The sequence below is a fragment of the Pagrus pagrus genome (genome assembly GCF_965226575.1).
Source record: "Pagrus pagrus genome assembly, chromosome: 14".
NCBI classification, from domain to species: Eukaryota; Metazoa; Chordata; class Actinopteri; order Spariformes; family Sparidae; genus Pagrus; species Pagrus pagrus.
The window spans coordinates 9,954,263-10,098,441 of NC_140198.1; the positions used below are offsets into that span (position 1 = coordinate 9,954,263).

At 40.5% G+C, this 144,179-nt stretch overlaps 1 protein-coding gene across 3 annotated transcripts; it reads left to right on the plus strand.

The window, feature by feature from the left end:
* Positions 1–22,252: 22,252 nt before the first annotated feature.
* Positions 22,253–81,651, plus strand: gabrg2 (gamma-aminobutyric acid type A receptor subunit gamma2). 3 transcript variants are annotated; one of them, XM_084373085.1, is made up of 10 exons: positions 22,253–22,798; positions 33,499–33,638; positions 40,784–40,851; positions 44,510–44,730; positions 46,226–46,308; positions 48,722–48,859; positions 68,263–68,415; positions 72,371–72,576; positions 74,182–74,205; positions 77,537–81,651. In XM_084373085.1, exons 1-10 carry the CDS (start codon positions 22,698–22,700, stop codon positions 77,816–77,818), a joined length of 1,416 nt encoding a protein of 471 aa, XP_084229211.1. In that variant the 5' UTR covers positions 22,253–22,697; the 3' UTR covers positions 77,819–81,651. The 3 variants fall into 3 exon arrangements, with proteins under 3 accessions (XP_084229211.1, XP_084229212.1, XP_084229213.1); XM_084373086.1 differs by having other exon boundaries at positions 77,540–81,651; XM_084373087.1 differs by lacking the exon at positions 74,182–74,205 and having other exon boundaries at positions 77,540–81,651.
* Positions 81,652–144,179: the final 62,528 nt, after the last annotated feature.

A 144,179-nucleotide genomic window follows, 5' to 3' on the forward strand; every position in this document is an offset into this window, starting at 1 on the left:
CATTATTGTTTCTGTTTTATATTGTGTGTTATCTATCTATCTCACAAAACACAAAGACATTTCAGAAAACAACATTCACGAAACACATAATTTCACAAAACATTTCAAGCAACACATTTCAGAAAACACTAAAACATTTCATAAACACACAACAACATTTTACAAAACACATTTCACAAAACACAACAACATTTTACAAAACACAACATTTCAGAACACACAACAACATTTGCAAAAACCCAACGACATTTCAGAAAAACTACATTTCGGAAACACAACATTTCACAAAACACAACATCATTTTCGGAATGCACAGCAACAACATTTCTGAAATGTCTTTGTGTTTTGAGAAATTTAGTTGGGTTTTCTGAAACGTTGTTTTCTAAGATGTTGTTGTGTTTTGACCCTCAGAGCCGCCGTAGGATTGACTGCAATTGTGCTTTAAATCAGGAAAATTGGAAATGGTGTTAATGGTGTTACTGCGTTTTTCTTCCTTGTTCGCATTAGAATCCACACTTTCTGTATTTTACTTTTTCCTTTGAGATGTTTTAATTATAGTTATCACTTTTCTCTGCAGCTCCCCCAGCCGCAACTGTCTGATGCTGATACTGGTGTCAGCTGCGTAAAAACTCGACTTGCCAGTGCTGAAGGAGAGCGTGTAAATGGCATGTCGTTTTAATGGTCAACGACCTGAAATCACGACCTGCAATTTTCTTCAAGACTTGCGACTTTTTGCCCTCGAGGACTTGACCTCAAACACTCAAAAACAGCTCTGCTGTTAATAATGACATTTTACACTGACATTACACGCTTTATTTTACACTTACTTATCACAATGGGGAATCCAATTTAATGCAAATGAGAGAAATCATATTATCAGTGTGTAAATGGACTAATGTACAATATTCAGTTCTGTAATTGCGTTGGCACCAGACTTTGGTCTTTTGCAGTATTGTGCCACGTCATTGTTAATGCTTTTTTTTTTCACTCCTCTATCTATTTATTTTTTTATTTCCTCTTTTGTCAGCTCTCCTGGGCAATCGCTCTGTTTGAAGTTCTTCCGAAATTCTGAGAATCCAAAATGCAGTAGGGCCATGGAGGGAACGCTTGCAAAAGCATGTCACGCTGTCATAAAATACAGATGTACTACTGTTGTTTTTTGGGGGGTAATATTTGCTCAATACATGCGGGTGTGCCCGAGGCTGTCTCTCATAAAAAACCCTGCAGATTTCCTTCTCAAACACAAAATATCCTGTTGATTTGAAACCGTTGTGTTCTTCCTCTGTCATGTTCCGGCAAGAAGAGAAAAAAGGACGCCACCCATAACAAACTGACACACTACACACACACATAAACAGTCACCTTGAGGGCAACTAAATCCAATATCCAACATAATTGGATCTAGTGTATGATCGTGTGTATGGTTATCATAAACACTGGCATGTATTTAAAAAATCCTGGAGGAACACTTATTAAAATCACTTGTTGTTTATCTATAACCCCTCCACTCTCTCTCACACACACACACACACACACACACACACATACAAACACACACGCACACTGCTAATGCTGATGTAATTTGTTAATGTTGACATTTGTTCCACCCTCAGGCAATGCATTCTCCCTCTTCATCCACCCCTTATTGTTTCACATTGTGTCATCCGGCAGCCTGACCCCACCCACCATGTAAACAACAACAGCGAGATAGATAGATAGATAGATAGATAGATAGATAGATAGATAGATAGATAGATAGATAGAAAGGGATGTTAGACTAAGGGAGAGGGAAAGCTCAAGAGGATGAGAGGGTAAGATGCTGAAAGAATAATACAGGGTGAGTTAGGGAGAGACAGAGAGGGATGGAGAGAGAGCGCCTACATTATTCATCTGCTCATCTCACTGCAGTAGATCCAGCAGGGGGAGGTGTTGCAATATTTGGTCGGTCGCTGCCTGTCGGTTGCAAAAAAGGGCCGACTAAACACACAATCACATCCAGACTTACATATGAATACATGAAAACTTTCTCCCCGAACAGTGACACACAAAACTGAAACCAAACCGAGTCATTGGCAGTCCCTTGATATGGAATAGAGAGCTGATGTGTCTTTTTGTCTGTCCTCTCTCTCTCTGTCTCTCTCTTTATCATTCTATATACAGTACGTCCCTTTTCCTTTTTCTCTTCCTTCCCTCTTCTCGTGCTCGAGTCCGACTCGCTCTGCTGGAGGAGAGGTACGAAAAGAGCTGTTGAAAACCATGAAATGTCTCCCCTCACCTGGGAAGTTCTGACGTTTTGTGAGAGAAAGAGAGACAGAGAGTGGGAGAGAGAGAGAGAGAGAGAGACAGAGAGAGAGAGAGAGAGAGAGAGAGAGAGAGAGCAGAGTATTGGGTTGAGCACAGACTCAGAGACAGAGTCGTATCTCTCTGTCACACACAATGTGATTGTTGCATTCGGTAGGTGGTCATTATCAGTGTCAGTGTCACGCTGAATCTCCTCATTCGATTTCACGGGCTATCTAATGATGTGTGTGTGGACAAAGAGTGACAGAGTTGGGAACAATTTATAATAACCATCATTAATAAATGGTGAATCTATACTTAACTGACTAGTTAATAGTTATATCACTGTCACTTTTAACTAATAATGAAATGCTTTAGGGTCCATTTATTATTATTTATGAATAACTACCATGTAGCTCATCTGTAAACATTATTTGGATGTTACAATTACTCAATAAATGGTCTATATAAAATGTATTGTTTGTTAACAGTGAAAGAACTATCAAGTTTAATTAACTGTTTAATGTGACTGTGGTTTTGGGCTATATAAAAAAATTGATTTATTAAATAACTACGTTGGTCTGTAGCTCCACATCCTATAATCTACTACCCTATATATTTAGCCATTTTAAATTGACTTTTGATTTGGCGTTACAACATAGCACAACAATGATGGTTCTGGTTCCAGGCTGTAGCGTACTGGACTTTTAGATTTGACAGGTTGTGAAAAAGAGTTTGCAAATGTGATCAGTGCCGGATTAACCATTTAAAGGGCCCGAGGGCAAAAATGACTCCAGGGCCCCTTTTAAGCCCCTCATTTCTCTGCATTGTGCATATTTTAGTTAAAATATGTTGTGACTTTATTAAGCACAAATGTATTTAGGAATATACACCACATGACCAGAATATAACCTGATTAAATCTTTAAAACTATATTTCAACACAGAGCTTCTCGATGCCCAATTTTTGGGGCCAATGCTGTTACCGATATTAAGTAGTAAATATAATTCTATCAATATATTGGCCAGTTCACATACGTTTTTTGTAATGATACCTCAAATGTTGTTATGAAACACACAACAAATATGTAACAGAAGTAGGATAAACTTTATTACCTCTGCTGGCACCAGTATATTGAAACTTAACTTGAAACTGAGTGATTATTATCCTGAGCATCTTTATCTGCATCATAATCTCTGAAAAAAGAGTTTTCATATCTGTGCATGTCAAGCAACATATACAACAATACTGATTTATCTGTGATTGGCCAATATCAGCCGATAATGTGTTCGTGCAAAACTTTATACCCCTATCATTACGGTTTATATTTTTTAATATAACTTTAATTTGGCATTAGTTGTCACACAATATTACCAAAGAAATGTACAATTAATAAAATGAACACACACTCACCCTGACCATGAAGCCTTTGACTCCCAACAGAGTCTGGGGCCCCGAGGCAGTTGCCTGGTTGGAAATCCAGCCTTTAAAGGGACGACTTTGATTAAACCACAGAAGATTACCAAGTGGTGGTAAAACGTACCTCCGTGTTTAGATTTCTAAAGTAACAAACAACAGATGAATGAAGGCAACGACTTCTCCTATACTCTAGTTTGGAAGTTACAGTGGGGCAACTTTCCGTGTCAAAGATTCATCAGTTTAATCACTTTTGTACCATTTTCATTAACATTTCTTTATTTGGCTTTTGTTCAAATTTATGTACATATGAGGTGAAATCAAAGCCACATTAGATCAAGGATGAGCAACGTCCTTAGGGTTACTTGAACTTTTAACGTATTAATATCTAACTGAAAGATGATGTCAACCTGCAGCAATGTCATATTTTTCTGAGCAAATAATGGGTTTAATCTCTCTAACTCATCGTCATTGAAAAGAGACATGTTGTGTAACTGTACAGATAAGATAAGATAAGATAAGATGAGTTTAAAAACAACAAAAATAAAACAGAAAATGAAAATAAAGACTGTATACACTGCACCCATAACTGAAATACACCGTATAATTTGTGTTGAACTAGTTTAAAAACAGTTTCTCAAGTTCCCTGTTTGTGTTTAAGACTTAATTTATACTTCTGTTGTGGCTAAGGATGTGAATTTGACAAACAACCACACACACACACACACACACACAAAAGCATTTTGACAGAAAACACACGTTCCATCACCAATAGCTAATTATCTAATGAATAACAGATGTTAGTCTTGCGGTTTTTTGTCTGTGTCATGAAGAGAAAATCACAGCAAAAACAAATTACTTCATAAAGGTGGCAATTTTGAGATGATGTGAAGGCTCATTTTCTGCTACATTATTAACACGTTGCCCAGGCACACGCACAGCCAGGCCGTGACATGTCTTTGAAGCCAGCTATTACTCATTCTGAGACGGGCCACGTGTTTGAGGGAGATTTTTTAGCAGTAAATAAATCATCTTTGTATCCCGAACCTGACCACTGACAAATCTTTTCTCTCTCCCCTTATTTCTGCACAGGCCTCACAGCCCTCTGCTGGTTTTTTTTGCTCCAAATGTCTCGAAGCCGAACTCGTAAAATTCTTACATTTGAATTTTTCATAAGTTGTTTTTGTTCTGAGACGAAAAGGCTCCCTCAGACTGAGATTCAATTAGGCAAACAAAACCAAATTGTGTTTCATGAATACGCCGGGCAACCAAATGTCTCAACAGATGCGTGTGTGTCAACGTAATCAGTTTTTTATTAATTCAAAGTGCCAGTTAACTTCCATTGAAGGTGATAGATTCAGTTTATGGTCCATAAAGGCCACAGAACAGACTTTTCCTGCAGTGTGTTATTGTTTTCTTGCCCTCATACTGTGTTTGTTTGTCACAAAAGACCATTGAGAAAGTCTTTTTATTATTTGTTGCAAATGTGAGTCTCTTGATTGCTAATTGTGAGAGCAGGAAACACATTTTTAAGAACAACAACCAAACTTTCCCCTTTTTATTTTTACCCAAAAATGTAAAAACTCCTCAGCTTATCTTGTGCTCAGCCATGTCATTATACATGTTCTTAATAACTACTTATTGAAAGGAGTGCGTTGGTTAAGTTATGGTATAACAATATGTGGGTGTAAAAATGTTCCTAATATTTGTTTAAAATCATTGATCTTTTAACGCATAACTTTATCCCATTAACAAGGGGTACCCAAACTCTTTCCCTTGGAGGGCCAAAGCTGAAACGTAATTGGCCAAAAGCAAACAACTGTTGTGGTGGTGGGTACTATACGGAAGCCCCGAGAGTCTTCTTTATAAGTCAGAAGTGGCAAATAAAAAAAATCTGGTGACCTATTTTCTAAGTCTGATTAAGAAAAATGTGAAAAAATGTTTTGCTAGAATCATTTTTCAATTCATTTTAAGAATCAGAATACCGAAAGTACCCTGAATCAACAGGAAGTACCCTGAATCAACCGGAAGTACCCTGAATCAACCGGAAGTACCCTGAATCGACTGACTTCATGATTCTTTTTATTTTATTTTATTATTTTTTTTATATTATTATTGCAGTTTTGACTCAGAGAAAGAAACAACAGCTCAGTTTTTGATATGACCCATACAAACACCAGCTTGTAAAACAACAAATGCCCCCTAAAGGCGTCAAAACTTGTACTGGTGTCTACACAGAGAAAACTGTCCTTGCTACTTCAACACAAAAACATAAAGTACCTTCTTTCTCATCGCAGACCATCAGAACATAAGTTCACACCTGCAGTCAGAAGGCAATTTGAGGGGGGGTACCATCCTTCTTATTAGCAGAATGACCAAAACGCGCCCCCCCCCCCTTGTTAACATGCCGCCCTCCCAACATCAGTAACCTACATGTCGCTGTCCATGTTGCTGAAGTAGCAGATGGCTGTTATTGCACCTTTTCTCACAGTCCTGCCGTTCTGTCAGTTTCATCTTGGATCAATAATATTCTTTAAACTGTATACTATAGATACTCAATTCTATACTAAATTCTAGCTTAAATAGTCTGTAAAGAGTACTTCATGATCAAAGTAACAAGTAGTGATGTGTAGTCACAAAAGAGGATGACAGACACACTGCTGCCTGTAGTATTCCTACAATATTCCTATAATATGTCTGATATTGATTTTATATTGATTCATATTTGTAGTTTGTACTATAGGGTTAGGACCATCCCCACAGTTAAAACTTGAAAAAATCACCTACTGCCTGCAGTTATTATTCATAAAAGAGTATACTGTCAATAAATTATTTAAGTCAGTCTGTTTACTACTCCATATATTGCCTGTCATTCACACACACCCACAGCACAGCTGCATTTCCTAGTCTATCTGACTGCAAGTGGGTCCCCTACAGTAGTTTATTTGCAGTACATGTGGTTTCACTTTTTCAACCTCTACATATTTTCTCATTGTTAATTACCAAAACAACTGAAGCATTATTTTTTCTTTTCCTTCACTGGGAACCAGAATGATAATATTGTGAGAAGGAAGCACTCTCTGCATGCATTGCCTGCACTTGCGTAAATGTTCGGCAAACCTCCGAGAGAATTGTGTGAAGAGAAGCAGAAATCACTTAAACTTGAAGGAGTGAATGAACTTGGAGTTATGGTCATTGCAGTCTTGGCAGAAGTGCATCAAATCAATAGAGAAAAACTGAAATACCCCTTAACCCTTCCCTTGAGGCATTGCTCTCTTTTAAATTGTCTGTTTTGCCATCCCAGCTGTCGTGGTCCAGCCGTCTTGTCATGCTATTCCTTTTTTGAACTTTTTGGCTTTCTACTTTGCTCCTTTGGACGTGGTTGCTGGTTCTGACTGAGAGTCAGTTATTGAACCAAATGCATTCAAGTCCACAACCTGAGAGCTATTGTATCCTATTCTTAAGGTACAGTACTTTATGCACTGGAGCTGAAGTGAGGGTCCATGGTAGGTTAGCATGTGATTGACAGAAGATCAGATACACCACTGGCAGGGCATAGCGAGACCGCCATTATCTCATCTACCCTTTCTCTCTTGCCTCTCCAGTGACACTTGCACGATGTCTTGCAGCCGTCGAAGCGAGTTTCATATTCGACCCGACTGCCACTGTGAGACCATACACAGTCTGGGAAGCAGGGGTGGAGCGAGGGAATAGCTGAGACAGAGGAGGAGATACAGGGTGAGGGATGATTGAGGGTATGTTAGTGGCAGCGCAAAGGTGGGGGTGAGAGCAAGGGAGGATGAAAAAAAAATCCAATAGAGGTTTTGAATGCTCTCCAGAAAAGGCATTAAGAAGTTACTTAGCTAAATCCATTATGCTTCACAGGATGTGACTGCCTCTCTGCTCTAAATCAAATCATGCATCCAGGTAATTGTTCTCACATTAGAAAAAAAACTACATCCGACTTCCATCCTCCCTGAACGCTCATTCATCCTGCTCCATCCATCTGAGATGATAAAGTGCAGAAGCAGGGATGAAGTATGAAACAGATGATGATGGTTAAAATGTTGATGATGCAATAAACACATTGGTGACGGTGTCACCAAGACTGTTTTGATGAGTTTAAATAGAGTAAAATGAAGCAGAAACAACAACGACGACTAGGTTGACAGGCTATAATGATGATGATGATGATGATGATGATGATGACGATGACGATGATGATGATGATAATGATGATGATGACATGATTATTAAGGGCTGTCTTTATTAAGGAAGGATTTGCTGATTGTGCCTTGGATTCTCAGCAGTGCAGGATCTCAGTTACACACTGTTATACGTGGAGGCTCTCCAATACAATGCCATTATTCTGCTGAGTTGCACCAGTGGTGGCTGAGAAGGATGAGTACGTTTCTCACAGTCAGCATGATATACATTTTTAGGACCACTGAAAATGAAACATGAGACAAGTTTGGGATTCGCCAATGACAAAAAACAAGTCAACAAGATACAGGAAGTTCTTTATAGGTCAAGTTTTCAGAGCTGTTGAAAACATTTTCAATGACCTTCTGAGTTGACAGCTACAAAAATACAGTGAGTTAAACTCCTTCAGTCAGAGAGCTGAGGCCAACTCAAGGTTTCCCATACAGTACCCAACTGCAAATAAAATGATGAATTCAGAAAAAAGCAGTACACTACTCTTTATTAAATGATGAAATACTGCATTTCACTCTTTTGCATGCTGTGCAGGGACTTCCTTATATTATATGGCAAAGAGAAACGCTGAATTGATTACCAATCGAGGCTGCTGCGCACAGGCCCAGAGGCTCCTGCAGGCTATTTGAAGTGACTGTTAACATTTCTTTGCAAAAGTCATTCATACAACTACTAAGAAACAAAAAAGGACCACAAAGAGACACACAAGTAACGAGGATATACAAAACAACCACAAAGGGGCATAAATCAACTACAAAAACTAGAAAGGGATATAAAATAACTACAAAGAGACATAAAACAACTACAATAGCACACAAAACAATGACAAATTGACACAAAGCCACTACAAAGGCACACAAAACAATGACAAATAGACACAAAACCACTACAAAGGCACACAAAACTATCCCATTGAGAGACAAAATGACTACAAATTTGTAGATGCAGGAGTGGGAGGCCTGTTACAGGTCTGTGCCCAGTGGCTTGTCATCTCATAAGCTGCCCTTTCTTTACTAACATCTAAGAGACACAACAGACCACAAGGAGACACAAAACAACTACAAGGAGACACAAAACTAAGAGAAAAGAGAAAGAAACACACCACAAAGAGACAGCAATTGCAAAAAGGCACAAAACAACTGCAAAGTGGCTGTATCACAGACTGTTGATGAAGGTTGTCAGTGCTGTATCGTAGGCAACTGGACTTGTTTCAGTTTCTTGAATTCAAGTTCAACTAATATTTATGAACATGAACAAGTGAACCAACCAAGCTAAAATCCACAAAACAACTACAAAGGGACCCAAAACTATCACACTGAGAACCAAAACGACTACCAATTAAACTTAGATGTGCTCCTATAAAAAAGGTGTGGAGGCCTGTTATAGGTCTTTGGGGCCTGTCATCTCATAACACGTCCACCTTTCTTGATGAAAGTCTGTCATATAGCTACTGAGAGACACAAAATGACCACAAAGAGATACAGAAGTAGTACAAAAAGGCATAAAATTACCACAAAGGGACATCAAACAACTACAGTGAGACATCAAACAACTACAAAGGAACATGAAACAATGACAAAAAGGGACACAAAAATAACTACAAAGGGACATAAAACAACAACAAAGGGACATACAACAACTACAAAGAGACATGAATCAACTTCAAAGGGACAAAAAACTATCACAAAGAGAGACAGAATGAATGCAAGGAGACACTGTGTCTCTACAATCGGGTGTTCTCCTCTAAAAGGAGGACGGGGGGCTCGTTACATGTCTGTTCACAGGGATCTGTCGTCTCATAATCTATCCCAAAATAATGAGCAGTCTGCCATAAAAATATTTTTTCAGTTTTTTCATCTTTATTGTTTCAGGTCTCGCTACAAGCTTTTTTATCGAGTATCATTTGTATCGCAGTGGATAGCATTTGTTCAGTCATCACCATATGATATCTCAAGCGTGAGACTTTAATCATATGATAACATTTAGCGTAAAATTATCCTCAATAGAACTTAATTTCAACTCAATAAAAGTTTGTTAATAAGTCCTAATGCATAATTCAGAAACTCATATTGTATAACACACAAGCGCCCAAATCAAAATTTACAACATACTGCAGGCAGACCACATTAGTCCTCATTCGTTCTGCTGCAAGTAAGAAAAATGACTGTGCCACAGCAAATGAATTACTCAAACCTTCAATGTGTGAAGCCCAAATTGACCTTTACATAGCGCCTATCAAAGGGGTGCATTGCATAATTGAAAATCTTTAAAATATAAATGGACACTGAATCTCATCAACTTTCAATGTAGAACATCGACAGGAGTGGACTCGTATTCCTCCTCTGAGTTCCGAGTCCAGTTCTTTGGTTAGATGGATTTTTTAACTTCACCCAGAAATCATAATTTAAATATCAATCACTCGCCCGCTACCACACACACACACCATTCACCCACCCAATCTTTCTTTTGCCAGGAAATTGAAATATTCCTTCATGATGTATCGTATTAAAATTGTTAACAATCGCAACATAAGTTAAATTTATCTTTCTCCCTTCTTCCCCTTCATTTTTCTTTCATCAGCTAACATTCCCTTTAGAAGCACTTTTCTAGACGCACACTTTTACTTTGACATTAACAGTCAGTTATTAAAATCTAAATAAAATCATAATCTAACCTCGAATGCTTCAACACCCTTTGCGTCATTCAAAAGCATTCCTGGAGCAAATGAAATGCTGATTAATTCAAAGTCTACATCATAACTCTATGACCTTGTCTCATTCAGTCTGCAAACATGAAAAACTCTCTGGAAGTCACACACGAGAGAGTGAGGACTAATCTTTGAAGTCATCAGGCGACACCTCCTGGAGCTGTTCCATTTGCTGTGGATGGGCCAACTTTTTGAATAGTGTGACAGCGCTCAAGGCTATTTTCTGGTGATATAGGCACATGTTTTGGTTCAGAGCACTTTTATGAAATAAAAAGCCATCTGGGTGTAAAAGAGCTAACAGTTATTCTACCGAGTCAGACTGCTCGGTCGCCAATTACTGACAGGAGAGCAGGTGAGGGAACGGTATTCTGATCACATAGTGGTGGTTTTGTGGATTTTAGCTTCGGGGTTCACTTGTTCATGTTCATAAATATTAATTGAACTGTCCAAAATGAGCAGGGTGTTTCTTTTACATTTAAATACTATACGTGCTCTCAGTTGAAATTAACATTCTATGATTTGAAAGTGTAATAAAAATGTTTCATGAGTTGCACAGTTTTGCAGTACTTATTGCACAGCAGCATAAAAAGAGAAAGAACTAGGACAGGTGTACACCTGCAGCTCTGTAAAATACAATACGGCGGATGCTTTTATTAATTTATTGTTTCATTCATTTTATTATATTGCTGGATACATACATTTATGTAGTTTAAGAAAAAGGAATGCATTAAAGATATAATATGTAACATTTACGCAATTAAAAATGTCTGAAAACTAGACCTCTGTTATATTTATTGGTGAGGTGTTTACTTTAGATTTTTCCCAAATGCTTCAAACTATTTTTAAGCCCAGAGGAATGTGTAATTCAATTCAAGGTTACAGTTCATAATGAATTTGAGAATTTGTTGAAATAATACATGAGTTAAAAGAAGAAAAGTGAGAAATGGGTACTTTTCAGACACTGTTACTTTTGTTTATATTATGTTGTTTTCATTTTTGGTTCAAAAGTCATTCATTCATTTACAGTGCATTTAATTTGGTTGCCTGTCGCTGAGAATGATACAATATATTGTATTGGGCTGTCTGTATGTTTTTAAAGGGTGCAATTTGTAATTGTATTTGCAATTTACAATATTATCAACAGAAGGTGAAGAAACAACAATGTTGATGTTATTTCAAAAGACGTGTATGTATTGTGTTGCAGAGATATCTACTGAAGTAAGCATGCTAATCAGCAAGCCCCAGCCCACCCTGTTTGGTAATACCACTTACTGTAAGAGGCCATAGTCTGATATGGAAAGCCCCCCATAGGTTCATCTGGGAAATGCGTCAGATAAGCTCTAGCTTTTAGTGTAATTAATAAGTAAACTCACAAAATGCCATAAAAGTAATATTCTTACACCCATTTTTCTCACTAGACAGAAAATAAACCAACTGTAAACCATCCGAGTTCAAGTTTACCAAATTGGGATTAGATTAATTGGCTTGTTCCTGCATTGTGAAACACACATCATTCAAAACTGACTTAGAACGAGTAGTTATGATCGGAGCCACTGTAAATCACCTCTGTATCCCCTGTCTTCAAACTGGCATCCATCAGTCTCGAAAGTTTGTGTTCAGTCACAATCTGGTGTGTGATGTATTCACTGGGGCATGGCTGAGCCCAGTTGCAAGAGGTGACTCACTACTTGCTAACGGTAGCTGCTTGGCTGTAGTCACTACCACGGAAGATAACTACAGAAAAGCAAAATGAGCAATTGTTAGTGGTTCTGCTTCCCCCTTCGATTTCTGGCCATTTCTTATAAATGAACAGTTGTTTTGTCTGGATGTTTTGAAAATTTGTCTCAAACAAGCTTCAGAATCATGAGTGAATCACAGCCAAATTAACTGCAACAGCTTGGAGACTGTGCGTAGCAGCTCATCAACTAAAGCCTGTAAAAATAAAACATAACCAGGGGTCTTACCCTGAACTAGAGTGCTCTCAAAGCAGAGTCATACACACACTACATTTTCACCAAATGCATCGCTGTGAGCCTGAGGCCCTTTATTTTGTTTCTAAATTAGATACAAAGCATGATTCAGTTCCCCAGGTAAGAGCAAATGGCCTTGTGTTAGGCGGCATGAAGACACTCCCACTGATCCAGAATACATTATAAACAAGGCACTCCTGATAAACTCTGTGATGTGCCACAGTTTGAAATCTGTGGCAATTCCTGATGTGATCTCTTATTTTCAGGAGGTATGGTCTTGTTTATTTGAATTTCTTGCATATCATCACCTTTTTTTCTTTTAACTCTTCGGTTGTCTCAAACTATTTATCTCTCTTAGTCTCTTTTAGTCTCTCTCACTGTCATTTCTCAGATGTGACTGTGGCTGCTGGCAGATTTCCTGTCCTTCATGTCTCAAAAGCCGCAGCCCTGGCCTTGATGTGTCTCCAAACATCACCCCGGCAATGCACTTTACCTGTGGCGGCTCTACTGGTGGTATTTCTGCGTGAGGAACCCGAGGATTTAAACTCGCAGAGGCATTCAACACATGGTGATAGCTTTGCTGTCCGAGTTCATACAGCAAGCCAGGCTGGTACTGGAGCTCCCGCCAGGGCCTTTAAAGGATGCTGATCAGAGGAGCAGAAAGGGACAAGTTTCCAGAGACTCCCCACTGCTCAGTGGAGAGGGATAAAAGGCGTAGAGGCAGGCAGACGACCTGCACTTCCCAGGTTTACAGCCACATCTCAGGGTGCACAAATACAGGTGGGTACAGAGGCACTGGCATGTTGTATAAATACTGGAGCTGATTCTGCGTGTAGTGCTTAAACAGTGAAGCTAGCCAAAAACATGTAATATCTTCAAAGTTACACTGCTTTGATCAATATTACTATATGAACCGTGGGTTTAATAAATATGTGTAATGTGAAAGGTTAGCTTCGACCCTCAACTACATTTCCGGCTGCTGTAAGGTGTTTTCAGGGAGTAATAGGCTGAATTATATCAATATGTCAACCCCCGGCTGTTGGCATCTGCTTAGTCATAGACAAAATGCAAAGCCCCCTCGACCATGAGCACAACAAGGCTGCGTAAATTATCAACTGTTGTTGTGAGTATCCAATATGCCGGCTTTGCACAAAGGGACAGAGTGCTATGGCCTTGGGTTGAACAAGATGTTATGTAAGCATCCTGATGGAGGCACAGAAAAGAGTGATGAGCTTTGGATAAAGCCCTTTCCTACGCAATGAATTTAAATCAAAGGCATTAAAAACCACTGAGGTGTGTGAAGATGTACTGCACTGATTAGGTGAGGTAGGCCCCATATTCATAAAAATAAAACTCTGCCGCCGAATTGGAGTATTTTTCTTCTCCAGGCCTTTTGAATGTCATCGTAAAGTGAAAGTGATGTGTTGCTCTAGCCTGTAAAAATAATGTTTCCTAGAGAAAAGCAGTTACACTTATATCTCTCTTCCTTATGGATTATACTGTATGGTGAACACTATTTCACGGTCAATGTTAGGGGGACATTTTGTACGTGCAGTTATTCAGTTTCTACTGGTTCAAATCTTATTTTCATATGGTAGCCATCATACTGTCCACATTATCCATATATAGTTATAATCCAATCAAGATGACATATTCCCAGACGCCACCAGAATAACAAAGATACAGCAGTGCTCTGGTGTGAGTCGCAGCCCATGGCCTCCATTAGGGAACCCTTTTGATGTTATGAAATGACACATAAAATATATCGCCTTGAGAATCAATTCCCCTGCTGTTTTCTTAATGACTTAGGTGTCATGCTCTCATCTGAAGGGAGTGTTGAATGTATAGTGGTGCGGGCCAGAGAAAATGGACTAAATGTCTCCTCCACTGTTGTGGTGCTCTGGATGCCATTAAAAGACAGAGGCATAGAGTTTATAGCTGATGGTCGATGTGATTGTAAAGTGTTCCCTGAGGTACTGTCCATTTAGCGACAACGGCTGCCAGCGGTCCACTGTCTTCCTGACACATGCGTCAGGCTGCATTAAAGCTTTCCCTATTATCTGTGATCAAAGTAAATATGCGCTTTTATTGTTACGATCTCCCGACAAAAAAACGGCCAGACAAGATAATATGGATTCTCAAACAGAGCGTTGATGTTTTTTTGGAAACGCGAGCCCGTGATGAATGGGGGATGGCAGAGCATTAGTGTTCTTCAGTCGACAAAGTGGGCCTCTGGCACATCTTCAACTACAAACAAGGTAAATGGAAACAGAGAGGCCACCTTGAAGGTGAAAGCACCAGCAGCACTTGCAGCTTCGTGAAAGACAACTTTATTTTGAAAACAACAGGGTGCCATGAAGGCCACAGGCGGAAATGCATTTGTTTCCCACTAAAAAAGTTGTTCTCTACAGCACTACGAGCTCTGCTGGAAGTTTCATGCATTAGCATTCTGCCAGGGGAAGAGCTAATCTTGATGCCAACTGTTGTGTAATGATAGGGAGATTTACTTTTGATAGATACTTACATACTGTAAGTATCTATCAAACTGATCGGCATCTCGTATGTGTAGCCTATGTATTTGTATGGAAGCATTTCTGTTTTGCAGCTTTCTCACACTTTTTTTTTCCTTTTTCAAAGACGCTTTAGAAAAAAGTAGACAAATTCCCAAGGTTTCAATGCAGACATATTTTAAAAACACTCCATATATTCCAGTATCCCTCTGTTTTTACTTGCTTGGCAGTATTCTGCCTGCAACTTGCACAATTCTTCCATTTTGGCATTTTTTCCCGCATATGTAATCTGTAGTATCTGCATCAGTGACTTTGGGCTCAATTGTGGTTTGTGTTTGATAAAGCCGTGACCCTGAAGAGAACATAAAAGCCTCAGAAATAATACCAGAGCTGAAAGCAGAAACTCCCTGTGATCTACCTTTGGGAGTGGAGATTATACCTGCTTAACGTCAAGCAGACCAAATACCATATAAAGAGGCTATGAAATCAGCCAGCTAAATTTCCCCCCTAATCACAGTGGAGAGGTTAGATGCTGGCAGGCGCCTCACAAGCACACAGTTCAGGAGCATGTGCGAGCCTTGTGGAAAGCAGATGAGTGAGCTTGACTGCTACAGGCTTAGAGCAAACTGAATTTCTGAATAATCCTTATGGTTTGTTCAATCCACATACAAAGGATGGTTTACTGGATCAGAACAATTTGGATAGAGCCAGATACACTGTACTTTTGAACTTTCTGTCAACTCAATAAAACAAGTCTGAAAAATTAAATGGAACTTGTGATATTATTTATATTTCTTCACTTGTTTGATGACCTCTCATTCAAATGGAGTAGATGTATTAATTATTATATTGATGTATGTTCACTGTGTTGAAGGCATTGTTTAGCTGTAAATAATTTGGATGGTTGTACTTAAATATCTATATTGAAGGTAGAATGATCTTAAATTACATATGATTATTATTTTTTTCTTTGCTGCGTTGCATGACATTGTCTTGTGTTGCAGTGTGTTACATTGCAGTGCGCTACGTTGACATCAGTTATAAGTCAGCACTAACTTTTGGACTCCTGGTGAAAGTCCTGTGTCATCATCTTCATTGTCGGTCCCCCTACTGTAGACCTCGTCTTGGTTCGGACGTTACCCGACTTGAACTTTTGCCTCGGATGGGATTACATTTGATTTAGCTGAAAGCCCAGTGCTTCTCATATAGGTGCTAAAGGCTGCAAGGGATGAGACAAAATGTTGCCATTTGGCAACCTGGGAATGAAAATATACATCAGCCTTGGGACCAGCTTTGTTTCAGAAGCATGGGAAAAACTATTATATAGAACAATATTATATGTATGTGAACATCATGTGTTTCTCTGCTTGAATGCATCCTGCCTAAGTGTACATTAGGCTTGGCCAAAAATCACTCACAGAGTAATTTTCCTACAGGGCCAGTCTTCAAAGTGAGATACACCCACGACCGAAACACAGTCCACATAGTTTGCCAGGCTAAATTCAAACAGCGTGAGGGTAACAGCCCATTTAGGCTTGCCATCATGCCTCAGAGGTGATTGATTTGGCGGTCTGTGCTCCCTTCAGGTTGACAGATCTAAATGCCCACAAATCTGAAGCAGTTCACACCCTCTGCAGCTGCCTGTCCACAGCGAGGGGGTTGTTGGCATCCCATGTAAAGCCTATTCAAGTGGTATTATCCTCCACAGTGATAACACTGTGTTGTTTTGCTGCAAACCTCCAGGCTTTCAATCTGTAACTTGAGATTTTGGGATCAAATGCAATGATAACAATATGATATTACTTTAGGTAATAAAGATACTTTGGGGCAGTATTGTGTGCCAGTTGTTTTTTGGGGAAAAAACATGTTTGCGGCCACAGAGTTACCTAAATGCTCCTCTAATATGCAGTTTATATAGAGTTTGTATCCTGGGTGAAGGAGGTTAAAACCTAAATGCAGCAAGAGTCTGCTTTATTTTCAAGGCCACTCATGTGAATGTCCACCACTATTCCTGTAATCAGATTATGTTTCTAGTTAACATGATGTATCGACCCCATTATGAAGGTAAAAGCAAACCGTAACAGAGATATTACTCTTAATTGGGGCCCTCATTATATCAGCAGAGAGCACCAAATGACACAGCATGACATGCTGCTAGATAAAGGAGGTATTTCTAAATGGGGTCTAATAAAGACAGATTTTTAAAGGAAAACTGACCTATATAACAGGAAAGGAAGATGACTGCAAGAGTAAATTGGACAGAGGACAATTTAGAGACAATTTGGAGTCCAGTCCGGTGGCTTTTCAGATGTGGTTAAAAAATTTTAGTAATCAGGCTGAGAGTGCTTTCTCATGTTCATGTCAGAAAGCTCGCAGTGATGTGGGATATTGTGCTTAGTTTATAAGTTAAATAAACAGACCACCTTGACTGTCTTCCCCGTTTCAGCACTCTTTAATCCCCACTGTTTCCTCACCGCTGCAGTGAAATCTTCTCCCGAACAAGATTCAAAATTTGTTACTTATGTTTTTCTCCCACTGTTTTTTTGGATTTCTGATGTTACATCACTTTGGTCCGAATGCCAGATTGCTTCTCCTATCCAATAGTGCTTACAGTAGTTCGTTCTGCTCCCACAGCTTGATGCTAACCGAGTGGGGCTGTGACAGCATATGTGTGGGTTGTAAAACTGGAATGATAGTGGAACTGGGCATCTGTGTGTTCAGTGATGCCATTATAGAAGACTATACCTCCCCCAGCTCTTATCTAAAGATGACACAACATATCATCACAGCCAGGCTCACACATGCCACTCTGTCTGCGGAGTGAATGGGTGCCATAAAAGATGAAATCATTATTGAATGTCTTTTTTACGCAGACGTGTCACTAAACTAAGCCTTCACATGCCAGTACTGTCACTGCCCACAATGTACCCAATCTTTTTGATTAGAGAAATGACAACCCTGGATGCTTTGTAACAGGCTGCTGTTATTTATATTATGCTGCCTTGTAATGTGCTCAATACATTTCATGCACTTCAACTTTAGTGTATTGTCAGTTAGATGCTTGATTTCATGTGTAAGCTAAGGCCCATATATGATTTGTAAAATGATGTTAGTAAAGGTAAAATTCATGTATTTTTGCAGTGTTAAAAACAAAAAGATGAATCGCTTACTGGAGGTAGGTCAGTGCATGAGAGCCCAGGTGCATCCATGATATGGGAGGGCGCCAATTTGGCTCAAATTTGTGCTGTGACTATTGAACCAAGTGGATCTAACCTGACATCTCTCTCGCTTTCTAACTGTTAGTGTGTGTGTGTATGTGTGAGAGTGAGAAAGAGAGCATAAAAAAGAGAAACAGAGGCAGATTCTGCCAGGGATATTAACTGGCTGCCTTGTATAATCAGTATAAATGCTCAGCATAAGCAGTATAGATTAAAAGTAAACATCTAGTCACATGTTGTAATAGCAAACAAGCAAACAAAAGCCTGCTCCCTCCATCCCTCCACCCATCCTTTCTTTCATGTATCTAATTATCAACCAACCGTGAATGTCTCCCACAAGCAAAATACATCCACGTAGGTTAATTAACTGTTGAAACTTAGTGGCCGTATCAGCATTTATCTAAATTACCTCCTCCATCCCAGCCAGATCAATACTTCTGACCGCTAACCAGTATCTCTGATGTAGACGTTGGGGTCATGACCTGCGTGGCCGGAGTCTCTGACAGCGGCTGTGACATGGCTGCAGGGCAGAAAGAGATATCCGGCCCTGGGGACCGAATGATGTGGACTGTGTGTGTTTATGTGTGTGTGGGTGTATACAGTCAAGTTTAATTTACAGCATACGTTTAAAAGGCCTAAATGGAAATGTTTCCAAAGCTGTTAGTATTAGAACCAATGTTGAATAATCAACTTTTGAAAGAAACAAAGAAAGTCTTTTTAGTAAACAAACTCCCATCAGATGAAAGAATGGACAGTCAGGTCCACTGCAGTATATGGAAGTCCCCTCCTTGATAGATAGATAGACATCGCTCAAAGATGCAAGTCCCTGCTTGAAAATCTGTTTAAAACAAACAAAAAAACTAAACATTTTCTATTCCATTTTTGTTTGTTTTTTCAAAATGAACAGAGGTCCACACCTTGTCAGTGTAGTATGAGAGTCCGCTGTTGGCAATGTAAGTGTGTTTGTGTGTGAGTGTGTGTATGTGTTTAGACCAGTTTAATTTACAACATATGATGAGAAAGGCATAATTGGATTTTTTTTTTCTAAAGCTATAGGTATGCAGAATAATTATACTGTACAACTAGAGCACTATCATTTCAATCAAGCCCAATCCAACATCAAATAAATCACTCGTAGAAACCAGCCACCTAAATACGCCTGATTTTTTTTTTCATTACGAATTATTCCCCTAGAATTTGACAAAAAAGTTGAATAACGACCGATGTCACAATGTTAAAGAAAGACAGAAAAAAGTCCTGGTTCCTTTCCTTTATTCAAATCCGCACCAAAATGTATGGGGGTCTATTTGGGCCCAAGACCCATTCAAAATCCATGTTTCGTGGAAATCCGTTTTGTAGTTTTTGTGTAATCCTGCTGACAAACCAACCAACCAACAGACTAAGATAATTATATAACATTTAAAATAGCATCTTCCTTCTTTTCATTCATAGGGAGAGGTTGCTAGTTTACTCTTTCTTGAGTAGTGCTGCATGGCTGATGAAGCATCTGTCAATTTCCTGAAGATGATTAACCTGCACTGAGCCTCACTTGTCACAAATAAACACATGATGTTGTTTTCAAATCAGACACACCTCATTTTCCATGCATGTCACACTTCAGCTGCAATCAATGTTGATTGCCACAGCCAAATTTTAATAACTAATGCTGAAAAACAGAAACCAGACAAGGACTGGTTATTATTTTGGGGGTGGATGAGTTTATGAGGCCACAAAAAACAGTGCAACAGTTGCACTGCAGCCTCAGGGGACAGTAAAAAGTGATAGTGCAGCATGTTCACTGCTTGTATACTTGAGGAATAAATGTTCAGAGGGGACTTTGGGCTAATGCACCATGACAAGACGACGACTCTGCAAGCACCTGCTTGTTTTCACTGCACCTGCCACTCTTAGTTCTCACCGTTTCCCTCCTTCAGCTTTCACGCTGTTGAGTTTTGATTTTAGATTAGATCAAGTTAATGTATTTTTGTTTGTTTGTGTATGTCCCCGGGCCACAACATTATACTAGATAGGGACAACATTTTAAAAAAATACTGATATCATCTACATTTTCCTGTTTTTAGCAATTCTATAACCCCCTGTGTCGATACTGACAATGTTTTTCACATCACCCAATGTAAATAACAATATATAAAAAATGCAGCACAGAAGAAAGCGATCTTCAGCATATACACACTTGAAAATAGAAACGCAGTTCACAGATGTGAAAGTGTCCTTGGGTTAGTCAAAGCAGAAGGCAGAACAATGCTGCTGCAGGACACGTGACCTACTTTGCTCATGTCATTCACAACACGCACACGGCCCTAACAAGCCCCAATTGTTGTGTTATTTATTTATAAATCTAAATATTTATTTCACAGTCTCTCCTAAAGTAGCATTTGAAGAGATTTAAAACTTGCCGTTCCAGCAATGTGTGATAGAGAGAGGAAAAGAGAGGGAGGGGGAGAGACATTGAAGTGTAACAGCAGTATCAAAGTAATTTATGAGCCACTGTGGGACAGGCTACCATTTTGTGTTTTAGATTATGAACACATATTTTTTTCTCCCTCTCAAACATCCCCTCAAGGAGTCCTTGGAAATAAGTTACACCCAACCAAAGTGGGAGCATTAGCATACTTACATAAGGATATTGGAATGGGTACCAGAGCACCTTACAAAGGACAATGCAAACCTCAGGATACCGTGCCTGGATTGGTTTCAAGATATGTCAAAAGACTTGGAAAGCCACATACATCATAAAAGAATGGTGCATGCTGCCCAAATATATAAATATATCCCCTGGCAGGGGCTGCATTCCTCTGTTTGGTTTGAACAATCAATTAGTGTACAACACTCAACTTAACTTTCTCGGCTCCATTTCAGAGATGCCAGTGTTTCTTTATTTATTCATTCATTTACTGTTAAATGAACCGGCGGCCCAGAGAGCTAGCACCGCTCTGATTTAAAGGTGCATTCTGTAGTTTTGGGGTAGAACATTTAATCAGAGGAGAAATACTGTGACTGATTTTTAGTTTTGTTATGCCTAAACAAACTAAATAAACAAACTCTCTTTGTTTTCATCACCGAATAAACAAACTCACCTAAAGGACAACACAGTTTCACACTGTTTTACTGTGTTTACATTTGGCGGACCCTGCCACCTTTCTAGCTTCAAACAGTGTTCTGGGGACCGTATTTCCCTCTGAGAACACCTATTTTATTTGTGATTTTGTGTTATTACCTCATTAATATCGTAAATATTGATAATCTGAGTTTGGATTTCTTCTCCAAAACTACACGGTGCCACTTTAAGCGTCAACAAACACCCGGAAACTGTCCATGGTGCTGATTGGTGGTTTGTAATGCAGAGGAAAACTAATAGAGCTGTCCGTGGTGCTGAAAGCATGACTGGACTGGAGTGGTTCCTGGAGCTCATTAAGGATTCAAATAGATCTGTATGGCATTGAGTTACACACACACACACACACACACACACACACACACTTCTGTAATTACTTATCCACGAGTTTCTTTGTCTGCATTGTAGGTAGAAAAAGTGCCAGTGAAGACATGATGCCAACTTCCTGTCTCCTCTAGAAGCCTCACTGTGAACACTTACGCTGCATTAAAACTATTGATCTGCTCCTCATCAAGGACCCTAACATCCCCATAATATTTCATTTTGTGAGCCCCTGCACTGATTTCTCCTTCATTGCTGACTCACATTACTTAACATGAATTACCAAAGTGTGCAGTGTGATTTATACCTGATACTGACAAGCATCACGTGGTACAGTGAGCTAGCACTAAAAAATAAAACCACCATTTTTTATTTTTTTTTCAAATTTCCCCCCCTGTAGCACCAAGCTGAGGCTTCTCCCCCCCCCCCCCTCCACCCCATCTCTTCTCAGCAGCTCCTGCTTCCGCTTGGTGAAACCACGCATGTGTTGATCCGTGCTGCAGCAACGTGCATCAGCTCCTCTCTGACCCCAGTGTGTTAATCTGCATTCAGACTGAGGCTCCGCTGCTTTTCTCAGCTGCTCGGTATCAGCGTAGCTTATTACAAAAAAAAAAAAAGGGGGGGGGGGCTTCTTCGCCGTCCGTGGCAGTGTGTTTTTTTTTTTAGGGCCCTGATTTTTAGGCTGTCGATTCGGCAACGGACGCGGAAGACAGAAACGAGAGGAAAAAAAAAAAAAAAAAAAGAAACACGATAAGAAAATCCAGCTTCGCATCGATCTGGGCTGATTTGGACTCCACCGCACGTCCGCCTCGGGTCTAGATTTGAGGACCCGCTCCCCGCTACCGTGCGTAATGTATCGTAGAGAGGAAACACAGTAAATAGACGGACACGTCCATCTGCGCTGAAGAGGAAACGAAGACGGTGATGATGGCTTCGCCAAATTTAGCCTCGACAGCAATGGCGAAGCCTTCCCTTCCCTTGAAGCTGTTTCTCTGGGTGTTTATCGCCGTTAATCTTCCTACAAGGTAAGATATCAGTGCGTGGCGTTTGCTCTGAGAATGATGCTACGTCGGCTCTGTTGGGTAGCATTTTTTTTTTTTCCCCTTCTTATCGTAGCAACACATCATTTTTGCGGTGGCTTCGGTGTTCACACAACCTGCCGTGTCCTGAAAAAACAATACAAATTAACAGCAGCTTCCGCAGAAACCTCGTCGTGAATATAACACGTTATTATTAATGTTATTCTGCTTCGACGTGGACGTGTGATATTATTTTCCAGCGACACATGCACCGCGTTTCTGGGAGGTTTTGTGCCTCATAATGTTTTTTTTTTTTTATTATTTTATTTTTTAGCGTCGAACAGCTAAAGAAAGCTTAAAATATCTGACAGGTGATTTAACGATTTAACACCGGGCTTTTTGTCCAAATAAACACGTCTACGAGGAGTGTCTCTCTCCAGCTGCCCTGCGTTAGGAATAGCATAGTGGCAGGCTAATTTGCTTGAAGCTAAGGCTACATATAGTCCCTGCTAAGCTATCTTTAAGGCTCAAGTCTATTCTAAGAGCCAAAGCCTCATTATTTGAACTTATGCAAACAGTCGTTTGCAATGAAGACAAGTCGGGTGTGAACGAGGCTACGTTTCACCCCCACGTATTTGAAATAAAAAAAAGCATTTCAAAATGGCAGACAATCACAGAGAATACAAGTGTAAAGGCACAATAAGGACAAGGATAACACATATGGACTGATCCTTGTCTTGCACACACACAGGCACACACACACACACGCACACATACACACAGGAGGAAAGGGGGTCTGCCATTTCAGCTCTCACTGAGGTGCAGATGTGAGTTTGGTTGAGGCAAGCTGCTTTGCTCGTCCCTGTCAAGACATTATTCCCGAGCAGTGAGATAAGAATAGTCAAGAGGAGGGATGGCGAGGCTCCTCGCACCGCTTTCGTCTTGTGCTGCTGGAGGCTGAAAAATGGAGGCAGATAAATCAGTCGACGTTCAATCACCGTCATGCTGATCGCAACCTCAGGGCTGCCTGCCCAGCCTGCATTGTTAGGCCTGTGTGTGTGTGTGTTTTTTTTGTAATTGTATGCACAAGTAGTGCTCACAGCGTGCTCGAGTAAACACTACACCTTGTCGAGATATATGGGCAGGTTATGGGTCTGATAAGATGTGCACGAGTGGTTGGAACCTAATGAGCTGAGGTGGATCAAAGCAGGTGACAGCAGGTTTCTTCTTAAATGATCACAACAAGGCTGAATGTGAGCTCTTTATGTAAACACCTGCGTAAAGGTGACACCCGTGGCTCGAACCTCATCCCGACAGCAAGATGTATTTTCTCTTCAAAAGTCCCGTCTATGTTAATTAAAAAGGCAAGCCACTGCTGGGGAATTTGCATTTGAAGTCATTTTTGATTCATGTATGAGACCTCTTACATAAGACATCTCTCAAGGCCTCGGGCACACTTTCGGTAATCTATGCTACTTTGTGACTCATTGTGACAGTTACTATGTGTAGTGATGTCTGATGGCTATCACCACACTGCACACATTAACCCCTGTGCACAGTCGAATGCTGTTTCTACATCTAAGGTATCGCAAACATCCCTCAAATAGAAGTGGAAGAAATGTGTGGGGGTTTTTTTTAGGATATAATGGACGCTTCAGATGTTGGCCCCACGATCCACTGTTTGTAAGTTATGACAGGCCAAGACAGAAGGAAGTGATGTCACAGTGAGGAAGTGCTGCTCAGGTGATCTTTTAGGCCAGGTAATGTTTGCTCTTCTGCAAAACTCACCTCAAGCATTTTAGATGAAATTCATTACATAACCACATTTTGGGACAGACTGCAATTTATTCATTTGTTTTATACTCTTAGTTTTATAACCTTAACTGCATATTTTAATACTAATATAGGGGCAAAGTCCCGCTCCTCAATCGTGCCATGAATCACACAATTTGTCAATGTAAAAGATAATTTCACATGTTAAGAGAGTCATTGTTTGTGGTGACGATGGTAAAATACCATTTTGTTTTATGTATAATTGCTCAGTGAGCTACGTCGTCCGTCAGTTTACGTCACCAACACCAGCATGGCCGTCGGCCCCGCCACAGAAATTGAATTAAATAAGGTGAAATCACAACAAGTCTCAGCGTGTTGGTCAGTTTTGTTAGCTAGCTAATATACAGGGCCAGCTCTACAAGGATTCAGTGAGTGCTAAACAAGATGATGTCATTAACGCAACTGTTAGGTGTGTAGTCTTTCTACAGTAGTTACATACTTCCACGGTCTTGTTAGTTTTATGACAAACTGTGACTTAAGGTTAAAAATTATCTTTTGAGTTGACAACCTCATATGTTTAAATCAGTGCACAATTCAAAAGAGATCAAAAAGTTATTTTTATCTCGGCATTCAGTACCATATATATTTTTTCTGATGTAAGGTTTCAAGGAAGGGGAGGGACTTTGCCTCTCTGTTCAACATCCTCATAGGTCAACAGGCGTAGGGCTGAACGATAGCATAAATATACATATATATATATATATATATACTGCGATTACTTTAACAGACATTGTGATTGCAATATGAGTCACAATTTTATTAGAGAAGGTAATGTTTGCGTTTCATTTGCACTAGGACAGAAGTATGAAAATGATGATGTGATATTTTTCTTGGGTCTGTACCAAACAAGTATGTTTTGTAACCCTCTTGAGAATATGATTTGTAGGCCCAGAAGTGCAATGCTTCATTTTGAATGACATGTTGTGACAAACTTTACCTTTATCAAAAAAAAAAAGACATTCATGTGATTTGGATTTTACCCTTTGTGACCACTTAAACCCTTTTTAACTGTCACCCTCATCACCTGTAATGTCATTGCAAGCGTTACAGGATTCCTACAGGATAATAAAAGCAATGTAGTTGTTCCAAAATAAAAAAAATACTCCAGCTAAACAAGTAAGAGGCAACAAACAAGTAACAGTAACAGCATTCCTTGCCACGATCATATACACCCACACAGTTGTTTGCAGATGGCATAATTGTATATAGAACAAATGATAAGAAAGTGACTTCAATTAAAGCTGTCATCAGTTGATTAACTGAGGCTCTTTGGATCTGCTGACTCTAGTTTCTGGCTAAAATTAGCTTGCTAGCCTGAACATGCAATGGCCATGATACATGAAATGAAGATATAGATAGTCAACTGACAAAAAATGCATACAGTATAGCTTTGGAGTTTACTATGGAGCTGCTGTTAAGTGTGGATGATGGAAGACATATTTCACAATATACTCAATATCCTTTTTTCAACCTGCCACTTGTTGCATTCCCAAACTAGCATTAGCTCGAACCAGAAGACCAGTGTTAGTGGAGTTCATTTAAAATTTGGTTTCTTCAAACGGGAAACCTACAGTGCGTTGGACTCAATCAAGCCATCGTACATTATCTGCCTCTTGTCATCACTCTTGAAAGTGCTGGGATGCTTAATTTTGACAAACTGTCAATCTGTCATGTATCCCATAATAACCATCATATGTATTTATGTCTCAGATTTCCTAGATCGCAGTTGAAAGCACAAATATGTCAATCTTCTTTGTTTAATGTCGTTTTAAGACAGTTTGACAGTCAAAGCTCATAGCTGCCATCTTGATTACGACTGCTGTCATATTCATCACCCAGGAGGTACCGAGGTCAGAGCGATTTCAGATTTCTGGGGTTAATTTGGGAGGGTGTGAGTTAACAGCAGTGATGATAATCCCCATTAACTCAGCTCAGTAGGTATTTGGCACACATTCCTAAAACTGTTTCCTATCTAAAGTCTTTTTACTATCCCTGCTATCTCAGCCCTGATAGTTCTATCTTTGTCCGAAGAGATAAATATATAATAGTCTTTTTTGGCTATCCCTTATTCCGAAGGGGTCTGCGCGTTTCTATTTTTGAGGACACAGGTACACCGCAGGTGAATTCAGGATACTTCTAAAACCAACCAAGGGATGTTTTTCTTTCTCTCTTGGTAATATTCATGGCCTGCTTTTATATTCATGGAATAGTTTTTGTCACTAAACAGTCGATGCTGCAATATATTTGGACTCACTGCAATGTACCAGCTCATATAAGGCTCCAAAAGTAAAAAGCACTGCGATTGAAATGCAGACGGAAAGCTCAGCCCGCACTCTCAAACTTCAAAACTCTGCTATCACTCACTTATTGATTGACAAGCTTCTAAACAAGACAGCATATTTTATGTGGCTGTTAAGGGTTTGTTTACATCTTTAAGTCAAACATTTCAGTTGTGTATGTCAGTATAACCTAACATTTAAAAGTGCACTACAGTATGTAGTTTGGGGGAAGGAATGACAGAAAGGTAATATTCAGAATAGGGTTGCGCCAATATCATTCCCCAATCGCCGATGGCTGATGGTCATCGACTTCTGAGTCCTGAAGCATTGTGAGAGATCTGCCGTAAGGCTGGAGTTTTTGCTGTTAGTGACATGTGGGAGAAAAATTGAAAATAAGTCTGTTGCTGCTGCACTGACATGAAGTCTCCATGTCCTGTTATTTTTGTCTTATTAAACCTGGCCAGTTAGGTGAACACAAGACGCTCGGTTGAATTTGTGGCAGCAGTCTCTTTTCCACGGGCCGCTGTGTGTATTTCTCTCAATCACCCTGTTATCTGATTTTTTTTTAGCTTAGCTTCCTCAGTAAACCTAGCTGGCTAATTTTGTTTCAAGCTTTTGAGGCTGACCACATGTTACGGACAAAAACCTTTTAAACCTGGCACAAGCATGTTTGTCGGTGGCGATGGGAGACATTTTCTCTGCTGGGTCAGACCGTATGAAGACAGTTACAAACAGCGGTGACTACAGTGGTGTGCTAATGAGCAACACTTATCTTCCGGCAACACTGAGTGGACACAAACAACAATGTAATCGTCTACCACAATGTGTAACCCCAGGTAAATTCTGCAGACATCTCCCAATTCTAATTAGGAACATTAATGAGGTATGAATACAAATTCAGAAATGTTTATTTGATATATTTCCATCACTTAATAAACACGCCGGCCTCAGAGTGAATACAATCCCCGAAAATGCTGTTTGAAACAAGAGAAGTGACGACTTGGAAGCATCCGTTGTTTATTCAGTTGATTCAGCAATGCAATCAATGAAGATTTTTCTCTTCTGATTTAAAATGTCTTCCCAAAACTACATAATGCACCTTTAAATAGGCCAAAAAGTTACTGAACTTCACAGCAACAATATCAGCAGCGTTACAAATTGGCATTGACTAATCTGCTTTATTATACTGCTGAGAGAAACAAGTCAACCCTGCATGCCAATATTAGCTAATCTATTTGATCTAGTTCATGCTGGAGTGAGTGAAGCCTAAAAATTCAGTGCCAGAAGTCAGTTAAGTAGAGCAGGCTGACACTGTGCAGGTGATTAGTTGTTAACAGTCCTGTATGTGAGGACCATAAGTGTGGATGCTTATTCTTGCAAACTGACAGCCCGACTCTTTAAGCAGACAGTTTGTTAATTAGTAATAAGGGGCCACTGCCATTGTGTTATTTCTTTTTTATAAATAGTAGAGGCTTTTGGAAAGTAACAACTTGATGTGCAAGAGTGGTTCGTTGTGTCGTTACCATGGGTGCTGGACCAATTACATGTTGGTTGATAACAAGCAAGATGGTTCATTAGATGGTTCCTTTAGAAGCTACTATTTAAAACATGCAATGATGGTAGCTCAAGGGAATTTGATGTGGATGCTAATGGAAGGCGCATAGCTGTTTCCATAGCTGATGGCATCCTACTTAGACCATCTTTTGAACACATGAATCTGCAGAAGAGAGTTTTGCTCCTGGCTGCTTTACATGAAACCCTAGATGAGATTTTAATTGAGATCCGCTCAGTAGTGGGGACAGGTTCTGATTGCTGCATATAGAGCAGGTGAGAGTGCTTCTGGATGATGGCGCTAAAAGTGAAGGGGTAGAATGTATCAGATTTTTCCTCGCTGAGGGTAGCTGTGAACACAACACTTAACTCCAGCACTCTCCATCATTACATACACAGCCGCAGACATGCATATGCATGAAAAACAAACACGAGCACACACATACAAACACGTAATGGCACACACACGCTGGCTCAGACATCTCTGTGGAGCTTCAGGTACCGAATTAGCAGGCAGAACCTCAGATCTGCCTGCAGTGGAGAACACATGGCTCCTCCTTTGATGTTCTCATCTTTGGAGCATTTCCATATACACAGAGATGCTCTGCGAGATGAATAGCAGCAACCTAAAAAACACCACATATTTTCAAGTTCCCTTCCCTTCCCTTATCTATCTATCTATCTATCTATCTATCTATCTATCTATCTACCGACCTACATCTACGGACAGATGCTCCCTGTATTTTTTATGACAAAGTAAGACATATCTAAAATTGTCCACCTGAGTAAAAATAATTAACATTTAATGTTTGAGGCTGGAGTGTTAGGGTGGAGATGGATGGCACTTAATGGCACTTAATGCAGTCCAAGGAAGAGTGCTGGTCAAAACATTATTCCTCGCACCCAGCCTAAGAACACGAGAAAGCTATCAGGGCTTCTCTCCTTGTGCTTTACCATGGAAACAAGTGTCTTTTTTCCCACCATTACCGATTCTTTATTATTTCATTCATCCTTTCACCACCACCGAAGCCTTGCTGAAAGCTCACAACTGTTTTCAGGGCTGCTCTTTTATTCCGTTGGCCGTCTCCCTGATCTGCCCTGATGGTTGCTGGAGGAGTTATCCAGTTCAAAATGCTCCCCCATCCATCGCTCTCTCCTTATATATCCATCTATTACTTTTCTCTTTTGTCTCTGCCTTCATTTCTGATGCATTGTGCATCTAAATGAAACTGTTATTTATCGAACGCAAGTTTTTCTGTCATCTGAGGCACAACTTGCATGTAATTACTGAAGTAGGCCTCTCTCTAATGCATATGCATACAAGGACGACTGCACAAATAGCAGGAGATGTGAAATGTGTGGTTGATTGCATAGTCCATTGGATATTAGTCGGGCTCTCGAATTTTCAGTCTTTATTTTTGCATGGGAAATTAGCTCCTTCCATGGAGCGTGTGCAAATTCATTGTATTGTTTAAAAAAAACAAACACTTTAATTGTCCTGAATTCTACAGAAATCTAGCAAAAAAATAAGAGAGACAAAATGAAGAGCGAGAAATGACCATATCTGTAAAATAATATATCCAATAAAGTAGAGAAGCAGATTAAACGGCATAATAAAAACCACAGTGCAGCCACTGTGGAGTACAAGATGTGAATGAATATTCCCAGATTTACTTTCATTAGAGGCGAAGGCAAACAGCAACATTTTGAGCAGCGATTTAAAAGAGCTGAAATGTGGAGCAAGTTAGAGATATGTGGTGCATGGAAACACTGCTGCTCCATATTTAGTCGAGATACACGTATACAAAAGACACGTTGTCTATTACACCATTTTTTGTCATTCCATAGCTTTTTTCAGTTCCTCAACTTTTACAAACCCTTCTTGTGGTTGATATTAAAATCAAAACTCAATCATTACAGTGAGTTTTAAGTTCTCCTGAGGTCGCTTCTCCCCAAAAAATCCCACACTGAACTCCACTTTTTGAGCTCTCCCTTAGTACACGAAACACATCTAGAAGGCAGCCCCAGACACTGATTGTGTAATGAACTGCTGCCTTAGTAAATCACACACTAATTACACACAGATAGCACTAGCACAAATTGAATGAAAAGATGCGGCGCAGATTCGTCCTGTGCTTTTATGCACTGTATATAAATCTGGCCCACATGTTTTTTTTCTGTCTACTCATCTCTTTCTGTCACACGCACACAGTACATAGACATCTCACGTCTGCCCACTGGCAGTATGAACCTCCCCTCTTATCACAGACTGCGTCATGAAGGGCTAAGTCTCTTAACATACAATAGTCCCACTCAACTGCAGCATGTTATTGTCAGCATATTAACTCCCCTTATCATTAATCATGTACCTCTGTCTTCCATTGAGGTGTCAAACCTGCAAATGATCTATTTTTAACAAAGGATAAACCTACACTCTGAACATGTAATTTTTCCAAGGGAGTGCAGGAAAAAAAAGATTACAGCTCTGCCGTGGTTGTATTTGTGGTCGGGGTCTCTTGAGACATCATTATCCTTTCAGTTTGAGACGTCTTGGGCGAGGAAGTAAAATCGGGAAAATAGGTTGTCTTCGCCAGCTCTCACAGAAATCTGGGGGCCGTAAAACCCTCTTTATGATACGTCAAAAAATCCTGCAGTCAGGTACCTCAACTTTGCCGTCTTGAAATGTATTCATTATTTCTGCAGAGTCACTGACGTGGGAATGGATGGAGAGCTTTAGCTGTTATTGAAGGTCATTATGGAGGTTGTGAAGCTGAGTTTTTTATGTGAAATTTTGCTTACTGTATAAGCAATATTAAAGTCCCGTGCTTTGAGTACATGCCTTAATTTAAATAGCAGGTATCATTGGTCAATCAAAAGAACATATGCAGCTGTAGAATATGCAGGGACAAAGCTGTGAAGTGAACAGAAATCTGGACATTGAAAGAAAAATCAACAGGATAAGTTTTTCAACATAAGACTTTGTATTCAATAAAAATATATATTGGTGTTTCCATTCTCAGGACATGAAAGACACTGTGTCATCAAAGAGGGTTGAAAGAGGTCACTTTGATTCACTTGCTGGTCTCGCCATCCTGTCAAATTTCGACATCTATCAAGTGAAAATTGCTGAAAATTGCTCCCTTTCATGAGAGGCTTCGTCAAACAGCTTTTTGGGGCAAAGCTGGTTACCTGGGTGGAAGCAAACAAAAGACAAAACATGTCAATTTGCAAGAGCGACCATTATTGAGCTTGTTTCAGTCCTGACAGGAGAAAAACTCGTTATGATGAATCTGTTCAGGCAGAATGTTTATGTTGGGTCCAATTTTCTTGACATTAACGCTCCCATCAGGGGCCTCATTTATAGGAACTTTCTTATATTTATACTTGAACTTGGTCTCGGGCTTACTTTCATAAAAGATCCTGAGCATTAAAACCTTGCTTAACCTTAACCTTGTTGTCAATCACACCCACCGGTGACTGACAACATCTGCCTTGTGTTTTTCCTGATATAGTGCCGGCAAAAATGAGGGTTTATTCAGGAATTGCCATGGACCAAAAGATAAAACCAAACTTGAAATCATCTAATGGCATGTCCTCTGAGAGATGGTATAACTCCCACTAGCCAAAATGTCTGTATTGATCTATTCTATATCATTTTAGGTGAGCATTTACAGTCTGAGACTTTGCAAGCCATGATTGCTTTATGCTGTTATAAATTTTGCATCCCATGCAAGTGTTCTGTGGCACAGGCACGACTGAGAACCACACGATTATGAAAAATAAAAGTAAACATGTCATCTCCATGCAGGGAATTCAAAGATCTGAGGCAATCTCTATGCAGGGAATGCAAAGAAGCAACTAAGTTCAGCCCTTTCATCTTTTTTTTTCACATCAGACATCAGTTAGCACACAGCTTGCTGGTGCGACCTAAATGCATGAGAGGATTGGTCTTGAAATACTGGTGGGTTCTTCACCAAAATGTTTTGCCCCCTGGTTCTAGGGGAGGTTAGTTTGAAATGTAGGATAGGACAGGAAGTATACATCTAAATGAAACAAGAGAGGCATGTGTGAAGTGACTCTTCTTTTAGTAATTACACTCGACGCACAAGGGGACATTGCTGTAAAAATTGCATATCTCACAGTGATAAAAACTGTATGTATACTGGCAACCAAGTCGCCAGAATGAAGGTTGGCAATGTACGTGTCTTCAAACCACAGAGATGTTGAAACTACAATTTTCTTGATGTTGCAACTTTACATTTAATTAGATTGATATTCAATTTTACCTTGTGACAACGCTGTGCGTATGATCTGGTTAGGTTTAGGCATTAAAAACACTTGGTTAGGGTGAGGAAAAGATCATGCTTTGGCTTAAATTAACTGCTTTGGTTCGAAACAAATATGGACGGAGATGTCCTTGGCAGCCTTCTCACCTGTAACTCCACCACGATCCCCTCCACCTCCATACATGAAAGTCAGCTCATAAACATGTAATATAGTCATGATATGACACGTTTTGTAGAAATGACAGTGTGTTAAGTAGGCCTACGACACCTACAAATGTGAACCTGTCAGTGGTTTAAAAAAGAGACAACAGAATTTTAACTCTGTAGTTTAGTAAGATTATATAGATATGGTGCGACAGAATGAAGAAAATGCAAGTTCTGCATCACAACTGTTGCACTAAATGTATACCATGGTTGATGCATATGTTAATCCCACATAATAATGACTTTATTGCACTCTTTTTCACTCTTAGCTAATTTGTTTCACTAGAAGTAATCGACAAAAAATGGGAAGGAGAGATTAATCACATTTATTTCAGTGCGTCTTCAGTAGCAATGATGCTGCGGATCAAAAGCCCTTACATTTTTTTCCTAGTTCATCTCCTGACCTTGAATTGAGTACTTCAAAACACTCTTGTTGCGCTCCTCATCTCCCAAAAAAAAAAAAGGCAGATCACACTAAAGACATTGCTTGCTCTCCCGTTTAAAGCAATAATTGATTGCGTGCTATTTCTTCCCTCTTCTCTCCCCCCCGCAGCTCCTTCCAGACTGATGACGACGATGAGGTTACTAACAAGACGTGGGTGCTGACTCCCAAAGTGTACGAGAGTGACGTCACACACATCCTAAACAGCCTACTAGATGGATACGACAACAAACTGAGACCTGACATCGGAGGTGGGCGCTGATTTTTCATGGATGATCCGTTTAGTCACAGAATCCAAAAGAATGACAACCCGCGTTTATGGTTACATTTGCGATTAAATGCGTACATGCGCTCATTAACTGACATACATGCTTACACCCCAGCAGCCGTACCATCTGTGATGTCACCCGACGATTTCTTTAAGGGACTCTCAAGCTTTTAGATTGCCAGTTTTTCACTTGTTGAAGACAGATAATCCATGCCTGAAACGCAATAAATACCCTTATTCAATCTTTTATCTCCTTAGTACAGCAATTATCCTCAAAATAGTCATCTAGATGTATACATTAAATCAAGGGAAAACTTCTCATAGTCTTCTTTTCTCTCTTTTTTGAAGACAGCAATTAGAGGAATGGCACGACACATACTGTATCTAGTGACACTTTATAGGAACATAAAAGATATATCAGCTCTTAAGGAGATGAGAAAACAGCCTTGTGTTTGGGTCGATGACAACGCTCCTTTGTCATAATTTAGGGGGGTTCAAGATGACGTCAACATGCCAAAGAGGTCATACATTTCCCTCAACAAGAAGAGGAAGATGTGAGAATCACTTACACTGGAGTCATGAGCTTCTCACATTGTTTGAGTCATCAATCTGTTGGCTTTCAACGTGACCTCACAGAAAAAGACTTGCAATTTGACTTTAACACCTATGACTCATTACGTTGCTTGTACTCCAGCCTGATGACTCGGAATCACTTGATATCCTCCCAAACCCCAAAGATGAAAAATGATGTATTAAAAATACACTTTTCTTCCTGACAAAAGATGTAGTATTTTAAATTAAGTCAAGTGCGGCCGGTCATATTGCACAAACACAAGGTAAAGGCTTTTTATATTTAGCCAGCACTGACTGACACTTTTGTTGGCTTAAATGACACATCACCAGTGGTAGATAATATCACCTGTAGCTGGTTAACAAAAATGCTGTTAGATACTCAACAAAAGGACACAAATGAAACTTGGAACTGGTTTCAGATCTAAACCCCAACCAAACAGAAATACAGGAATAACGTAACAAGGGACACCAGATCAGCTTATTTGAAAAACATGCATCATTTCTGTCAATCTGTTCTGTTACTCTTTTTAAAATTGTTAAATGGCATTAAATCTGGTGAAGGGTGCATGAATTGTTAAAGATTCAAAAATGCTCAACTTGGGACTTGAGACCTACTTATGACTTGCCTCCCTGTGGTGGTAGCTAGTAATAACGTTCGTCATGCCACCTGAAACATATTTGAATATCTCCGCTGCAAATTGTAAGACGATAAGAAATAATGACTTTTTAATGGCATGAAATGAAAATGGTAGGCCAGTTGTAGCTGGATAGCCTGTTCGTATTCACTGCATTCAGGCTGTAGAAATTGAACACAGACAGAATTTAATATGCTCAGCGTACAGTTCATTATTAAACCGGACTGGGCAGTACCCAAGGTCTCTTTGTGTGCTTGCCTGTGTCTACTGTATATGTTTGTTTGTGTGTTGGCAGGCAGGTAGGCTGACTATAAAATATGTGTACCTGTGTTTGTGTTCACGCATGTGTTCTGGCTGAGACAGCAGTCCGTCATGGTTCTGCAAGCCTTGTCTTGTCAGTATGAGAAGTAGACAAGTAGCTTACTCCCTTCACTCTGACAGACAGCTGGGCAGGTCTCCCTTGTCTACACAGGTGCACATATATCCTAAAGCCTGTCACGTCCATCCGCAAGAGCTGAGTAGGGAGATCTTCAGTACCCTTGAATACTTGATTCATGGGTCAGTATTCCTGGGAAACTGGTTTAAGTCACAATCTGTCACATACACTTATAGAATAATAAAGATATACCACTCTGTATGCCAGCAGTGCATTGCTTCTCCACCCACTGTAGGGGCACAGGGTAGTGCTGTTTTATAGTTGCAAACGGCAAGAATAGATTGGCAAGCCTAAGTCCAGTTCGCAGTCTGTGTCAGAGAGTTACAGTTGAGTTATATTTGTCTTGAAGTGGAGCACACTCACATAAAGAGCAATAGGCAACCCGAACCCTAAAAGCAGCAACAAAGTGCTTATTTGATTCTCTGCCAAAGCGAGTGGTTAATTTATGTTATATACGTTTATACTGTTATATGGTTTCTGGGGATTAAATAGAGGGTTTTCAATTAGGTATTCGTTCTGCTTGAAGCCACCAACATTTAAACTTGCTTAATACATCTTTTTGGGTATTTTTTCCCAACATAACATAAGCCAATGTTATGTTGTGAGTTCTCGATGTTGAGAGACCCTTATTTTGAAAGTTTATTTTGAAATTTTCGGGTTTATTTCCGCTTCCTTCTCCTTTCACTTATCCTCTGTACTGTATTGTTTTTGCTGTCATTACCAAAAGTATATCACAGCGGTACTATTAGAGTCTACACTGGCCTCGCTCAGTGTTACGCAAGCTGTCTAGCCTAGCTAGCTTGCCATGTATTGCTGTAAATGGAGTGGAGCAGAGGAGAGACAGTTGAAATGAAGAAAAGTTTAACTCGAGTTGATGACAACTTGTAAGTGCAATAAAAGCTTGCACTTACATTTTGTTTATAAAACAAAAGGTGGACAGATATCAGACCCAGACATCTGAAATTCAGGTGAATCTGTGTTACTGTGATAGTCTGTCGTACCGGATGTAGACTGCTGGTATGAAGTATGTAATTTGGCACCTATTCCCCTCTTCCTTCTGCTATCTGAGTTTACTGTTTTCAAAACCCCCATCGCTACATGAAACAACAACAACCTCCAAGCAGGCAACCTACATGCTAAAACTGGCAAGTTACTCCAACACTAACCTGTTTGCTAGCGGCATGAACACAAACAAGCTTACACCTGTTACTGTTTCTGTTGAGGGGACCATGTGTAAACCAAAGTTTCCCCCAATGCCAGCGCTGCATCCTGGGTTACCCAAGACGATTGTGATTGGTTTACAGACATGCAAAGAAGGCAGAGTGCTTTTTCCCCTATACCAGAATGAGAATTGGTGCAGCCAGACCTTTCTCCAGCGCTAACACAGTGTTGTGTAGAAAGGTGAGACTACAGCGATACAGCTAGCAGCAGCCCCACTCCTTAATGGCCCACCCACTTACCCTAAGCAGCAAACCATGGGGAACAGCGATACTGTATGTGCTACCTCGCCAGCTGCCTCTTCACACCTGCCACTGAGAAGTTTTTATTATCCTCCTTTCTTGCAGGTGTTCTGGCCAACCATTAGGCTTCCCGAGTGCAGCAAAAGGGGTAAAATCCCTCACTGGCCTCCCATTCGCAAGCATGGCCAGTTGTTTGAGGTCCAAAAAAAAATCCCACCAAGCTTGGGGTGCCACTGCTGGGAATAGACCCCATGCAGCTTTAAAGCACAAATAATGAATTGACTGAAATGATGGCACAAGATGAAAGCGGTGAATATATATTTTAAATCCGTTAAATTCAGCTACTTTCATGTTTTCTCCCCATATACTGTACAATATGTACAATGCAGCTTATAATGTGACACAGTCCATGAAGGGCATCATCTTTATTCTTAAGACTTTAGAAGTGTTCTTGTGCTATAAATTGAAGAGCAGTTCAGATCTGCTTTGAGGTGCGGCTTCAACCCAGAGAGCGGCTGCGGAGCTGGGCGGCAGGCTGCCACCGTCTTAACCATCATCTTCAAACGCGCTATGATCTTGCTCTCTCAGCGCTGGTCTTCCAGCTGCTGCCAAGTTACACAGCTACAGAGGGGTTATAATTAGCTGGCTATACTGTCATCTGATCCACCAGCCAATCAACCAAGCAACCATACCATGGCGAGGCGAAGTTTCTCCTCCACTCCTCAGAGCGCTGAAATGCTGTGGATTTAGATTCAGCACTGATTGTGCCACGGCTTTTTCTTTGAAGTCCATTGTGGTGCTCATTTAATTTTTAATGCCCCTGGAGTGTACAACACGTATGAAAAACTGAAACAAATAGGACAGAGAGAGAAGAAGAGAGAGAATGTAGTGGGAGAGATAATTTGAAAATCCTTATATTCTTAATTCATAATACATCATTGATCAAGGTCGTCGCCTTCTAGCAAATACATAGCTTGTTCCATAGCATTCACAAAAATGGAGAGCATTGGCAAGGACATTAAGTTACAGTACAGTGAGTTTACTGAATTTAATAACAGATTTAAATTCTTGATATTGTATGCTGATGCACTACCAATCAAGAGCCTTTAGAAGAGAATTCCACCAGGCTTTTATCAGGACGCCTGCAGTGGGTGTATTGGCATGTATCATGTTGTCTCAGACACCGAGTTAAAAAATCTCAGCACAGCCACTTTATGTTCACTGGCATCTTGGAATAATATTTCCCTGGCGTCTGTTTGTGCAATTATGAAAGACATCCACTCTCCAGTTGGCTGTATGAAATAAGACACATTTGTATTTATTTATTAAAATTCTATTTATGCCGTGCCTGTAACTTTATGTGTGATTTAACTTATCATCCAGTCCAGGGATACATCATTTGTGCAGCACATTTTCAGCATACATAAATTCGATACTGCAAGCGTGCCAATGCAATTATAGTTGTAGTTACTCATAGATATGTCTGGCCAACAGCAACACTTAAAGGTGTTATTGATAACATTCAGCCACTAAATGTAGAAAATTACATCTCCCCCTACGATTGCATTGATGTCACAACCCCGGTCTTGTACGAATCATCTGCCCCCTCAAGCGGTTGCCAGTTTGTTGTAGCTAACATTGCTAACGCTAGCTAGCCAACGTCGCTACCATCACTAATGTTAGCTAACTGTTCTCTAATTTTTTTTATATAACTAATATTATTGGCTCACAAACCTTGTTGGAAGCTGGAGCCAACCGTCAGAATTCTTACAAAGAGGTAAACAAAAGATACATTTTGGACCCGACAAACATTGTAAAATTATTCATTTTAATTTTATTCTGCACTTTTACATAAAAATGTTATCAATATGAGCTTTAATTGTTGAGAACTTGAGAACTATGGGAGATAATGTATAAACCAGCGAGAGCATTTAGTGTGTTCATGCATGTTCAAGTGTGTATGGAGGACTCGGGCTGCAATGCACACTCATGTTTGCCTGCGAGTGACATGGGAAATGGATGCAAACCTGCACTCACTCCCTGTGTTTATCTCTCACACTCACTTTAGTTCCCACATCAAGCCTCGAGGCCGTTTGAGTCCCTCCTCTCAGACATAAAACGTCCACTCATCCATAAACATATGCGTTAGATGGCAAAGTGTAGAAGCTGATCCAGGCTGACGTAGAGGATCTGACAGAGCATAGGCGTCCATTTGACACCAAGCTGTCCAGTTTCCTCAGTCATACTTTGTGTGACATCCATCTGTCCATCTCGCTAAACCAGTGTAGGCAGGCTACCACCACCGAGAGGTGTAATGCGTGGTGGTGGACAGATGTAGGTGAAGGTGCACATGCACTAGTTTACCCAAAAGGAATTATCCTCAATTAAAAAAACCTTTAAAATGTAATAGTTTCCAATAACTGCAGCTTTAATTTTATGTTGTCTTGTGGTCTTTTTTGGGCTAAGAATTATGATCTTTCCTCAAACATCATCAAGTCAATATATTAATGAGGAATCTTCTACCTAAAAGTGTGTCTTTGTGGGAGCGTCTGTGAGGAAGAGAGTAACTGATTGGCTTTCAGCATGAGCCTGAAGCATAGATGGATAGGAAAAAGGATGGATGGGATGTTGCAGAGGGCACAACGATGTTCTGGTAAATGGTTCAGTAGTTTGACCATAAATACAGACAAAGTGTGTCTGACTCTCTGTTTGAAGATACAATTGGGCCTGCGGGCTCTTATGTTGTCTCCTTGCAGAGAAAGGAAAAAATTTGAGCCAGGGTTTGAGCTTTTATCAGCCTAATTATTCGCTATAAATGTAAAGAGACAGTATACTTATTTGGTTTCATTTTTGAGCCATTTTCAGGCAACATGAAATCTCCAACATCTTAATACTTGAGCCACAGGCTGCAACAACCAATTAAATAAACAAACACAAAATCACAAACACCAGAGACAATTACAACATCAATAATTGATTTATAAACATCCCTGAAATGAGGCAAACAATGTTATCTCAAGATTGGTTTTTACATTTGTCCTAATCAGTGCAGTGAAATATCAGCCTGACGTGTTAAAAAAACAACATGGCACAATTGACTTGAATGTTTTTCCTTGAAATATCAGCTGATATTTAGCGTATTTTGTACCTTACTATATGATTACCAGCCAGCGACAGCATCGCCTGCTAATGTTTGTGAGTTTGTGAGGCGAGTTCAAAGATGGGTGTCGTCCAAACAAGGGGGCCATTATTATGGGGTTGCGCCCTCATGCTTTACGTCCTGAGAGTTTGAAGATAGGTCCGGTCCAACCCATGAATACTGAGTACTTGCATGTATGTAATAATGTTGTAATGAGTACCGAGTACTCATGGGTCAGAATGTTGACATGTTGACGGATGTTGCTGCTGGTGTGAATCCCCTTCATCACGGTCTCTGGTTTACTGCAGTTTGAGAAGGACTCTTTTTGAAGTGCTTGTTGTCAGATTTTCCTCCCCCCTCTCCACTATTGGATCTATTGTGATAAGAGTTTGTGAGTTTGCTTTGCCCATCTATTTTTTTTTCTGTTATCAATTTCTGTTGGTTTAAATGGATCTGAAGATGTATTGTTTGTCTCATTTTAGGGACTCCCACTCCCGCTCTTACTAGAGATTGCTTTTCCAATTGGTTGTTTCAGCCTGTTGCTGGAATATAAAGATGTTGTTGTTTCATGCTGTGAATTTGATGCCTGATAGAGATCCATGATTGCATTTCCAGTCAACTTATTGTGCAACAATTCAAAACTTTCTTTTGCATGATTTCATCCGGCACACACGTCTTTCAGGTGTGTAATCGTCGAAAACTTGATATACCACCGGATTCCAGCTGAGCAGTGATATTTTCCAGCAGCTTTGTATTCACACATTCACAACAAGGAGATTGTTTCCTTTTCCACCTTCATTTCTGATGATGATGATGATACAGACAAAACTGTTGAACACTTTTTGTGCTTATCTCTAAAGTAGACTTTCCTCTGCTTCTTTGCAGTCAAACCGACAGTGATCCACACAGACATGTTCGTCAACAGCATCGGCCCAGTAAATGCCATCAACATGGTGAGTAGCGCTGTAAAATGGTCAATATGTCATCATTGTTGTTGATAATCAGCCTGAAACTGCATGTATAACTAAATGAGAATATTTATACCCAGATTTTCGGTCAGCCTGCCTCCATCCTTAGAGAGGTGAGCGTATAATGATCCAGAGAGTACTTCTCTTCTCTGGAGCTGGCAGCGATTCAGTGATCTTGCTCGAGCACCCTTCAGCAGGGCAGATACTTGCTGTCATGAAGGATTGGTTGGTCCACCTAATCACTATGCTGCCCCACTGCCCTTGTAGTGTGGCAACACAATGCATGTGTCAATCAGCTGCTTAACTACCGTACTGGCCTTTGCACCGCGGTGGATAAATATACTCCATGTAATGCATCTGATTGAATGAAACGCCTCTTTTGAATCATAAATTCTGATTAACCAGTTGTGTTGCTAGAATCACAGGCCAGATCTCACAGCAGCATATTTGCAAATGGCTGCGTGCACGTTGGCAAATCCCAAGATGTTCTCGCTCTGTTGTTGCCAAGAATTGCATCAGCTACAATCTGATGTGTCACCTGTTCAACTCTTTCGTTTGTTCAAATAAATATACCAATTTGTGATTTTTTCTCGGCTCTGGTTCACAGACAAGGTTTTTTTCTTAGGCTTTTGATCATTTCTGTCTGTTGTTATGGTGAGAGTGACACCTTCAAATTGGATTCTGGTTGCACTAGATATGTGTGTTCACCAACTGTTATATTCTGTAAACATTACTTCAATTAAATGTGCAAATGAAACCTTTTTTTCTTGGAATACTATTCAGGTCATCTATATCAGAACAATAAAATAAAACTGCAGTCGACTGAATCACAACGTTTGTTTACAATAACTTCTGGCTAGAAACCCCCTGCATTAGCTTACATACAATTTAGCTGCTTTTTATAATGATGTTATTTCAAAGTAAATACATCTAATTCATCTTAAATACATGTTTGATGCTTTCAAATGTCTTGGCACTTGGTGGCACTGAATAATGTTGGGTTGGAGACATAATTTACCTGTTAAAGAAAATGACAGCTTGAGTTTAACCAGAGTAAGTACAGCAGATCTCTATCTCTACATGTTACAGTTACAGCTGAGAATGACAACAGAAACAAACAAGTTTTGCCAATTTCGCATATCTCCACAATGCAACTCAAGTCAATTTCTACCCAGAAGTGACTGTGGTTTTGCAACGTCACTGTGATTTGGTCTTCATTAATCCAATAAAAGTTTCTGTCAGTAGCTGGATGGCTGTGGATTTGGTGTTTTTTATCATTTTTTATACTTTATGCATAAAATGTCTCTTTAGTGTGTAGAAAACTTGGGCTCTGTGGAACATCTGTGTTGTGCTGAAAACCAGTCCTTAGTTTAGAAATGGGGCTGAAAACATAAACTAACGTTAGCTACTGTTGCTCTCTGTTAGCGGCGTGGAGAGAGGGGCACTGAGATGAGCCACTGTAGACATGCATAAAGTCACATCATTTGGACTGTCGCGGAAAATCCGACCCGAGTCCTTCACAAAGAAATCCACAGTCCAGCAGCATAAAACAACTTGTCTAGGCAACCGACATTTTACAATCTGCTCACAAAAAAGTGATTAATACATACAGATTGCTGAAAAATGTTACATAGAGCCCCTTTTACCACTTTATTACTTTAATATGTAACAAGTTTGTTATGTCTGTGTAGGATTTGTTATGTTACTTTTACAACGATGCGCATTAGTTTCAGCCAATATGAGTGGGAGAACTAGTTATTTGTATCAGCTTCCAAAAATCATACCAGTGTGTTCCTCTTAATTAAGGGAACTATTTTAGAGATGAAAGTGTTGGAAATAATAAGTAATTTCAGCTATCCAATTCAGGTAGAAAGACCCAACTCCAACTCGTTTGTTGTTGCATGAAAACTGGTGAATGGTGATAGAATATGTTTACTGTTGTGTCCAAAACAGGGCAGAACAGGTGATCTGATAGTGGAGAGGAACAAAACAGTTGTAAGAGAGAAAGAAGGATTAGAAAAACCTCCCATCACATCAGCGTTTGTTTCATGTGTCATTGTTTTCTGCTGCACACTCCCGCTGAGAACCCACTCCTATTGTCATTCTGCAGAGCAGTCTGCTCTGCATGGTGGTGGCGTTCCATTTCACTTAATCTTAGCTAAAACACCCACTCTCAATAACTACAGTCACAGTGAAGTTAGAAGAGAAGCGTTGATGGGATCAGTTAGAAAATGTTTGTGCTCACATTAGGGAGTCCGCCTGCTTGCATGCGTGTGTGTGTGTGTGTGTGTGTGTGTGGCGAGGGCATTCTGCTGACATGAAAGGTTGACTTTTTGCTTCACATTCATATGTAATGAAGCTGACTGGGCCAGTGCGTTCACACTGTAACGTGACAAATGTGGTGAGGTTTGTAGATTTTCTGAAGAGCATCTAAGCATGAACACAAACATGAATTTTTGATTATGCTTTAGGAATCTTTGAAAGTTGTAACTCGTGCGAGGGGATGGAACAAACAAACAGGAAGGTTTGAAGGGGAAAACAATCATAAATTGATGCTTTGTCGCCGCAAGAGTCGTCGAGCTGAGCTGTTAGTTGCGTGCAGCTGTTTGAATTAAAAGAAGTGTGATTCTGTAAACGATCCCAGAGTATATATAGGTTCAAAAAGATACAGAAGTTCATCCCACTCAGCAGGGCCCAGATGAAGATCCCAAGGCACTCAATTTTTCTCTCATCACTGGATTTGAACTGCCTGTCCTCTGTGGGAAAAAAAGGATGCTGAAAGATGGGAGTGTTGCCTGGTGAAAATGTTATTTTTCAAATCTCGTTTAGGACTCTTTGGCATGGATTTAGGCTTTATTGTTGGGCTAAGCTTTGTCAGGAAGTTAATGCCTCTATGCCCTCTTGCACACAAATCCCCAGATTTTTTTTATTCTCTCCTGCTGTACTTCACTTTGAACCTCAGGGCTCAACCATTCCAAATAACAAAATAAATAAAGACTGATAGCTCCCTCTCACTCACTGCCGCTCCCTTCCCTCTCACATCTCACCTCTGTGCTTAGCTCTTCAACTCTGCCAGTGCCTCCGTCGCCTATGTTTTCATCCCTTATATTTATGTTCTAATGCGGCTCTCACAGGGACTGAATAGGAGGCAGAGAGTTTTGTCAGGCTCAGGACAAATTGCTGCCAAGGCAGCAGGTTATGAGGTTAGATAATACTTGAGCCAAACAAGGGAAATTATTAATTGCCCCGTTGAACATTTAATTTTCAGGTTGAGGGCGTCAAGATGGTCTTTTTCAACAACGCTCTTTAGTAGGGACAAAAGGACTCCTTGGCCTGAATAGGCACCATCTTGTCTGAGGAATATGCCCGTAAATGTGTTCCAGTATTAAGTTTCCACTGGCATAGAAAAGTTCCCCTCAGACAGAGGAAACAGAGGAGTGCTTTCCAGCCCGCTCTTGGATTTGATCTCATCGAATCTCTCAGTTAAAAGCTACACGTTGGTGACAGCGCCGGCTGCAAACAGAACTGTTTGCAGGGTTTTCCTGACAAACAGAGACTTCTATCCTGCGTGTTACATAAAGCATGTTCAGCTTTTGAAGTTGGCATAACAATAGTGGTGAGACAATGTTTTATCTGTCTTCAGGAATACACCATCGATATCTTTTTCGCTCAGACCTGGTACGACAGAAGGTTAAAATTCAACAGCACGATGAAGGTTTTGCGCCTCAACAGCAACATGGTCGGGAAGATCTGGATCCCGGACACGTTCTTCCGCAACTCAAAGAAGGCCGACGCCCACTGGATCACCACGCCCAATCGCATGCTTCGAATCTGGAATGATGGCCGAATACTCTACACCCTCAGGTAAAACGTCAGGGATGCCTGTGGTGAAATATTAGTAAAAGAACTGATTTGGGTATTCACTCATTCAATATTAAGTAATTATTCTGCCTTTTAGCATCCTGTTTTTCTGTTAGTGTGTCTAGACAAACATAAAAAGGTGCATTTGAATACAGATTCAATGGGGAAAAAATGATTTACATGAACAATTCGAGCACTCTCAGCTGAATAAAGCAGAAAACAATAAATTAAAGTGACAAAGCAAATTAACTAGCCTCATCTCAACAATTTGAGCATCTAAGGTGAACATATGTGCAGCATGTGTATTAATATTATCAACTTGTTGACACGAAGGTGCTTCCTACACTTCTCGGAATCCACCTCGAGCAGAGTGTACTCGAAGCACCCAACAATTTACGGCCTCTCTGCATAAATGATTCATGGTACTGATTATCCTGAACAGGCCCTGGGCACTTTTAAATTTCAGCATTTTAAATTTGACATTAATTAGCGTGCGGGAACTCTGTCGCACTGCATGAGACAGGAAGTTGTTAGTGACAAAGAAACACTGGGACTGCATAGCCCTAAACTGATGCTTTTCGGCCCTGCAAAAGAGGCATTTTTTTTAATTTTACTTCTGTATTTCTTTTACTGAATTTGAGTTTCTGAAATGCCTGGGAAGATTCTTTGAAATTGAGAATGATATAAATATTATACTAATTGTAAATATTGCTGTATTGTCTAATGGCCCATTCTTGCCTGAAGAGCTTGAGATTGGATAAATATAGTAACAAGGAAGCTCTGATGGTTTGTGCCTTTTAGCCCCCCCAGTCACGGCTCAGCTACAACATGGCTGCATGCTGTTAGTGCATGTCAAACCAAGGAACTTACACAAAATGTATAAAACAGGAGGATCGATTAAGAGGAAATATCAATTACGCTTATTACCATGTTTTGCATGCCATCATAAATACAGCGGACGCTTATTCTGACACCACGATATATCATCAGTGATAATAAGAGAGAAAGTGAACTCTTCTGGACTCAATCAAGCCGTGATGGATGTTCCGTTATGCAGAACACTACCCCATCCACTTCATTAATTTGTTAAGGAACTCTGAATTTAACCAGTGGTTAATTAGGATGACCGCTGTGATTGGGAGGACAATGATACATGACAATAGCGAGTGCATGGATGGGTAAAGTCATTTAAGGTCATTCTCTCATTAAGGGGAAGTTTAATGACTTTGCCTTCAAACTTCCTCGAGTGTGAAAAGGAGCGACGGGTGTGTTGCTGTGAAAAACATCAATTTAGTTCAGTGGAATTTTAATTAATATTTCCTTGTGTTAATATAGATAAGGTTAGGGGTTTAATTCTGACTTCAACAACACACTAATAGACTGTAGGCTGTAATAGACTGGTGTGCCATTTCAGATCTATACTTATTTTACAACACATATTTTTTTAATGTAGAAACTGAGTTGGTGGATCCAAGTTTAATTTTTTGTGTCTCTGCAGGTTGACCATCGATGCCGAGTGCCAGCTTAAACTGAACAACTTCCCAATGGATGAGCACTCGTGTCCCCTGGAGTTTTCAAGCTGTAAGTTTGGCCATATGCTGATACCCAACTGTTTTACCCCGCCCTCTCTTCCTCTGTTTCATCTAAAACACACACACACACACACACGCACAGTGGCCATGATAACAAAGACATCATTTGAGGAATATTCATGCAACAGGCCAAATGGAGGAGGACTCAAGCTGCTGTAATCCCCTGAAAAACAATCCGGTTTATGCACATAAAGTACGTATAGCCAAATCTCTAGAATAAATGTTAGCTAAGTATGTTTCTGCAAAACCACAGATAAGCTCAAGCTGTACGTTCCTTTATGTTGCAACTTGCTCTGGTTAGGTTTAGGCACAAAAAACACTTAGTTATGCTTAGGAAAACCCCATGATTTGGCTTAAAATACCTGTTTTGGCTGATTTCCTGTGGAAAATATCCGGTTTTGATCGCCAAAAACACGGCTGGATGTGCCCCGAGGTCTCCTTAAGAACACCCGGTTCTGTCAGCACAAACACAGCTGGAGATGGCCCGACTCCTTGTGAAAAATGGCTGGTTTTGGTGACAACAAACATGTCCCCAGGTCTAAAACCACCCAGACACATTAACTACTAACGTCATATCCTGGCAGCTGGGCTGGTATATATGCATGTGCAGGATATTGGGCTCTCTTTGCTAGCTCAAATACTATCTGAGCCTTTAAAGAGCCCTGCATTAGATGAAACAATATGTATTTATTCGTTACAAAATGAGAGCTGTGAACAAAAACATTTATAAACCATTCATTCATTCACAGTATGCGCTGGCATTTTGGTAAAGAGATTTAATAATAGATGTCTCACTGGCAGCTCGACCAGAGGCAAAGCGCTGATTGATTTCCCTGTACTTTGTCAATACTGCTCGAAAAGACATTTCAAAAAGTGACACGAGTCCAAATGAGTCATTCCCCCCCGTGCGAGGAGCAGATGGGGGGTAAGTTATGCTAATGAGGCCGCTATGGATCTACAGAGAGATGCACCATGGGATATTCTCTCGAGAGAACGCTTCCTAAATAGCTCCAGAGCAACAAGAAAGAGAAACCGGGGAGGGGGGGGTGTAGCGGGGCCTAAAAATGGAACAGAAGCATTCATTTAAATTTGATGAAAGCCATGGATGTTTTCAGAAGTTTGAAAAACCGCTTGATGTACAGTACATGAGCTCAATCTCAGAGGCAGCAGGCAGAGTGGTGCATGCAGCAGTTTATCACGCGGTATATTTTCTCGACACGTGCCACAAAGCAACAGAGATTTGCAGATAACCTGCTTTGCGGTTGGTTTCGACTGTGGCCAGACAGGATCGGATCACGCTTGTGTTACGCAGTGTGTTATTTCAGTTTGTTCAAAACTGCATGTTCATTTTTAATATTTGAATTTTGACAACAACGGCACAGCTTGTTCCAAAGTTAATTCATGGCTTTGAGCTCCAGGAGCACTGTTGTTCTCGCTTCCCAAAAGGACACTGAATCAATCATCTGTCCTAGAAGCATTGCCAGCGACGGAGCAGACTGCCTGCCTCTCTGACTGTAATGTGGCAAACGGGCCGATCCATCCATCCCCTGCTCCTCTCAGGGTCTGGCATTACCGAATGTCTGAGAGCACTTTAGCTATAAAGCCATTTAAGGTTTGCACTGAGGAAGCTTCACGTGCATTATTCAAGCCGCTCCCTCGTCGGCTGCACAGAGCTCATCTGACTGAAGACAGCACTCGACTGAAATCGAAAGAGAATCAGAATTTTGATATTAACACTTGTACGCAACCTGTCACAAGATATAAAGCCAGATTGAGGTTGATATGAGTTTAAAAGACGGTCAACTGGGCTTTTTTTTCTTTTCAAATTTGGACACTACACATGAATTCAACACTAACAACCATGATTTGATTATGAAAATGCATCTGCTCGTCTAAATGAATCAGCATCGGACACGTTACAAGTTCTCCTGAGGTAATAACATTACTGTAATCCAACTGATAGCCATCCATGGATCAATTTGTGACATTTGCTTTTCAGTCAGCTCAGTGCTTCAGAAAAAGAGAAGTTTTCTCCCCACAGATGGACTGGATGTCTTGTCAACATGTTGTGCAGGAGTCTGTTATATAATGGTTGTATCATGAAACGGTTTATGTGCAAGCTAGCTGACTTAGTGGGTATGGATTACTGTGAAATAAAACGGACTGTGTTCTATGGTTTGGTTTTATATTGAACGGTGTACCAACACATTGCTTTATATAGCAGGGAGCTTATCGAAGGAGTCATGTCTTAAGATTTTTCCTCACAGGGATGAATGTCAGTCTTTGAAAAGCATTCTCCTCTCCTCTCCTCTCCTCTCCTCTCCTCTCCTCTCCTCTCCTCTCCTCTCCTCTCCTCTCCTCTTTTTACAAAGCTCATTTTAACTCTGTTCTTTCCTCTTCAGATGGCTACCCCAAGGAGGAGATTGTGTACAAGTGGAAGAGGAGCTCAGTTGAGGTTGGGGACATTCGCTCCTGGAGGCTCTACCAGTTCTCCTTTGTGGGCCTGAGAAACACCTCTGAGATCGTCAGGACTGTTTCTGGTAAGACAACAAAATTGTTCTCTATTCTCTTTGCTAGCAAACCTCTTACGTATTCGGTACGAGCTGACTGAATACACATGTTCTTCTCAGTGACATCCTGTTTGTGTCATTGGACGGTCGCGTGTGTGTCAGAAGTGATGTCTCGAACATGTCACGCCTGCAACAGAATTCAGTGGGTGCCGCACGACATGACATTCGTGTTGGCCGCGATGCATTTAAGCTGATGGAAACAGCAGCGTGCAGGCGGCATCACTCTAACGTGATGATATGATGGAGTTGCATATTTGAAAATACGAGAGGCACTATTACTATTATCAAGCAGCACCATGCCAGTGACTCTAAAAGCGTTATAAAAGTAGATGTCTCTCACATCTTCTCAGTCTGATCTGTGAAAGAGTCGCTCCTGATCTGTAGACTGATCTGTTAGTGAAACAGGAACATGACCCGTAATGTTTTTAACCACTTTCATTTCCCAGTGACACAAGTAAAATTCTTAAGCATTACCTACTGTTTATATCACTTCCCCTGTGGGATGGAAAGACAGATTTTCAATAGAAAACAGAGGCAGAGTGGGATGACACATTTGGAGGAGCCGTGGATGTATTGTACAAAGATGGCATCCCACTCATTCATGCACACAAAAGTTTTTATATGGCTTGTCCTGTCTTTCCCACACACATGACTGACAGGAGAATCTTCGTAGCCTTCAATTATGTTCTGGACCGTATGGTTCAAATTATGATACTTTAGAGGGTAATTTTGTTACATATTGTATGCAGTATTTTTCCAAAGGATGCCGGTGGTGACAGTGGGGGGGTGGAGAATCTGAGAATGAGACTCAAAAACCAGCTATCTTCCCTCAGAATTTGCCTACATTACATTTCACTTCACATTTTTGATTTTTTTCGCCTGTAATTCTGTTGTCATAACAGCAGGCGAGCAGCCTGTGGAGGAGTCTTGTTGATAATTATGTAGCGAATCAACTGAACAACATCCCCATCAACCAGGTGCACTTACAAGTCGTACAAAACAACAGCATATATAGGCCTACATTAAACAGGAGAGGTTGCATCACAATTAGCGTTTACAGGAGGGATGTAATACCAGAGAGTGTTTCTCTCTCTCTCTGCAAAGCAAGTGTGATTGACCGTAGACGGGAGGGGAAGAGTTGATTGATTGCAGATGGTGTCGTTCTCTCAGACGGATGTAAAAATAAAAGTATAAAATGCTAAAATGGGTGGTCAAATATACAGCTATTAATATACCAAGGCGGTGTGGGAGACACTGATAAGTAACAATTGAGGAATCTTTACATTCACTCCCATCATTACGAATGTGTAGTTAACTCTTTCTGAGCCAGGGTGCAACATGAGCGACTGTACACTTCGTGGCCGCTGCTCCAAAGGCTTGCAGATGCCCATTAAATGGACTACTATAATCTATTGCATGTCTATCTTCTATTCTGCTCCAATTTGTTTTCCATTGTATGGATAAAGGAATATAATCCACAATGAGGATTTGTTACACATGCCCTTTATTCGCAATACAATTAGTGTTTACCATTTTACTACCCTAATACCTGAGTGAACTGTCCTTCGTGGCATGCTGTAACGAGGGTGGATGACTTTAAAGAACGCGGTGCCTATAAAATAACACAGAGGAAGAAATTGTGCATCACTCATACAGTATTTTCTACGATGTGCTGGCTGGATTCCATTCACAATGATGCAGGAATATGAATGTTCGCTTGAGGAAAAACAGCTGCTTTCCCCAGGCAATGTTGATGTTTTTAGAGAAGGGTCAAAACTGTGTTTGCTTGCATATGCTTATGTTTGTTTACGTTTCTATTCATGAGAGGTCGGTAAGTAATGTATGTAATGCTCTGCGAGGAGGAAGTGTTTGTATTCTTTATGCTCGTCTGTGGTGTGAACGAAAGAAAGCCTGCCGCAGAGATTAACTCTGGCCGGAGGAGAGTTCATACTCATTAGATCAGCCGCATTATCTAATGGAAGCGGCTGAACATTTAATTTAAGGGTCCGTTATATATGTACAAGTAAAAGATCCCCTCGTAAGTGCTGCTGTTTAATTGCTTGGAAAGAACTACAGCCACTTCAGTATTTATTTGCCAGAACTTTAATTTTAGAAATGATTATTGAAGAAAAGCTGTCATGTGTTTCCCCATTAACACACACATAAATGGCAATCTTTTCTTTTCAAGCTTCAACTCAATGTCCTTTTTATGAGATATTCAATTCATCCTAGTCTCTGTGTTATGTGTGTATTGATCAGTGGGGATGTATGTTTTTTGGCTGTACTCCACCGGTATACAATATATTGTTGGCTGGGCTGCTCCAGAAAGTAAAGTTATTGTATCAGACGTGTGAAAGTAGGGTCATTATTCGTCCTATCATTTGCAGCCTAGTATGTCTTAGTCGTTTAGTGTACTGCCTCCCTTTCAAAATAAAAGCCAAGGCTGTCCTGTGAGAAGCATACACTGCAGCTACAATCAAATGTAAAGGGAAATATACAGTTTTTAATGTTTTCCTGAACGTGTGTGTGAGTTTCCTGTTGCTTACTTCAAATGTGGATATACTGCCAGCTGGTAGCAGTGGAACAAAAATGAACAGTGCTTTCCTAAGATGAACAGTTCAGTTGTGTTTGGAGTGTTTGCTGAGGGTGTAATAGCTGCCATCCCTGTTAGGTAACCCACTGCTTTATAATGGTGACAAACAAAACTGTGACAGAGCACCGTGAGTCATCAGAAACACAGAGAACCCGGTTTAAAAATGTCAGATCATGATACAATTTTGGTGTAGTTACATAAATTAAAAACAATATGTTGGCCTCTGTAATGTAGTTCATTAGTTTGAATATATAAATAAAAATTAACATGTCAGATACGCAGAATGAGATTTCGGCTCAATTCTCAGTGGCAGTCAACAAACCCAGCTCTAACTGAAAGATGCAGATGTACTCTGAAGTTCAACAGGGTGTCACTCAGAGGCCATGTTCACACACACCCATATAGACACAGGGAGGTAGAGGGAGTGTGTTGGTGTGAATGGTACATGTGTGTCAGCAGGATCAAATGCTCCAACTGCCGTGTGCTGCAAGATGATTAAAAAAAACCAAACTTGCATGTAAATTTTCTTTCTGTTTTAATCAAAACATTTTTCAAGTGACAACATGAAAAGGCAATCTGCGTAGGAGGATGAGCTGTAGTGGAGAATGTGCAGCGTCCTCTGACTCGCTCCCTCTCTCTGATCTGGTTTGTTATTTCCACAAACAGCCATCTGCTCGCTTGTCAGAGCAGAGAACCTTGACTATGGCTGAGAGACCTCTTGTCTCATTTTGCAGTCAGTTTGGGTATCTGACCTGCTTCAAGATTCATGAGCACAACATCTGTCTCAAAAAGCAGTCGGTTAGGGTCTTATAATTACCCAGTCTACTCAAGTGCTCGCCGTGCTGCGGGTAGTGCTGCTGGAAGGTGTGCTCGAAATGTGGCAATAGTCCTTATTCTGCTGTGTCATTATTGGTTATGTATGTGTATTTTAAGATCATAAATCCACTGTTTTGATGGAAGAATTCAGTTTCCAGGTTTCGGCCTAAAAGCTAGACACTTGCATTTAATTTTGCTGCAGTGAATTCAATTAGAAATGTCATTAATTTGGCTTTTAATTCTTACCTAATATATTAATGTATTTTATTGGTGTTTACAATTTATAATATCTACAGTAGTAGTAGTATTCTAGCTTCCTTCCCTTACTCAAGTCATGTTATATGAATGTGTTGTAAATGTTGTTGTTGTGTTTTTATACATTGAGTGAGAGTGAAGCTTGAGTACAGCTGCTGTGTTGGCCGCTGCATTTTCTAAAGGAGCAGGGATATGTTGACTATAGTACGGAGTAGGGGGACTGTTCTTCCATCAGACAACCCATTAGCTACAATTTCTCTATAAAAAAAACAAAAACAAAACATTTTTGCAGCATTGCAGTTAGTGTATTGAGAATCCATCCTAGTTGAGAACCAAACTGAAATTGTATACCTCAATACTTATCTATTCCTTTCATCGTGTTTTCGTCTGACAGCTGGCCATTGCAAAACTTTGATATCAGACACATACATCTACACTGCTCGATACCTGCAACGACAATGAGTCATGGCAGAGAGGGATCATGGCTCCATTTCAACAAGACAGATGAGAAAGTTCTTGTTGTAATGTCTGTCAAACTATCATTTTAAGTACAGGTTAAAATCCGCAATATATTAAAGCACCTTTCTAAGCAACATGAGCTTAAATTCCATTGTTACACAGAACGGTCTGAAAAGGCGGCAGTATCGTTGAAACTGTTGAAATCTGTCACAAAAAATACTTGGCAGGTGATTGGATGGACTATCTGTCCATTACTCTCTATCATGAGCTAACTTTAAACACATTAACAGCAGGAGAGCGCTATAAATCAATGTCTTACCGAAGCCAACAGCTAGAGGAGCGTGAACATCTTTTCCATTGAGAAAAGCCATCAGTGCGGCTCTTTGCTCTTCTTTCAATGAATTATACTTCCCAGCTCTGATAAATCTGATGCTATATATCTAGGCTAACCTACTGAGGAGCCGCCATTGTTGTTTTCAAACGAACAGTCGCTCCTCTCGCTGTTTGTTCATCCACTAGCACGTAGCTTGATTTTTTGTCTTTGACAAAGAAAACCTAAAGACAAATGTTGTCTCATTTTGTCTATTTTAGGTGACGACAGACAAACTGTTAAGGGTTTTTTTTTTTTTTACTGGAATCAATAAGACAATCGATAAAGAATTGGACCAATAAGCAGAATTTATAGTGGCATTGGTATCAATTTGACCAATTCCCATCCTTACTCGCTGTTCAAGCGCTACGCTGCATCACCATCGGTTACACTGAGCTGAGAAGGGGTCAGGTAAGGCAACAGAGGGACATTTAAATGGTAACCTGAGCAGACAGGCAGGCAGGTGAATGGGCCTGATCCAGACAATGATGACTGTAGCAAATAGTCAGAGGAAGAGATTCCCTCTCATTCCATGAGACAAGCCAACCTCTCCCAGGCTCAACTTGTCACAGTACGACTCTACAACCGCATTACCGCTGCTCATATTCTCTGAGTATCTTTTTAAAAAAAAACACACGATGGTACAAAGTGATGCCTGATTAAAAAACAATTGAGTGATATTGTAATTAAAGGGGGCTGGGGCGGTGACATGCCATCTGCTGCTCTGATGCAGTTGCGTTGTAGCTTTTTTTTTTTTTTATAAAGCCTATGTCTGTTTTTATGCGGTTTCTCTTCCCTCCCTCAGCCAGTGTCCAAAGGCTTGGTCTCTTAACATGTCACTTCACATCAGGGCCGCCTGTACTGCCTGGAAGCCTATACCTGCATTTACAAACAAAGACACACACATTTGCATGCACGCACACAATCTCAGGCTTGAAAAAATGAATAGAAAAAACATCCACCGCTGCTTTTGACAAGCAAGGACCCTTGAAAGGACAACAGTGGACAGACAAGAGAGAAGATGAAAGAGATAGAGGGGATTTAAATGCAGCACAGCCGAGGCACGGTGTACTCGGTTAACACTGCTGTTAAGTTAACCTCAAAGTTGATGACTGGGTTAAGCTTGATGCTGGGAGCTGTGTTCTGACCCATCTGCCAGGCTGGAGTTCAGGGTGGAACGTCATAGTGCAGACAAGGACAGGCGGGAATGGAAGAGAGAGTGTGCGAAGAGAAAGGCAAAAGATAGAGAATGGTGACATTACGAAATAAAATCCTAACTGTGTCTTTTCAGAGATAGGAAAAAAAAAATCTTTATATCGCAGAAGCAATTCCTAAACTCATGGCTGTGCCCTATCATATGTTAGACCTTGCATCTTATAAAGAAATCCTTACTTGAACTGTAAACGTGATTCTTCAATCGACACTGCCTGGATCTGTGTTTATAATGTACTGTAGGCTGCCTGTATCCATGAAAACTGCTTACCGACTTCACTTGTCACTGGCTTGCTAGGTTGAACCGGAAAAGACGGGTGTGCAATTTTAGCTTCAATGAGTCAGAGGCAATAATCGTGATGGTGGAGGAGAGGGTATTCTGTGTGCCCATTAATACAGAGTTAGCTTCTCTACCAAGCTAATATTCGTGTTCCCCTCCCTTGCAGGCTCACATCAGTGTTAGCTTCTACAGCAGGCTAATATTGCTGTTACCCTGTACAGCAGGCTAATGTCAGCGTTACCTTCACCAGCAGGCTAACATCAGTGTTAGTTTCTCCAGCGGGCTAACATCTGTGTGAGCTTCTCAGTTATGGTTTTTCAGTAGCATTTCAATCATAATATTTGAGTGTTTCATATTTTCACTGTCACTGCCAGATGGACCTAACAGTTAGTGGCAGTTATTTTAAATTTAGGACAAGGTCTCCTTACCATCCTTACCGAGGGTTCCTAACTCAAACTCACCAGTTTGCATACAGCAACAGTTGTGTGGTTGTGTTGATACATTATAGATGCAAGGGTTTGATAGATAGTGAGGCAGTGAAAGAAGATGCGTCGTGATTTGTTTTATCAAGAAAAGGGTGACTAGTCATTTAGTCTAAAGCCACTCAATAGTGAAGCCAGGGTGGTGCAGTTACATTAACAATCAAATGCTATGACAGGGGTCTCTCTGCAGCGTTAACCATCTTCCCAGCACATCAGTGGAATAAATGAGCTTAAAAAAGCATCGCTTAGATGGGCAAGAAGCTTTTTATTTCCAGTATAAAGGGTCGATGCCATTTGCTGTCTTTCTTTCTTGTTTTTCAACAAGCATCACTTTCCTCAGCAGTGAATTTACAGGGTGGTTTCAACAGGACATGAGGTGGTTAATTTGCTTTTAGCTGAGCGCAAATGTACGCTACGTGCATCTGCCAGTGGTACATATCTGTGTGTGTTTGACAGTATTCAGAGTGCTTTGGTCTGCTTCCATGTCCATGAATTATTACATGTTCCTGTGTGTCCATTTGCTTGCATGCACATTTCAGTGTGTGCTCTCCACTGGATCTTTTTCTCTGTATTGAAAGCTATTCTTAGAGTGACCTTCCAAAAGCCATGGCGTGCAGCCCTGTTGTCTGTGTGCGCCCGCCTGTGTGATTCAGTTTGAGTGGAGAAAGCCCTGGGACACATCAGTGGCCCTCTCTCGGTTACGGAGCTCCACTTTTTGCAGATGATTCTTTGATGGGGCGAATCTGGAGGCATTGTGGTTGAGAGGAAGTGACCCGGCGAAGGAAACAGTCAACGAAACAAACACACAAACGCCCATGCACGCTGTGTATATATAAACACACTCATGCTAAGCACAGTCACTCTCTGACAAGCCAAAGGATTCCCCTTATAGCATGGCAGAGTGCAACGTTGTTCTATCTTTAGGCCTTTGGTGCTGCGAACAGGGACCTAGACCATAATTTAATCCTTAACAACACTCCTACACACTCTCGCACACAACTAGAATAGATGCAGCTATGCTGCAACAAAATAATGGAAGGTGAAGAATCACATCAGAATGAGGCCTGAAGATGGAGTCCTCAGGAAGTTATTTTATGCCACAGTCATTCAATTGCCAAGAGTTGTTCCTCCATCCTTCCTTCTGATGTCAAATTTGGGCTCATATATCTTGGGGAGGGCTCTTTGTTAGGCTGTCATGGTGAAGGAATTTCCCCTGCGGTGATTTAGGGTGGCTCAACAGAGCGGTATGTGTTATTAGTGCCAATTTTCCTGTTTTTGCCAATTACTTTGTAAAGGGGACAGCAGGATAATGTTTCATCTTAGTACAATCCTTCATTCTCAGTACCTACTTGTCACCTGCACTCTCTTTTTCCCGCTTTCTTCTGAGTCTGCCGGTGAACTGCGGGATGCAAACGCCACAGCTGTGGCCAATTGGATAATTAGCGGACCAGTCGGCTGTCTACAAAAAATGGGGGGGGTTAGGGAGTTCTAGAGCGAGTGATGTGATGGCTGCGTGACTCTCTCCTGTGTGGTATTGTAATCCTGGGCACATTTCCAATCTAATTGTGGGACACCGGTGTGCTTGTGATGTTGTGAATTGGGGTACATTAAGTAACAGAGAGAGTCCTCCTGCGTTTTAGACAGCGCTTCTGCGGAGTCGAGTCTCTACAGCCTCGCCGCTCTGGGACATTTTTTCTTTTTATTTGCACGACTTGATTTGCATTAACGTCACATGTGTTTGCGGCAGTTGCTTGGTATCCTCCGCTGATAACGTCGCCATATTTCATTTTTTTAGGATATAGTGACAACCCTAGTTCTACATGGAAGAAAATCATTGCCGTTGGTTACATTTCAGTTTGTTTAATAAGCATGTCACGATTAGTTTGGTTTCATCAAGGTGTTGTTGCGTTCTGCCAAACAGAAAAGCTGTTCCTTTGAGCAAATCCACTTGAAAGAAAGGTACGACGGACCCGTGCAATATTGTCTTGGCGTCAGGAGGTTTGAAATCCCTCAGTGGTGGTGTGGTAACGGTCACATACCAGAGGGGTTCAAAAGCAGGAATCCAAAGCAAATTAAAGGGAAAATGTCATCAGATTCCTTTAGAGAGAAAAAAAAAAAAGGATCCCGCCGAGACAAGGATGCTTGTCACTTCCTGCCTGATTTAATCAAGAAAAGATGGAGGGAGACAAAAAGCAATAAAAACCAAAATGCCAATAGTTTTTTTTTTTTATTGTTACGGAGACATTACATCCCTGATCAAATAAAACACCTGTGAAAGCTCGAGCATATTGTGTGAAAATTATTCCAGTCTCCAATGCATAAATTTGTCTTGATGAGTAACACTTTCATCGTCAGAATAATTCACAAAAATGTGAAAAAGGAGATGCAATAGGAGATTGGGGAGTTTGCAGATACATACAGAGCAGGAAAATGTTCAAAGACTACTTCATGGATGTACTGTAGGTTGACGAAGTAGTACAACGTATTAAATTCACATGCAGTGAAGAGTAGAGGTGAAACCGCCAGTCTTAATGTGTCGTTAGAAAAAAAAAAGTGGGTATAATTTAAGACATTTGTCGACAAAATTGAAATACTACACAGTTGGTGCACTAGAGGTCATCCACGACTGTATGCCGTATATGAAAACAGTCATTTAATCACGGTAATGATACCTCGCAGCTTTCTTTCAGGTGACGATCGCTCCGTCTTTGCGAAGGGGAAAAAGGTTAAGGAGCGCTGAAACAATGCATTAGCCGTGGTTGCTCTGTTGCTATAATAGCTGCTGTCTCTAATCGCTCCCTCCCTTCGCCCCCCTCCCCCCTCTTTTCTCTCTGTGTGCGTTCTCCCTCTTGCTTCTGGGTGATAGTTGTGATGGGCAGGAGTGGGAGGAAAAATGCTCTGACTCAGCCAGAATCCTCCTTTTGTGAAGTTAAATACCAATTTACACTCCTCCCTATCCCCTCTCTCCCATCCTCCACACGCACTTCCTAACCCGCCCCATGCGCTAGCAGTATTCACATTTACAAGTGTCTGCGCCATACAACCCAGACACCCCAGCACTTCCTCTGCTTCCATGCTCACTCTCGCAAAAGAGATGATTTTTTTTTTTTTGTTTTGCGCCCGGTGTATTCCTGTGTCCTACTTTTTGCGGCTACCATCCCCCCCACTTGCTCGTTCTCTCTTTCTCTCCCTCTGCCTTCCTCAGTTGACAGTCTAATAAGGCAGTAATTAAAACCTGAAAACAGGGAGTGGTGATAGGCCATAGGAGAAGAGATTGCTTTGGGAAAATAAGGCTCTTGTAGTCCTCCCCATCGACCACCACCTGCATATAAAAGAGCGCCCGCGGTGCATGGCAGAAGAGCAAAAACTTAGAGGAATAGATTTTTTTGTGTGTGTGGTATGTTAGATTGTCAGTCCTTTCAGTGTTCAGTGGTGTTTCTTCTTTTTTGGGAGGACAGACCATGAAGCACACAGGAATATGGATTGAAGACAGTGGGGGAAGGTTGAGAAATAGAATCAAAGGCGGCCCATTGCTCCACTCCTGTAACTTCCTGATGTCGGAGGCTCATCTACCCTAATATGTGAATACAGATGTCCGCATAATGTATATGTTTTCATCCGCTTTAATGACACCAAACCTCTCCGCAGCACAACTGCAGTTGCAACGTGAGTTTCAGGGCTCCGGATAAACTAGGACACTGGAATACATTGACTACAAAATTAAAGTCATCTAATTTGCAAGGGGGAGAAAGACGAGGAAAGCAAGTGGACGTAAATAAGTGAGGGTGTTGTTAGTTCCTGTTTTTCGGTGAAGATGCCGCTAGGCAAAGATGGAGGTCATGGGGCGGAGAGATGCAGGGATTGAAGAAAAGGAAGAGAGGGAAGAAGAAAAAAAAGAAGAGGATGTTCAGCCAAAATCAAAACAGGTCAAAGCTGTCAGAGATGCCATTTTTGGAGGTTTGTGTTCTTCTTGACTTCTGCTGGTGCAGCCCTACTTCTGAAACATCATTCTCACTATAATAGTATGAGGCACTCGAAGGTCGTTGATGGGGTTAGTCTTAGATTTTGACAAAGTCCTTTGCCTGAAGGTGCAGGAACGGAGATAGTCACAACTGATTTACTGTCACTGTTATTGCTTATCATAATACCACTTATAATACTACTGCTACTTCTGATAAAAATGTTTCTATTGCTACAATGCTACTAGTATTCTCTGAAATGTTACCAACATAACCATTCATTGAAAAAATAATGAGGAGATTAATTGGTAATGTAAATGATTGCTGTCCTTTCTGTGGACTAAATACACACCAATGGTGAATTAAGCTGAGATACCACAATGTTAAGTAATACAAAAACAAGTCTCAGCATTTTTTCTTATATTATAAACACTTTACATTTTTTAAATTTCCCATTGCCTGCCACTAACATTTCAGTCCCATCTTGTCTCATCAACTCACATTTCGTTATAGTTTTTAAAATAATAAGTATTAATAATATTATTGAAGATCTTGTCAGTGAAAACAATATATTATGCAACATTGGAACAACAGGGCAAATTTTTATTACTATAGTCTATAAATAGAGTTTGTAAATGTAATATAGAATCTGCATGCACACAAAATGAGCTTTAACAGTCTCTTCTTACCAAATCCAAAGTTGATGCCTCTCTTTGGAGCAGTTGTTCCTTGGCCAAGCACTCATTGCTCAATAAACTGTTATTTAAGTTCTGTGCTTTGGTCCACGGTACTCCTCTCACTGAGCTTATTGGCCTTGTGTAATATTATTCCTCAACCCAGGGTTTCAAAGTAATTAGCCATAAGAAATAAGGAGAGAGTGGTTGTGGAACATCCTGTGTCTGGTTGATCAATACGTTTCATAAAGGGATAAGTCTCAGATTTGCTATTAAAACAGAAGCAGCAGTTTCTCATGAATCATAATGACACTGTGCAGAACATTACCTGAATTCGCGGGAAGCACTTAACAAAGCTAAATGCTTTTCTTCTGTTATTGCAGTATGAGAAATCTGCAAAATCAATATTTGTATGTCATATGTGACACATGCTATTACCTTTCTGAGCCTTGAAAAGAGCACAATATGGCGTATCTGTGCATATTATGCAAATGCGTGTCATAGATATTATAATGTACCAGAGGCCTATTACAACTAAGTCTCAAATGAAATTGAATTTAAATGAAAACTGTCAATGAATCTGTATGAGGGGATGCATTGTTAATATTCATGCTGGATTGCTGGGATCATACATGAACCTTAGCACAAGGAGCACATTTGCTTCTAACCTGTGCTGCATTGAAAAAATATCACTTTCTTTAAGTGCCCACGCTGAGTTTGACTGGGAGTGCTGACTTAGGCGAAGCTTTGTGATTCTTAAAAGAAAATGCTACTTAATCTGAGTATGCACGGGCATAAATCAGTGTTGAAGTTTTGGGCAATTCTGCCAATATGCTGATTGTGATTAATTTGATTTCAAAGCTTAAAAACCAGGCAACCAAAAACTCTTATCTGTAAAAGCACAAAGCCATTGGCAATGAAGTGTGGAATGATTGTGGCTTGCAAAGTGTTTGTTTGAGCTTATCCATCAAATTTAAATTTAAATTGCTCTGTTGCTATTTTCAAAAGAAGGACATTGTGCATTATAAAACGTCATCCTGAAGATATCCTAGAATAGTGAGTTTTCCCTTTTTTTCTGACCGCATTGACAATTTATTGAAGTAAATAAAATAGGACTAATTAAATGCTTACCAATCTTTTTTTAAATGTGTTGTGCAACAATTGTATTTATCTGACTCCTCCTAATCAACCTAAATAGAAATGTCAGAAGTCCTGTTTGCAGTCATTGGCAACGTAGTAAGAAACTTTACTCTGCACAGCTCAATGAGTCAGCAACGCATAAGACCACATTGTTTCACAGTTCAAATCTTGTGAAACATCACATCATAAATATTCAGAGTGAAGTGTTGTGATGCTTAAAGACTGCATGTAGGAGGTGCTTGTAGATAGTTTTACAGCAACTTCGACAAACAATCTTGTGCAAAAACACCACAACAGTTACAGTTTATAATCCATTATAAAAAATATGGCCGGCGCTGGGCCGTCCTTGCCTTTCGATTTTGTGTTTAAGGCTCTGCTGCTTTTCAGCTACAGCGGTTATTACGACTGAAGCTAACTACTCAGTGCTTCTGCTATTTATTGCAAGCAAATTGCTGTTCCTGCTCTAACTCTCCTTTTTGTTGACGGCTTCTTTTTTCTGGAGATAATCAGTATTCTGCACCAGGTGAGTAGAACAGAACAATGAAGGTAAAAGCTCAAACTTAAAATGGCTGCAGTTGAATCACTAAAAAAGATGAAATATCTTCTGTCCTTTTCCTCCTGACAGCTTGCCTTAAAATATCAAGTTACCTGTCCATCTATTTGTTTTTGTGCTGAATAGATCCCCCACCAAGTGGACATTTTTTTGTCATGCATGTTTCTCTGTGGTTCTCTATCACTGCCATAGCATCACAATCTCTCCTCTCTTCTCCTCGCTGTTACTTTTCTCAAATTAGCTTTATTTATTTCGAACTCCAGCTCAGGCGTCCTTTTTAATGAAGCACAAGTGGGACGAAACACTCGAGCTAACAGTGTCGTGACTGTTTAACTCCTGTCACCTGGCCAAAACAGTGCGAAGAGAAAATAAGACCACAGAGGTGATATATTAAACAAGGGGAGAAAGCAGAGCGAGAGTTGAATTTCAGAACTTGGAGCTTATGTAATAAGTGTGAATCGCATCTTTCCTCGGTGTGTGAACAAGAAATAATGAGGCCATTTTTAGAAGAGGTAAGCAGGAACGTGGATAAGGCGGAGAGAGGCAGAGCGAGGTGATAGAAGCGGCTTGTGAATGTGTTGGCTATGTTTTTAATTATATGACGTGATGGAAAAAAAACACACTGATGGAGTTTGGGTTGTCTTAAAATGTCTGCACAAATTAGGTGAGAACATGAAATAAACAAGACCTTTATTTGTGGTCTGAAATAAAAGAGAAGTGTGATATTTTTTTTTTTTTTTAGATGGCAGCCGAGGCTGGAGTACCAACTGGGCCAAGGGGGCCACCATCCCATTCTGTGTGGTTATTACTTTGTGGTGATTTGATTAATTGCAAATTTGGTTGGTAATATGCTCCACGAAAGCATCATTAAAACTGGGCCACAGGGTGGCAACTTTTACCCAACCTGAGTCCTTGTCTTTTAGAGGGCCACCGTGTCCATATAGTTTTAATACCTTGAATATTATACATTAATTGTACGTCTACCAAGACAATGTACATTACCCTTAAACAACATGGAAATGAGGTTTGTTGCGTTATGCATGTGACATTATGTCACTATGATACCAAGTTAAAATAACTCACTGTTGACTTTCACACTGGACACAAATAGCAATCTCTTGAATGACGTCTTGCCCTTGTATAATCCATCCACCATCCCCGACCCCCTCCCTATACGGACTTGTCGCTCTTTATACTCCTTCTCCTCACTTCCTCCTCTACAGCTGCTAGAGGTCATCGGCTAAAAACAAACATAAATATGGGTCGTAATGAGGTGCTTGATTTTGCAACCTATATGGTCGTTTTTTCTGAAAAGGACAGGCTTTCAAAATGGGTTGGCAGAACATGTGGGTTGGAGTGGAGGGTCCAAAGGGGACCATCATTCACTTTGTCCCAGGGCCCCTCAGCAGGTTGACAGCATGTGACATTGTCATCTAAAATATCTTTTTAATTGCAGATAAACTAGATTTTAAACCTTTTTTTAGAACTTTTACACTTTGTCCCAAACTTGTCAAATGTAGCAAGGAAAACAGTTTTGGCAGCTTCTTATTACCTGTCATAAATCCTGTAAACAGCCCTGTTCTTAATAATTTGAGGGCTATTAGCGTGTCTGAGAGAGGGATAATCATCTGTCTCCATCACATTCACTTCAATGTTAACAACAAGGCAGTCGAACTCTGCAGACTCCTGTCTGGTGTTTAATCACACTGCTGTGTCTCTGCAGTTTCTCACCATGACAATGCCGTGCCTTATTTTTTGCCGTGACATCATCTTGCCACCCACCGTCGGGTAGGAATAAGTGCAGTAGCCTGTGATGGCAGAAAGCCATTGTAACTAGTTAATCACAGGCATATAGCCTCTGGTCATGTCACAGAAAGTGGTGAGTTAACATTCCCTGTAAGTATTGTTGGCCCTGGCAACCAGCCATGGCATAACCCTGGTCATTAGCAAAGCTCTTGTCTGTCTCATAAACACAAACGCGCACACACACACACACATGCACAATAGCATCCGCTGTCATCTCTGATACAGATGACCCCTGACAGGAGAGGAGCTCAGTAAGACAGCCTGTCAGCAGCTCTGCAATGTGTCTGGGTTGTCTGCGTTCATTGGATGGCCAGCATGTGCCTCAGGTCTCTCCTGCCCGTCCATATCCACACCAATTTACAGCCTGGCTGCCAGCGCAATGATGTTCTCATATGACACTTTTTTTTCTCCCCCCTTTGGGTCAGCAGTCCTCAATTACCATGTTACAATTCTATGAACTCCCCTGTGGCTGTTGTGCAATACTATACAGCTAGACTTGGATCAACATTTCTCCTCACCGGTTCAATATTCAACAAATACAGAAGGTTATAACAATTTCTGTATTCTAATAATAATAAAACATCCATCTTTTTTCTATTTCCTGCACGGCAGAAGGCTCGTATGGAAGAGTGATCTTTTTTTTCCCTTTGTGCCCTGTGTGTGTGTGTGTGTGTGTGTGTGTGCGTCTAATTCTGTTGAGTGTGTCGTCTCTGCGGCTTTTAACAACAAAGCAGCTCTGTTTTCTGATGAATGATCATCCCCGCCAAGTTTTTATTGCTTTCCGTAGATTACATCAGCTCGTAGTAAACCACTTTCGCCAGGGAAATTTGTGATCCTAATAAAAATACTTCAAACCATATCTTAATACAAACAATAGTTTTGAGCTGTTGTCTGCGCCGTTGATATTTCAGACAGCTGTCATCAGCACTTTTTTCACTCATAAATTATAAACGGAAAGGGATGGGTAGCAGTGTAATCATGGCAACGAGATGATAGGATTGGAGAAATTGGAACTTTTCTGGGATTTTAATAACAAAGACGCAAAGAAAACAAATCTGAACTCTGACAGTGTTCTTGTTAGTGGATAAATTAGCACACGAGGTTGCCTGTAGGATCACAAGAGATGGAGGCGTTGTCGGATCTATGTGAAAGGCTGCGAGATCACACATGACAGCTTCTTCATATTCATTGTTAATTCACAAAAGGAGGTAAATTTGACATAACACAGCCTTTAAAAAAAGAGCTTTCTATAGACCCGGAGAAGATAAGAGTGTGAACTTGTGAACGCACCCTCATCTGTTGGAGCTGACAGATGTGAGGTTCTAGCTCAGGTTAGTTTGAGGGCTCCCATTAGGAAGAATGCAGGCAGGAAGCCTTAGATGCTTTGATATCTCACCTGAAGTCTTATGAGAAATAAACAGGGTCCTTTCATCCCACACAGGCATGCATGTGAACATTTGAACATGTGCTACACAAGACAAGAGCAAAATTAGTTAAGTTCTATGAAGGTTTCAAAGTTTAGTGTTGGGAGAAAGGAAGCAGTGTTATTAACTAACTGTTTTGGAGAAAGTAAGTGAGAACGTTTGTTTAACACAGAGCAAGGTCACAAAGTGCTTTACAAGTACATAAGATCATAAAAGAGAACAAACAATTAAACAAAAGCAACAGCTCTAACAAAAAATACTATTGCAAACACTCCACGGCAAGAAAATAGGCCAGTTTTAATAAATGATTCTTCAACTGCTTTTTAAAGGCATCAATAGAGAGTCTACAAGAAGAGCGTTCAACAGGGAACACCTCAAATTACGATCCCCTTTTGTTTTCAGTTGAGCGCGAGGGACAACCAGTAAGACGTGGTCCTGATTTGATATGTCCTGCTGGTCCTGGTCAGCAGCATTGTAGCAGTGTTCTGGACCATTTCTGGATAGTTCAGAGACAACTTGCTCAGGCAGGTGAAAAAGGGGATTGCCATAGTCCAGCCAGGATGATATAAAGCGTGCATTGTCATGTGTAGCTCAGGTGTGATACAACAGACCTGAGTTTGGCAATGTTTCTTAGACGGAAGAAACATGTGTGTGTCAAAAAAAACAGAGGGCCAAAACCATTAAACTGCTTTTTTACAATTGCTGCAATAAAAATGTCTAAAAACAACTAGAGCTCTAATATTTATTTTGTTAAGTTGTGTATTTAAATTATTCCAAATGTTTTTGACAATGTTCAAATCCAAGGAAATCTATACGTTTGTTCAAGGTAATGCAAAGTTTCATTAGGTTGCCTTTTGCTGCAATCCTGACTAAACATTACACAAAACTTAAATACAAATTACATTGTCTGTGAACCAGCACTCATGTCAGATAGATTTATATCAGCAATGGTGGCTGTTTCACAATGAAGACAACAACTCCCATGATCCCATGCTACTTTACGACATCATCAAACTACATCTTTCGTTTTCCTTGTTTTGACTGAGATGCCCCTAGTGGCAGAAAATACATACTGAGTGTTTAACATTTAAAGACCCTTTATGTGGGATTCTGACATATCTGCCATGTGCGTCTCCTAGTGGTGGCAACGCACACTAAGACTACACCGGTATTCACAAAGATGCGTCATCAGAATAATTTAAACATGGCAGAAAATAATTGGACACTTTAACATGCAGTCAAGCAGGCAATCAAGTGTAAATGCAAAACAAAACTGTGTTAAGTGTTCGCACAGTCCACTAATTGTGTTGGGACTGTTTATCTGGAGCGCTAAACTACTTCCTCCCCATACGGTAATGTTGTGAAATCCCTGCCAAACACTTAAACCAGTGAGGGAACTGGAAACCATTTTGTTTTGAGTGGAATCAGGAAGTCATTACCAAACTGATGCATTACTACAGAGCCATAATGGCAGGCGGGCTGATGCAGATACATCAGGCTGCCAGGGTGGAGGGCGTCGGTCGATAACACCTCCTTAAAGTGTCTTCCTGGCAAGCGATGTGGCCTGTAATGAAACCGGCGAACAGACGAAGGGAGGCGTGTGGCAGCAGGGTCTTACACCAGCCGACCTCACCCCCGTGGTGGAAATCCCATTATCATTAAGAGTCTGAAGTAATGTGGAGGAGGCTTTGTGCTGCTGACCAAGCTGGAATAAGTGTATCAACCGGCAGTTTCTCAGCTGTCAGGGGTCTCCGTTTTAGGCCCCTGCTAATGTAATGTTAATAAAAACAAAATAGTGGGCTGCGGGACCCCTGAGAGCAGCCTTCATGTGTCTCCCGTACTCTTACAAACCGAGGCGGCGCACTGTAATATACCGCGCACCTGCCTGCCTCAGCAGAAAACACACGTGGTGATATGAACAGTTATGGTTGTGCTGCCGGGGGGTTATTGCGCTTGGTTTATTTAATGATGCTATCAATGGCTGGGTGAACGGAGGTGCATGCTGGGATAAATCACAAAGACTTGGTCCCTGTCCAGACACTACGAGGACTCGCTCGCACAGGGCGCACACGCTCGCAGACATAATAAACACTGACAGTCTCATCTCGTTCTCTCTCTGTCTCTCATTAGCACACAAATACACAGATGTTGGCTGTTTTTCACTAAACCGCGGTATGTGTTGTGCGCCCTTTCTCATGAGGAAAATTATTAGCCAGCTGTTCAGTCCCCAGCTGCAGAGACTGTTCCATGTGTTGTGGGTGCTCAAACACACACACACACACACACACACACACACACACACACACACACACACACACACACACACACGAGCACATATTGTAGATGCATCGCTGAGAGAGAGTAGGTTTGTGCCCTGCAGGTTACAAACAGCAGCAAGAGGCCAGGGGAGGTTTCCGACACTGTTAACAGTCTGATGTTAATCAATTAGCAGACAACTGACTGAGCTGGAGGCCAGCAGTGAACTGCCACTAAACCCAAAGAAGCAGACAGGTACATAGACAGACAGTTGAAGAGGACAGTAGGTATTGGCAAGCATTGCTGCATTGTCAAGCTGGCACAGATGCAACTGGAGTGTGTGTGTGATGAGTTTGTTCTTTCATGCCTGTCTTCTCTGTTTGATCTTGCTTCAATTCACCCTCCTTGCAAAGGTGTTGGAAGCACATTTGCGAGTGTGTGTGTGTGTGCATGCTTTGCCTCGCATGCATTTTAAACAGGCAGGCCAGATGATCCATATTGTCAGGGTCAGGTCTATCTGGGCTGAGCTAACCTCAACCTCTTAACACCTAACATCTGTTGGGGTCAGGCAGCCAGCGCAGGGATGGCTCATCATCAGCTGGATGCTGGTGTTCATGTTCCAGCTAACTACTGGCAGGAGACTAGAGTGTATGTGCGTGTGTGTGTGTGTGTATCCAAGCAGGTCCGGCTCCAGCTTTCTGAATCGCTCCGTTTCACTTTAGATCTCCAGTTGCCTTGGGCAATCATGCAGTGAAGTCTTTGGTTACACAACATTATGTATTGATCAGGCCATGACTTAACTGTTTGTGTGATGTTTTTTTTGTCAACAACCTTCTTTAATCATAGTAAGATGACATGAAATGATTTAATAAAGTTGATGTACTGTCCACCTCCTACAGTGCTTTCTTTTTTTTTTCTCGTCTTGTTCTCTGGTATGGACTGCGGTGAAGTCTGAAAACTAATCACTGCATTTTTTACATTTGTGTAATAAAGCATATAGTATCCAGCATATAACCTTTTCCCCTTCTGTTTTATCATTCCACAATCCCTTCTCACTCTTTCTTTCTTTCCTCCTATTATTTGTCTCTCCCCAGGAGACTACGTGGTGCTGACCGTCTTCTTTGACCTGAGCAGGAGAATGGGCTACTTCACCATCCAGACCTACATCCCCTGCACCCTGATTGTTGTCCTCTCCTGGGTCTCATTCTGGATCAACAAGGATGCAGTACCTGCCAGAACATCACTGGGTAAAAATAAAAAAAGTTATTCCAGCCACAAGGTGTTGATCACATGCCGTGGTACATGCTGACGCCAGTGATAAAAGTAACAAATCAGTCAGCAGGAATAATTTTCTGAAATGGTATTTATTATACTTCTTCCTCTCTTAACAGAGTCTTCGCTTGAGTTAATTCTTATAGTCAGACCACTTAGCCCAGACACACATATGTTGCACTTACATCAGTGAGGTTCATTAGCCATCTCTGCCTTAATTACTCCCTCCGGTGAAACGCGTCGAGGACCCTGTGGTGCTCACACACCACCGTATATACCACTTTTACAACACGTACATGTGGGTTTTTTAAACATGAGTAAACAACCTAAAATGTGGGCCATTCCATGCCAACTCACCCAGAATTCAGAACTTTTTCCCTGTTCATGTCATGGATTTTCTCTGTCTGTAATGTAGCATTACATGTGATGTTACTGCCAGTGAAATGTAGGAAGAATTAGCTTTTGATGATAAATGATTAAGGAGTAATATAACTTCTTTGACATTTTTATATATATGCACTGAATATTAACACGTTCACATATATTTCATAGACACTGAAATAAGATATAATAATCTACAGTCACAATATGTAAAAAAATGGGTTTTTCAGCTCTGAAGCTATAATAAGGAAGACCTGTGGCACTCATTTTTTTATGCAGGACCAAATAACTTCAAGCTGTGATAGAGCTATATTAACACGGCATGTAATCTAAATTGGGTTGCAGAAAAGGGAAGGGAAGATATTCATTTTTGAAAATGACAGATTATTCATTTGGGTAAAAACTTGTTCGTTGTTATTCATTACTGCAGTGACTACTATAAATTAATACATGATGCCAACTATCCTTAGGGCTTCTTGGCTGTTCACTGCAAAATTTCAGTTACAATTTTAGCTCTGTGAGCCAAACTTGAAAAATTCATAACTAAAAACGTATTCGGAGCACAGCTCCAGGATTTTGTCCCACAAATTTAATAGTTTTTACATGATTTTTTTTTCTTCCAAGAAAATCCATGACATGAACTGGGAGGGCCCAGGTGAGTTGGCATGGAATGCCCCATAAGCAACTCTGACAGTAGTTGTTTTTTTTATTCTAGTGCTTCAGATTCAATGACACAAGCGCACCTGATAGCATGGTGCCAGAAAAGGGGTGAAAATGAGCGTGTCCACCCAGGTGTCATAATTCCATCACAGCCGGTTGGAGCTGGAGCCGATACACACCATGATTACTTTAGAGTCATTTGACCTGGGAATGAAGCCGATCATACCCTTTCCCACTGAAGACAAAAGCCAGATGTTAGTGAGTGTAAGTGGGTTTTTTGTACAGTGTGAAAGAGGCAATACTGAAAAACAGTCCGACTAAGCTTCCTCCTTCCTGCAGGTCTCTCCTTTCCTTTTTGTCTTCTTCTTCGACATCCTTCCCCCTCCTCCCTTCCCCTCTGAGACAGGGCAGCTGCTTAGGAATCTAGTCCATCTTGATTAGAAGAGCCTATCCTGGCACATACGTTTTCATGCATGCCTTAATGAGGCATTAATTATGCAATACAGCAGGGAAGATGCAGAGATGCAGCTTCAGCACAAAACTAATGCAGGTGGCCTCTTCACTGCATGTAATGAGGGGACACAGAGGCAAGAAAAGAGGGCAAACGTGAGGATTTCAAGGAAATTTGTCAACTTTTGAACTTGCCCTTGGTGTCCAGCGGACATCCTCGAAAGTTCACTTGTGATGCAGTTACGTTCATATTCCTTAGTCAGCTTTCCTTTTGGCCCCTCAAGGCTCTAAGTTCTGACCTCAAGTCCACGCGATGTGATCATTAGCGAGCATAACTGAATGTAAAACAACCCCTGCAGGCAGAAACCCTCATTCTACCTCACTATCATCATTACTTTGTCCATCATTAATCTCTCTAAAAATAGGTTGTTTTGTTTGCTCCTGCTTCTGCAGCTCAGACATAATTTGCAGTTGAAACAATAACACTATTAATCCTCCTGCTAAAAATGTACCAAGAGTCAAATATCTTTTAATTTCCTTTCAAAGATGATGCAGGAAGTACAGGAAGCCAGGTGGTTAGGAAGCGGATTAATGCAGATGACATAATTCTTAATCCTTCAATGCCGTCCTGAAATATATCAATTCACTCACAATACTGCAGTGTTAATCTTGGTGCTGACTGAATGTCTTTCACTCCACATTAAATTTAGACATGAATCATCTTCTATATACAAGGCCCATACACGTACGATCTATTTAAAGGAAGGAAGTGGTCTTGTTTCTTGCTTGTTTGTTGTTACGATGCTGTTGGTAATCTGTGTACTTGGATGGATTTTCCAGTCGTGCGCCATCATCCCTCATCATCATTAGAGGCAGGCAGAGTGAGTTAAAGGCGAGAAAGTTATTCCATAAAGGATTGTACTGGGTTAGTGTGGTGGTCAATGGCAGCTAAACCAGTAAAGTATATGGATCAAGGGGACAATAAAACAGCTGTTCACTCCTCCCTCATGGACGTCTAACTGTTAAGAGCTTGCAGTGAAACAGCCAATGTAAATCCTCCTTTATATACAGTATGTACAAACAGTAGGGCTGCAAACAGGGATTTAGTCTTTTTTTCAACATTGATTCATTTGCTGATTATTTACCTGATTAATCGTTCAGTCAATAAAATGTAGAACAGTTGTACAAAATGTTCATCAAAATATTCTGTGACGTTTTCAAATTGCTTTTTTTGTGCAACCAACGGTCTTCAGAGTCTACATTTCCAACCAATGATGAATGACCAGTTGATGACAAAGACGAGCAGCAAACTTACATTTAAGAAGCTTGAAGCAGCAAATGGCTGCTCAGTTTCTTTTGATTGACTATTTGGTTAATTGACTAATCATTACAGCTTTCATATACAATATTATACCGTAATAGTAGTCACAAAACTCCTATACTAGTTACAAGATTTGCTAATTTATTGCGCTTAATTTATCATTTTTGTTTTGTTTTTTGAACAAAAATCAGTTACACCTTCCAACTAATGGAGCTTCAGACATGCAATCCTCCAGTGACTTTGTTTTTTTTTTTCAGCTCGAGCCTTGTTTTTTTGTACTTGGCAGTCAATGTGTTTCAGAAGTGAAAAACTTACCTCCTACACTAAAACATTTAGGCGCACATGTGTTCCTAAGTTGAAAAATGTGTGAGCACATGGCTGTAAGAAATCAAAAAATGTCTTAACACATTAAAAAACTGGTGCATGATCTGTGATAAATTATTAAAAATGTCCACTCTGAGTTTTGATCTTCAACTTCACAACAGATTTAAGAACAGATTAAGTACTGCAAGATGCTCGTAATAATGTTGTAATGCTCTTCTAATATGATAAGGTGAAGGAGGAAAGCTGCTGTATATAAACATACATATATATATATATTAATTTGTACACGAAAACAAAGCAGCAGAAAACAACAACAAAAAAGAAGCAGATTGTTTAGGTGACATTCAGAAACCCCGAGAGGCTTACAGTATAACAGGAATCCTACCTCAAAACGTATTTCAAGCAAATACAAAAGCCCTATTATTTACAAAAATAAGCACAAGTAAACATAGGATCAAAAAGCAAGCATAAGGTAGCCTACATGAAACAGCAAAAACATCAAATAAATGGAAAAAAAACTATTCTTGTGCGTGGGTGTGTGGATCTGTGTGCAAATGTGTAACTGTATAAATTTGTGTGGGTGAGAAACCAAAGCACATTTGTGTCCGGTCAACTCCTAACGAACGAAAGAGACAGGAATGTCAAATGAAGTCAGATATAAGCAGTTCAGATAGTTACAGCCGGTTGATCAGACGGGTCCGAAGCCTGTATTTATAATTCTTACTAGAACCTACACATTTCTATTTTTCCTTAACTTGTCTCATTCTCTCCATTCTTCCCGATCTTACTACCAGGCATCACCACTGTGCTGACCATGACCACGCTGAGTACTATTGCCAGGAAATCCCTTCCAAAAGTGTCCTATGTGACTGCCATGGACCTGTTTGTGTCCGTCTGCTTCATCTTCGTCTTCGCCGCACTTATAGAGTACGGCACGCTGCACTACTTTGTCAGCAACAGGAAGCCGAGCGCGAAAAAGGACAAGAAGAAGAAAAACCCGGTGAGCGTCTTTCTAAAACTAACTGAAGTGATTATTTTTAATGTTATTTCAGTTTTAAACAGCAACAGGTTTCTCTATAGCTACAAACAACACTACTATGTTTCATGTAATATGTCTTTGTGCATTATCCTTACAGTGTTTACAGTATCTTTTATATAGGTCAAAGGTCAAGTTCTCACTACACGCTCTCTGTCCCTCCCCCGCTGCATTACTGTACTGCGATTAAGCCGTAGAAAAAAAGCTATACACCGCTAAGTATCCCTAAGGGAGCATCTTCCCAGGGACCACCACGTCAAATTACTCAATGAGCGAGGCGTGCAGCTAGAACCTTTTCCTAATCCGCCGCACATCTGTTGCGGTTGTAATTTAGACCCGTGTCACATGACAGGAGAGTTGGCCTCATGTGAGCCTTAATTCCCTCACGGCAGCTCGGCTGAAGGGCAGTGATCTCCTGTCAGATACGAGCACTCACAGAGACGAGCGTGTTCACCCTCGACGGAAAGACTAGCACTTCTCGCTTATCAGCTAGAGTTGTCTTGCGGTTTTGTAAATGAAAGTTTTTAAATGAAAATTTGTTCAAGTGGACTTATTGGAGAAAGTTTCTATTTTACCGAGTTCTGATACTTTTTTAAGAGATTATAAGTAGGTAAATGAAATCCATCTTTGAAGTCATGGCCCTTTTGGGGGGGGAATTGGACTTGAAGGATATAAAATCTTAAACCTTTAAGTGTACTGTGCTTGGGTGAACAGGAGTATTGAACTGGAACTTTTGGGGGAAAGTGGGGCGCTCTAGTTTCAGCCTCCGCAGTTAAGGTTTTTTCACGTGGTCTCACTGTCTCGTGGGCGAATGAATGACTAATAAGGTGGAAGGTGCAATGCCAGTTTGGCATCTCAGAGGGGCTTTTCTAGGTTCTCTGCATGTCTTGCCAAGATGCGCGAAGGAGGAAGCGCGCAAGGAAAGGAGGTCTTTGACTTGTGGTGTTTAAAAATTAATAAAAATGTAGTAGTGAACCTGAAAAGTTTATTTTCCTACGTGTAAGCTATTGCCTTCTGAAAATGCAGATTTCTGTTTATCAGATTTCCTCCTGTCAGTTTAGTTTATCAGCTTATTTTGTTATATATATTTTAGAAAACTGACATTGTATATTATCAGAAAATGTGATAAATTTCACTGAAACTGCCAAGGATGTTTGATGTAAGACAGATGCTTCCAGCCTTATCTGAAAATGTAATGATGTCACACTCACAGGGATATCCAACTCTGCATTATGAATGTTGTTTACCTAATCTCTGTACTTTTGCAATTGCATTGTAATATTTCTCCTGAAGTGATGCTGGCGTAAGAAGCATGTGAGATACATATATCCCACCATGCATCTCCCCATGTGTCTGTTTGTAATATGTATGTCTCTCAACAGTGTACTTCTTCTCTCTCCATTTTGAGTTAGACAATACAGTGCTTGTAATTTTCACACATTATCTTGTTTCTGTTTAATTTTTCTTTTCTTTTTATTGCTGTTTTTGTCCTCTGTTTACATGTATTCTTTGTTTTTTTGTTACTCTCTTTCAATTCCACATATTCTTTGTTTCCTGTCTGGACAAAAGCTCCTCCGGCTCTTTTCCTCAAAGGTATATTGCCTGTGTCTGACTGCATGTGTCTGATGCATTTTGGCTCTTTGAGCCCCCAGCACCTCACTGCTTTTCTGTCTGTTATACAGCAGATACGCCTCTCTCTTATTTCCTCTTTATCTTCCTGCATTCTTACTGTACTCCTCATCAGTTGCTAAATAGGTATCACAGAAAACATTAAAAAAGGGCACTCTGCAGTGCACAGTGCGGAGGCAGCCAGCCAGACGTACTTATGCAGTTTTGTTAAATTCAAATGAGCATCCCACACATCCCGTGTCCAGAGGAATGTAATAGTCCAGGCCTAGTGTGGTCTCATTCTGGCTCCCTCTGTCCTGTTTCACTCTTTGTTGTTGTTGTTGTAACCACAGTGAAGTAGCAGCCGCTGCAATAGCTTCCTCTTCTTTCCCTTCTCCTGCCAGTAAATCTATACCTGTGTGTTTGATGGGCTTCTCAACCTGACGCTTCCTACAGAGTCAGCAGAGCCTTAACAGACTGAAACAGACAACCCCCGCACTGTGTTAAGTCTATTTAGAGTCGGAGGTCCATTCAGAAGATTAACACATGCTAATCTTTAAACACCCAAAAAGCATCCAGGGTGGGTGGGAGCTAGCAAAGATCTAAATTTAACCTGACACCAAGTCAAGACAAGATAATCTGTTTTTACCATGGAGAGGTCTGCAATATGTTTTTATTCAGCTATTTATTTGTTTGTTTACTAGAGCTTGACCAATATATCAATTGGCTAATATTGGCTTATCACAGATAAAATATATCGGTATATATGTTGTCCCATATGTGCCGATATATATATATTTTTTAATATAGAACATAGTGCAAAAAAACATGTTAACATGTGTATTTCACAAGAATGTTCATAAGAATATCAGCCAAGCTGTATTGCACCAGCCCCACAATTCCAGTATTGGTCAGGCTCTATCATTTACAATCAATATTTAACTAGGAGGGACATTTTTAACGACATTTTTTTAATTTAACAGATAAAATGAGTCTAAATGTACTGCTGAACAATCTGCCTGCGCTATTTAAACCAGGGCTGCCCAAAGTGGGCCAACACGTGCTTTTGCAAGATTAATTTATGTAAAAAAAAATTAAATGCTCTTTAAATATGTAGGATTATTATCAAAGGGGCAATATGTAAGAATTGTAGTTAAACTAAATTTATCAACAGAATGTGACAAAATCACAGTTTTGACATTATGTCAATGTGTTGCTACAGTTAGCAGCAGTTAGCCATTATTCTGGCGATATGCTGCCCTCTATTTGTTTTGAGTATGATTTTGACAGGTGGCCAATTCTTACATATTACACCTTTAAGGGAACTTAGGATCCTAGTACCATTTTGCATCATCACAATACAACACAATCCAATACAATGCAGTAGTTGTTTGCCATTACGTTTCTGTTTTGGCCCTCCAGGGGAAGAAGTTTGGGCACCCCTGATTTAAACACTACCATCAAATATTTAACATAAGGGATCCTCCAGTAACGATCCAGACTGTTTCCATCTTTTGTCATCTCTGAGAGGTTGTCTACTTTCAGCCAGTTAAAGTTGCCAATGCCACTGTGTTGTTTCTTTTCTTTGTTTTTTGGTTTTTTTTTTTGCTAACACCAACTCAGCACAGCCCAGCTTGACCAGGCCATGTGGCAGGATGCTGTTAATGCTCCTTCTGCTTGAGCTTCCACTGCGCTTCCTCCAGTGCAACCAATCCCCTTTGAGAACTGAGTCATAACCTGTTCTGCTAATCCCCCTCATTAACTCAACATGCTGTCCATGAAATAAGGACAAAAATGCTGAAAACTAACCCGTTATGTTGTTTGGTTTGTGGTTATGTATGGTTTTCAAAGGGACAGTTAGTTTGTGCACTAGTGCTGGGCAAGATGACAAGTCCTGGGGAATGAACAGTTCAATCAAGTTTAAGTGTTTTAAGCTTGTTTGAGGATGCATGCTTATGGCAGATATTGTTATGTTCAAACTAAAACTGCAATGACCTATTTTACTTGCAGCAAGCATGCCTGTTGTAGATACATAAGAATTGGGACACAACATTTGTGTGGCAAAAGAGAGAAAAAAAACTATTTACTGTTTTGTGATGTTTGTTGCAATTAAAAAAAAAAAACCTGATTAATTTTAACAAGTATTCTCACAACACAGAGCACACATCCACAGTGTTGAGCATATTCGGAGTGCTAGTGCAGTCATTTATAGAGTATTGTTCCTACGTTGTGAGGACAGAACATACAGTACGACCTAGACAACAGCTGCTGGCACTTTTTTGAGACGTGAAATTCTTAGAAGCTGAACTTTGGAGTATGCTCGACTCACTGTGTCTTTTTTAAATGATGAGCTTGACACCCTAGTTTATCAGCAAGGTCAAGAAACCTTCCATTTCTGCCAAAGAGGAGGATGGGAGGGGGGGGGGAGCATTTAATCTGCCAAACAGACAGAATTTCCAATTTGTGCAAAGGTGGCATGGTATTTCAAGATAAAAAGCTGATGAAAACCGTCTGTTTGAATGCTAATTGTCTCCCTTTAGAATGACAGGGCCACAGACTCACTGAAGTCACCGTCCTATTTTAGGATTCTTCACAAATGAAAGGCATGTGCCCTCCAGTGGTGAGCACAGTTTGAAAAGGAGGTTTATTTTAACCCATTTAGTGACAGAACGAGTGGGCTGCAGAAATATCGAGCTGTGTGCCGCACATCTGCCAACACATGCTCCTCCCTAAGCTTGGCTTTATGATGCATCATAAGCCGGTTACAACATCTCTTATAAATGTATCTCAGAAAAATTGCTTACAACATCCATGCAGGTCCAAATTATTTGTTGAGTCACGGAGCACTAAAACATTTTTAAAAACTGTGCTCAGAACAGTTGACACACAGTCATCTGTTTGCTGCAGCATCTTTGAATGTTGTGTCGCAGCAGTGGCATAATTAGAATAAAGAATAGAGGGGCATTGCCCAGCACTAGCTTAATACAGCTGCTAAAAAAAGCAATATAGACTACTGCCTCAGCTGCCAGCTATGCCCCAGCCCAAAGGTGTAATTTGCATCATGGCTTCCACGGGGACTGACCCTTTGTTACTATAAACCGCACTAATTACATTATTAGTTATGGGTCAATACGATTTTCTTGACATTAAAAGGGTCCATTGGCAAGTCGAAGGCGCAAATTACAATTTGCTGACTTATGTAATGGGAGACAGAAAATGGCAGCTCAAATTAGGTCCCCCGTTATGTCAGTGAAGTCTTGATTAAGACGCTCTGAGGCTCTGGTGGCTAACTATGTCATTTTCGTCCTGTTAAAAGCAGACACCCACGGTAGACATCCGTCCACGCTCGGCCACAGCCATTCAGATGAACAACGCCACGCACATGCAGGAGCGAGACGAGGAGTACGGTTACGAGTGTCTGGACGGGAAGGACTGCACCAGCTTCTTCTGCTGTTTCGAAGACTGCCGCTCCGGAGCCTGGCGGCACGGCAGGTTGCACATCCGCATCGCCAAGATAGACTCGTATGCACGCATCTTCTTCCCCACTGCATTTGGTCTCTTCAACCTGGTCTACTGGGTCTCCTATCTCTATCTCTAGGCCTGGGTGTGCATCCAGCCTTATCATACAGTCCATTACATTCTACATATGCTCTGTGCCAGCAAGGGACATTTTGAAGGAAGGGGACCCACTGAAATACCCAATGATTTGATTTAAAGCATTTGCTTTAATTCCCCTAGTTTTAATCTTTCAATTTCAATCACTTCATTTGAAAACTTTGACAGACATTGCAAATGTTGTAGCACTACATTAAACTGGTATGAGGAGGTTTGTAGGTGTGCTGTGAAAATATTGATTGTGTGAGCAAAATGAGTCTTAGTTTTGTTTTGATGATTTTATTTTTTGGGCTTTTTTTTAAGTTGAAATTTCCTGTTAATTTCTTCTTAATTGGATTTTTATTTAGTTCCATAGTAAACCATTGAAATAAATAGCAATTCAGATCACAGCAAACTTCTATGAGACAAATCTAAATGACATTAACCGTCTTTTCATTTCTTTTCACGCGTTTTTTTGTTTTTTTTAACTGAACATACTAAGACACAAATCTGAAGCACTTTAATAGAGCTATGTTAGACAGTGACATCACAATTGATTTTGAAGATGCTAATTTATTTTTAATTTATTTAGCTTAAGTGTCGGCACAATTACACACTGCATTTTCTGTGTGTGGTCGGAGAGAGGTGATGCTGTTTATGGACAATGCTCAACTGTACAGACACTGTATATATTTTACTATTACATAGTGGTTTACATTTATTGCATGCACCTTTCAGGCCAAAAATCAACATGTTTTATGGTCTTCTATTGTTGGCTATGGAAACTAAAAAAAAAAAAAAAAGAGCACTGTTGATTATCATTCAGGATTTAATTATACTTTTTTTCTAGGAAAATTGGAAAAATAAATGATAAAAAATAAAATGTGCCCAGTTTATCCTTTTAAGTTGAGGAATCGGCTTTGCATACAGGTGGGAGGATCGGCCCAGAATTTCAGGCCTCGCAGCCATTAGCTCACTGTATAGACAACACTGACCTCTCATCATCTCCTCCATTTGCTGTTAAAAGCGAGCATTTACATAATGACACACCGCTGTTATATTTTTGTTATGCAAGCTTTTACAAGAGAAACTGTTTTTTTTTTTTTGTTTTAATGAAAACTCATATCATATTTTTTTTTGCCCTTTACATTAGCATCGATAGCTGAATTCAGACTTATCTACACCTTAATGCAAATGTTAATGCAGACAGCTATAGGGTGTTTTGAATTTGTTTCATGTGTTATTCTTCTAAGATGAGCTACAAAACAACGGAATAACCAAACAATGCAAAAAACCTGAATATGAATTAAAATATATGGACTTAAAGGTGCAATATGTAGGAATTAGCCACCTGTAAAATTCAAACAATAGGGAGCAGCATGTTGAACCGCAACAGATGAACCGCTAACTGCTGCCAACTGTAGCTAGTTAGCTCAGTTAGCTGCACAGCTAGCTGTCTGGAGTGTTGCTGCACCAGAGCATTGCTAGCAGTGTAAACACATTCTAGACATGCTTTGAAACACAATACACAGACATGATAACATCAAAACGGTTACTCTTACTCTTTGAATGTTTTCAGCCAGAATTCTTACATATTGCACCTTTAAGAGCATCAATCAAGTAGAAAAACAAAGCATCGGCTTGTGTCGAGAACAGATGCGTAAGCCTTATTATCAAGCATCTTGCTTCCTGTGTCTTTGAGGAGAAACACATGGAGAATGTAAATTATCACACTGAAAGGAAATCGATTCACCGGCTGAGCAGAATTTCATTCATTTTTTTAGTCGTTTTTACTTTTCTTTCCATTCAAATTTGCTTTTGTAAGGTTGCGCAAAGAGAGCGAAGAACACAGCGAAAGCATCTGAATTGTAAATGTTGTGTATGATAACATATGACGCACATGAATTACAGCCCCTCACGCATCGATTTTGATAGACGCCAGTATGCAACAAATGGAGACAGTGCTTCGGTATGATCTGTAAAACTCACGAGGAATAGGTGTAAATCACATTGTCTGTGTATATAAATTATAAAAGGAAGAAAACACTTGTCGAGCCCTTGGGATTTTGTAAAAGGGTATATATTTTGTAATTTCAGCATTGTTACAGTATATCATCATACAGTATATTAGACTTATTGTATTATGCTGGACTGACCATGTAGAATATGGGGTAATGGGGTATTTATTTAGTTATTTATTAATTCATTGATGGTATTTATTTATTTATTTTATTGAAAGAAATTGTACTTTATGTCCATATAGCCCCTGAAAAGAAACACAGAATGCTGTCATTTATATCAGACACATTTTCGTTGATGTGTCAATGGAGCTTGAGCTTATTTATCTTGTGTTTTCTATGTTGTGATCGATGTACACTACTCTCACAAAGGCCTGTCGAACTGTTATATCTGTTGAATTAGTGAGTTGCAACATTTACCTGTTGTGCAGCTTCTCAGTAGTAGACTTTAATATTTTCAGGGAAGAAAAAAAAAACACAAAAAAACAGTTCCCGAGCCACCAGAAGAAGAACATCTGCTGTGACTATTAATTATTTCCACTTTTTTTTTGGTTTCCACCACCACAACTTTTCATTGGTCTTGATATTTCATCATTAATAAAAGCATCAGTGATGATACAACCATATGCATTTATCAGATTATCTTATATTTCCTGAAGTTCTTTCCCTTTTGTATTTAATGGTGGTCCTGTTGTGTTCTGAAGCTGCTACTTAGTGGTCTAAACCTGTCCTCAGTGTGCACATATCTCTCACATCTTTACGGACGTACGTGTGTCAATAGCAATGTAGACTGGTCATCATCAGTGTTCAGTAGTTTACAGAAGCGTATAAGAGTGATTGCATCCTATGAAGTGCCAAACTGACACACATACAATAGAGAATATCAAACATTAATATCATTTGTTAATCCAAAACGAAAGCTACAAGTGAGTGTTTTCTGAAAGGAAATTCTTGCAATGAATGTTCCCGAAGACATTGCTTCTTGTTTGTTTGATATTTGCTTTTTGTTTTTTGTTTTTTTCACACGGTAGAGAACCAAAAGCATGAAAACCAGACCATCAAAAAGTAATATTTGTATCAGGGTGAACTAGAAGACATATCTGATTCAGACTATCCGACTTTATTTACAAGCCCATCTTACCGATAACCGAGCATGTCTTGTGTTTGAACAGTGGTGCAGAAAACAAACATACTTTGTGGTACTTTCATTTTTTTTATGATGATAAAAGCTTGTTTATTATTTGTTTATTATATTTTTTGTGCACTCTACTGTCAGTGCAGAGATACAGCTGTGTATGGGAGATACTGAAGAGTGTTTGTATTCAGTAGTGTGCATGTTGAATATGTTTTCAGTCAAACGGGGATGTTTTGAAGAATCGGGACTACTTCAAGCTTTGTTTCATCTGGTTTCAGTCCTTTCTTTGCCTGCGTTGACACAGACTTTTATTACACTTCTTATTTTTTGACAGTGTTGGTTTTTATTTATTTTGGACCCACAAATGAGACAAATATGTGAACAGCACATGTAGATATTTTCTATTGTTATGTATTTTGTCAAACTGCAGAAAACAAAATAATACGCACTGGAGTTACAGAGCTCAGTAAAAAGCTATCCAAGAACAAAATAAATTTCATATGATCCTCATACATACAGTATGTTAGTTGTTTACCATCTATGTATATTTGAGTATTGTATAAAAGGGGCACTGATCAATTCTGTTAGGGTCTGCATAATATGCTATACATGTACTGGAAAAAATCCTTTTCATAAGGGAATTGCACATAGCTGTGGAATTTTACAATAAAATGATTGCATTTATATCTGTGTATAGGTTCATCATTATTATGTATGAATTGTACTACAGGTTGTAGTAGTAATACTGTAATATTGCAATGGCAAAGTTCTTTATATAGGGAAACAAGAAGGGGGGGTTGTCTACTGATCACCGGTGTTGGGAAGGTTACTTTTAAAATGTAGATTACTAGTTACTTCGTTAAAAATACAACTAGTGTAACTATTTTAATTACTTCATCAAACTAATGTGACTTAATACATTTCACCACTTTTTGATTCCTTTTTTAACAAATGTTTTAAAGTGGGGCTGAAAAATCGGACTGGCAGACGATAGGCAGTGCAAATTCAAACAGGAGAATAAATTAACAACAGCAGTCAGGCTCAGACTGAGTGAGTGCAGCCACATGAGACAGAGTCTGTCTGGATGTAGAGAAAGAGGCCATCCTACCCTTGGGTGTTGTACTCAAATTTGTCCCCATGGCTCTGCTTTCGAGAAAAATTAAAAAAATGATGTATTCCCGCGAGGCAAAAAGATGAACAGCAGCAGGATGACTGTTATACACTACTCAAAAATTAGTGAGGGATATTGGGATACGGGTGCATATATGCATGTGCATGGATATGCAATAAAAGCCAAATATTCACAATTATTTGCAGAATAAACAATCAAGTGAATCACTAAGATATCCCAACATCCCCAACTAATTTTGAGTAGTCTATTCTACATAAATGCTTTGTACCCAAATAGTAACTGCGGTTTAATTTCATAAAGCTTATTAAAAACTTTTAACAAGGGTTGGCGATTCGATCCCCACCTCCTCCTGTCCACATGTCAAAGTGTCCTCGGGCACAAGGAACACTGGGTTGCTCAGTCTGGTTCATTCCTTATTGCTGGTTCCAAACCCACATTAAAATGGATGAAACAGATGATCTGCTGTGGCAATCCCTGACTGGAAGCAGCCAAGAGAAGATGATGTGAGGTGTGTGTCCATCTTTGTGATGGACACAAAGGATAGCCAAAGGGATAGGCACTACTACTATTTAACAGTGAAACTATTTCATAAGATCATGTATGATTGACTGTGTGCAGTCTGAATACATGTTGGCAAAGTATGTTTCTGACAAACGACTGTTAAAACTTGACGTTTCTTTATGTTGCAGATGCAGTGCTGTGCTTATTTTCTGGTTGGGTTCGGGCACAAAAAGCGCTTGGTTAGGGTTGGGAAAGCTTCATCTTTCGGCTTAAAATAACTATATTGGTGGCCACAAACTGAATCTGTGCAGTAACTGGATGTGCAAAATAGATGTAGTTGAGTATTAAGTACAATATTTCCATGGAATGGAAATACTGAAGCGCTTTAATGAATGTACTGAGCTCATTTCTGACACTTTTTTTGACAACTTGTCCGGAGCTCATTTCGCTTAGCAGCAATCATCTTCTGCACAATTACACTAAAGACATCAGAGTTTGTGAGGAAAAAAATCTTGCTGGCTGTGGGGCAGTGAAGGACTATAAATTTCGGCTAATGGAAAAATTGTGGCAGACAGTCTTTAAATTTTGGCGTTCAAGCCCGTTCATATCAACCTGTCAGGAGTCTCGCACTGCAGTGTGCGAGCGTGATGAAAAGGAGAGGGTGATGCTAATAGAGGATGTCACTCTGGTAGAAATCCAAATATTGAGTATTGTAGGTATAATTTTAGAGCTTCATCATTGTGTAAGCACCAACATGTAGTGCATTACTGACATCCCCAATGCGAACAACTAATATAAATCAGATTTATGTTAGACTGAACACTGTATGTGGATTCATTTTGCTGTGAACAGGCATGCGTAAAATTTTCCCTTGATTTACTTTCCACTCCAGACTCATGTGTTTTTTGTGTAATTGTAAAACGTGTCACCGATTTATCTGATGACACAGATAAACAAGGGGTCATTTTTGTTCAGTCTGCCTTCAGGGAAACAGCTAAGGACATTAGTTGAGGCATGACATAACTCTACCATTTTTTCATTTAATAGGACAGTTTCTTTACAGGAATAGCACAGCCTGTTCTAGTCATGTCCAGTGACTCTCTTCCTTCCAGGAAAGTGCACTTGAAACAGAGCAGCAGTTGGCTGATGGACCCCTGTGCTGGCACCTTTCCCTCCACTGCGCAGGGTGGCAGCTGCAAAGGACGGCCAGCGAATCCCTCTGATTATTACACAACCGTCTGCAGTGTACCACAGCACCGTGCCGTCGTAGCCGGCCCCTTCATCAGCTGAGGTACAAGCTCTTCGGCGAGTGCAGAGCTGGGAGTGCAGGGAGTCCTGCATGAATAATGCAGTCTGCACATGGCTCACTTTTTAGGACTTCACCCTCTTGCTTTCATCACTGTGCGCAATGAGACACCCTGAATATGAATGTACTGACTCCTAGTCAGATCAAAAAGTTTTCTGAAAATACTCAACCTTTGAGCAGGGGGACTCTTAAATGAACATACCATGTGGACATTTCTACACAGTGTCATATCTGTCATCGGTCCTGTCATTTCAGTTTCATTTTATGTGTTTTATGTTTTTTGCGGTGTCTTTTGCTCTGTTCCCCTCCTGTGTTCTTGTGCTCCTCCCCTGCTTTCCCTCTATACCTGCACTGCATATCCTTCGTTTGCCTCGCCCTGTTCCCAGTGTTCTCTCTAGTTTGTTTGCCTGTTCCTTGTGTGCCTTGATCCTGAATAAAACTTCATCCATTGCACTTCCCTCCTGCCATCTCCTGCATTTAGCCCTATTCCCGGTGTTCTCTCTAGCCTATTAGCTCCTTCCTTGTTCCTAGTGTTTTTTCCACTCATTACCCTCACCTGTGATTCTCCGCCTCACTCCACCTGCACCTCATCCCCTCATCAGTTTAGTTTGTATTTAAGTCCAGTCTTTAGTTTAGTCTTTGTTGAGTTTTGTTTCCCTGATGTTCCTTTGTTTGCCTGTTCCTTGTGTGACAACAAGTATTGTCTGTGCAAAGCCTGATATATCGTGTTCTTCTGTGAAATAGACCTCCACTGTTGACAATGAACTATTAAAACCACATCAATGAACCACACAGTTGCCCCAGTTTTCATCACCCTGAACATGACCACTGCAGTTTTATGTTGAGTCAATCCCGTATAGCGTTCCACTGCCATCAATCCTCAATTATTTATTGTGATCGTTTACCTCGTCCGTTACTGGCCTGACCCTTTGGAGTCGCTCCAGAACAAAGTGACACGAAGCAGAGGTCAGTTCAGCTGTGTTCTGAAGCTCAATGAAGCGCACAGGTCAGGAACCAAAAATCTTGTGTAAAGCTCGGGATAAGAAAAAAGCACATGGACACAAGACTGTAGTTATAAAATGTCAAAACTGGTTACAAAACCGATGGGAGGAGCAGGGAATGAAAACAACCTGCGTCGACATGAGTCAAGGTCGGACTGAAAAGGCTACGTTCAGGGTTCAGGGAGTGATGAGAGAAATATTTCTCAGCACTACACTGAACCCACAACAAACAAAAGGGTGTGTCTGGATGCTGTGGAGACGTTAACTGTAATTATGAAACTTTTAATAATATAATTACATGTATGTATACTGCATGCTGTGAGTTGACCGAGTATCAGATTAATTTCAATCATTCAGAATTTTTCAGATTATCAGAATCATTGTTTTTTTTATCTGATTGCTGATTAAGCAGCATGTGATCTGCTAAGTAACTAATAACTAAAGTAATCAAATAAATGTAGTGGAGTATAAAAGTACAATGTTTGCCTCCAAAATGTAGTGGAGTGGAAGTATAAAGTGGCAAATAATGGGAATACTCGAAGTACAAGTACCTCAAATTTGTGCATCAGTGCAGTACTTGAGTACATGTACTTAGTTACATTCCATGATCGCTGCAGACCACTAGCTTTAGTGCTTGTTTTTAATAAACCCACGTCCTGCCATTGATTCATAGCCACCTATCAAATGCAAAGTAGCCGCTAAGGAACTGGATTTCTTCTAAAAGTGACCTCTTTTCACAACGTTCAAAGAGTCATGATATTGAAGATACCGACCTGCTCATCAGTGTACCACAGACTTCATTAGAGATGACATTTAACGACTTCTGAACTGTTCAATGGTGCACGTTGTAAAATGTCAGCCATAAAATAATTTGACCTTCACATTAAATTAAGACGGTGCCCCCTGAGTTAGCACTGACGGCTGGTTTCCACTGACCACCACGGTCTGTGTATACGACTCCAGGTGCTCTCCAGCTGCAGCTGCCGGATGTTTCAGCCTGTGTTTGTGACAGATTTTTTAACTGTGCGTGCATGTTTCTGCCTGGTTTTCTGCACCCCTCATTAACAGCTCAAATGTAATCTGCTCGGGCTCGGTAACAGTTTGAGCAGGGCAACAGAGGGTCGGTTGCATAACTTCTTCCTTTAGCCAAGACACTCTGTATAAACAGGGATTAATTACCAGGGCTTACTGTCAAGATACTCCAATCCACAATCATCACAGGCAGATGATGAATGGGATACTAAATGCATGAGGACCACTAAGTATGCACTCACACACGCACCAAAATTCGTATTTATTCTCACACTAATGAAACAAATACAACATTTTTTTATTTATTTTGTTACCTTTAATATCACATATTTAAACGTTTCTCATTGAATAAATGGAACTTGACCAACCGCCGTAAAATCACCTCATTATAGTGTTTAATATCCCCAACTTGAAAAGGCCAAAGAGGACAAACTGGGAGACCGAGGGTAAAACAAATACGAAGAGATTACATTTTTACCCTTTTTGTAATTAGCAGACTTTAATGCCTGTAGAGGCCTCTGACATTTATGCTTCCATCCCAAAGTTATCTATGTTCAGAATATTCCTCTGCAGTAATGAAAGAGGAAGTCATTTTTGTATTTTAATATTTGGCATGTCCAAACCATGTCTCCTTTAAATTATATTGCAATTAATTCATTTATTTTGGTTAAAAAATGTATTTTTTTAACTTTATTTCAAACTAAATAACTTGATGGTAGCATTTTCTTTCTAAATATTCTTATTTCTCCTCAGTGTTGCTAATATGTGCTGAAGATGTAGTTAACCAACCAGTCAACAGCGTTAAGTGCTGAGGGTGGAGGGGATGCAGCTAAGCATGAGCCTTACATAGGAAAGTCTCACATCCTCCTCCTTTTCGATTCAAGAGCAAAGACCTGACACAGTATGACATCAGTGTGCCAATGTCTTTCTGAAGACAAGGTACATTGGTCAGGAAGTGAATGTACCATAAAGCTCAGGCTTTATGGGCAACTTAAGTTCAATGACCCTTGACGCTTGGAGCTGCAACTGTAGGCTTCCCGTAGTCCTTCAGTGAAGTTACCCGTTGCTTTTAATCTGAGCTTCCTGAAGCTTCGGCAATGTGTTTATAGTCTGGTTTGGATTTACAGTTAATTTATATATTTTTTAAAATACTTAATACTTAATGATTAATAATACCTAATAATTATTTTTACACTGGTGTCGATGTATACTTCATGTGGAAACAAAATATGAAATTACATTTTATTACACTGGATTTCACACACATTTTTGGATCACATCAATCAAATGTCAAATTAAAAACAAAAATATGAAACAAAAGTGTTCTAAATAGAAAACAATGACATGTACAAATATGCTCTCTCTGATCCAGAAATGGCATCGGCCAGTGTTTAAGTTTGAAGCAGAACATTTACACTATCGCTGCTGGTTAAAACACCCTACAGCTGAAAAGCAAGGTCATATACAGCTGGTCAACTATAGCCAAGAGGATAGATGTCAGCTGATACACAACTAGCATTTGGCAAATTGCAACCAGTTCTCTCTTAGCAGCAGCCATTTTTAGACTTCTTCAAGAGATGCACAGAGGCCCTAGGGTGCCCTTCCAGGACACAAAACGTAATAAAGTGCCCTCTGGGGTGCCCTTTCTGCATCGCTGGTGCCCCAACCGCCTCGAGCTGGTGCCCGCCCAAGTCCCTCAAACATCCTGAGTCCACCACTGGTCATTAATATTATTCTTAGATCATGGTAAATTCATGAAGGCTGTCTCTGTCACCAGCAGGAGCCAGGAGGCCATGTGCTCTGCCAGTTTATAACAGTACTAGTCTATTTTTGTGTTGATATTCTGGGGAGCCATAGTTGTGGAAAAATTTGGGATCTGTTGTTGGGCTGAGCTTGGCACCCTGCAGGCAGCAACAGAGGTGAGAACAAGGACTGTACTGCACCCTGAGCAGAAAATTTACCCGACTCCCACATCCTGTGAAGTTACCACCTTCATCATTCTTCGTATCTGCCCAAGGCGCAACTGTCAGCATAGCTTTTGCCAGCAGTCTTAAGACTGTACACCTCTTCCCAAACAGCGAAGTTGGAATGCGAGCATTGCACATACATAGAAGCTACTTCCTATTAGATTATTCTTCAGCATAGTATGGCACAGTTTTGTATACACATTGTGAGTGTGAACCAAAATGTCAACTTTTAAGGAAGTAATATCAAAAACCCTTCCCTGCAGCATCTTTCTTTCTATGCATAATATCTCTTTCCATTCTATTTTGTATTCTACTTTGCTGTATCCTGTTTCTATTTACTGATGCAGTTGAGCTGGTTCCCCCTGAGGGGTCATTAAAGATTCATCATATCTGAAGTATGAGGTGGAGGTGAAGTTGTTAAGCTGTTACTTGGGCTGAAGTCTTCACCATTTCACATGCGGGTATGAAAAGACAAGGTTGTGTGAGGTCCAAGATCTGTCAAGGGTGCCTCAGGTGTTGCTCTTGAAGCAGCCAATCCTTGGGGAGCAGGAGGCGAGGAAACATGTGCATTATTTTCTGGATTATAACATATAGATGAACGGTTGGCTGGCTTTGAGCGACTTCAAATGGGATTTCATGGTGGTTATACATGTTTATTTATATCACAGAAGCAGCTCAGTGGCAGGTGCATGTTGGCTTAGATTTTTTTACATACAGTCACTTCATGTGCTAACAACAAAATAACATTTTATTTTGTGGATCAAGTGACTAAGGCCGAACAATTTGGGGAAAATGTGGTTGCCATTTTCCCAACAATTTGCTATCAAATTTTGATTACTGACCTGCATGATGTCAAACATTGGTCTTAAATCTACTTTACAAATATCAGATAAGTGATGCTACTTGTTGTTGTTCTTTAATGTGTGCAAAAAACGACTTGAAAGGTTGATTGTCAAAGACTAAAGTAGCAGAGGGCAAAACACTGGACCTTTAAGCCTGTCCTCACCAGAAAGGGTTAGTGTTAACCCTTGTCCATCGTGGATGGACAGTTGGGTTAAACAAGCACAAGACCTTCATTCAGGAGACTGCTGTTCTTTTAACTTACTAACATGGTGTAGTAACGTCATGTACATAAGGCAATGAAACGTTTGTAATAGAAGTTACATAAGTAACGTAGTCATTTTAACCTAAACCAGGATGTTTCCCTAAACCTAACCAAGTAGTTTCCTTGCCTAAACCTTACTAAGTATTTCCCTGCCTCAACATTAGGTTCACTACATGTGTCGCTGTTATGCTGCAATGGTCATGTTGCTATGGGTATGGTTATACATGTAATTTTGGGAGATGCTGACAATCAAACTATTCAGTTGTTTAGGTATGAAGACTCGTTAAGAACATCTTTGTAGGGTCGCAGTTTGGTTTAGGAAAAGATCATGTATAATAAGTATGTTACTTGTGTAACTTAGCATACGTATGTTCTGTACATGACTTAAGTTATGTCATGTATAGTATGTGTAAGTTCAAATAACCTGCTGTTGACTTGGTGTTGCACAGGATATGGACAGGGTTCCCCTGGGTGAGTGTCACCTGACTTCCTCCTTTGCTGCTGTAATTATTACTATGCAGTAAAAAAACTGCATGGGCACTTTCGGTTGAGGACGGGCTGTACATTTAGTAAGACATCGCATTAAAGGTCTGACATCACTTAATGATTTTCAGATATAATCATGATATTTAAAAAGTGGCGTTATGTTTTTAGATAGATGCTCTGCTACTGTACATACTGTGGGTAACTGACATTATGATTGGCTTCATAGGACGAAATGCCAGTTCAGAACTTTTAAGGTTTTGGGCTTAAAATGATAAGATGTGCTTAAAAATTTGACATTTGAAGATTCAGACTCCTACTCACTGCAAGCTGTCACAAACTACCGAGCTAGCTTCCAGCTAACTGTCTGAAAAGTTGAGGTTTATTTCATGAGAAGAATAAAATCAAAGTTAATCCTTCGTCTTAGAAGAAATCAGAAACACTGGCGATGGTTAGAGCCAAGAGTCATAGGAAAAGACATTAAAAATACATTAGACATTAAAGAAGTTATAATGTGATGTTATGACCTACAACCGTCCTGTCAGAAGCCATTAATGCCTTAACTCTGCCGTCACGTTCAAAAGATAAGTACCCATGTTCTGGGAAACTAAAAGTCATTCAAGTTCTTTGTAGTGAATAATCCCACTTCCCTCCTGCTCCTCAGAGGCTCACGGACCCGCGCTGCTACTCCGTTCCTTTTTAGCATGCTGGCCCTGCAGGGAGAGAAAGCTGCAGGTGTAGAGATGTTTAAATCTCTAATCTCTCACAGTGACTGACTTCTTCACTGTGACTAAATCTGTGAAATTAGAACACTCTATTGCTTTGGGTTACTGTGCAGATAAGAGTACAGTCTGGCTGATGTTGATTAATACAGCCTAGAGAAGTTTAGAGATATTCCTTATTTAGAAACTACTTTGTGTTCCCTATAATAAAAAAAAAGTGTTTTATGGCTATGGTAAAATATTAAAGAGTTTTCCCTGTGATTTCGAATTATCCACACATTACTTGCAGTGCAGACGCATTAGCTCCCAGTCTCCCTGTGGGGCAGCCACCTGTTCTGGCGTTTCATTTCAACTCTCGATTCACTGATCTTGCAGGTATCCTCGAATTTTGTTTTCCTGAGCGGCAGCATCATGTTTTTGCGTCCTTACCGTTTATGTCTCATTGATATTTATGAGTAATGAAATAAGACTGAGGCCCAGGCCCCTCACATCATTGTTTGCTCACCATTGAGTGACTATCAGACATAATCAAAACCTGATAAGTCAAGCCAATACCATTACAAGGTCTGTTTCACAGTTTGGTTTCGAGATGAACTGTGGCAATGAGCTTTGACAGGATTGATGGAGCGTGCAGACGGGAATGACACAATGTTATACACACATTTTCCCCCCCGTAACACGACCGCATCACCTTGTACCATGATATAAATTGTTGGAGAGAGTCAAACGTGCTGTGACAGTGAGACATTTGAGAGCTGTTTATATATCCTACCACACACACTCACACACAAAAAAACCCACACAGGATGGCGATAATAGTGTTGTTCACAGGTACAATAAGGAATCCGATGAGCTGACCCTATCTATTTTTGTCGTCTATGATGTGTATATTTACGGCTAGTTTACAGAAGATGTGATGCTTGGACAGCCCAGTCACCAGAATAAAATGTTGGCAGTTGATGTTGATGCAAACCACTGACGTGTTCACATCCGTACATGTCCTTTGTATCTGACATTTCTACAATACGTGTCATATCATGTTCACATTACATCTTTATGACCTGGCTTTCATATCGGCTGGTGAACGGGATGGTGGTGAGGTCATAGGTAGGAAGGCTGCCAAGCCAGTGACCACTGTTCAGGACTGTGTTTCAACATTGTTATCACCACTTGATTTTTTTTTTTTCAATTTGCTTCAATGCCAACAATCCTAAAGTTGGAATCTCTCTCTTTGCCTAACCTTAGTGAATTGGTTTATTGTGGGTATTAACTGTAAAACAATACAGAACAAAAACTTTATTTTAACAAAATCAAGGGGTTTTACAGAATCACCGTTTTCTGACATTCTTGTCTGGTTGTTCCTTCTCCATTGGTGTACAGTGATTGTGAACTGGCTCAGATGGATAAACAGGAACCTCCTGTGTGTAATACCCAACCAACATGTGCAAAGTCTCCGGCCACATCTTTACAAAAAGATTATGGCACCATATATACTATTCTCACACACTCACACATGTCCTTAACGACTCTGTAAGGACACTCCCACACAAAGTTTAAAAGCCTGCAACTCCTCTCCATTTAGTTAGAACTGAAGAAGCCTCTTGGATGAGAGGTGAAATGACTTCAAGAAACTGAAACATGTCCAGTTGCCTATGATACAGCACAGAATTACCATGACCTGGATGACTGAGAACCTTCATCAATATCCTTACTGATAAAGTTCACCTTGACAACCCTTCCAAAGCTTTGCAGGAGCAGTGTATCAGAGCAGGGGACATTGACATGACATATAGTCTAGCCCCTAAGGTTCACATTTCATCAGATGAGTCTTCAGACATCTTGACGACAGGTTCTTTTTTCATTTTTCTTTTCCAGTCACTGCCATGAAGTGGCAAACATATGGGTCCATTATTTAGACTGAGTCAGATAGATTACTACTGCACATACTCATGCAATCTGCAAATACAGTGACAAAATCATATGGAGACCTTCAAAAACACACAAATGCAAAACAAGCCTTTGAGCATATGTGAATATAGACACTGGCAGATGAAACATGCTGTGACAGGAGGGGCATTAAAGATATGTTTATACCCCACCGTAGACACGTCAAGGATACACATACACACACACACACACATACAGAGTCTTCTGTTTGTCTTACAGTACCTTCGGCAGCTGCCTTTTCCAATCTATCAACTGAGTAGATGACCTGATCTGTCAGGGCTACGCTTGGTCCAGGGCATGGTCACACAAAGGGCTGTCAGCAGGCACTGCCACAATGTTTTAAGTTTTGTTGTGTTTCACGTCATCACATAAGTGTCAAATAATGGGGATAAACAAAGCTTCGGTGCTCAAGTTATTTTAGAAACAGCCTGTACAGCAGTTGTTAAACCTCCAAAAATATAAACCAACCAGCATTGCCCATGTAGGCTGTAGTGTAACTAATAGGCAATCAATGCAGCTGGCTGCATGAAAGAGCATGACCATGCACGAGACTGGCTGTAGGGCAGTGGCTATAACACATCAGTTTTATGTACATCAAAGTGACATATGCACTGACTATTATATTGTTTGTCATTTGTAAGGCAAATTATTTAGTCAATGTGCATTGTGTGTATCCACATATTTCTACCTGATTGGCATTGGTTTGTGTTTACAACCCCGTTTGTACTCCTAAATGTGTGTGCATGCATTAGACGGCTGGTGGAGCACACTTCTCCACCACACTGCCCTTGACACTACCTCTCTCCATGTGACCGCCCCTGCCTGAGCCCCCTGAGGCGGTGTCGCTCCGGCGTCAGACCTGTCTAGTCGAGAAAAACTGGATCTCTCTCTCCCCACAGGGCTGAAGGGCCATGGTTGCGTGCCTTAGATATCTCCTCCATTGGCTGTCCTCTCTCCCTCCCCAGTCCCAGTGACTCACCCAAGCACACAGCTGAGTCACTCCCATAGGGGGGGAAGCAGACAAGACACAGGCGCAAACATTTTGCAAAATACATCACATATATATTTAGAGATACATTTAGGAATGTGTTTTGAATATATGAAAGGGTTTGGACATAAATTTGTACATATAGATTTAGACGTTCACTACACATGATGACTTGAGAGGTTGAAATATTATATTTGGTGTCAACAGGACACTCATGGCAAAACTTTGTTTTAATGTGTATTATCCCTGCGTTCACATTCATCCATCTTTCCTTTTTTCAGTGCTTTTCTGGATATGGGCCATGATGGAAACGGGGTAAGCCAAGCAGCGCTCCTAGACACTTCCCCTTGGGCCTCCTGGAGGTTCCTGAGGCATTCCCAGGCCAGGTGAGATAAATGCTTCCTCCAGCATGTTGTGGTCTGCCGTCCATAGGGACCCATCCAGGAGGGATCCTGATCAAATTCTTCAATCCAATCCACAATCTGCATTCAGCCGAATGGAACAGTAGTTCTACTCCAAGCTCCTTACAGATGTCCGAGCTTCTCAGTGAAGGCAACATATTTCAACACCTTTTATTGGTGATATCAGTCCTTCCTGGCACAAGAATACTTAAGTGTTCTTGCAAGAATGAGATCACGGTCTATTGTTCCATAACTGGCATGAGTCAAAGGTTTGGCAATTGGTCATCAGCACCCTGGTATTGGCTTTCCCGAGGAGGCTACACTGTGTGATATCTCCAAAAAAAAAGGAGCACACCCCCTCCACCCTTTAGACCAAAAAAGTCACCCTAGGCTTCCAGTCCATTAGCATTGTCCCAACACAGATATCCCAGCAATATTCAAAGCTTTTTAGAAAATCAGTTTTCCAATAATACCACTTATACACAGGGCAAAAAGCCCCACTTCAACATCTGGCTCATGTCTTCAATGAAAAGGTTACATTCTGCATTCATTCCCAGGCTGAATGACTGCAGTAGTCAGATCAGCAGTGATGGAAACATGGCACCTTTCACCATACATCCATTGCGGTGCTATGATGATTTTATAGTTAATGTAATGTAAATACTTTTCCATCTGTCTCTGTTCAAACAAATACCAGCTGGCGCTGGGTTTGAAAGAGAGACTGAAATAAAAGATGTAAATGAGGACCACTGTAACATAATTACTGGTTTCCATGTCAGAGCCTGATCCTTTCTGGCTGGCTGATTGGTACTATGCATGTGCAGCTCTCAACAGATATGAGATGGAAGCAAGATGGCTCACCCTTTAACTACTTCCATCATCAGCTCTTGAAATATGATTTGTCGAGTTCAGAATGTTACTATGACTTTTTAGACCAACGTTTAACGTCCTCTGAATGCCGTCTGATGAGGTAAATTTTGTGCTGCTCTCTACCTGATTTTCTTGACGCATTTGTGACGTTGACCCTAACCCTGACCCTCAAGTTAAGGTTAGGGTTAGACAGACTGGACCTTGACTTGGCCCAACCTGCTAAGTCAGGTTCCTCAGGCACCTGATGGTATGCAAGAATCTCTTTGAGGCCAATCATGTCCACCATTGGGCTCTTGAGCCAACAGTCAGCACTGATGACCCTCTGGTGGCAATGCCAAGCACGTGCAACATACAGTGGCAGATGATACGGTCAATGTTCAATATCTTATTCTAGCACAACAATTAAATAACAAAACAGTCTAGATTTAGATCTACTAGGCCCTTCTTTGTAATCATACGTCATCATAAACTACATATAGCTGTTTTGGCACAATGAGTTGACTCTCTGGTGCCCCTATCCCTCCGTGGAGGATGAAGGATTGAGCAACTGTGCACACTGCTGGCATTTCATATGAATATAGTCATTCATACAGTACATTAGCTTAGACAAACCTACACTTACTAGCAGATGACAAGTCATTGATTTGCTAATGAGCATCACATAGTGAATAATCACCTTTTCATTTGTTTCTGTTCTATTAAGGGCATCTACATCCTATAGTTATAATACAGATCAAAACATGCATGTCTGCACACACACACACAAACAAACTGTAGACAAGGCACTGATGCATGCCTAGAAGTGTCATCCATGTGATGTTTAAATGTAGACTGGCATCTTCCAGGAATTTCCTGTCCTGCAATTTGGCCTGGCAGGAAGAGAGATGAGGGGGAAGCTGCTTACGTAACAGCTTGGTAGTCTATTTCCTACCAGGCCTGCTTTGCTGTGTAAGTGTGAGTACTCTTTATATGTTCATCTGCATGTGTTTGATTTTGGGCCAAGCCTCATGTGGGGGCATGTTTTGTTTTGGATTTAAGCCAGTTAATTATAACTTTCCTTACCTGGGACACACTTAAGAGGTGTCCCTTGGTTTGATTTCATTACATTCAGCACAAATTAAATGTTTTCTGGCTTTAGGGTGAAACAGCGGCTCAGTGGTAGCCTTATCATCTCACAGCAAGAAGCTTTGCACGTTACTCCAGAGTAAGCATTGGTTTCCTCCATGTGCCCCGGTTTCTTCCCCTGGTCCTAAGACATGGGTAAAATTGAAACTCTGAATTGACTTTAGCTGCGAATATGAGTGTGACTATGTTCATCCATATATGTTAGTCCTGTGATACACTGACAGCCCATCTAAAGCGTATCTCTTGCCCAAGGCATGCCGTAATAGGCGCCAGCAACCTCACAACCCTGAACAGGATGATGAGAAAATAGATGGACAGATTGGATGTTTTCATTGACATTAGGTGTCAGCTATAAGACCGGCATGAATAAATAGAATTCAAGGCAATTTCCCCTTATGTGTGTGTGCATGTATGTGCTCTTGCCTCTAGTTGTCTGCTACATCCATATGACTTTTGTGTCTGTCCGAACATCTTGACAAATCTCTCAAAAGGTAAAAACTGAACGATGAAACAACAACACCAAGGTCACAAGCCACTTTGTGATTCCCCCCTCATTCAAATAGCATTATCTTGAAGCCGCTGTCACAGTCATGAGTGAAAAATGCTGTCAGCTGTCTGATATGATCATTTATAAATATAAATGTGACGGCGGATGTCGCGATGAGCACGGACATTGAATTTCAAATGGCCGCGTCAAGTCAGAGGATAAATCACAGGCATTGACAAAAGGTCAGGGGGTTTAAGGAGCTTTTTATTTAATTATTTACTCTCAACCTAAAAATAAATCCACAGAGTCCTTGGGCGTTGGATGGCCTTTTGGAGTACGCTCAGGAAGGCGGCATTGATGGATGAGCTTCCTCTAGATGCAAATGTGACTTTAATCAGATTTGCTTTGATTCGTTTCGAGATTTTTTATTTCTTGTTCTGTCGTACGCATACTTGGCACTCACAGTGTCAAAAAGCATGAAGAAAAAATAGAAATGAACATAGATGACTGATTAAAAACTGTCTGTTTATTTATGTTGCAATTCATTGGTAGACCTGAGCTGCGTTGCACTTGATGAACCTTTTTTAAAATGAGGCTGTGGAGTGCCTGACAGATGGAAATGCCAACTGGCTGTTAAAACAGTGCAACATAACAAGCATCACACAACTAAAAACAATCATCTATGACTCAAGCATGACTTAGCTTAACTGAATAACATTTGCGCTCTAGAGTCTGCCCATATGTTGGTTGCTCCTAATGTGAAACCGAGTGTGGATGGAAAACCCGTGGTAGCACGCAAAAGGGCATTTTGAACTTTGGACTTTTTTCAAACAGCTGTTCCCCCTCGCTCATTATTATTTTGTAGTAGATAAGATGAACAATAAATGAAACAGATAACAAAAAACAAACATTTAACTCCCTATCAAGCAAGCCTCCTCCTGCAATCAATGAGGATATCCCAGAAGGAATTCTGAGTGATGACAAAAAAAAACGCCTGAAAGCAAGCACAAAAATTAAAGAGCAAAAGAGGAGACAACTAAAGCGGAGAAAGTTTGATGGAAATCGAATGAGCCAGCTGTTAAAGCATGTTTTGTCATGCCTAACCAACAAGCATTAAACTTCAGCTCATATCTGCATTGCTTGAAACAACTGAAATGAATATTACGGCCAGCATTATATAAGAGGGGGATAACAGAATTCTGCTGAAAGTCATAGGGTTGACTGAGCGTGCTTGCTCTTCTGCCAACCCTTTTTACATTCATCTGAGTCCACATTCACACCTGGAAGCTGCCAGCGCGCCCACAGTTTTCTGCTGTTGATACGTGAACAGCTCAGCTGGAGTAGTTAGGGGGTTTTGTGCCTGACTCAAGGACAAACAGTACAGGGAAGAGGGTTTCATTTTAGCAACCCATATTTTTCCAGCCAACCCATAATTTCTACATTGGCAACATTCACAACATTCACAAGCGCCATTCTCTGACTTTACACAAAACACTGACTAAACAAAACAACTTGTAATGAGCTAGATTCTCTGCCCTGATTACATAATCATATAATCACGTATCCAGCATCAGCAATTATGATTGGTTACAAAAGAAATCATTCATTCAAATCACCTGTTTTATTACTTTTTCTTTTTTTCCATGGAGTAAAAAGCTCAGGACTGAAGGTGTGCTTGGTGTTTATATCAATAAAGTGTCACCAAAAGTCAAAAGTGATTTGCACTTTTACACTTTCTGGTTTAAGTTAACCCCTTTCTTTTAGGCACAAAGATATATGTGTGGCACTACCTCATAGGTGGTGCAGCCTCAGAGTAAATGCCCTTTCACACTGACTGTGCAGCAGTTTCCAGGTATGTTTTGCCCACTAACCTGCTGCCTGTCACTTGATTACCTACACTTAAGACCCTTTTAACAACTCATTTAAACTCTGAATGTTATTTGGCTAGGGTTCAGTACATCTGAAAGCAGCATTGTATAATTGTTCTGGTAAATTGGTGTATCTGTGGTGCACTCTTCCCTCCCTTTTTCTGTGTAGTGTTTGCACGTTCTCAATGTCTGAACTTCCCTCAGGGTACCTTGCCTTCCTCCCACAGTCCAAAGACATGTCTCTATATGTCAGCTCTGTGATGAACTGGCAACCCTTCTAGGGTGTTCCCCGCTGCTCGCCCAATGTCAGCTCGGATCGCCCGCAGCCCCTCGGGACCCTGCACAGGCTAGAGACATAAGACACTTTGTCACGGTGGTCATATAATGGAATTTGTTTCATAGGTCTCAGAGATCAGCAGCAATAGAGAACAAGATAAAAAAAGATAAGAAAACAACGAGTTAAAACAAAATGAAACGAGAAGAATATACCAATAAATAGATAAATAAAAGGGATAAGTGGTTACAGATAATGGATGGGTAATATAGTGAAACACAGTGGCACGTCTGCATGTTTAATGTCCATTAATGGTTGTCAGGTCAGGTCAGTGGATGATAACGAAGAAATGTCCAAATATTGCGAAACAATTAACAATGTTCAAAATAAATAAATTGGCATTAAGTTGATTACATTTCATTACTAAACATTAACAACACATTGGTGAGATGTAGTAAGTTGCTAATATATGTGCTAATATATGATTCTACACATTGTATTTGCAAAAGCAACTTAGTAACACTAGCAACATCTTTAAGTCAGCATTTCACTCACACTGCTACTTGATAGTTAACTTGACAACTCTCCTGTGGTTACATTGTCTTTGATTGTAATGTACATATTAAACCTAAGGTCAAACAAAACCATCTCAGACTGTGCAGTGGAATCTAGACCTTGTGTTGTTGCACTGGTTCTTTATCATAACTATTGTAAGCTTCCTTCCTGCCTTCCCCAGAGCAAGTGAAATGATGCAAAACTCATTGAAATGTTACACTGCTCTCTCTTTTATCTATCCGCCTTCTCTTTTCCCCCATGAGACTTGCTGGTAATGGCTGGCCCCTTAGGTGCAGGCTGACAGACACCACATTTTAATCTTCCCTGCATTGTCGTCTCCTTTTGCCACATCTACTTAACCTCTCTAGGGGAGATGGATAGATTTTCCTTGTGATTTTTTTCAACACTTTTTCACTGATCCAGTTTGCAAAGCGACCCTTTGGCCTACAAACAAAAACAGCTTCTGTGTAGAAAATACTGCAAATTGCCTCTGTTTTACCAATGACTTTTGGGACATTTTTAACATTTAATAGTCAGCCACTATTGATTGTGATAGCTCTGCCAAGGGTCTAGGACTAAAAACCTTTAAAAAATAAATAAATAAATAAATAGATACTGTTAAGAAATCACCGGTCTAACTATCACAGTAAAGAAGCAATACTGCAGCTGACATGTCGCACAAAGGGAGTACCATGCTTGTCAGTGACAAAAAAGATCATTTAGGTTAGAGATGCTGCCATTTAAATAGCTTAAACGCCTTTCCATCCTATTACATCGTATTACATCGCTGTTTTGTTGTCCAGATGGCTGTCAAGCTCCACTTTACTCCTTTTCTGTTCGCCTGATTCGTCTCTGATGTTGAGGAGGAGGACAGTGAAGAGGGGACATGAAGGCGGTGGGCCTTTATTTGAACAAACAAAAATTCTGCTGACTGTCCCGATGGAGGGAGCGTGATTGATGCTTTTAAAAAAAAAGCATTCCATCCTCACAGCACCAGTCTGTGTGTTTCTCTCTGTAACTCTACAAATCCTTTGCACATGCACAATGCATTTACTAAAACTGTAGTGAAAGAAGATTGCCAAAAAAAAAAAAGAAAAACGTTTTCCTCCTCGGTGGAGAAAAATATATAATTACTGGTGGCTTCATTAGTCTGTTTATACCTGGACTGCCTCTCCCTGCGCTGAATATTAATTTGGCTGGGTGTAATCTATTGGACATTTTTTTGTTGCTGCTGTGAACCATAGATGTTGGTATTTACCCTCTTACCAGCCAAGTCTCTGAGTCTGGAATATAAACTCCCAAATGTAGACATGATATGCTTGCTATCATGAATATTTCAAAAGAAAAATCAGATTATAAAAAGCAGTCAAACATCTTATCTTTACTTAAATTAATATCACTAACCACTTTATGTTATCGGTTTTCTCTGCTTTATGATATAAAAACAACCAAACGTTATGTTTTTTTTTTTTTATTTCTACTTCTTCCCTGCCATGACACTGTGCATATGCTCTGGTTAGGTTTAGCCACACCAACCACTTAGTTAGGGCGATGAAAACATTGTGGTTTGGCTTAAAGTACCTGTTGTGGTCACCACAAACAGGGCTGGAAATGACCAGCCTACCTGTAAAAAAAAAATTATAATTTTTTTTGGTCATCACAAACACAGCTGGAAATTGTCCTGAGTTCTCAAAACACAGACTCATACTGCGGTCACTATTGGCAGCCTTGAGGTTTGTAACTCCACCACCCTCCACCTCCTGACATGACAGTCAGATTATAAACATGTAACGTGAACGTGATATGACACGTTTTGACAAATCTATGGTTTGCTGAAATGTTAACTCCCAACATTACACCCAGGTAACTGGGCTGTTTCAAAAATCTGCTGACTGTAACATCTAAAAATGGCATCATATATGGTCACTAACTTCTTAAACCTGCTGTTTTCTTAGTTTTCTTAACTCTTTGTGGGTTCCTATTAAATGCAAGTGATCACAAAACAATAGCCCCCACACCCTCAATATGGGCTATAGCTTTACACTGAATCCCTTAGAAAACTACACCCCTATGTTATCACGGTTTCATGCCTTTGGTGGCAGCTCAGGCTGAAGATGTGAAGGTGTATTTGCCTCCAGCATTCACAGCCTCCCCTCTGGGAACAACATTCAGCACATCCAGAAGGAGGCAGGCAATGGCTCCTATCTGAATACCAATACACCTCTTAGATCCCTGTTGCTATACCCTGCCTCTTGAGCCGTAGCTGCTGCTCCAGCTGCTGGTGTAGGTAGCTGAATGAATCATATCACTGGGCTGTGTTACTGCTGGAGGCAAAGGCATTTGGAGGAGACTTGATAATTAGCCCAAGTCAACTGTTATCTTGAAGTTGTCCTTACATTGTCCTGTTCCCAGGACATCTGGGGAAATTGAATAATCCATGGCCTTTAAACCTCGTTAGGATACGATGTTAGCAGTTCACGTTTCTGCAAACCACACATACGTCCAAGGCTGACATATGTAGCAAACCTGGCATATCACGTTCACATTAAAATGCTTATTAGCTGATTTCATGTCAGGAGATGGAGGGAATGGTAGTGGCGTTAATACATACCAAAACCAGGTATTTTTATCAGGAAGTTGGCAAATCTCCATCTGCAATTGTGCTGACCAAAACAGGTATTTTAAGCCAAACCATGATGTTTTCCAAACCCTAACCAAGTGGTTTTTGTCCCTTAACCTAAGCAGAGCATTCGCACAGCGCTGTGACAAGAGAGAAATAGAAAATTCAACCTAAACAGATGGCAATCGGGTTGCATTGGGTTATATGGAAATGTGTATGCTTGCATATTTTAACTGCTTCAGAGAAATATTGGAACGAGCAGATAAATGTATGTACTGTACTATAAGACTCGAGGGAAGTGAAGTTGTTGATTGCTGATCAAATATAGCTGCTGTGTGTGTTAAAGTAACAAGGCATAACATTAAAAAAAGCATGCAAAAACATATCACTGAGAGAGATAATGCCACAGAAGCTAGAAGTACCGTTTTTATAATCTCTTTAGATCCTCTCTTGTTTTCACAGGAACAATGTGCTTCACTGAAAATACTGACCCTGAATGTCACACGCTGTATTTATATAGCAGTGATGCACACACAAGAACAACTTCTTGACACATTCTAGTGAAAATCTATCTGGTAAATGTATTGTTTTCATTTTGAGCACACTAACAAAACAGTGAATGATTTTTTGCCATTCTTTCATGACATCGAGGCGTAAAATTGCAAACTACAGTGGACAAAGCAAGCTGAATTTTGGCTAGAACTTTGAGTCTTATGCTATACAGAATGAGAGATATTAAAATGGAAAGACCAGACATGAGAGAGAAGAGAGTCCCTGAACCTTGTTATCATACAGACACACACACCCATTCAAACACCACCTGTCTTGCCCTAAAGCTGGAGCCAAATAGCGCAGGGTTGCTGCTTGTTCAGTGGAGCTGTCAGAGGCTTCGCTCCGCCCTACAGATGTGAAGGTGTGCATGTGCGTGCAAGTGTGTGGGATTGTGTGTGTGTTTGGGTGAGGGAGCTGTAGGGGGCCGCTGTGCAGGAAGTGGGGTGCTGTAAGTTCAATCCTTTCACGGAGATCAAAGTCGAGCTCCTGGCACTAACGATCTGATGTGAGCAGCTGGCTGGTTGCCACTGCTGCCACTGACCCGGCTGGCTAAAAGTTTTCGTTTGGACTAAGATAGATGGCCTTATTTGGCTGTTCTCTGTTAGGAGGCAGACATGTTAGCAAACGGGACATCAATGGAGTGGCTAACAGAGCAGTAAGCTGTGGCCTCTCAGTACTACAAATAGTGTCCGACTGCCAGTCCAAGCAAGATAAAAGACACATAAAAGGCAATATATATATATAATGTAAGTTGCAAAGGTAAATCGATGCCATGGCCCATCATGCAGCATTAAAATCAAGACCTTCTAATCAATATACGTCACTAAATTACTTTGTTTTATCAACGTTCTAATTAGATGCACAAGTACTGGTAGGTAGAGAGTGCCTACCTAATTAAACTATGTTACATTTGTGACTCTAATTATTGGATATAAGTTAGTAGCATATATATATATATATAAAGGTAAATAAGTTCATAATAAATATAATATTGCCAGTCCTTTGCTAAAGTAGATACTCAAAACTCATGAATATCAAGATATCCTGATTGACAGAATTGCAAAATTCTAAATTATAGAAATTAGTTATATTTTGATCAACACATCCTCATACCTAAACGACTGAATAGTTCGATTTGTCTGGAGGTCTCCAAAACAACATGTATAAGGAACAACATGGCCGTAGCAGCGTTACTGCGACACCACCACCGGGCCTTTGTTGTACGGTCGCAGTTTTGTTACTCAGTTAAAGGGGCACTATGTAGTTTTGGAAAAGAAATCTAAACTCCGATTTTAAATATTAACAATATCAATGAGATAATAATACAAATACTTGTAATTTCCATAACTGAATAAACAAGCTGTTCTCAGAGGAAAATAAGGTCCCCAGAACACTGTGTCTTGTCTTGTGGTAAAAATGCGTAATGCAACTTCGAGGTTAGGCAGCAAACGTACCTACGTTAACTCGGTCACTTATGCTATGTCATTTACATGACATTACTCAAAGAGGTGTCAAACTATATAACAAAGTTACGGGTCTGATGACCTTCTTGGATTTTTTGCCTATATGGTAATTTTTGTGCGTAGGGCAGGCTGATTCTGTTTCTTGTATAGGGCTTGTCCTAGTGGCGCATGCCTTCCCAAATATGTTATCAAACAATGATATAAAATTAATCTTAATCTAATTTTATCTTAATCTTTTGGGCCGTATGATTGTATTCAAAATGGGGAAAAAAAATTGTGCCGGGGTATTATTTCATTTTTTTCGTCATTTTCAAACAGTTGGTAGATACACAACACTTTCTTGATGGTAACACCAGGTATTTTTTTTCCAGACATAACCATTGTATAAGCACGAAGTGACACGAGCAACCAGCAGCAAGATAAATGGATTTCTTCCCCCACAAACACTATACTTACTGTTGCTGCCAGAATCCACTCAAAAGACCAGTTTTTCCTCCCATCCTCTCCTTCCTTTGTCCTGACATGCAATCACAGAAGCTATCCTGTCCCGCTCATCAGAGAAGTGCATGATATCACCCAATTTTGTATTTTCTGTGGCAGTAGCATATCCGCTCTCTTATTTTTGAGACAAGCTTTTGTGAGCATGACAAAGAGACCTGTGCCTACCAGAGGGCCTGATCTGTCCTAATGGGGCTTGTCTGGTTTTACTGAGGCTTTCAATTTCTGAGAATACACTGCAGTTGATTTCACGGACACAGCAGCTGGTCTTGCAAAGGTGCTGCCATTTCCACATAGGGTAACATGTAGACACGGGACAAATAGTTGTTGACAAGATTTCTTTGTGCTTGGTGGCATGGTTGCAGAGATGAGTGGGTGGCAATAAGCTGATCAGAACAATGACATGTAAAGTGGACAGACAATCAAGGTAAATACAGTGTTTTACCCCCGTTGCTATCAGTCTTTGGAGCTTAGCCAGCATGGTATCAAGCATTCTGGACCCAATGGGCTGCAAGTTTCCACCTACACTCAGTCTTGCAGGGAACATGAGAGTGGCAACGGTCTGATCCATTGTTGTTAGCACAGCTCAGACATCTATCTCTGGGACTGCATAAACTTTTGCACACTTCACCCACATTTACACAAAACATTTAGAGACCAAATGTACACTAGCAGCCTGGAAGACCCCAGACTCAGTTAAACAGCCCTTACAAATTACCCCCTCTAAACTAGGATCGCATTGAACGCTTTGAAGACAGAGTAATCAGTGAGCAACAGCTTCCTTTGCTCTAGGGTAAACTAAAGGCTCATGAACCCCGTGACGACACAGTTTCAGCATCCCAACAGTGAAAATAATCAAGCTGTGAGCAAGAACCCAAATTCTCACTCCGCTCAGCAAGTGGTGGATGTGTACCTCCACTAAATCGTCTTCCAAAAGCCTCAAGAAAAAGCCTTGCTTAGTCCGAAGACAAGCCATCGCTCCAGGAGGTAGAGAGGGACATCCATGAATCCCACGGATGGTGGTTTGATCCACCTGTGTTGAAGTGTCCTTGAGCAAGACCTTGAACCCCAAGTTGCTCCCAATAAGCAGGCCAGCACTGTGCTTGCCACCATCGGTTTGTGAGTGTGTGAACGGGGGAGGGGGGACACATTTGTGAAGCACTGTCCATAAAGGTAGAAATGCGGTATCTAATTGCAGTCCATTGAACTCTGGCACTCTAGATTGATGATGAAAAGCTTCACTGATGGTATCCTCATCTTGCATAATGCTAACAATCAAACAATCCACCTCACCTGACCCTCACCTGATACTGAAATTAGTCCCACGTTTAATCCAGTTCTTCTCCAGCTACAGTACAGAAAGTGTTACCACATGCACATGTAGCTATAAATGCTTGTGTTGTAGTCTTTTCCCCAAAGCCATGTCACTGAACAGGCAGACACTATTGAATGCTCTTTCATGTAACACAAATGTTCATTGATTTTCTCTCTCCCCAAACCTGAACCTCAACACTGCATTATTAATAAGAAACACATGGAGACTGGCACTGAAGCACTAGAGGAGACGTATGTGGTTGCAGCAAAGTCACATTTAAAGTGACAATTACATTGGCCTTTGGATTCAACTGTGGAAGAGTTTTTCTTTTCCACAGGGAACATGCTAGCATACAGTACATGTTACTGTATGTGTGGAGAGAATCAGCCAAGGAGGCGCACAGCGATGGTTTGTGTACTTTTTAGCATGTATTTTAACTCCCCAATAAGACTTCTTGAGACTAGGTTTAGTTATTTCCTGTTTTATTTTGTAGTTCTCTCCTCATGTGTTATGTTTTACTTTTCACTTCCTCCCTTTGTCCTTTTCCCGCCTTTTTCCAGTTCACTTGTGTTTCATTTGTTAATTTCTCTCTGTTTATTTAAGTCTGTGTTTTTCAATTACTCTTGTTCAATTTCCCCAAATCAGTCCTATGTTTCCAGTATCCCTAATGTTCTTTATGTTCCCGGTGCTTCTTTAGTTTGTATTCTTATTTTTATTTATTTTATACTTCTTTTTTCCTGGATTTGCCCCTGCCTGCTGTTTTTTGCTGCCTGCCTTTCTGTTTCTTGTATTGTAGAATCATTGGACTTTGGATTACAGCTTTCTTTTAAGAAAGCACGCTTTCAGTTTTTGAATGCCTGCATTTGCTTGTCTTTCGTTTGGGTCCCTTTTTTGTTAACCCTGACAATCAGTTGTTCAACATTTTTTGTCAAGTCATCAACCTAATTTATAATTTGTATAGTAGTTAAACATGTTGTAGTGACAAAGTGGCTTTTGGTTTCCCTGGTTAATAGTCATGTAACCAATGTACCAATCCTGTCTTGTGTCAGGCTCCTAAGTGACTGTGCGCTATTTTGTGCTTGAAATAGAGATCTGTGTTTATGTGCACAAATTGACTGCAACTGACTTCAGAAAATATCTAGAGATATTTACAGAGATGAAATCACTAGTAGAGGTGAGAAACATGTACGGCTCTATAGCATGACCCTTAATTAGTTTCCAAGTGCGATAAATTGGGTGTTCTTATTGCAAGTGCACCGTCTACACGATTCATCGCACTGGAGTCCAAATTATGACATCTATTTTAAGGTGGGAATTGAGAGTGCCCTAAAATGGATTGTGACCATATGGCAGTGTGCTGTTTGCCAGGGAGGCCAACACATTTTCAGCTCTAAAATAAGAAGTGTTACATGAACCGAATTAACAAGTCTTAGGAGCTGGTGATGACGTGGTCTGGGTAAAAATCTACCAATCCTATCATTTAGAATAACATTTCTAAACCATAAGTAGTGCGCTAAACATAACTTTGGTGTTTGATTATGGGATTGTCGACATAATAGATAAAATTAGACTTCCAGCTTCTGGAATCATGCAATCAGGCAGTTCTGAATCCTGAATTATTTACTATAACAGCATATCATAAGACACTGTAGGTGTGATGAGGAGGCAGAGGACGTGTTATTCCAAGCTGCATTTACATATGAAGACCTTTTCAGCAGTTACTTCCTCTTCCAACAGTGCAACAAGACACAAAGTCTGTCGTCATGTTAACACAATGTGAGACTGTAAGGCTCATTATCACATCAGAAAACAAAAGTTTTCTGGCGTTCTAAATGTCAATTGATGAAGGGACTTTCAGGCGGATGCCCTGCAGCTCTCTTCCAGAAGGTAGGTGATCAAAGTATCCACTTGAAAGGTCTTTCTATTGCCTTTAAAAGCTTAAGAGAAAGACATTGCCAGTTGTGCTGGAGGAAGCAGTACTTTAGTACATCAGCACAAGTAATTTATCACAAGCAACCCGAAAGTGGTTCGAAGAAATGGCTAATTACAGGTCAATAAAGTGTTATTAACCATTTATAAAGCTAGTCAGAACTTCTTCTGACACGTAAAGAGGAAACCAGTACTTGTAAAAGCATAAACCCACATGAGGACAGAGGAGTGCCTATGCAGGTGAACACGCACTAGAACATATGACCATATGACAGGATCAACATAGAAATGAATCTCAACATGCCATTGCATGTTTTAATCCTCTATCTGAGTGAGTGTGAAATTATAGTTGGTGCGTCTCAACAGTTCATACTCTGATGTAAAGGGATAAAGTCTGATTCTACTGCAGTACATTGAGCTGATTTTAGGAGATCTAATGAGGCTAATCATGGACCTTAGCTAATCTTTGTGAAAACAGAGCCATTCCAGTATGAAATTTCCCATGTGATAGAACATTATACGAGGCTGTTATGTTTATGGCATAGGCTCCATAATGGTGCATTTGGAGTGCCTGCTGTTTTTCTCTATACTTTCACCACCCACTCCTTTATTTCCAATGAATGGCAGCCATTCAATTGGTGGTCTGTGCTGATTATCATTTAGAAACCCACTGTGAGACGGCTTTCAGTTTAAAAGCTGTTCTAAATGTGATTTCCTTTATTATGTATTATCCTACTCCTCACTTTTTTATAACACAATTAAGTTTTTTTTATTTATGTGGTATCATGTGACATTGTGTTTCAGTGTGAAATACAAATGAGACTAAATTCAGATGTGAATATACAGAACCAAAAGCCAATTATTAGTATGCATGGAAGTCCTTTTTTTTATTCCAGAGGAACCTGCAACCGCTTGCAGCTATGAATTCAATTAAATTATTGATGACAGATGGATTTTGATTTTTGATTTATTCGGTTTGATTTACTAAACCCAGCTGCAATTAGTGTTCCCTCTTACTGGTACCATACAATAAACCCAATTAACCTGCTTCTCCAAGCTTTAGGTGGACAAGGAGTTAACAGTGTGGAGGAACTAGGGGCTGCATAGGAGCAGATACGAGTAAAACTCAACCACAGTTCACAAAAAACGTCCTTTTGTGTTTCTATGCAAGCTGCTTATTATGACCCATATTTGGATTTATTTTTTGGCGCAACCTCTATGTCCCATAGCAATTTTGATGGGACGTAAGAAGGAAGTCAGGTGCCATAGTATAAAGAGCAGAGCAAGGGTCCAAATAGGATGGACATCCAGGAGAATGGATGAGTCGAACTCAGGAGAATTAGTAAGCTTCATGGAAAGCGAGCAGTGGTGCTACATCACACAGTAAAGGAGTCATATTGAATGAGTGAGAAAATTGTTAAAACCATGACAACTTCATTAATAACAGGATGAAGTGCATCAGAATCTCAGCTCAGCAGGTGACTGATCAATCACATGCATCGCTCACCTCTGCTGACCAATTTCCTGTGGGAAATTTTGAGTATCTAACGCTCAGCTCAGCGCGCGATTGATCAATCACATGGTACACACAGCAGTTGCCACGTCCGCCGACCAAGAAGAAACATTGTCTTTTGAATATTTTGGATTTGTCTATTTAAAAAAGAATGTTTTAATGCTTTTTCTATTTAATTTTTAAGATTCAGAGGGTTCTCGATATATATTCTTTGCATTAAAGGTAGCCAAGGCGACTCTCATTGTCAGGTTGTCAAAGAATCTTCGGGTTGGAACAACCAACTATCTTTCTCCAGAATCGCCTTCCCTGCCTTTATTACCTAAATGAGTCACACTTCAAAAGCCTTGACAAATGCAAAGTCAAGGTTTAAAATTGTTTTTCAGCTTTCTCACTTAGTGAAAAGAAACAGTGAACATGGGAATAGAGGAATATGACACGCATTGAAGGTAGCCTCCATTCCACTGAGGTATCAAAAAAATGCAACAATGATAGATGATTACTTACTGCTGGGTACAGGTGGACAGGTTGGTGCTACTAACATGTTTTTTGCTGTCACCTCTTTTGTGAAATCCCACTGCCAGACAAAGAACACTGAAGATTGCAGCGTACGGGAGTGCACTTACTGGCAGAAAAACGCATGTCCACTTAGAAACTCAAGTCAGCCAAAATCACTGCCCAACAAATCAAGTTGCACTTGGAATAGTAAAGAAACATTGCATCTCATCAGGTAATAAAACTCTAACAACCCAACATGTAAATACATAAAAATACATAAAAATGATTCATAATATGAATGACTACTCCACAATATACCAGGAGCAGGATGTGATGGGAAGGCTCTGCTGCTATTTTCAACACCCACAAAGTTTTCAAAAGTTTTTCACTGGCAGCGTGTCAAAAAGACACAAGGTGTACCTTCTTTTTTTTCACATTGGCGTCTGGAAAATGACAGAATGAAATACTGAAAGACGGATCAGGCGGCCTTCACTCTGAGTGGCTGCTGGAAATGTCAGAGACAGAGGAGGGGAGGGTGCTGGTATCAAACTTTTAAATGCTAGCTGGAAAAGAGACAAGGGGAAGGAAGCAGCTCTCCTGTGTAAGCTTGATAGGGCCTAGGAAAACATGGCATCTAAGACATCTAGTCTTCCGAGAATGGTGCCGGGGGAGGTGAACCTCTCAAGCTCTCGACGCCAATTATGGGATCCCCTGCCTAAGCAGGTAACGAAGAGAGCCATGCTCCCTGATGCTAATGAAAGTCCTAATTATTTCAGACAAAGCATCCGGGATTGACACCACAGGTTTCTGAGGGGATTGACTCCCGGTGCCTTCATGCCAAACGTCGACAGTAGCTTGAGGAGAAATCGTTGGACTGATAGGTTCCCACAGGGTGGCTAAAGATTGGGTGGTTATGGACAGATGGATGGATAGATGGAGAGAATGAAAAGAGAGAGAAGGGAGATGGGAAAGAGACAAGGTGTGGGCTGGAGGAAGGCCAGGAAGGGCCTTCTGTCACCGGAAAAGAAATGCAATAGGAGGTAATCTGTAGTCACAAAGAGTGCTCTGCTGAGTTGCACTGAAGGTCCCCAGGGAACTGTCATGCCTTAACCGCTGCTGTTGCCTTCTAAAAGCTTAATGCCGAGGAGGAATTAAACCGTGTGTGTATGTGTGTGTGAGAGAGTTGGGTGTGTAAGTTAGCCTGTGTATCATCTTGCTGTTTGACAAGCTTGAACAGGCAGAGCAAATAATCAAGCCCATTAACAATGACTTCCTCACTCGCTCCCATTATTGGCTGTGCAGCTGAGAACTGAGCGCGGGTCAAATGACAATCCTTTCATGAGCCTCGGAGGAACCACACACACACACAAACACACACAAATCCAATACTACTACACAGATGCAACATCGTCCAGCTACTAATGACCAAGACCTGAGTAGTAGCTATCGCATGAGAATGTGTGCTGGCCACATACATTTTCTTACTTGCATTACATTACATTCATTCAGCAGATGCTCTTGTCCAAAACAACTTCAATATGCCCCCACACAGAACCACATTGGGAGCAATTAGGGGATCGAGCCACTAACACTTCAATTAATAAGCATACCATTCATAGTTAACAATCCCAGGAACGCCAAGGGTGTGTTAGCTTGGTAGAGGGGCTAGCAAAAGGAATATGCAGTCTGGTAGGTCTTAAATTGTATTATTTACTTGTGTGCCTTCTTAGCCAGCTAACTTTCCTCACCCAGGAATCACTCTGTGTCTTGATACCCCTTCTACTACACTTAGGGCCTCCGCATGTATCATTGCTCACTTATCATTTACAATCTTCCTATATGTGTACTTTTGCTATCAAAATCTATATACATGGCTCAGGCACTACTTGGCGATGCCTGAGCCTGCTCATTTGTCCTCCTGGATCCACACTCCTCACAGATGTCAGGTATTTTGTAATAGTAGTTGGTATACTTGTAATTTTGTTGGTCTGTTCTGCACACGCAACATTTATTGCATGTCTATCCATCCTTGGAGAGATCCCCCCTCTGTTGCTCTTCCTGAGGTTTCTTCCATTTTGATGCCGTGGCCAGAGACATCATGTATTCAGGTTGTGCAATCGTATGTCCCATTCTTGTGCCTCATTTGAAGAAATTTCCTCAGGGCGTTTCTGGTGATATAGCGTAAGTGTCCACTATGACTCAAAGATAAACTGGTTAGAGTTTTGTGGCCAAAGGTCAAAGATCATGGTCACTGTGAACTCACAACACACATTTTTGGCCATAGCTCTAGAATTCATACGGTAAAATGATGAAGTTATGACATTAGATATCCAAAAGGTCAGAGGCAAAATGTACTGAGACATCATAATTTTCTGCAAAAACAATTTTTGGACATTATTCCAAACACCACAGCTCTGGAACAGCAACTTGAGTTTTTTGGGGGGAGTTTTTCATTACTCGAATCGACGATCTAAGGACAGAGGGTGTCGTACACTGGTACACTGTACAGATTGTAAAAGCCCACTGAGGCAATGTGATATGCGATTTGGGACCGCCTTTTGTTCAGTGTCAACAGAATTGAGAGGCTGTGTGAGGCTGGCAGGCTTCACTGTGAGGACAGAGGTTGGAGGTGCTGTGAGTGGTCACTGGAGCTAAATTAGCTGTTAAAGGTTAGTGATCAGCTGCAGTGCAGCTGGTCTCTCTTTCAACCGGTGTCTTGACTTCTGTTTCCACTCTTATCTCTTTCTAAGTTGAGCAGGTGCTCGAGCTTTTGTAGCTGTTGGAGGGAATCTTTGACAGAGGCTAGATGGTAAGTAATGTTATCCATACTTTCACTGTGGATTAACAGGTATAGATGATGATTTGATGTGACGCTTTTTTGAACGAGTACTAAGTACTGTGATTGCCTGCATTTGCAAAATCAAATAAGCTCTAAATAACTTGCCCAACCCTGTACAGAAAATGTTTGATGCAGTGCACACAGCGATTGTCATTACAGCTTATCTATGGTCAGATCTTTCTTGTTAGTGACCTAAACAAGCCTAACAACAAAATTTTTTTTTAAAAATAAGCGCGCTTCTGGTTCATATTGACACACAATGTAGACATCAAAGGTCTACTGTGTTGGTTAGACAGGCTTATTTTTAATGAAATGACCCAATTCAAAACTGTCCTTGAGCCAGACACTGCAGCCCTGAATACACTGCCATTTTATTGCTGAACCTGCAATGTTTCCTTCAAGAGAGCACGATAGAGAATTCTCCTGTCATATACATCTTTGATTTGTTGCTTGTGGAGTAAAAAAAAATATGACAGTACACACGCAGTGTCGTTGGAGGCACGGTGCACTTCACCAAAGCTTATTTACCACATTAGCTAGCAGTGATTGCTCCCTTTCCCTTGTGCAAAGTCTACCTCAGTGGCTCCCAGATTTCTCCAGACATTTCCCTCTGGAGTACTTATCGGCTGACCTGGCCACTACTTAGCACTTGCTATGTGTGCATTGAGTATGTTGGTGATTAATTAAAGCAATCTATCTGGAGCTCCGGAGGGGAATCAAGATGCTGTTGGAAAGATTAGTGGCTGAAGAAGTCGTAGGAGGCCTGTAGCGCTGCAGTCCCTCAGGGTAAATACAGTTAGCCAGGGGAGAATACCACATATTGATAGGCAATGCAGTGTTTCAGTTCCAATTTTTATATTATACTTTTATTGAAATGTGCATATAAAATGAAAAAAAAGAAAAAAGAAACATAAGAAATCAGGATCTGCAGAAATGAAAACAAATGTGCCTCGTTTGTAAAAAAAGGCCCTTAAATTTTAAACAGCCTAGTTGCTGCCATCTGGGACGAAAATGTCCTGAAGCAATTTTGCATTTCCAGATTAATCAAACGTGCGTGTGTTCTCCGTATTTGTGTGTGTTTATGCATGTCGGTGACAAAATTGATGTAAAAAAGGGATATCTGAGGGGCAGTCCAAGCAGGATTGCAGTGATAAATGAGAAAGCAACATTTGAATGTGATGCTACAAAGTTTTCATGACAAGGAAATCACCCAGACACAAAGTAGCTCAGAGCAGGTTGTTTGACTGTCAATGTATCCTCACAAATTGTTTATCTCGGCATTTCTGTGCTAAAAATGATAGGTTCCCTCGGCTGTCAAACTTTTGATATGTAAAGGTTAAAAGGTTGCCGCAGTTTAGAAATGTCTGACTTGAGTCGATCCATAATAGATTTGGGCTAAACAGCATTTCTTTCATATCATAGAAATCTTGTTCCGTGCAGGTGTAAGACCAAAATCTGAACATACCACAGTGTGTACAAAATCCCTTCTCTTTCTCTCTCTCTGGCAATGCAGCAATCCTATTTCAGAGTTAATTCTGTTCTTGTGTCCTTTCATCCATAATTAAAATAACAAGCAACTAATTACTTTTGAATAATGTCAAGCCAGTCAGGCGGGTTGCACAATCCCTCTCCATAATTAAAGTGCACCCAACAGTTTTGGCAGACATTCCCCTCATAGCCACATCACTTTGCATTGTTTCAGTGAACCAGCGTACAGGCCGACCCTGTGGAAAACCTTCCAGACACTCCCGGGTCTGAATGTCAGATAGCTTTCAGATGCTCTGGGCGCGAGTTATTTGAGGATTGGAAATGCAACACGGCCCCTTCTGAACTACCCCGAGGGGGGGGGGAAACATTGTAGCAGGAAGTTGAGAAAAAAAACAAAAAAAACAGGGAATGCTCTTTTGCTGTATGAAACAATGCAGCAGTACTGAAAGACTGAATGACAGTTGTTTTGGAAGCGGCGCCATCTGGGCGGCCACATGAGATGTCTGACAAGAAAGACGCTATTTGACAAAAAAATCTGACTTTTCTTTATTTCTATCTTGGAAAACACCTCTCCACCTCCACCAGATCCGAATTTACTTTCTGCTGACTTTGCTGGGTATTCTACTCCGTGTGAGACAGTAGTGAGATACCTCCTGGGTTTTCAACAGTCTCCATATCAATACAGAAAAAATACCAACCTCATAAATAAAGATTATAATGTACACATAATAAACTCCAGATTACTACTGGACTACAGTTTATTATTGAGTTTTAATGCCTGCATTTGATTTAATACCTGTATATCACATGATGTAAGCCTATCATCGCCCTTCCATTCTTATAACAAATTGCCCCACTTTTACTGCCTTCCCACAGTGCTGAAGCTCTAAAACATGGCTCCCAAAGACCGTGGGGAACACCCTGGTGTATAATCGCGCCAGGAAAGGCAATTTATCAGACGATATTGCCTCGGTGTAGAGTGAGGGTCCCTACGCTCCTCCCTAGCAAGGACTATTGGGTTTGGACCAGCGGCAGAGAGAGGGGGAGGTCTCCTAACTGATCTGTGGCCCGCCACGATCAATCTTCGAGAGATCCCAGTGCTTCAATGGACACGGCTACACTGGGCCTAATGAAGGCCTCACGCGGCGAGCTGGCTGCTGCAACAAAACATGTTTATCTCTGTCAGAGAGTGCCGGGTTAAAGATTAGAGGGTGGATGGATCTGTTGGCTTATTGTAGGCATGTTTTCATCTGCTGCTTGTTACACTTTGCTAACAACCTCCCAGATAATACGTTATCTGTATGTTGTGCTGTATGTGATATGTCCTGTTTTTGAGTGCCATGTATATTAAATAGGTGAGGGAATTTGTGCCTCTCCGCACACAGGAAGCCACGATGCATTGTTGTTTGACTGTGAACTTTTGACATACCCATTAATGACTAATTGCGCTCAGCCAGCATCCTCTTGTCATTCAGTACATAATTGATGCAGCATCTGCCCAGGATGTCCTCTTCCACCATTGTCTCTCATCACTTTTATCAGCCACATTTGGAGAATGGTTAAAATGAATACTGCTCATGCGGATATGCAAAAGATATACGATATACATAATTTCCTTTTATTTGCTGCATGTTTTACAACCTACTGCAGGTTCCCCATGGAGTTTGATCAGCTGATACCTAGTGAAGATACTGTTTCCATTCTCTGACCAGCCAAATTACATGTAAAGCAGCTGGTTATTTTGCATCCCACTATTTCAACTTTTTGCCCTGGAATTCATACATCATAATGATCCATCTATATTCAGTCTACTGTGACACTGACAACAATTATATGAAAACTGGTGGAACAGGTATTTATCTTTCCCAGTTGTGGAAAAGCAATCACCCTCATTCTGAACTGTGACTCGGTGTAAATTAAGCAATAATGACATTTAGTCAAACTTTGTTAGACAGAAGAGTGGGATCGCACCTGGTTTTGTTCCACGATGGCGCTTCCCTGTTTGAACAACAGCTGTCGTGGTATTCTTTTCTTAATCATATGTCATCTTTCAAAGCAATAGAGTTAAATCAGTCCTGTTTGCAATTAATGTTTCTGCAACCACTGACTGTACGTGTCATCGGCCCACATACCATATTGAAATTTCTACAAATATATCTATACCGCTGTTCAAGACTGCATTTCAACATTTTTGAGAAACCACCGGATATTTTCAGGGCGACCTTAGGACAATTTACATCATCATCACGTCATCATGTGGTGACAAAATACTGATCTTTCTGACGAGAAGTCCAGACATCTCCAGCCATGTCTGTGGTGACAAAACAGATATTTTAAGCCAAAACGCGATCCTTTCCTGACCCTAACCATGTGGTTTTTGTGCCTAAACCTAACCACAGAGTTATCACAACAGAAAATCACAGTTGCAACATGCCTGTTGTTTGCAGAAACTTACATTGCCAGTTTTTGGCATTCTAATTATTATTCTACTATAAATGTTCTTAGCACTCTGACAGACTTCAGACTCAACACTTCAGCTCGTCTCAAAAATGAAATAGGAGTCACTGCTATACTGCATGTTATCACAAAAGAAAAGGGCAGAGATCTTTTTTTGGGTGCTTGATGTGAAAAGTTCAGCAAGACTGCACTGTAAACTGTCATTTATTTTTTAAATCCCATGGGATTGGTGCTTACTTAAAACTTTGAACGGATGACATCCCCTCTGTGTGAGTATAAACAGCTGTAGGAAAAGTGTCTAAGTGCTGTGCTGTACGATGTCAGCTTTGTTCAAGGAAAGTAGGTTGACTTGTAAACGGTGATGGCACTGTGATGGGCAGACAGCTGTGGAGTTTCAGGAGCAGAAAAATATGCATGATGATAACAGCTGAAGAAAGCAATACAAGAAATTAGAAAACATATCGAAGTCATTAATTTACCTTTAGTTACTTTAATTACCAAACGTGGCAATGTTATTTTGTTTTTCATTATGCTTATTTACATACAGGATTGGTAAGAACAACTTGGCTTCACAAACTACTGTACTGTAGTTAACAGAATCAGCCACAGGTGAAATAAATCCACTTATTAGGCACGTCAAATTCACAAGCTTGCATACATTCATGGCTTCATTTACAGTAATTTATTAAATAAAATAATTTCCCCTCATCAAGGATAATTGAAAGAGTAGTAATTACCAAAAAGAAGAAGTGACATCTCCTTTGTGGGCTTGTGAAAAGCTGTGGAGGAGATTGCTCAATTGCTTTGTGCTAATGTCTGCTTGGTTCGCGTCACCTTCTAATTGGTTTATAGTGCTGATGGTTGCTAGTTACATGCAGTTCCTTGCTAATGTTCGGCTGTCAGTGGTTGTTAGAAAGGGGTCTGTATAAAATCCCGGCGGTGCAATGTCAGGATTTATTTCCTCTAACTCGCCGCACAAAGCTCTCTATGGTATACTTTTTCTTTTCCTTTGTATTTTCTCAAATTTGTTTCATTATTTAAAGCTCTATAGCCTAATTAAATTACAGTGTGTTTTTTCTATTTTACTAAATAAGTCATCATTAGTGTTTTCCATCCTGTGTGCAAGAAACCTACAACTTAACATCATCTGCCATGTTTGTTTGTCGAGTCTCTTGGCAAAACTCTGCGACTTGATCTGACCCCTCTGGTTCTAATCTCGGAGAAGTTGACGAGGTTTCACTTCAAAGTGCCTCTCCCCTTTCTGCAGCCACGGCCTCATTATCCCCGTCTATAGCGGCAAAACTGGAAGAGTCAAGTAAGAACATTTTTAAACCCTTCAGATCCTAGCTCGTAGTGTCCAAGCCTATTAGATCACTGTGACATATGGAAATGAGGTCATGTATTCTCTGTGGGGCAATCCTTATCCATATTTCTGGGATTTCTCCTCAGAGGGAGTGGGAGACAGAGAAAGAGTGAGTGAGAGAGTGAAAAATGGGGAATAAGTCCCAGAGAGGATCATTAAAATGTGAAAAACCCTGACCAACTGGTCTTTTCAGCCCTTTGCGTCATGACAAATGTTCTGAATATATAGATCTGAGAGAAGCTCCTTGTTCCTTTTAAAACGATGATGAATCTTCAACTTTGGTCGGTGCTCACTCCTTCATTGTGCTACAACTAGTCTTTGAGTGTAATATATTGCTTTATAAGCTGTATGAATAAAACAATAATTAGCTTAAGCCAAGCTATGAAACTAGTTGAACTGCTGTCACCTCTGACTTCGAGGCCTCGGGCTATTTTTGTCGCGTTACAGCTACTTCTTCTGTAGGAGGGCTGTACAAAGACACAGCTCTCTGCCTTGAGAATCTGGCCATATACTGGCCGTATACTGCACTATGACTTCTTTTGAACTGAAGAAAGCAAATGTGCTACACTATAAAATGCTCTACTTTAATATAGCAGAACAGATTTCTCATCAGCACCATTATTTCAGGAAGTTCAGGAACAAATTGCAGTTCAAATGCTCGGACGGTGCCCACTGAAGCATGTGGGAACACCATCTTTTAGAAGTGTTAACAATCTGATTACTTCTCCTCTCAAGCCATTTGGGACAACAAGACCTCCTAACCAATAACTGAGATCTGCTTTATCCTGTGGTTGATATAGCATAGAGATGTTTTGAAAATGTGGAGTTTCATTTGTATGAGCTGGCTCTCTCATCAGGAGGACAGGATGGTGGCGTTGAGACAGCAAGGCGAACACCATTCGAGACCATTGTTTGCTTCAGGTGTTTGTGACGTCACAACTGGGTATTTCAAGCCAAAACATGATCTTTTCCTCTCCTTCACCAAGTGGTTTTGGTGTCCAAACCTAACCAGACCATAAGCACAGTGCTGATATATAGAATTGAACATAAAGTTTCAACACATCCTCATACCTAAACCAACTGAATAAGTCGATTTCCAGTGTCTCCTAAAACATTCATATATGTACATAAGCCACCTAAGCTGCATAGAAACATAGTAAAAATGTATTAGTAAGTAAAATTAAAGGTTCAATTTGTTAGAAAGTTGATTTGTGGAGTCTCATTCTGAACTAGGTTATAGGTCGGGTCAGCCGCCATCACAAAGCCTCAGCATTTGATGAGTTGGGAATGAGACTTAAAAATCAACTTTCTTACAAGTTGGACCTGTAATATAGCTCAGTCGACTTTTGATTTCACACTGGACACAAACAGCAGTCTCCTGAGTAAACACTCCACCCCATCCACCTCCCTATGTGGACTATGTATACTTAACCTGACTTCCTCCCATGCTGCTGTAACAATTGCTACGACCACTTGAGGTCACCACATACATATGGGTTGTAATGAGCTTTTTGCACAGTCAACTTATATGGTCTTTTTCTGAAGCTGACAGGCTGCGTTCTTTTTAAAAACATACAATACCAACATTTACTCTGGTGATTGAGCAACGATTTCACCCGATTACAAATTCATTTTGACGTCAACCATCCTGATCATCCAATCTTTAATTAAATTCAACTTTCATACAAATGTTGACGTCTTACATGACACATCTGAAATGACTTAGCATATCTAGTGTTATGTCATCGGTGCTTGTCCCAGGTGGAATGTGGCGAGTGATGTGTCACACTGTTTTGGATATGCGGCATGCTTGATCATAAAATGCATCCATAATAGATCTGTGATGATCTCACTCCCTCTATGACACAGTCGGGAGTCATGCTATAGGCTTTTGCTTCTTGATGTTCTGCACATGATCATTTATTCATGCCGTGGAAGCACAGACGAGTTTGGTTTGAGATGAGTCAGAGATGAATCCAGACTTTTAACACTTGTTCCTATAGACGTGCAGGTAGTTAGGGTGTTTATAAAACAATTTCAGAAAAAAGCTTGACCCTTATCTTGTAAGTGGATTTTGCACCAATGCACCAATGGAAGAGTAATTAAATATAAGAGATTTTTAGGTCGTAGCACAAAGACGGTGTCTGGACTACCTTAGCCTCTCCATGAATTGAGTCACTCAATTCCAAAATGTTGACTTGTGATTCTTTGAATTCTACCCCCACAATGATTACAAGCCACAGTCTGTTCATTAAATTTGAAAAGCCAAAGTGCCAGAGCTTACTGATATTGAGCCACTTATCTTGCCATTTTAGCATTTTACTCCCACATCTGCTCTGAAGTACTGACTACCATGACCAGCTCCTTGGATGCCACTTCTGCAGGAAAATAAAAGCCTTGAAGCTGCCTCCACATTTAATACTCTACAAACAACTTTTTTATTGCTCCTTTATGCCTCTATGAAGTAGTGGCCCTGCTTCACAAGTGATTGAAATGGCTATAAATGTTGGGGTGCAACGAGAGCATCTCAGAAGTGCAGAGACTGTGTCAAGCAAATCGACACCTCGTTAGATCCACCAAAATCTGTGGTCATTTATTCTTTAATTAAAAGGCACCCCAAAGACGCCAGCCCTTCTACTTGCATTAAAAAGCTTTTGATTATGCAGTCAGTCATGTTTAATTCACAGCATATTTCAGTGTCAAAAGATACATTGCACAGTCATGAAATATTGAGAGGGCCCCTAGAGGCAAAGATCGCAAGCTTGCTCTCTCAAAAAGATCAAAAAAATGAGATAACACACCAGCGCACATCCAGGGCAGCGGTGTATCTTCTTGATCCTCTTATCTCATGCTGCAACGCAACAGCATACTCCGTCGACAGAGCATGACCAGCGAGGATGTGAAAAGAACTAATGCTCGCAACATGGTCATATGGGGCACATGCACTCGCAAACACTCCCGGACTACAGGAGGCTTGACACTGACAAATCTACAGTAGGTCAGGCACACAAACAGCATCGACTTTCTGCTTCTACAGCTGCTCGTTTGGTTCATATCAGATGCAAATTGGATCTAATGAAAGGCATGGCATTTGCTTGTGCTTGAACAAAATATCATGGCATCAATCATAGCGGAGAAATGAAAGCCCTGACGCTGCAGGAATTGTGGTTGACGAGAAGGGTGCAGATGGGAAATAGTTAAGTGGTACAGAGAAAAAAATGGCTTTGGCTTATATATAGAACAAAATCATGCTGTGTTGAATGCTGTCAAAAAGACAGGGACACACTGATTTGAGTAAAGGAAATATTGATACTTCAGATCCCAAAGGTTGCTGTTCTGGGATCAATTTTAATATTTAAAAATTTTAATCTAAACTCAGCAATTTGGGGAAAATGAATGTTTTATCATCATTATTAGGAACTACTTCTTCTTCCACTTGTCATTCATATGCCAACCATGGCTCTCTAAGTGCGTAAGGCGGCACTAAGAGTTGATAATGATGATGGCTGACGGCAAGGCAGTCACAAGCTTTTTCAGTTCTCAGAACAGCAGCGATGCTGTATGTGATGTGTATGGCAAGGCTGTGAGGTACTCTGACTCTGCAACACCACAAACCTTGTAAAGGATCCGAGATTTAATCACAATACAGAATATGATGAGGTTACGCAGCAGCAGTTTGAAAGAGAAGAGAAGGTGCTGCCACAGGCGAGACAGACTTCAGCCACTGTGTCCACTGTAATGCATTATCCAGGTACAGAGAGAGAGAGAGTAGCTATTGGTGGCGTTTATCACTGTCAGTGATCATTGGAAAGTGATTCATGTCTGTTTAGGCTTCAGATTGTGTGTTAATGTTCAAACAACATGGGGGTTCTCTGCATCCTTAAGGAGTTTTTGCGCAAAGTATTAGTGCCTTATTGGAATCATCCACACTAGCCTAGGTATTAAGTGGAAGCAAACTGGAATCACACATCACGACCGAATAGTGATTCTGATGCCAAAACATATATTACCATGCCGATAAAGAGTAGAGAAGCTTGTTGCTTGGTATATCTTGCAGGCGATGTGACCTAGTTAATAGTGATATAGTAATATAACGAGTAACATTAGCAATTACTTTTGATTCTATTACTTTTGAATGGAGTAAGAGGTAAAAATGTACTTCTCATCACTGTAACTACACATCGAATTATAACTTTAAGTTGACAGACATCCTAATTATACAGTCAGTTCTCCAACTCCACTTGCTTAAAGTTTGTGATTGGTAAGATGGTGTCATCAGTTTTTGAGCCGTTCTTATTGAGAATAAAATAAAAAAATAGTTTGAGCCATACAAAGTTTAAAAAAATCCTCCTGTCAAAAAATGTCTCAGTAGTTTTAATATTATATAAAACTACATCCAATAAACCATTAGTTATGTTTGTCTACCAGTTATGGTTTTAAAATAAAGAACACTGCTTTCAGGTACAAATGCTTTTATTGTGACATGTGTAGTTACAGTTGTGAGTATCAAATGTTAAGGAAAGGTAAGGAAGCACAAGTGTTAAAGGTTATTGTTTATTTTTTCCTCACTGAGGTATTTGATGATTAATCTCAATATGGATTTCAAGTAATTCTCAACATACCTTTCAATATCAAAATAAATTCACCCTATTTCAACGACATGTCCGATGTGTTTTGGGCATAGTATTAAACGAATGATTTAAACTGGTTGTGTTGTGTTAAACTGTTTAAATTCATGAGGTGGTTGGAGAAATTACTTTCTTGTAACAGCTAAGTAATTTTGCCACTGCTGCTTTATCCATGTAATCCCCAAGTTTGATTAATTCAACAGATAGATCTCTGGCTAGATCCAATCTCCACATGCTCTGTTCTTTTTCACAGAAACAAACTGATCTGAAAGCTTGCTTCCCAGAAATCTCCCCTGAAACCATGTGTGAAATTGTTTTTCAATCTAGACTGTGTACATTGACAGGTAGTAAGTAGGATTTTTGGAGGGTTTACAGCACAGATTATACCTGTCTCCAACAATCTAACATGATTGAGATGTTGAGAGGGAGTGGGCAAAATCAGATTTAGCCAAAGAGGACATAACAGTAGTGTTATACAAAAATAGCATCTGATTGACTTTGACATGTCTCCTGGTTTAGCCTGAGCATTATTCAAAATCTGACAGCAGATTTTATAAAAGGGCAAAAGTTCATTGAGGTAGAAGCTGGGCTTTGCTAAAGGTTGTTGTGAAGGTCATGAGCGCTGTTCATAGGGCCACTGTTTTTCAGTCGTTCCCTCCGAGCTGAGTGTTGTGGGAATATGTATTGTCTGAGCATTCCTAAACATAATCGAATATTTATGAAAGCCATTTCCACCTGCTTGAATAGAAATGATATTGACCTCACCATAATCTATCTATATGGGTAGCAAGACCCCAGTGGGAGTTACCTTATATACAGTGTGTGTGCAAGTGAGAAATAGAGGTGGGGGTAGCCTGCTTACATGCATTTCTAGGTGCGCCTGTGATTTGAGAAACTACCACGTAAATAAATATAACAGTGTTTTGTTATGATTTTGAGCTTGGTTCAATTTCAGGGGAAGAGATTTTCTTCTTGAGAAACAGACAATCCGAAAATGTAAATGTTAATGTAAAAAAATAATCATGGTACAATCCACAGAAGGCTGAACAGAAACCTTGAATTATCCGTCTTCCAATGCTCAAAGCTGTCTGTCAGTTCAATATTGTGATAAATTCAAGAAAAAAAATATAGTCTAAACTTCTATGCAGCCTTCAACTCCCCGAAGGTCGCCCCACCACCCTCACCTGCCTGTGACCCCATAAACTTATGGAAGTCAAATACAGACTGGTTACTCAGACCGGAGGGTCTGATGAAGGCAGTCAAGTGTTTACCAAATCAAAGTGTTATTAAAAACGTGAAATTACAAAAACACATTTCAGATACCAAAATGTTTCACAAACATTAATTGTTGTGTTTTGTGAAAGGTCGCTGCGTTTCATGAAATGCTCTGTATTTCGAAATGTGTTTGTTTCTGAAATGTTGTTGTGTTTTGACCCTCAAAGCCACCGTATTCTAAAGATGAATCAATATTGTACTCGTCTTTGACAGGTGGTGTGAGGGAGGACGCCAATGAAATGCTGTGGATTCAAAACAGGTTTGCACACCACAATCTATCAAGTTTAAGTCCAGTATACTTTTCCAAGTAAATGTATGGCAGAGGAAATAGCAGCCATCTGTGTAATGCTAAATTGCCTCGAATACATGCAGTATATTTGGACCACCAGCAATCCCAAAACACGAGGTTATGACTGGCATCCAAAGCAATCCCTCTCCATGTGTTGCTGTAAAATTACTATGAATGCCAGTTTACTAACCTTTGGCCGGAGATGTTGACAGTATGAAAATAGAAGTCAAACAGTCTCGGGCCTTGCCCCTAATCCCTTAAATTCCATCACTGAACACCCTTCAAACAATTTACATAAGCAAATTTCCAAGTCTTGGACTAAGCTCTTTCAGCTCATGCACTACACTTCTCCTCTAAAGTCATCCACTTTGGGCTGAAGTCATTCGGCATACATATAGAGACAAAACAGCTCCTGATCCTGGATCAAGAGGCGCTGAGGCTATTCTATCTGACCCGGCCATGTAGAGTCTGCTGATTGTTCCAGCGGCTCTAAGTCAGCGTGGCATTGGCCCCTGGGAGGTGACACACACAGTCTTCCTCAAAGGCCACAAACAGGTGAGGAGACTTTATTTGGCTCTGGCCAGAGGGTGTCTGTCTGCTGACACGTAAGCAGCCGCGTAAGGACCCATGCACAAACGCTGATACAAACAGTCGCCGACTTCTGCGTCCGCGCGCCCATACACACTCTCTGTCCTCTCTCTCCCACGTGCACGCGCAACACATGCACACCTGGAATGAGTCAGGGCTGAAGAGGAGCAAGGGTTGGTAGGCAAGGACAAACTTTCCCTCAGGTGTCTGACTGTCATGGCAGCAAATGGGCAGCTCAAAACAATAGACTTGCACCCCTCACATTAAATCTCGTCAGAATGTTTCGTCCTCAAGCAGGAGCAAATATGACTTTGTTGTTTTTGACATCGATATGTCTGTGAGGGATTACAACTACAAAATGAAAAACAAAATTGTGTTTCTTACAAATGCAAGCAAAGCTATTTTTACATGTTTTATATATATTTTTATCATTTTCTGTTTTGTTTTTATGTTATCTTCTCCCTCTGTTTAGATGTCCTTGAACAAGTACACACTGCTCCACTGAACATACTCGATGGCCAGATGCCAGAACCCACAGCTTACTCCCCCAGTTAGGATCTGTGTCTTGTTAATGAATGAAACTGTGTTTATTACATCACAAAATCATGAAAACCAACACTGCATCTGGGTAAAAAACCCAGTCAACTGTCACTACAGGAAAACAAACAACCCAACAAAACCCGATGTACTGTACAGCTGTCATATACTGTATTATATACAGGTTATATTGCTTGTAATGAAATGATATGTTCTGTTCATTCTATGTCTGCTGGTACACAGTTGAGTATTGTGTGACAGTAGAATTTCAGTCCTGGCTACAGTATGTCATCTGAATCTTCCCTAGGACTGCCTGTTGTCATTATTTACAGTGTTAATAAAGCTTTTCTAATGGCCTAGTTGACTGCTGCTCCTCAGCTGTGTGTAATCCATCAAAGAATGATGGATTAGAGAAACACACAAACACAAACACATGGATCTACGCCAAAGCGCAGATGCAACACAAAATGTGAGACACAAAGATTAATAATTCAGTCTTTTAATAATGGTGCGAAAGATTGTTTTAAATGACAAATGCTTCTTATTATTGTGATATATCTGCACAACCACTATCATAATACAGACACACAGTTGCATACATGTCACATCCACACACACACATGCACACATTGCCTCCCAGCGTAATCTAATCTTCAATGTCAACTTCAACATCATCTGTGGGAGGGGCTCTTTTCCAAACTGTCATCACTGCGTATTATAGCAGAGACGGGTATGTCTGTACTTATTATGAGAAATGTATATATTTATATATTAAATTTGATCATTCACAGAGGATTTTACCCATCCCGTCCATCCATCTCATAATCCATCATATCCTCACTTGTGAACAAGACCCTGAGTTATTTAAATTGCCTCACACAGGGAAGAAACTTGCTCCCAATCCAGAAGATGGGCAGCCCACGCCATTAAAGGTGCAATGAGTGATTCTGGAGATAGGACAGTTGATTAGTGTGTCTCATTCCCAGGTTGTGACATGCAGACACTTTGGGTCGGTGACCAGATGGACCCACCAAGCCACTGTTGGGCCTTGAATGAGATTCAACAATCAACTACCTTTCATGTTGCACAGTAACATTTTGAGTAGTTAATGAGGAAGAAATTAGAAAACGGATGAGGAACTAATAGCCTGATAACCATTAGTTCACTAGCTATACCGGGTCCAATTTTGTAGAGTACTTAATGATTAGTTAATCATAAATGAGCAAGGAAGAATAAGGAACCAATCGGGAATGAAATGTTGGTTCCTCACTTATTTCTTAATTGACTAATCATAAGCTAATCATTAGCTAACCATTAACTAATCATTAATATGGACTCAGATAGGTAGCACCACATAGAAATGGCCCTCTTGTTTTTTGGGGAAAATTTCCTACTCAGCAGCATTAAACTGGGGATTCAGCAGTATCCTCACATCTTCATAATGCCTATGCGAATCCACAAAGAGAGAGTTCAACCCATCTCAAAGTTTGGTTCCCTATCTCTTGCTGTGGTTAGCAGTAGGCCCAACACTATGTACAGAATTTGGTATCTGTCTCAACTGTTAACACACCAGACTTTGCCTTAACTTGTGGGTGTTAACATCCAAGCTGGTGTGGTACAGATTATCATGAAGGCGATGAGGAGGAATAGACATCAGTCCATGCAGTCAATATAACAGCAGTCTGTTTATATGTTTATTTATATGTTTTTTTATTATTATTGGTACAATAGAGGCAGCTAAGTGTGCAGCATTGGAGTCCAAGACAATATTCAATATATTATCACATCATGTTGTATCATAGCTATTACACACTTGCCACCAAATTTCTGTCCCTGGCTCTTTTCATGACTGAAAAAAATGCATTTTAATTTTCAGTCTCTCGGCTGCAAATGTGACCCATCCAGATCTTTGTTTTGTGATGCGACAAAATGGCAATGTCAATGGGTTCATAAGTCCACCAGTCAAGCTGTGAGTCGATCCACCCGTCAAGCAACTGGTTAGACTGCTGTGAAATGTGGTATGGTCCCCAGGGGAAGCATTGATTATTATTTTTCCAAACTTCTGAGTTGTGTGGTGTAACTGCCAGGTCCATTTTTCTTCCCTTTGACAACACTTAACAAGATTTCTATCCTAACAACTGAACTTAGCTGCTGTGATTATTCCTTCTGTCAATAGCTGCAGACAGATTTCAAAGTAAATGATGGGAAACAAGATCCACAGTCCACATTCTGGGTAAAAATGCACTGTGAAGTTATGCTAAAGCTACAATGAGGTTTGGGCAGTCTGTGTCAGATGAATCAAGTTGGTATCCTCCAAACGTCTTTTTATCGTGGAAGTCTCTCTTTGTGCTTTCATGGAGGACTTCATGTAGTAAAAGGACTGCTACTTTCGAATATACCCGCCTGGTTCGTCTAACTCAGGCTGGTGAAGCCTTATATTAACCTCAATTTTGGCTGAACTCTACAATTTGTTTTTGCACAGATCCAGAACTGTGGAATAAGTTCCCAATGAAAATGTATTGAAATTGCTTGAAGAAGGGCTCTGTTCTGGGGCAGTATGGAGTGAGATACATTTGTTTTGTTTTGAACTTAATATTGTGCACAATCTTCCAAAACATGACTAAAAATGGCTTTAAAACAAAAAAAGATGAGGAAAATATTGCAATTTCTTTTCTCAGAATACATCATTACAATGTATTCAAGTCTAACTGAGAGTTTCAATGAAATCCATAGCTGTTTGATGCGGATGGTTTAAGTTATGTGAAGGTTAAGCACACGCACAAAAGCATGGTATTAATAAACTGCAGTCTGTTAACCAGAAGTGTTTATCTAAGCTGCAATGACCCGACAAAAGTCATACCCTACACACAGATTCATGCAACACACACACACACACACACACACACACACACACACACACACACACATATATACACAATCCTAGCTGACTCGGTGGAAAGGCTGATTGGACACACTTGCCAGAATCTGATCAATGCGCCCTATAACTAATGGAAATAGGCTCTTGATAGGAATCTAATGGAGGCTCACTTAAGCAATTTATACTTACACATGCTATTACATGCTGTTCCTGTAAAAGCTGCGCTTTACCAGGAGACAGCACTTACAGTACTATAGATTACTGTACCTTTTCCCCTGCAGCTCAACAGACCTCCCCTTAAGTCTGTGAAGGGGGAGGTGAAATGGATAACCTTTCTACGGATGAATGGAAATCTGCTGCCATCTATCACTTGTGTTAGACTACAGCCTAAACAAGCGTAAATGTGTTTATTTTGGAGTGCCGAATGAGCTACCAGATTTCAGTCTGGGTAAACAACCTCTGAATCGATGGAGCCAGGCAGGTGGAACTCGACAAATCAGCGAATTATTGGAAGTAAGTTGCATAATGACGCTGCGTCTCTCAAAAGTCATGAGCAACTTTTTAATCCAGGCATTTTAGATTGACGCATTCAACTCTAAATGAAGCATGACTGTGTAACTGCATGGCCTATTTCTCACTTTAAATATATTCAGATATACTCCACTGAATTAGGAATAAAGCACAACGCCTGTAAAAGGAAAGGAGTGTTCAATTTCTTGAAATTATTGCAGCATGGAGGCTTATAATGTTTGAGGTGATTGAGATATTTATATAGTGCTCCACTATGAAATTGTATGATCTGTAATACCGACACTACAAACAAGAATATATACATATCTCCTCTCTCCACAAACTGTGTCTTGTTATCCACAAAGTCTTGGGGAGGATGAAACCTCATTAAAGGGACAAGAGTTGCATGAGACAGCACAGAAAAGCTTTCTTAAAGCCTGCCTTTGAAGTTGAAGTTGAAGTGCAGCATAAAGCACGCTCGCCCATACACACATGCTGCCTTTAAAAAAACGTCTGCATATGGAAAAAAGCATACACCCAAACACAAACAATACGTGCACGACAGAGCCGACTGCCACACAACAGCAGCTAAACAACAGCTAAATAAACGCTGCTGCCCGGGCGCCTTGGGAGCAGAGCCTAGAATAAATGACTCGACATCAAAACCCTCACATCTTCCATATCCCTGCAGAGCGTTCACCAACCAACTCATCCACCCACCCGACCGAACAACCAACCAATGGAACAAAGGCATTGTGCTCCTTGCAGAGGCTGTTCATTAACAGCTTGTTTGTGTGTTTGTGGCACCCTCCACTTCAAAGCCTCATCTGATTCCTCCCACCATCACTGAGAGAGAAAATAAGCCTTTGTCAGGGGAGAAGGACAGCCCGGCATCTTCCACAACTTCCAATTTTGGGTAACAAGCAGTCTGACCTTGCAAAATACTAAAACCCAGACAGACTTTGTAATGAAATGCCGACCCAGAAAGGAAGAGTCAAGTTTCCGGAAACAGCCAGACTAACAGATGAAGCAGAAGGCAGGTTAAGTCATATTTCAAGAGAATAAAACAGTAAAGAATTGTAACTAGACAGACTGATAGATAGATACAGCGTGATAGATGGACACACACTGAGGCGGAGGATTAATCAGCGCCGCACTTCCCTCATCTGCCCATCTTGACTCACCAGATGACATTGTGAGGATAAACACCACCCCCTGCTGGTGACTGTTCTGGCCAGGTGTTGAGGGAGCTATTACAGTCCACTGGAGACAGCTTGAGGCACAGGTGGCAAAACAAAATATGGATGCTGTGCGGCCCGAAATGGCCAGTCACACTTGAGGAAAATGACAACTTAATTTGTCATCCGGAGAGAAAGAGTAACGGCCGTCTCTCCTCGCCTTTGGTTCTGTCTTCATTAGCCTGAGGTGAACCTGCATAAAAGGGGGAGAGGGAGGAAAAGGAGAAAGGCGAGGTGAGAGGCGATGCATGCAACAAGCGAATGTAACATGCTTTAATGCAGAGAGAGACATGGCCATGCAGCAGCTGCTTTAGACATGTGGGAACTGAATAAAAGGCCTTGTATAAGAGGCAGTCTAGTGAGCAGGGATTTGGTGGTTGGATGGTTGGTTGGTTCAAGGTTACTCCAACGTGAATGTCAAACAATTATAAGCCTAATGATACACATTTACAAAGACATGCAAGAGCAATTGTGTGTTGTCATGCCAAACGATTTTGCTGGCATGCGCAGATTTTCAGCGAAGATTAAACCCTTTGTGTTTCAAACAAATGCCGATTGGAGATTAGTTACGCAGGGGAGGACGTACCCCAATCCAAACCATTGAGCAAAGTGCACCGAAGTCATTCAAGTGCCAAATTTAACATTTTTATTAGGTCATGGCATTTCTCTGTCTCCAAACCCACTCTCCTCCCCATAACTGATATCCGTATGTGACACAAAGCATTTCCAGATGCTAATCTGCTTAAAAACATCCGCTTAAACAAGCATATCTGGAGCATAAGATATAATCTGATTTGGTAACATTTTTGATTTGTAAATAATTACAACCGCTCATCTCCATCAAGCCAATCATTTCCATGCAAATCGTCAAAACAGAGGAAGAGAAATTAGACCGCATGCATGTATGTGTGTCTCTGTGCGTGAGTGCTCATGTTTGCATGTTAACAATCTCACAATTTGAATCTGTAAGGTGTGTGAATCTGTCTTACAGCACTTGTTTTTTTTTTTCAATATCAGTGACAGACGAGCTTTGGGGACATGATTTTAGCTAATTGGTGAAGATGAAAAGAGCAAGGGAAGGGATTTCTGATGACATGGGGATTCACTGGAGAGAGAGAGGGGATGTGGATTGTCTCAAAAATAGAGCCTTAAGCTGCATGCTTGCAGTGCAGACAAAATAGATTTCCTGTCAGGAATCGTCCCCTTTCAGATCCATACTGCTTACCTCCATTAGTGTTTACTTATACAATAAATATGTAAGGGATTACATTCTCCTTCGTTAGCAGTTCTCAAAGTTTGAAAAGACGTGTGCAGGTCTGAATTTGAGAGCTCTGCCTGGATGGACGAGAAAGCACTTTTATAATTCGAACTAATTTATGACTATGTGAGTATTCTGATGGCAGAACAGACATTGCCTGCTGGAGAGATACACTGGCAGTTGAAGCTTTGCCTCACTCTGGTAAAAGGATGGATGGATGCATGCATGGATGGCTTTTAAGACAGTTTTTAATGTGTTAGAAAGGTTTGTGGTGAAGTTATAAATCAAATTCATATTTAAAATTCAGCCATTTGGCATCCTTACATAACAGTTACAGGAAATGCAGAAAATGCTACATTCACTCTGATACAGACTGTTTTTGTTTTTTTGCCTGCATACAAATTGAATATTGAACGTCTTTGCCAAAGCAACTAAATCGTTGGTTAAGTTTAGAACATTTAATGGGCCTTTGTGGAGTTTTCTTGTAAACAAAGTTATGTTTTCATTCACTGTTCCCCAACAAAACAGGGACTTCCTTGAAACACTCTTCCATAGAGCTACGAGTGTCGCCCAGTTGCCAGAATAAAATGTTGGCATTTTACGTTTCGGTAAAACCACAACTTCAAAACTGAATGTCATGAGTATATGAACACTCCAACAAAATGTATCGGGGCGAGGCAGCAGCCAGCCAAGAGATCGCTCTTCAAGACAGCTTTTCAAAAATGTGCAAGTATGAAACTGGTAATTATTTTGCACGAGACGTTAAAACAGTTTCCAGCCATGTTTGTGGCAACAGAAGCCACAAACCAAGCCAAGCCAAAACATGATCTTTTCCTTACCCCAACCATATCATAAGCACAGCATTGTCACGGCATAAAATTGAACATTGAACCTAAAGAAATGCAACTTAACGCAAATAAATGTCAAAATTACTATTCTATTGCTATCTATTATTCTATTGATTGGGTTGTGTAACTATTTCCTGCCAACAACTACACTTGAGGATAGAGGCTTTATGAAAGGATTTATCCCTTTACATGACCATGAAAGCAGGGACTTAAAGGAACCAATCTCCTCCACTATCTCATAGCTAACCCCACATTGTGCAAACACCCCCACCAGTGTGGAGTCTCATTAAAGACCAGACCTGTAAGTCAAAGTGTGCACATTTTCAGTCACGTGTTTGAGACTTCATTTCACAAGTTATCAAACTGAGTACTGACCACATGCTGCTTCTTTTTTTTTGCCTTTGATTTACTGTTCACTGTTAAAAGAGGAGAAGACAATTACCTTTCCCACCCACGTGTATTCTGCCTTCGTCAGATAGTGGCCTGTCATCCTGAAAATGACTGTGGGTAAGCTGAGAGGTATACTTTGTCCGGGTGGTTTGATACAGAGACACTTATCTCCTCAAGGATTCCCCTGTCAACTCAGGATAATCCAGCACTGAACTTTAGATGCATCATGAAACTCATAAACTTACTGAATGATAATCTGTGAGCTTGTCAGGTAGAGGCAAAACAAATATGGTGATGAAAAGCGTGATGGTGATTCTAAACATTATTGTATAAAGTACATCAAACAGCTCAAAGTTCTGCGAGTACGTTCACGGACAATGACGGAGGATGCACATTTGGTATTTTTAGTCATGCTCAAAAACTCTGGTGATAGCTGGTCAGTTCTTTGGCACACCACTTTGGTCCAGACTGAAGCATTTCATTAATGGATTGCCATTTCGTTTAGATAACCATGTTCTCAGGAGGATGAATCCTACTGACTTTTTCTACCCATTGACGTTTTCTCTAGTGCCACCATGAGGTTGACATTTTTGGGTTTAATTGTCACGTCTTGACAAATGTTGGATGGATTGCCATGGAATTTTGCACAGATACTCATGGTCCACAGAGAATGAACTTTTCCTGCAGGGTCATCGTCTTCCCCTTAGTCTGTTAAATATATATTAACATCAACTCAAACATGAATGTACACAAAATGTACTTTAACTATTTCAAATGTTGCAATTAATTGCCTATATGACAATAATGTCACCACAACCAAATGTTTGGATATTAATATCTCAAAGTATCCCATTCAGAGAGAATTTTAAAACTCTACCTGACCATTGACAATTGTTGGTGAGCCTATGTAAACAGACGGCTGGTGAATATGCTGCATATACAGCGAGTCAAAGAGACTCAAATGTTTTTGGCACTGTGTACCAAAGATAGGCTCAAACACAAATGAAATATCGACTGGAATCCAACTGCTGTGCAGAAAGCAAACTGTTGCAGAGCACGAAGCTAAACCCTTAAACTGCTCCTCGAGCAGGTCAACAACCACCTTGCATGAGCACTTCCAGGTATCAGGGTATCAACGTTCAGATTAGGTACTTGATGAGGGAGAGAAAGAAAGAAAGAAAGAAAGAAAGAAAGAAAGAAAGAAAGAAAATAAATAAATAAATCTGTTCTTGACACATTCATCCTTCATACTCGTAAAAGATTTTCATTGAAAACGTGAGCCGCGGCAGGTTGACAAGCCAAGGCTCTAAAGAGATTATCCTCACATTTCTCCTGATGGTTTCACCAACTTGCTTCAGGACGATGTGTGTCACTCACCTGAAATATGCACATGAGAGCCCCTCTCATGAATTCAGAGGTGTTTGTTATTCCATTGTAGGTTTCCAAAGCTAATTTTGAAATGAAGTGTAACAAAGTCAGCTAAAAACAGATAGTTCCTGTTTTTTTTTTCCCCCTCTGTGCGTCAAGAATTGCTCTGGGGAAGAGTTTGTTTATAGTTGAGAAGTGACTGAAAATGCAAGCACTTAATGAGCAAGAAAATGGATGCTTCTCACGGAGAAAATCTCTTTCCGTTCGTGTCGCATGGATTCCTTTTATGTCTGTATACAGTAAGTCTAAGGATATGGGATTATATGTATATTGCTGTTTCTTATGAGTACATGATTCAAATATATGTTTATGTATGTATAGGAGACAGGGCTTTAATAAATGTACGTGTTTTCCATCCAGCGCTGTTATTACTTTTGTTGTCAATCTTCTCTTCACAATATGCAGCTCTATCCAGAAGTGCGCAGGCAATTACCACTGTTCCAGCCTTTGAGGCCACACATGGGCTAACCTTAATATTAAACAGCGATAAATAAAATGTGTTTCCCCACTGTAAATTCTATCTGTGCATATTTCTCGAAACCTCTGGTCTCCTCTTCAAGTTATGAGTGCAGCGGAAAGGGCAGAGTGGATGAATAATGAATGAAGCCTGTTGTGAAGATAAGTGTTCATCATCAATGAAGCTCATACAGTTAGGACAGTGGAATAGGTGAACATTTATAAAACCATGATCATTTTCTTTTGATCCCTTTATTTTTGTTTCCAGTGTAATATCACAGCTGCTAAATGTCAAGGCCGAGTCGCCAGGATAAAATGATAGCAGTTAAAGTTTTTGCAAATCACGATTCATATCACGTCCACTTTACATGTTTATGATGTGAGTTTCATATCCGGATGTGGGGGGGATGGTGGTGGAGATACAGGCGAGAAGGCTGCCAGGCCAGTGATTGCAGTTCAAGACTGTGTGTCAACATTTGTAGGAGTGTCATCACTGAATATTTTTAAGGAGACTTCAGGACATCTCAAGCTGTGTTTGTGGTGACCAAAACAGGTTTTTAGCCCAACCATGATCTTTTTCTAATGCTTACCAATTGTTTTTTTGTGCCTAAACCTAACCAGATCATTAGCAGAGCATTGTCACAACAAAAGTAGTAAATCGAACCGGATGAAACGCAAATTTGCAACATAAAGAAACGTCACGTTTCATCATATCCATGGTTTGCAGAAATGTATCGTGCCACAATGTTAAGTGTTATAACATTACCTGCTCCAAAATGTTGTCATTCTGCAATAATCACAAAATAACTTGAACAAGATCCTACAGTGGCCCCTTTCACTGTCAAAAAAACATGATTAACCGGTAAGGTAGACTTGTCCCTATTAAGAGTTCAGACAAGCCTCTTCAATCCGAGTACAAATATAGCAGCACTTTATGCTTTCAGAATGTGCACTCCATTATTGTGTGCAGGTGATTCACCAGTCTTTCCCATTCACCTCTGTAGAGAGCAAATACCACGCATGAAAAATATCATTTTAAAAAGGTCCCATAATATAAAAAAACATGTTTTCTCTGGTCTCAACAAACTGGTCTTCCCTGAGCCTATCAACTCCCAGAATGAGGAAAGCAAACGAGTCCTGCATGGTCTCTGCAGCCCACCCACTGGTAAAACGGGGCTCCTACAGTGTTTTCTGCGCGAAAACACGCCCCCCTCTCCCCGGAGATACCCGAGAGGGGGGCGTTCATCCCCGAGGTGAAGGTCGGTGTGTACAGCGGTAAGCTAGCAGTGTTTCGCAATGTCGTCGCTCAGCTCTAGACACGCAAATTGCGCTGTTGTTGGTTGTAAAAATCAACATAAGTGCCTTTATTCTGTCCCAGCTACAGAAGAACAGAAGAGACAGTGGTTGGGTTTCATTTTTAACGACAACGTGCCGGCTACGGTTCCTGTAAGTCTGTTTGTGTGTGCTAACAGCTTCACATCGGACTGCTTCAGTAACGAGGGTCAGTACAAAGCTGGCTTTGCCTCGACACTGACCCTCGTTAAAGGATCAGTCCCAACCATACGGGACCCAGCAGCTGCACCTGAGCCACAGGTGAGTGTCGCCGCGTTTTGATAGTATTTACAGTTGCCTACGAGTTTGGTGACGTCAGCTTGAAATTGGCTAACTAGTTAGCTCCGCTTCGGTCCGCTATGCAACGGCGTTTGAAGCGAGTTTATTGTTAATAATATTACGAGGGAGCTTGGTTGTCACAGTAAAAAGTCTGGAAACGTGCAGACTGGAGACAGAGACTATGCGAACAGTGTCCAAGAGTTTGGAGACTGTTGGAGACAAACACAGCTTTCGCTAGCTGTTTTTAGATGTTACCTGTTGCAGGTCAGTGGGGGATGGGAGCCGGGTGGTTGTGTCGGGGAGTCCTGCTGCAGCCGCAGAGTCTGTATCTTTCTGAGCCTCTCCTTCTGGGTCCGATTTTGGGTCAAACTGGTGTGGTTGAAGACAGCATCTCGGCGAGCCATAGCGATACATCCACGTAAACATTAGCACATGCTACCGTTAGCGTGAACGGCATCCTCTCCCTGAGAGGGCGTGTAGCAGGCAAGGCACGCGCTGACAGACGGAGCTCTTTAGCATTAAAGGTGCAGGCACAGAAACAGCTGCTCTCAGTAGAGCTCACTTGAGGGGGTTTGGGGCAATACATTTCTAATACAGTGTTGTTGGACCTCTGACAGCTGTGTGAAATTGATGAAAAACAGTATAATATGGGACCTTTTAAGATCAAGAAAGTCTGCGTAGGGTGGAGGTTGAGCAAAACAAATCGGTGTCCAAAACTCAGCGTTGACTTGTTTTAACTGAAGGCCACGGGTTAACGGATGTAATGTATTACATACGTATAAAGTGCATCACAAATGTGACATATCACTATGCAATCTTAACAAAATAAAATCATTTCCTAAACCTACTTAAGTAGTTTAAATGGTAAACCTAACCAAACTGACTATTTCACAATGTTTGTTACCATGTGTTAACCAATAAATGAAGCAAATGTGCTATCACTTTGTGCAAGTTTTACGTTTTTGTTCTAAAAGTTGTGGTTAGTCAAGTTCATTTGTAATTTTTCAGTACTCTTTCATACATCCAAAAGAAATGACATAAAAGCGTGATTTTCCTTTGTGAAAATTGTAATTCTTTCCTACAGTTATAGCTCTTCTCCTCACATTTTTATTTGTGTATTCTCTTTGCAGCGCAGTGTGTGAGAGAAGTAAAAAAAAAAATAAAGAAATCCTCTATAGACTTTTCAAGAAAGTTGACAACTCTTTGTGTTCAGTCCTGCGCCATTAACGTCATGGATATCAAGGCCGACACTGATGAAGATGATGATTCGTCTTCATCACCTCCTTGTGAATTTTATAATACAGTATTTTAATTGGAGGGGTTTTTAAACATACGGAAAGGGGCTGACACCTTTGTTCCTTTGACAGCTCACAAAGAAATAACTAAAGGAAAGCAAAAACAAAAAAGGGCCGGAGATGAATGCTGGCTCAGATTTCTGATGTTGAAGGAAAGAGGTTTTGTAGATCAAGGACTTGCATATGCATTTGGCTTATTGAACACCCTACAAACTGACACTGGTGATCTAATATTCATTTTATTCTTTCGGGCTTTTTTGAGTTTTTGTGTTTGAGCTGTGGAGCCTTCTCATCAGTGTTACTGCCTCTGTCTACAGATTCGTGCAATTATTACATTATTACCAGCGCACTGATAATTGTGTGCCATTTGATCTTGGCATGACAGTCCCCTCCTTCACCAGAGAGTTTGATGATTTGTTTTTTTTTCCCACTATATATTCTTCTTTCGCATATCATAGATGTGGTGTGACGCAGATCGGCTCATGCGGCAGCATTTACCACTGCCGTTGCTCCCATGTAGCAAAGACCCTTATGTGGCTCCCCAATCAGACGATAATGAATGGAGCAATTAGCAGTGATTATTAAGTGCTTTGTGAGGCTTCACTTTGCCAATTCATCATGCGAGCGTGTTCGATTTATCAGACCACCTCGAGACATATGATGATGACAGGCAGCCACACACGGCACATACACAATATCTGTGTGCTGCTGCACTTGGCACAGAGTGCAAGGGTGCCAAGTCCTTGTCTGTCTATTATGTGGCCTGGATAGAGGACGTCATACTTGTCTCCCAACACCATAAGACAAGACAGGGGGTAGAGAATTGACTAAAGCATACATGACAAAAACACAATCATGTGGCTTATTTGATCTGCCAAATGAGCCATGTTGATGAGGAAGTATATATCACACCATCCACTGAAATATATTATTGATTCAGTCATACCTTACTTGTCCCCTGCATGCACGGTTCATTACTTTACTCAAACACCATATGAAGGCTTCATTAGGTCGCCCCAGTCCTTGTATAATTCATACTGAATGTTTGCTTCCGCACACCCAGAGTGTCAAGGTCGTTTTCATCCGAGCTGTGACCCAGAAGGGCTGGCCGTCCCGCAGGATAGATAGATGTTTGTTTTGGAGTGCCTGTTGTGTTTGTTGTGTTTGATCGGCGATGGGAGGTGCAGAACAGATAACAGGTCGACCGGATGCATCTGCAGAATGACTGATTGCTGTCTTTCTTATGCTGGCCAGCGCTGCAACCCCTCCTTCAAAATCAGCGTGGTTGTGTCACAATCGCATTTGATATCAGTCTAGGTGACCAGAGGAGAAGCGAAGGGGTTGTGAAGAGGCGATTTTGAGAGTTTTATGTCACGGCGGTGAACCAAGATCAAAGGCAAGCCCTGGTGGTAATGATGTAGACTTGGCAATTTATCAAGCACTGTTGTCTGGCAGAGTCGCATCAAACTAATCACTCCTGAAACTGTCCCTCATTGGAGCGTTGGCAATATCCTGCACGACACATCGATCGCCCACAGATTGCCTCTGCAAGAACTCGCAAACTGACACTTTCTTATTTAAAATGTCAAAGTATTCCACACATTAGCAGAACACTATTCATAGAGAAAATCGATCCTGGGTGTTGCAAAGTTCTGATCTTTTCTGCTTGGCAGTCAGTGTCAGGGCAAACGGTCTACAAAGGAGTGAATTCAGGTTGAGCTGAAATGCATTTAGCTGAAGCTCTTATTCAGTGAAACTGCAGATTGACTTAGCAGTCATTTACTCTCTTGCTCAAGGACAGGCCGACGTGACCAAACTTGAGGTTCCTCGAGCAGCTTGTCAGAGGCAGAAATGCTGCTATCTCATTAAACCATAGCTTGCACTTTGATGTCAAGCAAATGCATTCTCAATAGCCCAGAAGCTGAGTGTTAGCCAAACTGGAAGGTGAGCCAACTAAAGCCCGGCGGACCAGATCAAATCCTTGAATTCATCCCTTGGATATACAGGCTATCCATGGAATTTTCATACCTCACGTACGAGTTTGGCACCGCATTAAAAAGGTCGAGAATTGCTGTGTTAGCATTTGTCATGCAGGAGCTTCTGTCATTCACACGTGTCTCCAGTGTTGTACAAAAAGTACCATACTTAGTAAAAGTAAAGATATTATGTTAAGTTAAAATATGACTTTGGTAAAAGTGAAAGTTACCCATACAAATAGTACTCGAGTAAAAGTTTTTAAGTATCTGACATGAAATGCACTTAAGTATTAAAAGGAATCTTCTGACAACAAATATACTTGAGTATCACAACTACATATCTACATGTATAAACTGAATACTTGCCGTTGACATTAACAAATTATCATGTGTTTTTTTTTTTTAATGCCGATAAAATAAATTAGTTTAAAAAGCACGCAGTCTGCAAAGTAACTAGTAATTATAGTTATCGAATATATGCAGTAGAGTAAAAGTACAATATTTGCCTCCAAATGTAGTGGAGGGGAAGTACAAAGTAGCAGAAAATGTAAATACTCATGTAAAGTACATGAGTAAATGTACTTAGTTACATTCCATCACTACCTGTCCCTGATTCTTACTGGTTTAAAAGCAGTCACTGGTCTGAATGTCTGTTTCCCTGACTACTTATTTTCACCATGTTGTAATAATGACAGCTGCTGTGTTTGGTAAATGGAAGCTTGAATTATCACCCTGAACTGAAATATTGAATGATAAAACTATCATACATCGTTAATTGCTGCTTTACATATTGGAAATATAATTCCCATCATGTTTGAGTGATGGTTGTGTTTTAAGTTAACCATGATATGATGTACATTTTTGAACAATTCTTATTTAACTATATATTAGGGACTGAATGAGGTTGGTTATCCATAATAATTGTTGGCCGGAGACGGAAAAAGACACTGAAGGGGGAAAGTGTTATATGAGCAAGTGGAGGCAGTGAGAGCATGAGAGATGTATAGGGCTCGGAGGTTGGTGTGCTGGTAGAGGTAATCAATTTTTTACAATATCAAAGTCTCCGACAGGCGTGAAACAGATATCAAACTGTCTCAAAATGTCCACCGTGAGGGGAGCAAAAGGATATAACCGTAAAAAAGAAATACCACTCTCAGCTTGCACTGCAAGACATGCTGGTGCAGTCCATACTAAACACGCTTGACCTCGACGATTTCCCTCGACTTTCTCCAACACCCACTGGTGCAGAGTTGAAGTTGAAGTTTGGAGAAAGCCCTCCGCTGTGTCGTTCTCCTCCTCTCAGCACTGAGGCGATGCTTTCAAAAAATCTCTCTGCAGTGAGAATGTGATCAAAAAGGCTCAGTGTCCATTTAAATATGTCTCTATTACAAAGTCCTCTCAAAGAAAGGAGTGTCAATTTTGACAATTTGTTGTATTTTGGGAATATAATTTCTAAAGCATCTGAAAAAAGCAGTCGACATGAGCACATACATGTGTCATTTCAAAATCCATGCAGGCGCAAGCACATGTTCATGTGAGTGTACCTTAATCTGATTGATTAACATCCTATATTAGTTTTTTAATAAGTTTCAGAAGTTGGACTCTTCAATTAAAGACTGCAGCAACAGATTGTCTGACGCGATTAAACCTTCCATGAAGGTATGGGGACTTTTCTTTGTACTTGATAGTCCAAATCCCATTTACATTTTCCTTGATCCACTTCAAAGGAGGCTTTTACTTTGATGAGTCTTGAGGAGTTAAAGTTCTTAAAGTTGTACTGTGATCATTCGATTCTGACTTCTGCCTCGGTGGGTAAGGAATCGTATTAATTATGCATCTCAAAGCATCATCTTTATTGCGTCTCTGAGGAATTTGCATATATATTGGATTATCATTAGATTATTATCACAGCAGCCACATCATTCATTATTCATGGGCAACAAGTTACAAAGTTCCCGTGTATCACATGACACCAGTTAAGAGATATCAGTTAACTTGGGAGTTAACTTCACTCAACTTCATTCTCTAGACTGATGGCAAGTCGTTGTGTTGCACTCTTTTGAAATGAAATATTCTCAACTTTATTCTAAAAACGATCAATTGATCAATTTAGTTTTTTCCAAGTCTATCATATATAGGACTGAAACAAAAAATGATTTTCATGATCATTTTCTTGATTGATCGCTTACTCTAATGACTAATGAGAGACCAAACACCGTCAAATTGCTTCTTTTGTGCAACCAACACCAACATTGCAGCTCTAATCATATGATACATTTAAAGAGCACAAGTCTTCACCAAAAATGCTTCCCCAGGTTCAGCTGAAGCTTACACAAGCTACAAGCTATAGTAAGCAGCAGCCTGTGTTTGCCAAAACAAATTGGTATTTTTAAAAGTTAAAGTCTCCTTTGAGAACAGCCTGGAAAAACACAGATGCAAACCACTTGTTATGTCTGCCCTTACAAGTGAAAGGGTGTGAAGTCAAATAAAAGAACCAGCCAAGTTTTATACTCGAGTTTGAGGTGTCAAATACACACTTCAACACAGAGTTCGAACATGTTTTTAGCTAGCTGGAGCTAACATCATTACTGTCGTCAAACTTGTGTGGCTAAAGTTGAGCCAAAGTTCATCTTGTTTTCAGTTGGAGCATCGGTAAGCATGCGCCATTTCCTATAAAACTGAAGCGACTCCCAGGAGACGTTCATCCACTGAAGCTGGGCGAGGAAACGCCGCCTGGGGAACCAGAGAGGGAATTTTACACGGAGAAGACTTACCAAGCCTAATATTGACTGCATTTAACTTTTTCCCTATGATGCTACAGCATGAACCCGAGCTATTCGACTCACATATCATCAGTTCAGCAGAATTACTTTCAAATTTATTCTTCAACTTGAATTCTAAACTAGTAAAGGCTGCGTGACTAGGCTTATATTACTTCTGGTGCAAAATCTGTTTTGCAAATGCCTGGTAGAAAGGAAAAGGCACTGCATAAAGAAAACCCTGCGGAGAAAGTGACAGAGAAAGTTAAAGACAGCATGAACTGGCCCAAAAAAGAAAAAATTAAACAACCGGGTGTCCCACAACATGTTAATCCCAAGAGATTATGGCTCAGTATTTACTTTGTTGAGGTCAGCCCGAGTTGAACTCGGATTTGAACGCCTTTCACCAGCATGCGTGTCATTCAGCTAAACCCTGAGCATGGTCTTTTCAAACACATTTCAGCAGGAACGCCATCATTGCTTCATTAGGTTAGTGAGAAAAATAACATTGAGTGCTAATTGCACATTTCAGGAGTGGGACTTGGCTTGGCTGGCCTCTCGCTGCCAAAATGAATATCCCTTAATTACTTTGTTTGTTGTTCCTAACCTTCTGCCCACCTGTTTGTTCACTCGTAGCCTTAACAGAAAAGTTCCAGGAAATACTGAACCTGAGCCTCACATCGCTGCGCTGCATAGGAAGCATATATTTATATCATGATAAGAGTAGTGGTGATGAATATTTACACTGAGCCCTAGGATCATTTTGTTTGATCATCTCCTCTTGTAGGGCAGAAAAGGTTCACAAGCTTTTTTTTTATATGACAAGGAGCAAAAAGTTTTCTGAAGCACAAAGTCAAATTGGCTTTGTTTTAAAGTCAGCTTTGATCCACACATGCTCTACACATAAATGACACTTCAAAGACCCCACAGACAGCGGTACAAATAATGCAACTGTATGCAAGACACCATTCGACTCTTTCAAGACCTTTCTATTCTTCCTCCCCTCTCTCACCACCCAAGGTTCATTGTAACAGCAGTGTGACGAACTGTCAGCAAACATCAAATCCAATGTGTGCCGCTGTGCGGTGTCGACAACACAGAAAGCTCCGCTCGCCCACAATCCGTCAACCATGACGGAGGGACATCAAATAGCACAGGGGCTGCCACATTCATCGCAAAAGAAACCTGCGCATAGGCCGACTGCTTCGCCCCACCTCGTGTCCTCCCACCGTCGTGCTCTCACCTTTATCCAGCCTGCCCTCCCTGCATCTCTGTCACTGCGAATGTAATCACACGTGTGTGTATATACTCATACGTACGCACGCATATGCACATGCGAATAGGCTGTCAACATCGCTCCGTTTCAACACGTCCCTGCCAGTGACAGTATCATGCGCAGGAACAGAATACACACATCTTCCCGTGTGTGCCGTGTTGGCTCCTACACATGACAGCAGCTATTGTGTGCGATCGTCGGAGTACTCTCTCAAATGTCAAAAGGATTGTGGCTCTCTAACAGTGAGTAAAGAACCCATGGGAGGAAGAAAATGGCATTTTATCTGCAGAGCTTTTCGAGACACCATGCTGTGTCTAAAAGTTGCATGATTGTGGAATTGAATGTAGCACACAGTGATTTTCTTTAAATGTTTTATTTCTCTATATAAATTATTCTGGTTGACATTTGTATCGGTCTAATAGGAGTGCCTGAAAACAAGAACATGTTTTTAAATCAGTTCAAAAGGTCAAAGCATCTGCTCTAAAGCATCATTATCAAACTATGTTGCCTTAAAATAACAGCTTTGAATCATTTTGATAGTTCACTGACTAATAATACGATGAATACAACTCTCAGCCACGCCGCCTCCAATCACTTGTTTCTGCACAATCCATATCGCTTTATGGGCGTACATCACACAAAGTACCAACTATCATTTTTCATGGTAAAATGTATCTCTCTGTGATTTACAGAGTTTCCAGAAAGGAACCTGTAACACAGCTATCACAGCAGCTTTAGATTGCCTGTAGAAGGATTTCAGGTGCACGGCCAGAATCAGCTCCAGAGCCAGGCTAGTGGGCTACTGAAGCGGGCTCCTCTATGGACATCACAACAGAAGTGAAGAGACCGCAGAGGATGTTGACAGAGGAAACTAAGAGACAGAGATGGTGACCGAGCAAGAGACAAGAGGCTCAGACTTGCTTTTTTATATCATTGGCGACAAGTTCACTAAAATAAAAGGCTGCAGACAGACTAAGTGTCTTACTACACAATCACTATACACGTTTTCTATAAATTGATCAATCTACAAGTTGTAAAGTTAAAGTTAGAATAGTTTGAAAATAAAGTCGGCCTGTAAAGATGGGCTATTGAGTAGATGAGTCTCCGTGTTCAGCATGATGGCGTTTAAATGTCCGTAACAACCTCTGTAGTCTCATTTAACCACTTGTTAGCAACCGCCGTTTTTAAGACACGTAAGCGCTTTTTTATTTGACTCCGTTTTGTTTTTTAATACAAAATGTGTCAATATCTTAAGCCTGTGGTAACCACAGACCTCATTTCAGGCATTTAATCGAATCCCCGTTCAAAAAACCCTTTGGCTTTGAGACGACGAAACTTGGAGCGCTAAAATGCTAACTGATCTCCGGTTTTTAGTACTCAATACTACAGCACTCTATTTTTATGAGATTTGTTCATAGCTAGCACTTAATGTTACGTTACATCTACCACTGTACAGAAACCTGGGATTTGGATTTACCACAGTGATGTTGCACTGCCAAATAAGACATAGTGTGAATAACTATGTAATGTTGCCTTAATTTTTAAAAGGCATCACTGTTCCCAATGGTGTGCAGAGCCTCTATAAAAGTATTAAGATATGAACTGTGGGGACAAAGGTCAGCTCAAAGCTCAGTAAAACACGTCAAGGTTTATAACTCTCTTCAGACTAACTGCTA

Bases quoted from the DNA above. Each gene is read 5' to 3' on its own strand.
- gabrg2 (XM_084373085.1), top strand. From the start codon at position 22,698: ATGATGGCTTCGCCAAATTTAGCCTCGACAGCAATGGCGAAGCCTTCC. The intron at 22,799-33,498 runs GTAAGATATCAG...TCCCCCCCGCAG, and splicing joins GCCGTTAATCTTCCTACAAG to CTCCTTCCAGACTGATGACG. The intron at 46,309-48,721 runs GTAAGTTTGGCC...TTTCCTCTTCAG, and splicing joins TCCCCTGGAGTTTTCAAGCT to ATGGCTACCCCAAGGAGGAG.